The sequence below is a fragment of the Oncorhynchus nerka genome, linkage group LG9a, assembly GCF_034236695.1.
Source record: "Oncorhynchus nerka isolate Pitt River linkage group LG9a, Oner_Uvic_2.0, whole genome shotgun sequence".
In the NCBI taxonomy this organism is placed as follows: Eukaryota; Metazoa; Chordata; class Actinopteri; order Salmoniformes; family Salmonidae; genus Oncorhynchus; species Oncorhynchus nerka.
In genome coordinates, this window is record NC_088404.1 from 29,532,589 (window position 1) to 29,634,249 (window position 101,661).

Below are 101,661 nucleotides of genomic sequence, written 5' to 3' on the forward strand. Positions count from 1 at the left end.
TTTATGTTGTTGATACATCCTCAGTTAATTCCTATCTCAGCAATTATACTCTGTAACTGTTTTAAACTCATGGTGAAATCACTGAGCGGTTTCCTTCCTATCAAGCAGCTGATTTAGGAAGGGCGTCTTTTTCTTTTTTTCTTCTTCTTTTTTTTATTAGAGGGAGGATCAGCTTAATATTGCGGAAAGAATGTTGCTTCTAATGTAATTGTCTGCATCATTTCCAATCCCCCATATTTTTTAGGTAAATATACCAAAGCGCAGCGTGGTTAGTGTTCAATCAAAACTGAACACTGAATAACAAAAACAACAAAGAAACAACCGAAACAGTTCTGTCTGGTGCAGACACACAAAGACTGAAAATAACCACCCAAAAAACACAAAGGAAAACAGGCTACCTAAATATGGTTCTCAATCAGGGACAAGGATAGATAGAGAGATTCTCTGGTTCTCTGATTGAGAACCATATCAGGCCAAACATAGAAATAGAAAATATAGAAAAACTAACAGACTGCCCACCCCAACTCACGCCCTGACCATACTAAATAAAGACAAAACAAAGGAATAAAGGTCAGAACGTGACAACACGCATGCATACATATACACATATATACATACATATACTGTACCTTTAAAGACATACATAGTTTTTTAAAGAATATACCTTTATTATTATTCCCCGCAGACCCTACCGCCGATCCCCCAATTGGAGTAAACTAATGAACACTTCTGATTTTATCTTCAATTTATACATCTTATACACATTTTACAGACACAGTCTACTTTACAATAGTTCCCTCTTGTTTGTTCTTAGTCCTATCTCTATTTCTGATGTCCATCCAGTTTGATTTCTATTTGTAACTATGCTATTTCACAGAAGTCCCGAACCTATATACATTTTACAGATCCCGTATGCTTTACATTGCTTATCTTGTTATTAGTCCCACCCTTCAGCTCCATTCAACCCCTCCCATCTATCTCTCAACATCATCCATTTCGGATTTCTATTTTCCATATATTTTTCAACTGTAATGTGATGCTTCACAAAATAATTGAACCTTCCTATTCTCATAGATTCTACAGATTGTAAATTAAAAATAAACATTTTTGCAAAAATAATTATTACATTATTGATTGATTGACTATGGCTTTTCCAATCACCCAGTATTGCTATCTGTAGTGTTAGTTCTACGTAGGCAAATGTTGCAATTCTTCAGCCATTCCTGGACCTGTGACCAAAAACGAGCTACATATGGACAGTACCAAAATAAATGATCTAATGACTCTGCCTCCTCACAGCAGAATCTGCAGAGCTGGGAAGATTGTATCCCCCATATATATAACATTCTATTAGTTGCAAGAATTTTGAATAGTAATTTATATTGAAAAATGTGAAGTTTTGAATCCGGTGTTGTTTTGCGTGTCAATTCATAAAAGATGTGGGTACATCGAAAATCTCTTCCCAACTATTTTGCAATTTATATGGCACAGCTGTTCGTTTTTGGTCCTTAAATGAAATTGGTATATGTTTTTATTTATCACACTTTTCTTTAACCATTTATGTTCTTTAATACATGGCCGACATACAAATTCCTTACTTTTTTCCCCTTCTACTTGCCTCTTCCATTTTGGTGGTAATGCTGCAATTAATTGGTTGTAATTTTGGGTAGAGCAGACATTTCCATATGTCTGTGTTAGCTGCATGTGTGACATAACTCCACCATTCAAATTTATAATGTCATTCACTAAAATTAAACCTTTTTTAAACATTTCTTTGATAAATACAGTTTTTTTATCAATTAGTATATTTGAATTTAACCACAACATTTGTTGTACTATTTGTTCCGTCCTTTCAGTGGATTAAACTGAAATTGCAACAAACTTTCTAAGGCTTGTCTGTATTTTTGTATTGACTGGGTGTATTGATATACTGTACCATCCAAAGTTTAAAATTAATAACTGCACCATGTTGAAGGGGATATTCAATGTCTTTGCAAACCATAGGAAAACCTTACTGGTCTTTGTGGTTGAACCTGTGCTTGAAAAACACTGCTCGACTTAGGGACCTTACAGATAATTGTATGTGTGGGGTACAGATATGGGGTAGTCGTTTAAAAATCATGTCAAACATTAGGGTGGCTTGGGGTGAAATGTCCCCCCAGGGTTAAACCACATTTTCACCAATATTTTGGGTTTAACAGTTTCCCTGGATGCCAGTAGTCTTGCTCGATTCAAAGTGTCATCTGTCTCATATCAACTTTTTAAGTAACTCCAGCAAAATATGTTAAGATACATTGATCTAATATTTTATCTTTTAGCAAAAGTTACGGTATATACAGTGGGGCAAAAAACTATTTAGTCAGCCACCAATTGTGCAAGTTCTCCCACTTAAAAGATGAGAGAGGCCTGTAATTTTCATCATAGGTACACTTCAACTATGACAGACAAAATGAGAAAAAGAATCCAGAAAATCACATTGTAGGATTTTTAATGAATTTATTTGCAAATTATTGTGGAAAATAAGTATTAAGTTATATCTATACTTATTGACTCAAGACATTTCAGCTTTTAATTTTGAATTTGTTTGTAAATATTTCTAAAAACATAATTCCACTTTGACATTATTGGGTATTGCGTGTAGATCAGCTGTAACGTCTGTTTGAAGAAGAGGACCAAGGTGCAGCGTGGTACGTGTTCATGAATTTTAATCAAACTGAAAACTAGAACAAAAAAATAACAAAGCGGAACAAACAAAACAGTTCTGTCTGGTGCAGACACACAAAACAGAAAATACCTACCCACAAAACACAGGTGGGAAAAGGCTACCTAAGTATGGTTCTCAATCAGAGACAACGATAGACAGCTGCGTCTGATTGAGAACCACACCCGGCCAAACACACAGAAATAGAAAACATAGAACACAAAACGTAGAATGCCCACCCCAACTCACACCCTGACCAAACCAAAATAGAGACATAAAAAGGATCTAAGGTCAGGGCGTGACATCAGCGACACAAATCGATTTTAAACACAACACAACAAATTGTGGAAAAGTAAAGGGGTGTGAATACTTTCTGAAGCAATGTAGGTATATTTTGGTAACACTTTACAGTTGACATTACATGTCATGACACTGATTATAACTAGCTTCATGTAATGTCTTACTGTATGTACCTGTTGTAAGGTTTGTTGAATGCCTTAAGTGCGGCTCCAGTCAAGTGTTTCATTGTTTCTTATAAAAGAGGGAACGTCTGCATCCTGATGTTAGATGTCCATACACAAGCCTAGCCCTCAATTTTCTGTGAAAGTTCTATAACTCATGAGATCACCTACCCAGAAGAACCACACCTTACAAAAAAGAAAGATGAAAGTACAACATTTGCTTTTATTCTTAGTCAGAATGACAGTGATATGCTGTGTGTTTAAATCTTCTCCTTCCGTAGGCTAAAATACTGCTATGATCATCATAAATAAAACAGTGCTATTTTTCTATAATTTAAGGATGAGGTGTATGAGACTTCCTGCAAGCGCTGTTCCTTATTTTAGCATACTTCACTGTCCCTTTGTGAAAATAAGGACGTTGGACTGGTTTCTGGTACTCCAGAAGCTTCTCTTCCATCTCCTTACCCTTATCCTCCGCAGATTTTTTAATCCTAAACAGATTTTTTAAACAAGAATGACAACTACACAGAAGCTTTATTATCTTCTTCTGTGCACGATTATTAGCTATGATTCATCAACATTTGCAGTTGTCATACTTGCCGACATTTACTGGTGACATAAACTACAGTATATTTAGCTCTTTAGAATAGACAGTACATGCTTGAGCAAATGAAGGAGCATTCTTGGTGTCATACTAACCAAAGTGCTGATATAAATAGTAATGTGCTGCAGATATGGATCTACAGACTGAGTTCCTCCTGGTCTCCTCACAGCATGTGTATCTTCCATCCTGGTAACTCTTCTCGTGGTTGATAATGGTCTCAAACTCATGCTCCAGACAGTTGGCATTGACCTGGGCCACCTCCTCTCGAAAGTGTCCCTTGCTATCCTCGTCTATAATGCAATGGAAACCCCCCAGCAATGTTCCATAGAGCTCAAGGATCTCCACAGTAAGGAGTTCAGTGGTGATGTCCTCTGTTCCCAGCAGGTGGGACACCTCGTGGATGAGGGTGCCTGGTTTAGAATCCTGGCACAGGTCATCTGGTGCTGACCAGAATTCCTTGCACAGTAGACCAAGTTGTTCCCGTCTTCGGGATAGATGTAGGCAAAGGTTTCACTCTCTAGAGGGTCTGTCCTCTCTGAAGCTCATCTCCTTCATCAACTGCAGAGGGTCCCTGAGGAGCATGCAGAACTGGTCCCTGAGGGATGCAGCAGAACTGGTAGGAGTCCAAGGGCTCTGAGCAGCTGTATCCAAAGCTGACTGGAAAGCCATAGAAGCGCTTCTCCAAAGCATCCTCCAGTATCTCTTAGGTTGCCCTCCTAACCTGCTCAGAAACCATCAACTTCTTCCACTCAGCTCTGATGTAGGAAGACTTCTGCAGGGCAGAGAATACTAATATTTCTGCCATGGTGTTAATATTAAACTCTCTGGGATATGTGGGAAGCTAGCATCCCACCTGGCCAAACGCCAGGGAAAATGCAGAGCGCCAAATTCAAATAAATTACTATAAAAATCCAACTTTCATTAAATCACACATGCAAGTTAGCAAATTAAAGCTACACTTGTTGTGAATCCAGCCAACATGTCAGATTTCAGGCATTTCGGCGAAAGCAAATGATGCTATTATCTGAGCACAGCACCTCCGTAAACAAAGAGAGAAAAGCATATTTCAACCCTGCAGGCGCGACACAAAACGCAGAAATAAAAATATAATTCATGCCTTACCTTTGACGAGCTTCTTTTGTTGGCACTCCAATATGTCCCATAAACATCACAAATGGTCCTTTTGTTCGATTAATTCCGTCGATATATATCCAAAATGTCCATTTATTTTGCGAGTTTGATCCAGAAAAACACTGGTTCCAACTACCAAATATCTCAAAAGTTACCTGTAAACTTGCCAAAACATTTCAAACTACTTTTGTAATACAACTTTAGGTATTTTTTCACGGAAATAATCGATAAAATTGAAGATGGGATGATCTGTGTTTAATACAGGAGGAAAACTAACCTACAGTTTGCTAGCTTTCTGGTCACTCGCGTCTATCTCTATCTAACAGTACACTACAAGTGACCCTCGTTTTGAACAGGGCTACTTCTTCATTACACAAAGGAAAAACCAATTTCTAAAGACTAGTGACATCCAGTGGAAGTGGTAGGAACTGCAAGAAGGTCCCTTAGAAATCTGGATTCCCAATGAAAGCCCATTGAAAAGAGAGTGACCTCAAAAAAAAATCGGAATGGTTTGTCCCCGGGGTTTCACCTGCTAAATAAGTTATGTTATACTCACAGACATGATTCAAACAGTTTTAGAAACGTCAGTGTTTTCTTTCCAAATCTAGTAATAATATGCATATCTTATCTTCTGGGGATGAGTAGCAGGCAGTTGAATTTGGGGATGCATTTCATCCGGACGTGAAAATACTGCCCCCTGTCACCAAGAAGTTAAAGTACAGCTTGTCTGTAAGTCTGAACTATCCTGCTCAGGTTTACCAGGTTCTGTCTATCCTATCTTTCAACTCCTCATTGATTATCAGCCTTTTATACACACACACACACACACACTTTCCCTTTAGGGGAGTTGTGAGACATAAGCAAAAGTGAAAGTACACATGGCTGAAATTCCATTCACATTGTGCAACACACACATACCGACAGTACACAAGAGTAAGGATTTTCTCTAAGTAGTTTGGAAACTGATATTTTGGTTCTCACCTGCAATCTGTAATTCCTACATCACATGCTTTAAACTATAAGTATTGTGTGTGTCATGATATTGGTTTGACTTCTGTTGTTTGCACTGCAATTTTATGGTTAAGCAATAACACCCGAGGAGGTGTGGTATTTGGTCAATATACCACATCTAAAGGCTGTTATTCTGTACAACGCAACACAGAGTGCCTGGACACAGCCCTTAGCTGTGGTATATTGGCCATATATCACAAACCCCAGGTACCTTATTGCTATTATAAACTGTTTACTAACGGAATTGGAGCAGTAAAAATAAGTCTCCCAAAATGTACTATTGTGTACCTTAGTTGCGCTTCCCTTCCTCTTCTTTCTACCGGTAAAAATAAGTGTTTTGTCATACCCTTGGAATACAATCTGATATACCACGGCTGTCAGCCAATCAGCATTCAGTGCTCGAACCACCCCGTTTATAATTAAACTTAACATGGTGGATGTGTGAGGCAGGTGTGTCCTATCCTTATAGAGAAGTGTCTGGATCTCTTTACACCAGGTGTGCTCACCTATTTTTGTTTTCTGTTACTCCTCCATTTTGTGTGTTTGGTGTCCAGTTTGTTATAGAAATGCAGAGTAATACAGTACTGTACATGAAGTAAATGTGTCCATACAATTTATCAATTTTCATCAATATAATATGAATTAATCACCTTTGTTATGCTGGTGTTAGGTTTGTTCCCCCTGTCAATCTATTTCTCTCTATTTGGCTGTCTATTTCTCTCTCTCTCTCTGAGTTGTGGGGAAAGGGCACATAATTACTGAAGTTTAATTGGAGAAGCAACACAGAGACATGGGTCTAATAGAGCCAAAGCAAAAGGCTGCAGTGAATTATGCATTGTGTGCGTGTGTGCGTGTGTGTGTGTGTGTGTGTGTGTGTGTGTGTGTGTGTGTGTGTGTGTGTGTGTGTGTGTGTGTGTGTGTGTGTGTGTGTGTGTGTGTGTGTGTGTGTGTGTGTGTGTGTGTGTGTGTCAATCAACTGACCTTAAGTCAATCCTCAGAGTACAGTACAGTATGCTATGACAAGTGATCACTTGATAGTCAAGAAGACTGAATGAAGGTAGCACATATACAGTTCAATGTGAGTGTCAGCATTGTAAATTGTGTTCATCAAAAAATCTAAAAGGACAGACCACATTTAGTTATGAATCAACATTTATTAGTTATCATAATCGTATGTACACCAATGGTACAACACTTATTGATATGTATGAACATACTTTTATACCACAGATCTGGGAAAGAAAATAATTCAGATATTTTTTCTTCTTTATTTTGTAATATTCTGTCCCCCAGACATATTCTCTCCCTTTACATCAAAATTACAGCAACAGCTTTACAAATAAGGGACATCCTAGAACAGTAAGCGAGGGAGTGAAAGGTAGGGCAGGAGTGAGAAAGGATATCAGGTCTACTCAGGAGGAGCCTATCAGGTTATCAGGTCTACTCAGGAGGAGCCTATCAGAAACAGACTTGAAGATATACTGGCTCATCTTAGAAATACTGTGCCAACCCATTTCCATTTGAACATCCTCTTTACCCAATATTGGGTTTGTTTGTGTGTGTGTAAACAATTGTGATGAAAATGACGAAAGGCAAAAAGGCAAATTTACCAATATGTGTGTGGATAGGTTTATGAAATGGTGCTGGTGGGTTGATAGTTCTGGATAGACAGAGGCAAGTGTATGGATATGGCACTGGGGCTCGTTACAGTTACTGTCTCTATCTGTGAGGAATAATCTAAACATGAAATCTGACTGTTTGGTGTATTTAATTATGTCTTGTAGTTACCACAATATGATGCATAAAGCACAAGACAGGAGGCGGACACTGATGGTGAGTGTGGTGTTCTCTGGTAGAAAGTCTAGATGATTCCTGGAACAGGATCAGGGTGACCACATGAGGAGCTATATTTTGTTAGATGCTAGGCCAGACATTCTGATCAGATTTGCTATTTTAGTCATAATGAACAAGCTAAGCTGTACTTGTTTCACTAGTTAATAGTAAATTGGACCTTTTCCTCTTCCTCTGGAGACCTAGTCATGATAACATCCACATCTCACCAACGTAGAAACAGCACATCACCCCACATGGACTCCTTTTTTTAATCAGATAGTTTCTCCTCTTTATATTTGTCTTTCCAGTTCAACATTGTGCACCTCAGAATCAGTGTTATCTCTGGAACATGTATGCACAATGAAAATGAATGTACACAACTTATATCTCCATGGAACAAACATTCAAAATGCTTACATTAGATACAAAAAAAGATATGCATATATTGATGTGTGGCAGCAAAGTGAGAACTAGTTAACAGCTATTAACAAATAAAAATAAGCAATTTATTACACATTATTTTCTAGACATTTTGACTAATCTATTTTTATTCAGAACATAGATCATATTTCTCTAGAGGATTACAAAAAACTGTCACAGCAATTAATCTCTATTCCTACATACCATGTCAACCCCCCCTCCCAAAAATAAAACAAAATATTTGTTACCCTCAATATGTACACAAAGTGCAAGGAGGCACTTCAATATCATGCTTTTAAGATAGTGGTGCAAAACAAATATCCTAATTTTTTACTTCATGCTCCTACAACAGTGAGTTTGAACAGAATAGTGTTCAAACACTCAATCCCTATGGTAACATACTGGTCTGCATCCTCTCCTTATTGGAGGACAAATTCCCGAAGGTCACAAGGTCAAAGGTCAGGCCCTAGCCCTAGTGCCATCAGGGGTTTTAGTGCTGTGCTCAGCATCTCACTCATTGCATGTTAGAATGTGTGTGGTGACATTCCAGGTTAAATTGTGTGCGTGTGTGCATGCAAGTGTCGGATGTGTGTATGTGTTGTGTGCGTCTGTGCATGTATGCGAGTGTGCATACGTGTGTGTGCATATGTGTGTGTGCGGGCATGGGTGTGTGTGTGTGTCTGTGCATTGTGTCTGTGTGTGATGGCAGTGTCCATGCAGCTCTTACAACATAACACCATTGTGTGCTGTGTCGTAGAGAAGAACACTTTGTTATACAAGCTCAAAAGCAACGTGGCATTGATATTCTGACTGAGAAAGTTTTTTAGGTAACTAAATGACTGTGTGCTGCACTATGAATGCTTGTTAAGTTTTCTAGTGTGACTTTAATCAGCATTGTTATAACGGTCAAACTGACTGCACAGTTTGGAGTTAACATCTTCAAAGCAAGGTTGTCATTGAACAAAATAAACAAAACTAGACCATAGAGCAGGACATGACACAGATAAAGAAATCCACACCTGCAGAACGCCTCACCTGCACAAAATGTCTCTCATACAATCACATACATGGATTAATGATTAGCAGCCAGTGATAGAACTTTGTGTGGGTTTATCTTTTTAGCCAGTTTGGTTCCATTAGGGGGATATAATTCTCCTACCTGATTGTTGCCATGTTTGTAGTGGCCATTTTCAGGCAGCAAGATGACTGCTATACATTAGTAACAATAAGAGACCAATGATACACACAGCTGCAGCATTCAGGGTCTCTGAGAACAGTCGTCATCTTCTGTGGTAATAGGTTGTTTACTCACAAAGGAGACCCCACTCTTAGGGTGGATAAAAATAGTTGGGATGTAAATACTGCCAACTGGCCACTAGTTGTGCAGTGAGTTATCAACCTGTTGAAACTTGCAGTCGTATTACTTTTTTCACTTCTATGGTTGTTCTGTGGCATCTTTGATAATATATGTGTGTTTGTACTTTCAGGCACTAAGGGAAGCCAAGAAAATTGGAGTCACTGGAATGGTAAAGTTGGAAAAATGTGAAAATTTATGTGGGCTAAAAATAATCCCTTAATTAAAGTATCTTACTTAGTAATAGTTGTAAAGGGAAACTTTGTCTCTGTCATATAGCAAGATATACAAAAAATGTTTCTCTTTAAAAAATATCAAGGTGTTAAACAGTCGGTGTTCAAAGTCAAAGCTTTCATATTTAAGTTGTGCTATATAAAGGCAAGTGTCAATATCCTATTTTCTTTCATGAGCAGGTAAACATGTTGAGGGCTTGGTGAAAGTGTATCTTTCCCTGCCAAGGAGTTAATGCTACAGCCTGAGTATAGTTTCCCTATATTGGGTTCTTCGAATTACAAATGTCAAATGTGAAAAGAAACCCGTGTCAAAAAGGGATCAAAAATTATCTATAACTCTTTTATCCTCAAAGCTGCAATTTTGCTATTTGTACTTCTCAGTATTACATTTATTTTCAGTTTTAGAACAACTTGATTTTTTACTTTTCATATTTATCAAGATGTTTATCGTATCTTGCTAGATCCTTCACAATTTACACTTGATTCTCATTATTTTTAGCCTCAGATAATCAAATTGATAGCTTCAGTGGAAGGGAGAAGGGTCTGATAAATACCTCCTACACTTCAGTACTTGGACTAATTTATATGAAAAACATCCCTGAACTGAAGCTATTGATATATTGGTATCTGGGGACAAATTTCACCTTTACGTTTCTGTTTGAGGCATTGCAGTAATTGCGTGAAGAGATCTTTATGCACCTCTTGGTATATAATTTGCAGGAGTTAAAATGAGTAATGAGACACCTTCTTCACTTGGAGATAGCTACAAATAGATAGTGTACAGAGTAAGAAACCCCGAAAGACCATATAAATGACCGTCAATAAGTCATGGAGGTTTTTCAAAGGCTTCTGGCTTGATTGATTATATGCCTGTTTGGTCCCTATTAGTAACTGGGGAGATATGTCATGTTCTCACCCCCAACCCATCCACACATACACACACCCAAATTACACAGATACAGTATATAATCTCACACTAGAAGCTAGAAGCGACATTTAAGAAGTCCCTTTCCCTTACAGTAGAAAAAGAACATATTACAATAAAAAAGAGAAGGAGAGGTTCCATGTTTCGTTTGTGTTTTGTGCTTTTGAATTCCAGAGAACATGTGCTTGTGGAGTAAGGCTCAGGTTGCAGACCCTGCCCTTATAGGTATGTGTCTCTCTATTCTACAGTATCACCACCCTAATTCCCCCTGGGGATTGTGGGTAATATCAGGTAATAAAGACACTCAGATAGGTCACATGGGCTCTGTCAGGTAAAGGTCAAAGTTTAACTTGTGAGGAAAAAGGGGCCAGGGCTCAACAGATGCCTACTGTGGTATCATTGGTAATAGTAATGACGTGTGTAATAATGTCAAGTTTGATACAGGCATTCCTTCAGTCTAGCATGACTCACATTCTTATCTTCCACACATTGTCTGCTGTTAGACTGACAAATTGCCAGTACCAAACTCACAGCTACAATCACATTCTGGAGGACTGTTGTTCCATTGTTACTCCCCCAAACTCTGACCCTCCCCCTGCTTTCCCCCTGCTTTGAATGCAGTACTCTTATAGATGCATATATTTATAGGAATAATTTATGTTGTGCAAATGTTTGCTATGAAGCACACATTAGTGCTCTAAAAGGTAAAACATACCTTTGTTATCATCTCACTGATAAGTGAATTAGTATTAGTCCTCTTAGTCAGTCAGATAGACGGTTAGAAACACTGTAGGAACTACTACAAACATTTCAAAAAAGAAATAAAACTACATAAAAAAAAAGACAATTAGTAGTTTTGTTCGCATGACTCTTTTTTTCACCAGATAGGAAAGCATGTGGAACTGGGGATCTGTGTGCTGGCTTTATTCACGTTTCTGGGGTTCCTCCTCAACAAGCATGCACTCCGCCATGGTCGCCGCAGCGGTAGAGCCATTTGTGGTCGAGGTTACCTGAAAGCAATCACCATGGACATCTAAACAGCTGGTTTACACATCTATGTAAACAGGCACAGGGCATGCTTCATGACCAGGACTGAATACTTTGGAGAAAAGACAGCAGAAGAACTGTAGAACTACTCTGATCATTTGGTTTGCATTTGGTTGTACATACATTATATACTTAAAGGCTTTTACTTTCAAATTGTACTTTTCTAATTGTTTTAAGTGTCAAAATATCAACGAAAGACTATCATAATGAAACAATTGGTTCTGTGCTCCAATGATATGAATGATCACAATATAACATATAGGTGTATACTGAAGGTATCAGGAAGACCTGGACAATCACTGAGGATCATGCTGATGGAATCACGGTGGTCTGTCTTAACAACGAGCACCAGACCTTTTTACTGACCTGAGAACAATCAACATATAATCACACATTGAACATGCAGTGACATACAGAGGATCTTAATTTGACCCTGTTTCTCACAGCAGGAAAATAATGATTCAGCCGCAGGAAATGGGAATTATTATGCGGATTATAATGAATAGACATTTCTGTAGGGGTTGATACATTCAGGGGTTGGAATTGATTTAGGGAACAGAACAGAAACCTGAATAAATAAATAAATAAATAATAATAACTGAGGAAAATAATCAGAAGCGGGAACTAAAGTGCTCTGTTCTGGAACAGAACCGTTATTTTAAAAGCATGGGAACTGGTTAATAAGGTAGGTAACAGTCTTGTCCCATTGCTAAAACTCCCATATGGACTCGGGAGGCGCAAATATCGAGAGCAATGTGTCCTCCGAAACACGACCCCGACTAGCCACACTGCTTCATGACACACTGCTTGCTTAACCCAAAAACCATCTGCACCAATGTGTTGGACGAAACACTGTACAGCTGGCAACCAAAGTCAGCGTGCATGCAGTGTCATTGGACACTGTGCTATCTAACCTCCAAACGAGCTTCAATGCCATACAGCACTCCTTCCGTGGCCTCCAACTGCTCTTAAACGCGAGTAAAACCAAATGCATGCTTTTCAACCGATCGCTGCCTGCACCCGCATGCCCGACTAGCATCACCACCCTGGATGGTTCCGACCTTGAATATGTGGACATCTATAAGTACCTAGGTGTCTGGCTAGACTGCAAACTCTCCTTCCAGACTCACATCAAACATCTCCAATCGAAAATCAAATCAAGAGTCGGCTTTCTATTCCGCAACAAAGCCTCCTTCACTCACGCCGCCAAGCTTACCCTAGTAAAACTGACTATCCTACCGATCCTCGATTTCGGCGATGTCATCTACAAAATGGCTTCCAACACTCTACTCAGCAAACTGGATGCAGTCTATCATAGTGCCATCCGTTTTGTCACCAAAGCACCTTATACCACCCACCACTGCGACTTGTATGCTCTAGTCGGCTGGCCCTCGCTACATATTCGTCGCCAGACCCACTGGCTCCAGGTCATCTACAAGTCCATGCTAGGTAAAGCTCCGCCTTATCTCAGTTCACTGGTCACGATGGCAACACCCATCCGTAGCACACGCTCCAGCAGGTGTATCTCACTGATCATCCCTAAAGCCAACACCTCATTTGGCCGCCTTTCGTTCCAGTACTCTGCTGCCTGTGACTGGAACGAACAGCAAAATCGCTGAAGTTGGAGACTTTTATCTCCCTCACCAACTTCAAACATCAGCTATCCGAGCAGCTAACCGATCGCTGCAGCTGTACATAGTCTATTGGTAAATAGCCCACCCATTTTCACCTACCTCATTCCCATACTGTTTTTATACTGTTTTTTATTTTTTATTTTATTATTTACTTTTCTGCTCTTTTGCACACCAATATCTCTACCTGTACATGACCATCTGATCATTTATCACCCCAGTGTTAATCTGCAAAATTGTATTATTCGCCTACCTCATGCCTTTTGCACACATTGTATATAGACTGCCCATTTTTTTTCTACTGTGTTATTGACTTGTTAATTGTTTACTCCATGTGTAACTCTGTGTTTTCTGTTCACACTGCTATGCTTTATCTTGGCCAGGTCGCAGTTGCAAATGAGAACTTGTTCTCAACTAGCCTACCTGGTTAAATAAAGGTGAAATAAATAAAATAGAAAATGCGCCTGGCCTGCCACAAGGAGTCACTAGAGCGTGATGGGACAAGGACAAGACGCTGGGCCAATTGTGCGCCACCTCATGGGTCTCCCGTTCGCGGCCACCTGCGACACAGCCTGGAATCGAACCCGGGTCTGTAGTGAGGCCTCTAGCACGCCAGTGCAGTGCCTTAGACCGCTGCACAACCTGGAAACTTTTCCATGCTAGTTACAGATAATATAGTTATCATTCTTCACATTGGTTTTATTAACTAAGTATTTTTAATTACTCTGCACACACAAGCTTGTTAGCTAGCTAGCTCTGGTCCAACATTAAGCCAACTCTCGAATGTTTAAAGACATTCAAAGTTCCTCCATAGAAGCCGCTCCACCATATGTATAATTCTATGGGCCTAATTTAGATAATGCATGTCATAACAAGATGCCCAGCACTTAAAGCCAAGCCTCCTTCTCCACCCTCTCTCACTCTCTCCCCAATCGCAAAATTCCAGTTGCATCTCACACCCTACACTTGTTATCGAGCATGTAAACAAGTCTATAGGTTGCCCGCTCTATTGCAAGCTGATCTAGTTGCACTGATTGATGAAGTAATTCAATGTAGAGCTAACATTTAAAAAAATACAGGTTTAAAAAGTAACAGAAAGGAACGCTATAAACCGGTACTTTATTTGGGTTTGAACTGGTTCAGAACTTTATTTTGCAGGTTGTCCTGTTACTCCTACCCCCTACTTTTTTGAACATTCTGTAAAAAATCGCGCAACATTTCAGCGCCCTGCTACTCATGCCAGGAATATAGTATATGCATATGATTAGTATGTGTGGATAGAAAAGACTCAGACGTTTATAAAACTGGTTAAATCACGGCTGTGACTATAACAGAACGTGCGTTTCTTCGAAAAGTGCAGGAAAATCTGATCACTGAAAATGGAAAAATATATCCATGCGCCACTTGAACCAAGTGATAAACGTGAACCACATTAAATGGGGCCGAGGTTGCAATACCTACAGCTTCCACACGATGTCAACAGTCTTGTCATTTGCCTACGATTTGTTTCTTGGTCAAACGGACACAAGGCTGCGCCTTTCTTCCGGTCTCCGACCGGATATTTTGGTTGAGATTTACCCGGACATTATTTCCAGACGTACAGCTATAGAATATACATCGCCTCGTGATCAATTTGATCGCTTATTAACGTTTACTAATACCTAAAGTTGCATTACAAAAGTATTTCGAAGTGTTTTGTGAAAGTTTATCGTCGACTTTTTTAATTTTAAAAAATGACGTTACGTTATAAAACGCTATTTTTTTCCTTGATCACACAGTCTTCATAGATCGATATCTAGGCTATATATGGACCGATTTAATTAAAAAAAGACCCAATAGTGATGTTTATGGGACATCTAGGAGTGCCAACAAAGAAGATGGTCAAAGGTAATGAATGTTTTATATTTTATTTGTGCGTTTTGTGTAGCGCCGACTATGCTAATTATTTTGTTTACGTCCCCTGCGTCTTTTGGGGTGTTACATGCTATCAGATAATAGCTTCTCATGCTTTCGCCGAAAAGCATTTAAAAAATCTGACTTGTTGCCTGGATTCACAACGAGTGTAGCTTTAATTCAGTACCCTGCATGTGCATTTTAATGAACGTTTGAGTTTTAACGAGTGCTATTAGCATTTAGCGTAGAGCATTTGCATTTCCAGCCGTCTAGATGGGACGCCTGCGTGTCGGGTAGGAGCAAGAGGTTAAAAAGTAACAGAAAGGAACGCTATAAACCGGTACTTTATTTGGGTTTGAACTGGTTCAGAACTTTATTTTGCAGGTCGTAAGAGTGGAACAGAACAAAACAAATAATGGTTCTGTTCTTAACTAAACGATTGAAAAATGATTTTGGTTCCAACCCCTGGAAACATTAATCAAATCCAGCCTGAAATGTTTTAATTGAAATTACAAACGTTTTAAACCTTGCCTACGCTACAATGTGTGTTTCTTGCTGTACAGGAAAATGCTCTGCGAAAACAGAGTGATTAAATTAAAATAGAAGATCGGTATATAAAATGTTATAAATACAAAAACAGATACAAATTAAACAAGGTACAAAATACTACAAAATGAGTGCAATGTTATGTTTTAGTCTGTACAAGTTATTTTGCAAGGCGTTCTACAATGGTTTGTGTCTTTGGTTAAATGTTAGAAAAGTTATTTGAGTTAGTTAATGTACACCCAACACACAAGAAAATAAAGAGAGAAAACATTGGAAGAAAACAGCCTTTGTACCATGCTTCGCTAGCTTAATGGATGGATACAGAACTGTCAGAATACAGTATATTGTTGTGGTCAGACCATTGGAGTGCAAGGGCCTCCGTGTTGCTAGGCAACACCCTTGATCCTGTAATAAATGAATGGGTTCATCAGTAGGCCCTTTGAAAGCAGGGCCCGCTGCTCTACAAAATAAGCAGCCCAAATTCCACCACATCATAGCAGCCAACGGCCTTGATCTATTCAAACGGTGGATTCAAAGTGGTACTGTTTCGGATTATGCGTGAGCTACATTGTGTCTTCCAATTTCACAAGATTTCTCACAATGAGCAAGAATAACTGGTCTGAAAATGCAAAAGCATCTCATCTCTAAAGACTAAGTAAGAATGACTCAGTCCCGGTCTGGATGGTGCCAGGGCTCAGTCATAAAATGCAGTGCTAATGAAGCACTGTATCACTCTCACTGCAATTATATGACATCCCTTTAAAATGATCCAGTTAGACAGAGGAATGTAAGTCATTTTAATGGATATAACAGAGTACGAAGAGAATGCACATCTACAGTGTTTTCTCATAAACCCTATGAAGTCTAATTTGATCACAAATTCAATAACGAAGCCTAGAAAGCAGCAGGAATAACGTCACGGCCTCTGAAGTAGCCCGGAGAAAGAGCCTAAACCATATCATTTGACAAGGGATTTGGGGAAGGAGATAGTGGTGAAACCTGCATGCGCAGCTTAGATGGCTTTCCCTCTCTCTCAGATCCAACCCCAGCAGGTTGAAAGGGAGGGAATGAGGCTGGGTGGTGAGTGGGGTAGGTGGTGGCGGAAGGGGGGTGATGAGTGGGGGAGGTGGTGGCGGGAGGGGGCGTTAGGGTAAGCCCACTGATTTGGATTTGCACTTGTGAGAGACACTGTCTCATATTTGTGGGTGCATGTTTTCTGGTTTGCAATTATTTGGGTATTTACATAAGCTGTTTGTGGTATTTACAAAAACAGAAAAAAATGCTGCAAGTTTAGAATGTATTCTTATAAATATTGCACAAAAGCTGATATTCCAAGCGAATTCACACGGAAATATTATTAATAGTATTTTTTTATATTTTTCTGTTTCTTCTTAAAATAACTGTGTATGTATTTACAATGGCATCAAACAAACATGCAAAATGAAAGAGAGAAAAGAAAAGTTGCAGTGCAGCATGCAGCATGTTAGGCAGCTATATACCAGTCTCTATGTCAGCAAGCATGAATTGTACCTTGCACTCATCTACCACTACTGAATTGTGAGCGGCATATTGGACGCACTGGTTGGAGTTGTTTTCGTGGTGGTTCTTGAGGTCATCATAGTAGGACGAGGTCTTGTTCATCATCTCAATGTCATCTGACTTGCCATGTGTAGCGTCCAGCTCGTCCAGCTCAGCCTTGGACAGGTGGTACACGATGCCCGCGCCATATGAGTCTCCCACCACGTTCACTGAGGTACGGAACCGGTCCCTGGGATAGGAAAAAAAGGAATGGGTGGGAATACACCAAAGTGTTGTGTGGAGATCAGAAAACGGGATGGATAGGGGTAAGAAAAAAATCAGCTTTAACTGAGAGCACGGTCCTGTACTATCCTGTATACACAATTTTATTTTACTAGGCAAGCCAGTTAAGAACAAATTCTTATTTTCAATGACAGCCTAGGAACAGTGGGTTAAATGCCTTGTTATTAAGGGGTAGAACAAGGTTGGGGATTCGATCTTGCAACCTTTCGGTTACCAGTCCAACGCTTTAATCACTAGGCTACCTGCCATCCCCACAATCAGCTCCTTGACTTTGAATACATATGACTACATTAACTTGGTTCTGAATCACTAGCAATGCAGATCCACTCACAGGAGCCAGTCAACAGCAACCAGCAGGCTGATGTCCTGAGTTGGCAGGCCCACTGCAGTGAGGATCAGAAGCATAGTCACCAGTCCAGCACTGGGAATACTGGCCGCACCAACACTGGCCAGAGTAGCTGTCAGACTGCATGGGGAGAAAGATAGACAGGAGAGAAACCAGTTCATGGTTAAAACTGCACTACAGATTCAATTGAAAAGTCCAAAGGCCAAGCACTGTGTCTATTAACCAAACTGCACTTGAGGCTAATGGGTACAGTTGCTTCATGAAGCACGTTCAGAGTGAGTTGGTGTCCTATAATAATAATATGGGGATTCAGGATATTTTGGACTGGCATCCCTGAGGATGAGTACTCAATTCCTGCCTAATCCACCAACACATAACTATGTATGGTAACCATAAGTTTCTTTGAATAACAATGTCCCCTACATTTGCTGAAATTTACATCACTACTTATTAAATTGATAAGGTAGGCAGTGAAATTCCCACCCTGGTCAGAAAAGTATTCACAGCCACATTTTGTTATGTTACAGCCTGAATTTAATGTGATATTATGTCACTGGCCTACACACAATACTCCATAATGTCAAAGTAGAATTATGTTTTTAGAATTGTTATAAATTAACAAAAAAATGAAATAAGTACTTAAACCCTTTGTTATGGCAAAAGCCTAAAAAGTTCAGGAGTAGAAATGTGCTTAACAAGTCACATAATAAGTCGCATGGATTCACTCTGTGTGCAATAATAGTGTTTAACATGATGACTACCTCATCTCTGACTATGATGACTACCTCACCACACATTCAATTATCTGTAAGGTCCCTCAGTCGAGCAGTGAATTTCAAACACAGATTCAACCACAAAGACCAGGGAGGTTTTCCAATGCCTCGCAAAGAAAGGCACTTATTGGTAGATGGGTAAAAACATTTTTTTTAAAACAGAAACTGAATATCCCTTTGAGCATGTTGAAGTTATTAATTACACTTTGTTTGTTGTTTCAATACATGCAGTCACTACAAAGATACAGGCGTCTTTCCTTACTCAGTTGCCGGAGAGGAAGGAAACCGCTCAGGGATTTCTCCATGAATGAATACAAATATTCCCAAATATGCATCCCGTTTGAAATACGGCACTAAAGTAAAACTGAAAAAATGTGGCAAAGATATGAACTTTATGTCCTGAATACAAAGCGTTATGTTTGGGGCAAATCCAACATAATACATCACTGAGTACCACTCTTCATATATTTAAGCATGGTGTTTTCTGCATCATGTTATGGATATCCTTGACATCGGCAAGGACTAGGGAGTTTTTTAGGATAAAAAGAAACAGAATAGAGCTAAGCACGGGCAAAATCATAGAGGAAACCCTGGTTCAGTCTTCTTTCCAACAGACACTGGGAGACAAATTCACCTTTTAGCAGGACAATAACCTAAAACATAAGGTCAAATATACACTGGAGTTGCTTACCAAGACGACATTGAATGTTCCTGGGTGGCCTAGTTACCATTTTGACTTATATTGGTTTGAAAAAATATATGTCAAGACTTGAAAATGGTTGTCTAGCAATGATCACCAACCAACTTGACAGAGTGAAGAATTTAAAACAAAATAATGTGCAAATATTGTACAATCCAGGTGTGCATAGCTCTTAGAGACTTACAGAGAAAGACTCACTGCTGTAATCGCTACCAAATGTGATTCTAACATGTATTGACCCATGGGTGTGAATACTTATGTAAATGAGATATTTCTGGTTTTAATTTTCAATAAATTAGCAAAAATGTATTAAATCATGTTTTCACTTCGTCATTATGGGGTATTGTGTGTAGTTGGGTGAGAAAAAAATCTATTTAATCCATCTTAAATTCAGGCTGTAACACGACAAAACGTGGAATAAGTCAAGGGGTATGAATACATTCTGAAGGCACTGTATGTTTTATGGCAGTCTGTACCTGACAGTGACGATCTGACCAGCATCCAGATAGATGTTGTTCATCTGGGCAATAAAGATGGCCGCCACGGCCTCATAGAGGGCGGTTCCGTCCATGTTGATGGTGGCCCCGACTGGGAGCACGAAACGGGTGACTCTCTTATCGATTCCCAAGTTTTCCTCCAGGCAACGGAAGGTGACAGGCAGTGTCCCAGCACTGACAGAGACAAACACAGCTACAGTATGAGAGAGTCACGGTGTTGCATTCATTATTCCACAATGTTCAGCCTGCATATGTAATATGAAAGATATGACTAATTTTATAATATTTCTATGAAAAGTTACCTGTACATTTAGTGACAGCAGTTAGATGTAAATAGTGTAAATAGTTTGATGCGTCCAACGTTGTGGCCCTTACCTGGAGGCTGTCCCTAGGGCAGTGATCCAGGCCTGGAAGATGCCCATGAAGAAGGTGTAGGGGTTTTTCCTGACAATGGCAAAGTAGATGGCGGGCAGGAAGATGGCTCCATGGATGATCAAGCCCACAATTACAGTCACCATGTACATCCCCAATTGCCTAGCAACCACCTCCAGGTCATCGATGGAGATGATCTTACCACAGATCAGGCAGCAGATACCGAAGGGAGAGTACCTAGGGGCAGAGGAGAGGTTTAACACCACAGGCGGCCAGTGGCACCATAATTGGGGAGGACGTGCTCACAGTAATGTCTAGAACGAAGTAAATGGAATGGTATCAAACACATCAAACACATGGTTTCCATCTGTTTGATACCATTCCATTCACTCCATTCCAGACATTATTATGAGCCATCCTTCCCTCAGCAGCCTCCTGTGTTTAACACTGTATACACTGAAGAGAAAGAGGTATCCTTCTCAGTCAACGTCTACAATATATACCGGATTACCAAACGCAATCATAAAAATACTCATGTTTCTATCAGAGGAGCCTGGTGGGAGGACCTATATGAGGACGGGCTCGTTGTATTGTCTGGAAAGGAATAAATGGAATGGTAACAAACACATCAAACATGCTTGTCTCCGTTCTATTGATTCCATTCCAGCCATTACAATAAAAAATACATGTTTATTTGTCACATACACAAGATAGGTGCAATGAAATGTGTTGTTTTAGTAGCACGGCACCCCTGGAGCAAATAAGGGGATAAGTGCCTTACTCAAGAACACATCGACATATTTGTCACCTTGATGGCTCAGGTATTCGAATCAGCAATCTTTCGGTTACTGGCCCAACACTCTAACCGCTATGCTACCTGCCACCCAATGAACTATCTGCCACCCAATGAGCCTATTCTCCAATAACTCCTCCCATCAGCCTCCTCTAGTTTTTATGGCTACCGTAGGTCCATATAGAATGGGCTTGAAAGGCTAAAGATCTCTTACCACATGATCATGATGACCAGGTTCATAACAATCTCGTTGAGGATGTTGAAGAACTCCAGCATGAGCTTGGCCCTCTCTCCCATCTTCCCCATGCAAACGCCAAAGGCAATGAAGAAGCCAATCACACCTGCATCACACAGTCAGGATAGGGAATCACAGCTGGGAATGAGTAAAGTAAATTGGGCTCACAGAAAGATATGAAGACAGAAGATCATAGTGAATGGAGAAGTTGTTTTTATGATGAATACAAATCTGCTACAGTTAGTGAGACAGAATTAGCTCCACCCAGGGATCACTTAAAGTGTGATACTGTATGTTATGCACTGGTTTATTCTCAGACAAATAAGTAAAGACAATTTTAAAAGTGTTAAATGCACAATTCCTTTCAGTTGGGCGGTTGTAGAAACAATTGCAGCCTGGTCCAAAAGAGAAGCCACCATACCTAACACGTTCATGCCACTCTTAAACTGGAGGGTCTTCTTGATGATGAACTCAGGTTCCTTGGTGGCGTTGGACAGGAGCCCCTCCAGGGTGGTGGTGGCATTGACGTCCTCCTCAATCACCTTCTCAACCTTCTTAGTGACTGTCTGGATCTGAGGTGGGACAAGAGAACACAGACAAGTCCTTAATATCTTACATCTCACCCTATCTTAACATTTGGTAACAAGGGGCTAAGGATGTAAATACAAAATATTTAAGTCATTGTGGTCTTCATAAGACTTGTTCTGGGGTTGCCTCATCCAGGCCCTTATTGACTCTCTCATCCAGGCCCTTATTGACTCTCTCATCCAGGCCCTTATTGACTCTCTCATCCAGGCCCTTATTGACTCTCTCATCCAGGCCCTTATTGACTCTCTCATCCAGGCCATTGTTGTTAAAAACATTTGCTAAAAATTGACTCACCTCGTTTAAATAAATGTGGGTGTTGAAGTGTATTTTACCTGTTGGAAGCAGGCCTGTACCAGGTTCTCAGGAAATAGGTTCCTGATGAGGTCAAAGAAGGCATCCAGGCTGGACACATCATCATGTTTTTGGCCATCTCCCAGCTGCTCTTTCATCTTGGGGTTTCCGGGGTGGATGGCCAGCACCAGGATGACTCCCAGCACAGCAGCAATCACCGTGGTGGACATGTAGTAGACCATAGCCCTTGTTCCCAGGCGACCGCTAGACTTAGCATCTAGACCAGCCAGACCTACAGACAAAACAAGCACTTCTAAACCTGGCATTTTTCCTCTTTCAGATTGAATATGTGTTATTATACCAGTATGGAATAAGTATAGGCCTGATGATTGATACTAATAAATAATCAACTGAACAAACTATATTTAAAAACAGTAGTTCTCTCTCCTATATTGAACCTATGACTGTACCATACCATACCTGTGATTAAACTGGAGATGATGAGAGGCAGGATCAACATCTTCAGCATCCTCATCAGGATGTCTCCAGGGAAAGCGATCACCATGACAATGTCTGGGTGGATGGGAGAGGCATAACGAAGCAGCATCCCAGACACAGCCCCCAGAATCACACCTGGAGAATGAGAGGGGGGAAGGGTGTGAAATAATACTAATAGATACAGAGGGAATCCCCTATGTCTGCAGCCAGAGGAATGTGAGAGACACCATAAGAGGAGAGGGGAACCAATACTACACCGTGACCAGAGACAGAGACCAGTGCAGAGGGAGAGAAAGCAGTAGTGAGGAGGTTGTGTGCCACAGTGTTCATGATTACCCTAGTGCTGGGAAGGCAATAGGTCCCTAACTCAGGGGCCAAGGAGTTAAGAACAGGTGGGATTTGGAAGTGACCCAAGAGTGCTGTGTCTGGCTCCCTTGTGAGAAGGTGATAAGGACATTCTACATTTAGAAAACATGCTGTAAAACTGTGCAGAGAGATTTTGGCGATAATGAGAATAATTTCCAAATAAGACTTGCTTATGATATAAAGGCATCTATAGGAATATTAACAAACAATAACAATATTTAATTTCCATAGGTCTGCCTTAAATTGCTGCTTCTCGTTGCGTATTAATTTAACAGTCTGGATCTGGTTATGAGAGGCTGTGGATTGCATGTGTAGGGGCCAATGGGTAGGTGTGGATGGGGGAGACAGAATTGAGTCCCAGTGTGAGACAGGATGATAGAGTCTGATAGAGGATTAAGAGCGGGTCTCTTTGAAGACAGAGGAGGAGTCTGAGCTTCAGACAGGGAGAGGAGCATCTCTATTCCCTCTGAATCAGGTTTTCTAGGAACACTCAGTTAGCATCAGGGTATGATAATATCACTCTCACTATACTCCAGTATATGGAGTAGGCCTATAAGCAAGGGGAGTCCTGAGGAAAACAATAACACACTCCTCTGATCCTACAATGGCCCTGACTTTATCACCATGTGCCCTCAACCCCATCAGACCTCCTTTGCTTCCCATGGTTCAACCTTGGAAAACATCCCTAACCCACTTCCCAAATCCAATCTACATGTATCCTAGATAGAAAACTAGACCCTGGTCCCCCAACACCCCAAACTCTCTATCCGTGTCCTTCCACCCCAACCCCTCCTCCCCCTGTGCCCCAGAGAGAGAGCTGAACTCTGAATGCTCCTGCCCCCTGCAGTCCCGTTTGCACACTGGCCCTGTGGTCAGTCCCTGTCTCTGTCCCCGGTTCTGTCTCTCTCTCTGTCCTGCTCAAGCTTGACAAGGCTAGGCCCAGACCCAAGCCCCCACCCCCCTGTAGGCTGCACTTCCTCTGCTGCTAGATCCCTGCCAAAGATCACAGGCCCTGAGAGGGGCAATTCAAGCCTTTTAATCTCACAGATATCTGTCAGCTGTTTTACATTCACGCACAGCTTCAGAAACGTAACCTCACCCTACTGGTGCTGCACACCTGCTGGATGAGGAAGGCATTTGTTTTCCTGTGCATGGAGCATCCTACATCTCTAACCCCATCCCAACCCCTCATCCAAGCCCTTATGCAATTTCCATAATGGCAGATTATTGATGCCACTAAGGGAGCCGCTATGAAAGTGTTCTGCCAAATGGTCTGTTGTATATATTATGAATACACATGCACGCATGCACGCACATACATACAGACACACCCACAGACACACACACACATTCATTTATTTTCACGCACGTGTTCATTTGAACACACATAAAACCACTGAATGCAAACAAAACCGCTGTGACCTGAAACAAAAAGGGTATTTTTAGCGTCACTACCACTCTGCCCATCATTCCATTATAGTAAATGACTATCATATCCTTCCCTGCTATGTCCTCACATTACACATGACTAGGGCCAGGAGTTGTTCCTGACCACATGACCTGAACTGCAGATAAATCCATAATCAGAGTCTATATCTATCTATGGCTCACTCTACACATAAGGGAAGGGAGGGTGCCAGGTGGTGGTGAGGGGGCACCAGGTGGTACTGGGCTAGGGAAGATCAGGGCACCTGCCACCTGGCTTGCTGGGCCAGCACAGATGGCTGCTCCTCTCCTCTCCATTGCCCTGGCCACTAACATAGCAGGACAGAGCACATCTGGCCAGAATACTGAACCGTGTCATCTGTCGGAATTGCCTTGTGTGTAACCCACCCCATGCTTGTCTTTTTCTCTGCCTCAACGTTAAACCATTGGTGTCTCAAGAGGTGTTTGAGACACATCATGGGCTCTGATATATCAAGTAAGACATTCATCTTTGTCATTATACAGTAAATGGATAGGCAGACATGCAGGCAAACAGGAAGACACAAACAGACAGAAGAGAGAGAAAGAGAAGAAGAGAGAGAGAGAGAGAGAGAGAGAGAGGGAGAGAGAGAGAGAGAGAAAGAGAGAGATAGATTGTGATTGTGTGCTTGGTAAAACAGCTGACAATAGTACTGACCGAGCACGGTGAGTGTGAGCAGCAGGTTCTTGAAGAGAGAAGAGAAGCAGCTGATACATTTGTTCCTGGGCCTGGCCTCTATGGGCTCCAGATGACTCTCATGCATCCTCACCTCCACTTGCTTAGGCATGATTCCGGCACTGTGTAAGAGAGAGAGACAGACAGAGCCACAGAGAGAGACAGACAGAGGGAGTGAGAGTTAGTTACTTTAATATGCAAAACGTGCGTCTGACATGCCCATGCAGTCACATGTTTGGAGAAGCTATAGATGTACATTATATGATCAGCACATGTGCCATTGCAACTGTCCTCATATTGTGAGGGTGAGGAAGGAGGCTGGATTCGATTGAGTCTCTAGAGTTAAATATAAAATATGTGGTGGCAGGTAGCCTAGTGGTTAGAGTGTTGGGCCAATAACCGAAAGGTTGCAAAATCAAATCCCTGAGCTGACAAAGTAAGAATATGTTGTTCTTCCCCAGAACAAGGCAGTTTCCCCACAGTTAAGAATTTGTTCTTAACTAATTAATTAATGAATTAATTTGACTTTCCTAATGTGAGATGATCAGTTGCTAAATACATAGAGGACATTAGAAGTTCAGGTCATGCAATAAGTGCTCTGGTATCTCTGTAGTGATGCTTGTTGCCTAGCAGGTTGTCATGACAAGGTGGCCCAGGGTTACTTTGACAGCCAACAGATGGTGAGATGGTGATTAAAAAACTGAATTCCCTCAGAGGCAGGGAATTTAAAGTCTGTTTAATCAGAACAGATGGTGTATTTTGGAGACTTAGATCGGTTGTTGACAGGGTCTTGTTATCTGAGGCAGCATTTTAAGTCAAGTCCCAGAGCTGTCAGATAAAGTCAATATTTGTATTCACTTGGCAGTCCAGTCTATGGAGTATTTAAACTTTATTCCAACCCTTTTTTGACTGTAAACTTGAGGCAAATGTTAACTAAATGTTAACTACATTTTGTGTGCCATCACTACATACTTAGAAAAGAGGGTTCCCTTAACTGCTTAATCTGACTATTCCATTAGAGATAATGAGAGAAGAATAGAGTAGGGATAAAGGCAAGAAAGAGAAACAGAGAGCGAGAGAAAGAGAGCGAGAGATCAATAGAGAGAGAGAAAGAAAGAGAGAGAGAAATAGCCTGGATTTTAGTGCATGTAACTGTATACTGTAACTATTACTGTACTTTGTAACTTGCTCTAATTTGTTATTCTGCTGAATCAGATGGTTATTTTCTGTGTGTTTTAGATCCCATCTTGTATTGGCTAGCACTGTGACAGAAATGACGTGGAAACAATGTTGATTCAACCAGTGTGTGCCCAGTGGGTAATCTCCTGCCTCCTTGACACCGCTCTGCACTCCCCCCTCGCCCTCGGTCTAACTGTAATGAAAAGAGAGCATTCACGAGCATTCATGCAGTAGCTCTCTCAAAATTACATTGTCAAATAAATGCAATTTTTATTACACTTCCTTCTAAATTAATGACTTCTCCTCCAACAAAGAAAAGCAATTACTTTTTTTGTGACTAACTTTTTATTTAGTTCTGTCATTTAAAAAAAACTATAATAACAGCCGAGATGATGACTAATGTGTGCCTGTGCATGGTGTTTACATGTCCTTTCTGCATTTCACACGTATGAAATAGGAAATGAATAACTGGAAGTGTTTGCTCCATCTGTGTGCCTGGGAGCAGGCCAGCTGATTTATCCTGTAGCCAAGCCTTATACACATCATTATAGAGGCTGAGATTGCCTTTCTTCAGTATTCTCCTTAGCGTGTGTTGTTGTGTGTGTACGTATACTGTATGCATGCCTGTGTGTCCAATTAGGGCTCTATTCAATCAGATCCGCTTTAGCCGACATCCCCATAATGGTTGTGTTGACGGTGTTGGAGGTGGAACTGTGTTAGAGCTGTCAAATCCACAAGCAGCTCTTGTCATTATACCTAAAGCGGACATTAAGTCAAGTTAAGTCGCATTAAGAAAAACACCATTCAGCTTTGTTTACAAGTTTGAACACTGGAATGTGAGATGTAATCTACACCTTGATTAGGATGACCTTAAATCATTTTAAATTTGAACGTTATTATTTCTATATAGCCTACACTTTCTTGTTCTGAACTTCTAACGCAAGTGGGTCAGGTGTGGCTTCGTGACAATGATCAAGAGCAGCTTCTCACCAATTTGAAAGCTCCAACACAGTTACACCACCGACATCGCCAAAACATCAGCTATGTGGGTGTCGGCTATCACCGGTTAACACTTGATCTGATTCAACCTAATGCCCGAGTGGCACAGCGGTCTAAGGCACTGCATCTCAGTGTTTGAAGTGTCACAACAGACACCCAGGTTCAATTCCAGGCTGTATCAAAAAGAGGCCATGACTGGGAGTCCCATCAGGTGGCGCACAATTGGCCCAGGGTCGTCTGGGTTTGGGCGGTGTAGGCTGTGATTGTAAATAAGAATTTGTTCTTAGCCGACTTGTCTATAGAAAATCTCTAATGTTGTCCTATTGTGCGACATTGAACCTATAAGGTAGTTTAGAAAAATCAATCCGTCAATACTTTGGCTTCGTCCTACAAGAGAATAAAGAATCTTAGCTACATTGCTCTCTTTCTGTGTTCTGTTCTTCTTTCTCTCTACAATTCTGAAAATACTTGAGAAATGCTGATGAGGTGGAAGTCTATCAAGTACTTTGTCCATGAGGGTAAGGATGTGAGGAACAGAAGTCTATTGAGGCATCTGGGACACCCTCAGTGTATTTGTGACTGTGGTACTGCTAACCCCAGGGGTGCGGTCAAAGTTTGTTTCCTCTTTGTCCTTTTTTGTCATCTATTAACTGTCATACTTCCTTAATAGAGTCAATGATAACAAGTGAAACAATCATCCCAGCAAACCGGGAACATTCCCAGAACATTAGCTAAGATGTCCATTAAGTTCTAGTTAGGTTCTAGTTTTATCTAACATTAGGATGATAACATCCCCAAAACATTCAGAGAATGAGAATTCAGAGAATGTTTTTGATAACAAAATGTTTTTATTTCAATTGTTTTATTTGAAATGAAATATATTTGGAATGTTCTCCTAACATTCACTAAAATGTTGAGCACAACATCTGTAACTACCACAGCACATTCCCCAAAAGTTCACATTAGGATTCCAGGTAATGTAAATGCACAATATACAATTAATGTTTTACCAGCATACCAAAATTGGTTATGTGAAAATTCCCAGAACATTTCTTAAGGTCACAACAAATGTTCTCATAAAACAAGAACGGTCCATTCGTGATGATGATTATAGAATGTTTGTATAAAACATTCACCTGACGTTGCTAGAACGTGTTGAAAGTGTTGTGAAATGTGATTTTGAAATTGAGAAAAGTTTTCTGATTTGAAGTTTCTGAGTCTGTATTTAAGAAGCACATGAATACACAAGAATACAAGTTATTTAAAGGAAGCCATATCCAACTAAAATCACATTTCATAAGACTTTCAACACGTGATGAAGAAAGAAAATCATAAATTACAGTGTTACAAGTACACAATATATGAAGAGGATGGGAACATTTGAATAACCCAGAAATTATATTCTGTGTCCTGATTGATCATATCTGACTGAAAAAAGCACACAAGGCCACAGCTTGGCGCAGAGGCTTAAAGAACAGATTAAATGTGTTCTAGGAACATTCTAGCAACATCAGGTGAATGTTTTATACAAACACTCTATAAGCATCACCCCAACTGGACAGTTTTTGTGTTATGAGAACATTGACCGTGACCGAACAAATGTTCTGGGACCTTTCCCAGCACCAATTTTGGTTGTCTCTAGTCTCTGTATGTAAAATAATTGACTGATGTTTTAAAAACAAATTGCTGGGACAGTGGATTGAGAATGACATAATACAGATGTATGAAGTGAGATACAAAGACATGTCACTCTCCGCAGCAGAGGCATCATGCATCCATTATTTTAGAGTTGGCACAAAGTACATGACGATGGGGGGGGAGGGGGGTCATGAGGGAGGCAGTTAGAAACATTTAGCATTTATCATACACCTGAAACAGCTTTGTCCTGCAATCTAGAGCCATAATCATTACGCCTAATTCTATGTATATATTTGTATAGGTTATCTGAGAACACCTCAAACTGTTCAATTGTCATAATTAATTAAATATGTACAATGATACATTGCGGCACAAACAACGACACAGAGTTGCACATGGAATAAACAAACATACAGTCAATAACACAACAGAAAAACAATTACAAGTAATTACAATTTCGCAATTAAACACTGGAGTGATAGATATGCAGAAGATGAATGTGCAAGTAGAGATACTGGGGTGCAGAGGAGCAAAAAAAAAAAAAAAACAATATGGGGATGAGGTAGTTGGATGGGCTATTTACAGATGGGCTATGTACAGGTGCAATGCTCTGTGAGCTGCTAAGACAGCCGATGCTTAAAGTTAGTTAGGGCGATATGAGACTCCAGCTTCAGTGATTTTTACAATTCGTTACAGTCATTGGCAGCAGAGAACTGGAAGGAAAGGCGGCCAAAGCATGAATTGGCTTTGGGGGTGTCCAGTGAAATATACCTGCTGAAGCGTGTGCTACGGGTGGGTGCTGCTATGGTGACCAGTGAGCTGAGATAAGGTGGGGCTTTACCTAGCAAAGACTTATAGATGACCTGGAGCCAGTGGGTTCGGCGACGAATATGAAGCGAGGGCCAGCCAACGAGAGCATACAGGTCGCAGTGGTGGGTAGTATATGGGGCTTTGGTGACAAAACGGATGAGACTGTAATAGACTTCATCCAATTTGCTTAGTAGGGTGTTGGAGGCTATTTTATAAATGACATCTCCGAAGTCAAGGATCGGTAGGATAGTCAGTTTTACGAGGGTATGTTTGGTAGCATGAGTGAAGGATGCTTTGTTGCGAAATATGAAGCAGATTCTAGGTTACATTTTGGATTGGAGATGCTTAATGTGAGTTAATGTGAGTTAATGTGAAATTGCTACAGTAGGTGGCTAGTACTACAGTAAAACAACAAAACATTTTCATTATATTTGTTAATCCAGAAGGAAATCAATATGCTGCATAGCTTGATAAACTTAATTTACAAACATACCTCCTGCGAGTCCTGCCTATCACCAGCAGCAAAATTGCAATCAAATGCTGTGTGTGTCACGCAACACTCGCTCACTTCCTTCACTGACGATACTGTCTGCATGAACTAGAGTATCTAGCGTCCTGTCTTGCATATCTGTGCTCTGTGGTGCACCTTGGAAGGAACAACTTACTAGAGAGAATAGTATACATACACTGAACAAAAATATAACCGAACATGCAACAATTTCAAAATGTTTACTGAGTTACAGTTCAATTTAAATAAATCCATGGATTTCACATGACTGGGAATACAGATATACATATGTTGGCCACAGAGATCTTTAAAAAAAAGTATGGGTGTGGATCATATAACCAGTCAGTACCTGGTGTGACCGCCATTTGCCTTCGCATAGAGTTGAGCAGGCTGTTGATTGTGGCCTGTGGAATGCTGCCCCACTCCTCTTCAATTGCTGTGCAAAGTTGCTGGATATTGGCGGGAACTGGAACATGCTGTTGTACTCATCAATCCAGAGCATTCCAAACATGCTCAATGGGTGACATTTCTGGTGAGTTTGCAGGCCATGGAGGAACTGAGACATTTTCAGCATCCAGAAATTGTGTCCAGATTCTTGTGATATGGGGCTGTGCATTATCATACTGAAACGTTAAGTAAAGGCTGCGGATGAATGGCACGACAATGGGCCTCAGGATCTCATCACAGTATCTCTGTGCATTCAAATTCCCATTGATAAAATACAATTGTGTTTGGTGTCTGTAACTTACTGTATGCCTGCCCATACCGTAACCCCACTGCCACTATGGGGCACTCTGTTCACAACGTTGAAATCAGAAAACCGCTCGCCCACACGACGTGGCATACATGCTGTCTGCCATCTGCCCGGTACAGTTGAAACCGGGATTCATCTGTGAGGAACAGACTTCTCCAGCGTGCCAGTGGCCATCGAAGGTGGGCATTTTCCCATTGAAGTCGGTTGTGACGCCAAACTGCAATCAGGTCAAGACCCTGGTGAGGACAACGAGCATGCAGATAAGCTTCCCTGAGATAGTTTCTGACAGTTTGTACAGAAATTCTTGTCCGGATGTCTGGTCTCATACGATCCGCAGGTGAAGAAGCCGGATGTGGAGGTCCTGGGCTGACATGGTTATCTGGTCTGCAGTTATTGACTGGTTGGACGTTACAAAAATGATATTTTAAAAAGTCTGAGTGTGTACATGCCCTTGTGCTCCAGTCAACTAATCCTTCTCTTTCCCAACATGTCATCATCATTCTCCTCAATCCCTGAGCAAGTGTTGTGTGAAAGCCACAGCTGCCTCTCCTCTACTCTCATTTTTCCAATTAGCACACTCACAACTCAACAGAAATAGACTCAACTTGTTTAGACTGGTCAAATGAGCAATCACTTCCCATTCAATTAGTTAGGATACTTAAAACATCTACATGATTCGCCCATGCTTTCCTCCCATCTGCTACTGTTTGTGACCACAATAGTATTGCAGAGTATAGACAGACTGGTAATTACTGGTCAAAAGACCCATTTCAGTTCCATTTAAGTTCCTGTAGGCCATACTGAGTGGAACCTCAGTACAAACAATTGAGAAATATTGAAAATATGAGGTAGAGAGAAAGAGGAGAAAGGATGGTGTTGAGAAAGAATGTGTGATATAAAGAAAGGAAGAGAGATCCTGTATATGAGATCAAACTGTCAGTCAGTCTGTCTGTTCCCCTTGTACCCTTCCCCGTCATCTCCAATAGGCCCTATTATAGACTGTCTCCTCCACCTCTCTACATCCCCTCTTTCCCTATATCTTCTCTCAGTGAAGGCTCAGGGGGTGATCGTGGCACACCGCAAGGGGAACCTGTGTTTTCCTCTGGGCTGCTGGAGAAGTCAACTGAAATCAGTTCACCATTAAAGTCCCCCTCCCATTACCTCACTGGGAACCTCCCTGGAGAGTTTTGTCTCAAGTTGGCATTTCCCTGGCCTCTGGCTGATTTTGATTGCATTATAGAGTATTTGTGTGCATTTGACTGCTGGTGTTTAGGATGAGATTTCCTAATGTTCCAATTTTCTTCTGACTCTAAACGAGGGGCTTATTTCAAAGCTTTTTAGAGACTTTAAAAGCAGAATGAATGATGAATCACAACATTAGATCTAAACCCGTCATTGCTTCAATTTTTTTTTTACCTTTATTTAACTAGGCAAGTCAGTTAAGAACAAATTCTTATTTTCAATGACGGCCTAGGAACAGTGGGTTAACTGCCTGTTCAGGGGCAGAACGACAGATTTGTACCTTGTCAGCCCGGGGGTTTTGAACTTCCAACTTCCGGTTACTAGTCCAACGCTACTAGTCCAACGCTCTAACTGTCATGTTATGTCTTGTTCCTGTTCTTTCTTTTCTCTTCGTTTCCCCCTGCTGGTCGTATTAGGTTACCTTCTCTCCCTTTCCTTCCCCCAGCTGTTCCTCATCTCCTCTAACTACCTCGTTTACTCTCTCCCACCTGTTCCCTTTTTCCCTCTGATTAGGTCTCTATTTCTCTCTCTGTTTCGGCTTCTGTCTTTGTCAGATTCTCGTTTGCTTCACCCTTGTCCCGTCCTGTCGTAATCTGCCTCTTCATCAGATGCTACGTGTGATCAGGTACCTCTGTCCTCTACAACCCGCGCCTACCCGGAGAGACCAGCAGTCTGTTGCCGCTAACCCTGCTATTCTCCTCTGCTGCTAGAATTGGACTCTCCTGTAAAGACTTTATGATTTATTTGTCGCCCTCTCTGCGGGTTGTCTATTTTGTCAACCGATACTTCTGAAGAGGATTTATGTCTTCCCTGTGTTTGGACATTAAAAGACTCTGTTTCTGTTAAACCGCTTTTGGGTCCTCACTCACCTGCATAACACTAACCACTAGGCTACCCTAAATTAGATTGTATTGCATGACAGCTTTATCGCTGTAAAAATAGGGTTGCAGAATGTTTATGTAGGTGGTAAGCTGGACCAATCGATAGGAACACATACTTAAAACAAATTGTTCTATATAGTGCCAAATAAGGGTTCTTTGACTCATAATAATAGCAGTTCCATTTTTGGTGCTATATCGAATGCTTTTTTGAAGGTTCTATAAAAAAACATGCTCATAAGGTTCTGAATGAAACCTTTATGGTGCTATAATGAACCATTTCCCGAGGTTCTATAAAGAACCATTAAAAAGAGGTTATATCACCAAAAAGGGTTCTGCTATCATTACCAAAAAGTGTTCTGCTATCATTACAACCCTTTTTGGTGCTACAGTATATAGAAACATTTTTAATGTTTTTTTACATAACATTTATCTTTACATAACATGTATCTTTCTCAATCTCAAAGGTTCTACAAATAATATTATGAAAAACATGTTTTGTTATTCTGGTTAGCCACATATTGTTACAATTCCATAGGAGTTATTATTGTGTTAATAGACAAGTTGAATCAAACTCTCTAACGGCTGGGGGTCCATGAGGAGAGAACTGAGAAACACTGATTTGTTAGCTAGCTAACATTGAACCTGGTTGGTTAGCTACCTGCAGATTCATGCAGTGTAGTAATGTTATGAGTTGGGATTATGGTTCATTGTTTAGCTAGCTAGCTACTTGTCTAAACAAAAGACTCCACCATGAAAGTAACTATTTCAATAGAATGTTTATGTCACTGCGACAACTGTTGATAGAAATAGCTGGTAAATTCACTCTGGTTATCTACTCTGATTTCAGATCACTCTCCTCTGAGTGTGCCAGAGCGCAGAATAACTGACTAATTTATAAACGCTCAGGCCCGTTGAAATCTACCGGTGTCATTAAACGTTGGCAAAAAAGCATAATACATTTTTTCAAGCAACAAAGTTGTAGTCACCAACACCAAGTTAGCTTGGGTGCTTAACTGCTGTTGTTAGGTCAGACCGCTACTCAACTCTACTACCCTACGCTCGGATCAACCCTACGCTCCAAGAGCAAAACGCTCGGAATTTACGAACTGACAATCTGACAACACTCTGAGTTTAGGAACATGCAGAGCATACTCTGGCACTTCAGATTAAATTTACGAACACACCTGTAGGCTTTCTTGCCTTTAGTCTTGAAATCTGTCACGACTCCTACCGAAGGTGGCTCCCCTTCCCGTTCGGGTGGCTGCCACTGATTTTTTCCTCCTCCTCCTTGTCTGTTTATTAGTTACACCTGTTGTCAATTAGGTTATTAGTTGGGCTTTATTAGCCAGCCGGCCCGCCTGTACTCGTTGTACACGCATGTATGTCACGGTTGTTCGTGTACGTGAGCTGTTTTGTTATACTGTTTCGTTCCCCTGTGTTTTGGGGTATTTGTTTTGAGTGGCGTCGGTTTTCACCTGGTCGGTGTATAAAGAAGTGCCTACTCTGAACTCTCTGTCTCCTGCGTCTGACTCCTTCCTCCACTACACCCCAGGCATAACATAATCCTCCAGTACACCCCGGGCATAACACAATCCTCCACTACACCCCGGGCATAAATCGTTGGTTGTTTAGTACATTTTTATCAAAAGTGAGGTTACAAGTTTATCAACTTTCAAAGCAGAATTACCTTCACATCGTTCCTCAACTGTAGTGTATGATATACCATTTTCTAGCTCTGAGTCTTTACTTTTGTCCAATGTAAAAAACACAATTTCAAATTTTGCTACATAAGACTGAATTGAATCAGTCGGTCACATATTACCTCAACTACCTCGACTAACCTGGATCCCCGCATATTGACTTGAAACCGGTACACCCTGTATATAGGCACGTTATTGTTATTTTATTGTGTTACTTTCTTTTACTTTAGTTTATTCATTAAAAAAATTAAATCTTACTTACTTACTTTTTTAAAAACTCTTCATTGTTGGTTAAAACCTCTATGGGATCGGTGTCCCTATACCGGGACGGTTGTTGATAACATGCGCTAATGTGACTAGAATGACGTTGCAAGTAACAGCCAACTTTCCAGGACATAGACATGTCTTATATGGGCAGAAAGCTTAATTTCTTGTTGGTCTCCTGACCCCTCCTGTCTCAGCCTCCAATATTTATGCTGCAGTAGTTTATTTGTCGGGGGGCTAGGGTCAGTTTATTATATCTGGAGTACTTCTCCTGTCCTATACGGTGTCCTGTGTGAATCTAAGTGTGCGTTCTCTAATTCTCTCCTTCTCTCTTTCTTTCTCTCTCTCGGAGGACCTGAGCCCTAGGACCATGCCCCAGGACTACCTGACATGATGACTCCTTGCTGTCCCTAGTCCACCTGACCGTGCTGCTGCTCCAGTTTCAACTGCTCTGCCTTATTATTATTCGACCATGCTGGTCATTTATGAACATTTGAACATCTTGGCCATGTTCTGTTATAATCGCCACCCGACACAGCCAGAAGAGGACTGGCCACCCCACATAGCCTGGTTCCTCTCTAGGTTTCTTCCTAGGTTTTGGCCTTTCTATGGAGTTTTTCCTAGCCACCGTGCTTCTACACCTGCATTGCTTGCTGTTTGGGGTTTTAGGCTGGGTTTCTGTACAGCACTTTGAGATATCAGCTGATGTACGAAGGGCCTGATTTGATTTGATCTAACTGAAGTGTCCAATTTATTGTAGCTATTAAATACCATGCTGTTGTGTGAGGAGAGTGCACAACAACAAAACACTTTTATCTGGTTTGATACATTCACATCTGAAGGTAAATAATGTACTTGCATTCAGTAATCTTGCTCTGATTTGTCATCATGAGGGTCCCAGAGATAAAATGTAGCACAGTTTTGTTTGATAAAATCAAATTTTATATTCAAATATATGAACTGGGTTCTAAAGTTTGAGCCCCTGCTGTGTCTGTCCCCGCACCCACCCCTCCCGGCCATCTTGATGTGTGAAGGTTAGTGTCTTTTCTGTAGGGAAGCTAATTATCTATCGTTTATGACATTCTTGGGAGTGTGTAAATGTACATGTTTTATTACCATATCATTTTTGTATGTTCTCTATAATTATGAACTTTAAAATTTATAAATTGACCAATTTGTCACATTTGGGCAGACTTGATACAAAATTTTGTTTAGTAATGCAATTCTTTATTGGATCAGTCGGAAACTTTGTACATACACTGCTGGCATCTGATGGCCAAAATCTAAATGGCACCTAAACTACTATGTGATTTAATGGCCTTTCTTTTGCATTTCAAAGATGATGAAAAAAATGTAGAAATAAAATGCATGTTTCTTTGTTTGTATTATCTTTTACCAGATCGAATGTGTAAAAATATCCTACAGTCATTTCAATTTTCCACAAACTTCAAAATGTTTCCTTTCAAATGGTATCAATAATATGCCTATCCTTCCTTCAGGTCCTGAGCTACAGGCAGTTAGGTTTGGGTATGTCATTTTAGAGGAAAATTGGAAAAAAAAGGGTCCTTCCATTTAAGGGCTCGCAAGTAAGAATTTCTACACCTGTTGTATTCGGCGCATTTGACAAATAACATTTCATTTTATTTAATTTAATTGGAGGCCTCAGAGGCCTGGTCAGAGTATTTGAGTTCAGAACAGTAGCTATTGGCTGCTGGCCCAGGTGATGTGAAGGTGTCAGTCACTAAGCTAAGACATGTATCCATTCACATTCCATCAGTGAACACCTCCCATCACGTTCACTTCTTTACCATGACAATGACGTATCCCTGGAAATGTCAGGTTGAATGACAGCTTCATTATGCTGCATTGGTGGCAAATTGACTTTGCAGCAGAAAACACCCTGTCTGTCCATATCCATATATTTTTTGGCACATCTAACTTCACATTGGTGTCATCAGAACACATGGGGAAAGGTGATATTTCAGTGTGACAGTAGGCTGTCTATCATTTTACTGCCACATAGAATATACACTGTAGGTGCATTGTCACACATAAATGCTGGTATTATTAATCATGAAAAGGTCATTGGGTTTCTTAGTAGGTGCACTTCTCACTAGGCCATTAAAGGCTTGATACACAGTAGGTGAGAGGTGACATGTATTTGTATTTATTATGGATCCCCATACGCTGCTGCCGAGGCAATACATTCACAGATTTCACAACACACTGTGTGCCCTCAGGCCCCTACTCCACCACTACCACATATCTACAGAACAAAATCCATGTGTACATGTGTGTATAGTGCGTAAGTTATTTTGTGTGTGTGTGTGTGTGTGTGTGTGTGTGTGTGTGTGTGTGTGTGTGTGTGTGTGTGTGTGTGTGTGTGTGTGTGTGTGTGTGTGTGTGTGTGTGCCTATGTTTGTGTTGCTTCACAGTCCTGGCTGTTCCATAAGGTGTATTTATATCTGTTTTTGAAATCTAATTTTACTGCTTGCCTCAGTTACTTGATGTGGAATAGAGTTCCATGTAGTCATGGCTCTATGTAGTACTGTGCGCCTCCCATTGTCTGTTCTAGACTTGGGGACTGTGAAGAGACCTCTTGTGGCATGTCTTCTGGGGTATACATGTGTCATCTGTTTCACCTGTCCTTGTGATTGTCTCCACTCACCTCCAGGTGTCTCCTGTTTTCCCTATTAGTCCCCGGTGTATTTATCCCTGTGTTTCCCATCTCTCTGTGCCAGTTTGTCTTGTTTTGCCAAGTCAACCAGCGTTTCTCCTATTTTTCGCAGTCTCTGTTTTTTCCTATCCCTCCTGGTTTTGACCCTTGCCTGTCCTGACGCCGAATCCGCCTGCCTGACCACTCTGCCTGTTCTGACCTCGAGCCTCCCTATCCCCTTGTACTGTTTGGACTCGGACCTGATCACTGAACCCCTGACTGTCCTGACCTCGACCCTGCCTATCGCCTGGTACTGTTTGGACTCTGACCTGGTTTATGAACTCTCACCTGTCCCCGAACTGCCTTTTGCCTACCCCTTTTGTTAATAAATATCGGAGTTCAACCATCTGCCTCCTGTGTCTGCATTTGGGTCTCGCCTTGTGCCCTTATAGTATGAGTGTCTGAGCTGTGTGCCATTAGTTCAAACAGACAGCTCGGTGCATTCAACATATCAATACCTCTCATAAATACCAGTAATGATCAAGTCAATCTCTCCTCCACTTTGAGCCAGGAGAGATTGCATATTATTCATATTAGCTCTCTGTGTACATGGGGACAGTAGCCATAAAAACCTGAACATCCCCTTTCTGTTTTTCTTTACACATGTACACATGGATTTTTAGTTCCCTGTAATGGAATTAAGGTCGAACCACCCTGGCCAGACATATTTCCAGGCACAGACAGTACCGTCACATTGTGCATAGTGATTTAGAACACTAGGTCACAGGTCTGATCTTTCCATGCAAAAATATATTTCTGTTTCATTTTTTAAATTTTTTTTATTTTATTTCACCTTTATTTAACCAGGTAGGCTAGTTGAGAACAGGTTCTCATTTGCAACTGCGACCTGGCCAAGATAAAGCATAGCAGTGTGAACAGACAACACAGAGTTACACATGGAGTAAACAATTAACAAGTCAATAACACAGTAGACAAAAAAGGGGAGTCTATATACAATGTGTGCAAAAGGCATGAGGAGGTAGGCAAATAATTACAATATTGCAGATTAACACTGGAGTGATGAATGATCATGTACAGGTAGAGATATTGGTGTGCAAAAGAGCAGAAAAGTAAATAAATAAAAACTGTGGGGATGAGGTAGGTGAAAATGGGTGGGCTATTTACCAATAGATTATGTACAGCTGCAGCGATCGGTTAGCTGCTCAGATAGCTGATGTTTGAAGTTGGTGAGGGAGATAAAAGTCTCCAACTTCAGCGATTTTTGCAATTCGTTCCAGTCACAGGCAGCAGAGTACTGGAACGAAAGGCGGCCGAATGAGGTGTTGGCTTTAGGGATGATCAGTGAGATACACCTGCTGGAGCGCGTGCTACGGATGGACTTGATTTTTGTACCAGTTAGCATCAATTGTTATGACAATAATCCCTATCAGGTGAGTATAAACAGCCTATAGAAAATGTACTAGACACATTGAAACCTCTGCATGTTCCCACAGAGCAGGTTTTCTCTGCTCATTGGAGGCACCAGCCCACAAAAGCCCTTCCAGTGATCAAGAAGAGGATCAATGTGCCAGAGATGAAAAGAGATGAGCAGAGGACTACAGGAATGCACTTCATCTCTGGTGTAGTGAGTGCCCAGCTAGCACATTTGGTTCCTTGGAAGTTCTGTGAATGTATGTTTTTGTTTTCCCATTGGTTCTGGGAATGAAGAAATAGGTTTCCTGACCAGTGAAACTGAATGTTTTTTTTTCTTTCTGAGAACGGAAGTGAACATTTTTCCTGTTCTAGAAACATACATTTTTCGGTTGCAGGGAGCTTCTGAGAGCGTTTTACTATGGTTCCTTGAAAGTCTTCCTGGGAGGTTTTATTAATGTTCTGAGAATGGAAATTATAGCTTATTTGAAGGTAATTAACCCTCCTATTACATTGTGGGTCAATTTGAACCATTTCCACTTTTGAGTTGTCTAAAATACTAGTTAACCTCTCTTTTTCTCCATGAAATTAAATTATTAAATTAAATTAAATGTTGTGGAATGTCTGTGTAGATTTTGTATAGAAACATGATCCTTTTGACCAGGAGGCTTTCATGCGTACAGATTGATTTATTTTTATTTCACCTTTATTTAACCAGGTAGGCTAGTTGAGAACAAGTTCTCATTTGCAATTGCGACCTGGCCAAGATAAAGCATAGCAGTGTGTACAGACAACACAGAGTTACACATGGAGTAAACAATAAACAAATCAATAACATAGTAGAAAAAAAATAATTTATATACATTGTGGGCAAAAGGCATGAGGAGGTAGGCAATGAATAGGAGTGAATGATTACAATTTAGCAGATTAACACTGGAATGATAAATGATCAGATGAACATGTGCAGGTAGAGATACTGGTGTGCAAAAGAGCAGAAAAAGTAAATAAAATAAAAACAGTATGGGGATGAGGTAGGTCAATTGGGTGGGCTATATACCGATGGACTATGTACAGCTGCAGCGATCGGTTAGCTGCTCAGATAGCAGATGTTTAAAGTTGGTGAGGAAGATAAAAGTCTCCAACTTCAACGATTTTTGCAATTCGTTCCAGTGGCAGGCAGTAGAGAACTGGAACGAAAGGCGGCCAAATTAGGTTTTGGCTTTAGGGATGATCAGTGAGATACACCTGCTGGAGCGTGTGCTACGGGTGGGTGTTGCCATCATGACCAGTGAACTGAGATAAGGCGGAGCTTTACCTAGCATAGACTTGTAGATGACATGGAGCCAGTGGGTCTGGCGACGAACATGTAGCGAGGGCCAGCCGACTAGAGCATACAGGTCGCAGTGGTGGGTGGTATAAGGTGCTTTAGTAACAAAACGGATGGCACTGTGATAAACTGCATCCAGTTTGCTGAGTAGAGTATTGGAAGCTATTTCGTAGATGACATCGGCGAAGTCGAGGATCGGTAGGATAGTCAGTTTTACTAGGGTAAGTTTTGCAGCGTGAGTGAAGGAGGCTTTGTTGTGAAATAGAAAGCCGACTCTAGATTTGATTTTGGATTGGAGATGTTTGATATGAGTCTGGAAGGAGAGTTTACAGTCTAGCCAGACACCTTGGTACTTATAGATGTCCACATATTCCTGGTCGGAACCATCCAGGGTGGTGATGCTAGTCGGGCGTGCGGGTGCAGGCAGCGAACGGTTGAAAAGCATGCATTTGGTTTTACTAGCGTTTAAGAGCAGTTGGAGGCCACGGAAGGAGTGTTGTATGGCATTGTATGGCATTGAAGCTCGATATTTGCGACAGGTCCAAAATAAACAAGTGTATTTGATGTATTTTGTTTAGACTGGTTCTGGCTGCACTCTTATAATTATGTTTGGGTGAAAAGGAGCTTTCCCAAGCTTCTCCTTCTCAGTCTGAGAGCAGCAGATCTCTTACACAGACTTCAAAATGAGCTCCAAACAGAAAATGCTTGTTTTTGAGAAAGGAAATATGTTTAACAAATAGTTCTTAAATATTTTTTAAAATAAAATGTTATTGTATTTCTTCTTTCTGAAAGGTTTGACAAGACAAAATAAAGTCTTGGCTGTTTTAACATGATTCTTTGACTGCCTTGAGTGTGTTTAAACTGTGCGGGTCAATCTGACCCCTACCACAATGGACATAATTTTTCTTCAGCAAAGCACAAGGGTTAAATAACATTCTGAGAACATGCTTCAATATGACTATTAATAACAATGCTGGCTTAGCTGAACTGTTTTGACGCTAAACTGTTCATTTTAGTCTATTCAAACAGATTAAGAGCAGGTGTGGTCAATTAGTGGACATAGCGAACCCACCTGGCAACACTTAACAAGATAGAGGATAGAGAGAGTTTTGTTGACACTGAGAATGGAATGTAAATGTTATTATATTACATTCTTAGAACGTTCTTTGAATGTTACTAATGTTTTCTTATGGTTTTTATGGAAAGTTTTCTTAATGTTCTGAGAACATGACTTTAAATAAAACAATGAGGAAACCTGTAGAAAACGTTATGCTGAGGTACTGGAATTCCCACTATAGAAACATATGGTGCTCACAGCGGTATGTGCTAGCTGGGTGCTGTGTACATTGACCAAGGTTAGATAATATTCTGCCTCATGCTATGCTGTACAGAAAGTGTCAATCAGCCAGTAGAAAGACAAGGTGGAAACACTGGTGCTCCTGACATTGTCGTAAGTACGAAGACAACACACCTCAGCATATTGAGCTCTGTGTAATTCAACTGGATCTTCCAAAAACTCAGCTACAGTTCATAGTAGGCCAGCAGCATTTTGTTAGCATCCAGAGAGAGACAAGCATCCCACCTCAGCCACACTGCCCAAAGCTTCGCAGTCAGTCCTGATGTCTGTCACTACCATTGAAGTGGACCAGGCTTCTGTGCACAGGAACTACACACAATCTCTCACACACAGAGACTCACACACACCACACAGGGGGCTAGAGGGAGGAGGTAACACTCCAGTTTAGGGAGGGGGGGTTGCTCCATCTATTCCGCATTGGCTGGTTTTAGCTGTAACCCCCCTGGGTTATCAAGTTCTCGTCTGGGCTTCATATCCTCTGGATGGGCCGGTGAGAGAGATTGAGAGAAAGGAGAGCTCTCTAATTGTATGGCATGGTCAGTGCTTCTTAAGCTTCTTAATGTTTAACTGAAGATTTGATGTATATAATGCTGACATTGACGTCGTGGTCAGAGGATGAGACGTTAATGGGAAGCAGTGTCCAGCTATGTCATCAGACCATATACGGTGTACGTCAACCAGCGTCCTCAATACTGGTGCAGGGGGAAATGTTGTATCAGCTGTCCTCAGCTTCCTGGTAATGAGGAGGTCAAAGGGATGAACTTTATGCAGGAAAATAGTGGTCAGTATACAATATAGAGGGAATAAGTCCCATCATGATGGTTACTGATCAACTTTTAATCCTAAAATATATCTGTATATGCGTCAGAATGTTGCCTTGTACATGAGATGAAGAACTGTATATATCAAATCAAATTGTATTGGTCGCATACACATATTTAGCAGATGTTATTGCGGGTGTAGTGAAATTATTGTGTTCCTAGCTCCAACAGTGCAGTAATATCTAACAATAAACTACAATACACACACATCTAAAAAGTAAAAGAATGGAATTAAGAAATAAATAAATATTAAGAGGAGCGATGTAGGTTCAGAGTATAAATAAATATATGTGATGGGATGTATAGAAATGATGGACAGTATATGGATATTTCAGGTATAGGTAATATGTCTGTAGAATACATAGGATAGAATAGTACATGTACAGCAATAGTTAAATATAGGCCTTGACTAGAGTACAGTATATACATAAGAAATTAGTAAAACAACATTATTAAAGTGACCAGTGTTCCATTTCTATGTACATAGCCAGCAGCCTTTAAGGTGCAGGTTTGAGTAACCAGGTGGTAGCTGGCTAGTGACAGAGACTATAGTTCAGGGTAGGATACTGGGCAGAGGCCGGCTAGTGTTGACTAGTTAACAGTCTGATGGCCTTGAGATAGAAGCTGTTTTTCAGTCTCTGTATATTTATCTTCTAATGTTATATAATAGTTTATCCATCAGATTGATATAAAGATACAAACCATGTTTCCATATGTGACAGACAGTATCTACTGTCAAGGAAACTTTAGGCCATATGGAACATTAGGAGGACAATATTAAAAACGGATTTATTAGTGCATTCAGACTGAAAGTCGACTTCACAGACTAAGGAGAACAGCTCTAGAGTTGGGTGTCATACTGATTTGTCCCCTGTCTCACAGCAGAATGGGATTACACAACCTATAGAGCAGTACCACATCATTCTAGATCTAATGAAGGAAATGTGTTGGAAAGCTATTTCCTCTCCCAGACAAATGGCCATCAGCCCAACAAAAGCCAGGGGAATGCAATCACTGTCAGTAGAGGTTGTGGCATGAGAAATCACTCATCCCAAATCCCTTAACATGTCATACTCTTTCAAAGAGCTCTAGTTCAGAGAGGAAAGAGACCATTTTGGGGATGTGGTAGGAGGGGGAGAGGACGATACAGGCATACGGGAGTCACACCACCACCACCAAGCCAAAGGAGAGGCCTGCTAGGAGGAGAGGGGAGGGAGGCAGCCATCCCTGCTTTTGGCTGGGACCATGTGAAGCACTCCGCTTCCCCTCTTCTCCCTCCGAGGGGCTTTTGTCTCTCACGCAAACAGTGGTGTTGGCCCCAACTCACCCAGCCAAGCACTGGGTCCAAGCTGGCAGGGGCGAGAAAGGGAGGGAGTGGAGGAAGGGGGGTATGGAGGGTTGGAAGGGGGCAGCGGGCAGCAGGCATGTCCAGAAAGCCAGTCCCATTGAGGGCCGCTGATGTCATGCCTATGCCCACCGTGGGAGAGCAAAGAAGAGGAGCGGAGAGGGGAGTGAGGTGCCCCTTTCTCGCCACCCCTTGGCCTCCCCCTCCCTCCACAGTTCTATTTTTCCGGAATGAATGAATCTTTCAGAAGCAGCAGGCCATTGTCTACCATAATCGACAGCGATTATTCCAATTTTATGCTGTGTTCCCGGGGCGAGGAGGTTCCCCAAGCTCCGGCTTTGAGAGAGACGTAGCGATGCAGCCAGCACCCAGAGGAGTTGTCCTAGCAACGCACCACGCACCACAGAGAAGTGGAAGAGAGACTAGAGAGGAAGCTCTATTGGCTGCTGCTGCACACACACACACACACACACAAACACACACTTGATAGATTAACGGAGGCAGTAGGCACCTTGGATTCTCATTTCAACTAAAGAAAGTAAAACCTCAAGGCGCAGTGAGTAATAGAGCCATCAGATATACCCAGAGACTATGGCAGCAGCCTTTTAAACAGCTTTAAACACACAGCTTAACAAGCCTTTTCCCACACCACCTCTCTCACACACCAAAGAACTATCCCAATTCAAAACAGCACAATACATTGTACAACAGTACTCCACACCGTACAATGCAGTGAAATGTCTGTATAGCACGCAAGGCTCGTGTGAATCTAACTACATTGTGAGTTTTTGCTTTAGACTACTTCTTTAGACTTTCCAGTGTGCTGCTGGTTATATTGCATGTGCCAGAGAGGGCCAGGGAGGGCCAGGGAGATGTAAATGGAACTGCAGTTTCCCAGTGTGTTCCAAGGAGTCCGATGACGGTTCTCATGACTGGAGCATCACAATGTAGCTGTGAGGTAGAGATAATTGGAGCTGGGCCATGTAGGCCCCGGATATCTGTTCACCCCTCGGGGGCCTCCCTGCCTACCAGCCTCTTAGCCACTTGCCATGTAGAGGGAATGGGAGATGGGATCACACACTGGCCTGGATGACTGTAAAATAACACGCTTAAATGTACCTCTTAGCAAACACTCGAGGTTGTACCATGCCTAGGAATAGGGAGATACAGCCAACAAAGTGGAGGAAAGGTGTTACAGAGTCTTGATCACCTATTCCATGAAGTGGATAGGGCCAATACATTCTCTAACATGTAAATGGTCGGTCAAGCATAGATTGCCTCTTGGTTACGGTTGAGGAAACAACTAAATGACTGTCTCAAAACCGCTCAGAGAGATGCTGATAATGATGTGGAAAAGAGAACATCTGATATTACAGTTTAAAATTGTACCTCTGAGTGGGCGAATCCTCATACACTCAAATGTAAAATGATATCTAGCTAGTTGATCAAAGTTCTCATAATAACATATTCTTATGAACAATGCCTTTCTTCTCTACCCTCACTCAAGCAATTGTGCCAAACAAAACTACTGACTGTATTGAGATAGTGCAAGTAGAGATGCTATGAGATGCTAGTGCCATCCGTTTTGTCACCAAAGCCCCTTATACTACCAACCACTGCGACCTGTACTCTCTCGTTGGCTGGCCCTCGCTTCATACTCGTCACCAAACCCACTGGCTCCAGGTCATCTATAAGTCTTTGCTAGGTAAAGCCCCGCCTTATCTCAGGTCACTGGTCACCATAGCAGCACCCACCCGTAGCACGTGCTCCAGCAGGTATATTTCACTGGTCACCCCCAAAGCCAATTCCTCCTTTGGCCGCCTTTCCTTCCAGTTCTCTGCTGCCAATGACTGGAACAAACTGCAAAAATCACTGAAGCTGGAGTCTCATATCTCCCCCACTAGCTTTAAGCACCAGCTGTCAGAGCAGCTCACAGATCACTGCACCTGTACATAGCCCATCTGTAAATAGCCCATCCAACTACCTCATCCCCATACTGTATGTATTTATTTATCTTGCTCCTTTGAATCCCAGTATCTCTACTTGCACATTCATCTTCTGCACATCTACCATTCCAGTGTTTAATTGATATATTGTAATTACTTCGCCAACATGGCCTATTTATTGCCTGACCTCCCTTATCTTTCCTCATTTGCACACACAGTATATATACTTTTTCTACTGTATTATTGACTGTATGTTTAGAGTAAGTTTGCAACTAATGTGTTTGTGAAATGTCCATGCTTATGTAAAGAAGCAGACATAATGGTTTCTAGTAGCCAACCAGAGCAAATTGAACTCTGGATTCCTGAACATTTCACCCTGTTTGTGGCCTCCGCCTCCTTCATATTATCAGAGCTAGAGCAAGATCACACACACACACAGCAGATTAGCCAGCAGGTGGCTGTGATTATGAAATCTCCTCAGAGCTCATCTTCTAAACACCTCTAGACAGGCAGTCCCAGACCCAGGGGAGAACCACTGACTTGCCTCTTTGCTAACAAGTTTGATGGTCTATGAAAATCCTCTGAGATAATTGCCACATAAGGGATCACTTCAAGCCAATCAAAGCCACCGGTTCTCCAAAAGTGAAGTCTTGCAGCTACTGTATGCAACAGAGCCTTCAAAGCCTCAAAGGGAAAGTTGCCCACTAATGAAATACAGGTCAGAAATGTGTGTGTGTGTGTTTGACACTAGCAACTTATCTAGGGTTACTGCTGGTCAAGATGTTCCACTGCAATGGACAAAGAGGACAGTCAACATCAGCAATACCAAGGCCACGCACAAAGACACACACATTCTCTCACTCTCTCTCTTTCTCTCTCTCTCTCTCTCTCTCACACACACACACACACACACACACACACACACACACACACACACACACACACACACACACACACACACACATTTTCTCTCTGTAGTTCACATGACGGACTGCATATCATCCCCATTGTGAACCCTGTCAAATTGTCCTGGATGTACACATATGAGATGTCTTCAACATTGACTTATTGCAAAAATCACTGAAGCTGGAGACTCTCTAACTTTAATCATCAGCTGTCAAAGCAGTTTACCAGTCCCTGTACCTGTACACAGCCAATCTGTAAATAGCACACCCAACTACCTCATCCCCATTTTGTTATTTATATTCTTGCTCTTTTGCACCCCAGTATGTATACTTACTTGCACATCATCATCTGCACATCTATCACTTCAGTGTTAATGCTAAATTGTAATTATTTCGCCTCTATGGCCTATTTATTGCCTTACCTCCCTAATCTTCTATATGTGCACACACAGTACATAGACCTTTTCTATTGTGTTATTGACTGTACGTTTGTTTATGTGTAACTCTGTGTTGTTGTTTGTGTCGCACTGCTTTGCTCTATCTTGGCCAGGTCGCAGTTGTAAATGAGAACTTGTTCTCAACTGGCCTACCTGGTTAAATAAAGGTGTTCTCAACTGGCCTACCTGGTTAAATAAAGGTGTTCTCAACTGGCCTACCTGGTTAAATAAAGGTGTTCTCAACTGGCCTACCTGGTTAAATAAAGGTGAAATAAAAATGTCAAAAAATAAAACATTTCAGTCAACATCTCTTAACTGACAGGTTGACAGGATGTAGTTTATTACCACATTAGGTCCTGTGACATGGCCTGTGATGTGTGATAAGGCTAAGTCCTGTCAAAAAGCTTTGCCATGGCCCTGTTCCAAAACTCACATTTATAAACACACAGTAATTCCATTAGGATGTAGTTTAGTGCTAAATACAGTGACATGCAGAGGCAATTTACACACACTTGTCTATGTGAGAGCAAATCCTGCCCTGATTCTGCTGATGAAAACAGGATACTGTAGGCCTGTCCAAGTGGAACACAATACAGTGTGACACAATTCTTTCTCTATTACGTTCTCAGTTAAACCATCAATCATCAAATTCTCCTTTCTAAGCTGACATCAGATGGGTGGGTTAAGGTTCTCTCTCTAAGAATAGGGTGAGATACTGTAACTCATTGTGCTGTTTCACATCAGACCCTCTCTCTCTGTTTTATGCTACAATAACCTTTCACTTCAGTGCGATGAATCAGGATCAGACAGAGTGTTTATTGGTAGTCTTAAACAAATCTACCTTGCAACAAAAGTATACACCTCACACACGTGGTTATGGGCTTTAAAAAAGAAGATACCTTTACCATGTCAGATATGGAGTTGACATTTATTACATTTTCAGTTTGCATACCAATACTACACTCTATATACATCACAGAAAACTGAAATATAATGAAACCGTTTGACATAGACACACCAGATTTTCGACGTAAAAAAAGTATATCTATTAATTATGAAGTTGTATAAAAGATGAATAATATTCCACCCATGAGGGAAATTTGGTCATTTGACTGCAGGAAAAATAACCCAGGGAAGCATAATCAGCATCCTGGTAACAAGGCATGATTGAACCATACGTACCTCTCTGTGTGCGTCCCAGCACAGCGCGGAGGTTAGGCCTTTGTTTGGGCAACCTCTTTGTACCCATAATGAGAAACTTCTGGGAATCCTGAGGCCCCCTGCTGTTACTTAACTCTATGTCTGTGTGTGAGGGATGGTCAGAAAGACAGAGGCAGAGCTGGCTGAGATAAAGACAAAGAGAGTGTGTAAGGGTGAGTTAGAGGGAGTGAGTTACAATCCCCTCGCATCCTGCCTCCTCTTTCCTCGCCTCCTTCTCAAAAACTATTGGATGAGAAGCCAGAGATCCGTCCACTCTGACCTTTTCCTCCAATGGATTTTGAGACGGAAGCGAGGAGAGAGTAGTATGCAATTGAGATTCTCCCAGTGAGTGAGTGAAAGAAAGAGAGAGAGAGAGAGGATGAGTGAATGAATCTCTCTTTTTTTCTCCTGTTTCCCTTTTACTATGCTCTCCCTCGAACTGCAATTCTCTCTCTATCCACCTCCTATTCTTTCTCCTATATTCTTCTCTCCTCTTTATTTCTCTCTCTCCGTTTCCCATAGCTCCTAATTAACAATAAACTCTCTCCATTTTCATCTCTCACGCTTCTCTCCCAGTCTTTTATGGTCTGATGCTGCTGTCAGCTTGTGGTTTTGTTAGCTCTCACAAAGACACCAGGAGGATTTAGTGTCTGGGCTGTCCACCTACTGTACCTCCATCCCTCTCAATCTCTACCCCAATCTCCCTTCACCTCTTCACTTCCCTACACCTTTCTCCCTCCCTCCACTTCTCTTCAAGCATTTCGCTACACTCGCATTAAATCAAATCAAATCTTATTTGTCACATACACATGGTTAGCAGATGTTAATGTGAGTGTAGCGTAATGCTTGTGCTTCTAGTTCCGACAATGCAGTAATAACCAACGAGTTATCTAACCTAACATTTTCACAACAACTACCTTATGCACACAAGTGTAAAGGGATGAAGAATATGTACATAAAGATATATGAATGAGTGATGGTACAGAACGGCATTGGCAAGACGCAGTAGAGGGTATCGAGTACAATATATACATATGAGATGAGTAATGTAGGGTATGTAAACATTATATGAAGTGGCATTGTTTAAAGTGGCTAGTGATACATGTTTTACATCCATTTTTCCATTATTAAAGTGGCTGGAGTTGAGTCAGTATTTTGGCAGCAGCCACTCAATGTTAGTGGTCTCTGTTTAACAGTCTGATGGCCTTGAGATCGAAGCTGTTTTTCAGTCTCTCGGTCCCTGCTTTGATGCACCTGTACTGACTTCTCCTTAGTTTTGTTGACGTTGAGTGTGAGGTTATTTTCCTGACACCACACTCCGAGGGCCCTCACCTCCTCCCTGCAGGCCGTCTCGTCGTTGTTGGTAATCAATCAAGCCTACCACTGTAGTGTCGTCTGCAAACTTGATGATTGAGTTGGAGGCGTGCATGGCCACGCAGTCGTGGGTGAACAGGGAGCATTAACATCTGCTAACCATGTGTATGTGACAAATACAATTTAATTTTATTTGATCTCTCCCCAAATCTCCCAACACCGCTTCACCTCCTCTCTCCATCTCTCCCCCAATCTCCCTCCACCTCCCTCCAAATGTATTCTCTCCTCTCTCACCCCAGGTAATCTGTAATCTAGGAGATTTCCCTTATCGCACCTCCCTTTTCCCCCTCCTCTCCTCTCACTCATTACCTCCACTTAATCAGAGAAGAGCTTTGTTTCTACGCTAGAGCGCCTCTCCTCCCCTTTTCTCACCTCTCCGTCTTTCCTCTTGTTTCTCTCCTGTTCCCCATCCCTGCATTCACACATGCTGGGTATGAGACAGTGCTGCTATCATTAACGCCAGCACATCTGTTTAACACAGCTGGCTGTATGGCAGAGAGGAGAGGAGTGCAGCTTTTGATGGCTTCAGTCCAATCCCTATAGGACCTGATTAAATCAGGAAGGCAGATAGGCGGGAAGGCAGGCCCACCCCCTCCTACACCCGCTACACTGCACAGATCAGCTGGAATGAGAGGGAGAGAGGGAGGGGGCGAAGGAGGTAGCGAACGAGAGAGTGAAGGAGGGATGTAGAGATAGACGGCTTGAGGAGAAGAGAGGTTAGGAGACAGAGATATAGAGGGGAAGGAGAAATTAGGGAAGGGAGGGGAATGGGAGTGGATGGTTCAAGTGTACCGGTAGAGAGGCCAGATTAAAGCAATCAATTAAAGTGGAGAATGAGTATTTATGTGTATGTTTATTTGAATCTGAGGGATCCAGCATGGAATTACATCTGTTGGTTACAGAAGAGGCTGACATCTGTGTTAGTAGGCTCACCCCGTGAAATTTGATTATTGCGCTTACAAAACAATTTCTGTTTCATACATCACTAGGCTCACCTGCCACACTCTCAAATGTGCACAACTTATGCGGACACACACACACACGCACACAATCATACTGTCAGCGGCATACATATTGCCATAAATGTCCTTCTGTCGGGTCCTGGGTATACAACGAGGGGTGAAGGGATTGCAATCTCTAATTAAACACTATAGACCCAGTTCAGCTCTTCTCTACTCTTCTCACCCCACAGACTCACTCTCCTCTCCTTTTGTTCTCTTCACAGTTATACATATTATACATTTTGTATTGTAGATATGTAGTGGTGTAATAATGTTATATGATGTACTGTTTTATCCTTTGTTTTATGTCTAATGTAAGTGCCTTAATATGTTTGGATCCCAGGAAGAGTAGCAGCTAATGGGGATCCCTAATACATACAAATACAATCACACTACCTCAGAGTCAAGCGAGACACCGCAATCCTCCACACTGACATACAGTATATACACACACAAGTGCAGGCACATAAATAGACATGCACATTACATCATATGCTGGCAGCACTATGCTATATCTTAGCATACATACTGTAATAGCCAGTACATCCAACTCCATCTGAAACCACTCATATACAGTCTTCACAATGCCCCAGAGATTTTCACATATTATACACATTGTGTCTATACAAACCATTTACAGGATGTGCTTCATTAGTGCAGACCTTTTACAGGATGTGCTTCATTAGTGCAGACAGTTTGTTTATGTCATCTACCAGCTGCTCTGTATCTACAGACTGTACTACAGATTCCTCCAGACACAACTTATATCATACTATATATCATATACAACTCATATCATACTACTACCATTACATTACTCTAGAGATACATACCTACAGAAGCACCATATGTCATCTACCGACAGAAATGTAATGCCCACTAAATAGCAAGTACCACAGTAGTTGTACAACACTATGTGGAAACTGAGCATGCAGTACTGTGAACTACTTGTGTAAACTCTATGGCGCCAACCAGGCTAATAGATGCTGGCAGTAAGGGCATCATGTCACACCCTGACCATAGTTTGCTTTGTATGTTTCTATGTTTTGTTTGGTCAGGGTGTGATCTGAGTGGGCATTCTATGTTACATGTCTAGTTTGTCTATTTCTATGTTTGGCCTGATATGGTTCTCAATCAGAGGCAGGTGTTAGTCATTGTCTCTGATTGGGAACCATATTTAGGTAGCCTGTTTGGTGTTGGGTTTTGTGGGTGATTGTTCCTGTCTCTGTGTTTGTTGCACCAGATAGGGCTGTTTCGGTTTTCCACGTTTGTTGTTTTGTATTATGTTCATGTTTAGTTGTCTTATTAAGAAACATGAACTTCAACCACTATGCATTTTGGTCCGTCTCTCCTTCGACACAAGAAAACCGTGACACATCAAGTATTCATTAATCGTTTTGTCTCAAATTGTGACACTGTGTCTGTGTTGGATAATACTTTTGAACCAGGATGCAGATCAATGCCTGCTAGCACTGTGGGGAGAGAGGGATGGAGGGGAGGGCTGGTATCAGGGAAGCAGAAAAGTGTGACGGATCTGTCAGTGGAGTAGCAAGACTCAGCTCCTGAGACTTCTCTCCTCTCTTTCTTCCTTTCATTCTCTAATCTCTACACATAGGCTATCTCTCCATTTATCTTATCTGCTTCTATGTCTATTTGATAAGTACCAGATATGATGCTAACCATTGTCTTGCTTGTGCTGATATGTCTGAACAAATAAGAAATTCATTTTCTTAGCAAAGATCAGGTTGGCCAAAACTCTGGACACCTCAACTGGTTTCTGAGCAAAACCGTTGAGAGCATACTAATAAAGCTATTGAATTTAGGGGGAGAAGTCTAGCTGGACGAGACCCAAATGTTTTCCTAATGACTAGCCTAGCACTGCGACATTCAATCAACAATTAAAAAAAAACATGGGGGACCTATGTAACATATGAAATGAGAAATTGCAACTTTGTCTAACCTTTTGTAGTAGTGCATAGGCCAGGGCCTATGGGGTAAACTCTGTTTGCTTGGCATTTGCAAGCCTGTGCCAACATGCATATCAAACTTTTTGTTGTGATGGAGACTGGGAAGCCTTTTGTTGCCTGCTGCACCTTGTGAAATGCCCTGAGGTGGCTGTTCATTGTTTTTCTTTCCACATCATTTTTTGCTACATGTTTTTTCAAACTATCCAAATATTTCTTCAGCAGTATTGGAATGCTTTTGAGAGAAAGCGAGAAAGAGAACTAGAGAGAAGGGGCTTGGGGTGGGGAGCTTCTTCCCGCCTGTTTATGTCAACTACAACCAGTGTGAGTCAATTGTAATTACTTACATTTAAGATACATGTATTTTTCCCCTGTCAAGTGTCTGATACTTGAGTACATAATCTCTACACCCAGGGAATCCTCTCAGAGAGTGTTAAACCCTCAATCTGAGAGTTAAGGCACACAACAGAAATTCCGCCAAAAACATCAGCCTAAAGTAATCCCATTTTACAACAGAACTGTGTGTGATTCCCTGCGCTGTTCCATGTTCTGTCAAATACAGCTTTCTATGGAAATGTCCAGCTGTTCTCCAACAACACAGTGTATAATTGATTTCTAACTGAACATATATGCAATCTGAGTCAAGCACTTTAGCTTCCACTATGTCGCAATGCAACAATGCGGTTGAAGGTTCTGTTGCGGGACGACTGTCATACTTAGACGTTTTCCAAACTCTGGGGCTTTTTCAGTCCGGTTTTGACTAGGTGGTAGAAGTGATGACAGGAAGTTACTTTTCCATAGCAGGTTAGGATAATATACGCAGCAGGTTAGGAGAATTAACACAGCAGATTAGGAAAATGAATGTAGCAGGTTAGGATAATTAGATTAAGGTTAGGAAAAAGGGATAGGGTTAGTGTTAGGGTTATCTAAAACGCCATCCTAACCTGCTATGAAAAGTCACTGCCGGTCGTAGCTGTACTCCATCTAGTCACAACCCTTCAGTCCGGACAAAATTCATAGAAGGACAGGAAGTTCCAGGAAGTTCCACAGAAGAAGATGAAAATATGTGGATAGCTAGTAACATTCCTAAAAGTGAATACTTCTACTAGTATGTTAAATAATACAGATTGGCTGTTAAGCCAATTATACTTTATGACTGTTTCCTCCTGTTTTAGTTAATTGAGATGTTATTGACACATGTTTTTGATTATAATTATTAGGTGGAGGTTGCTAGCGCTAGTATAGACTAGCCTTCAGCTAACAAGTAAAAAGTAACTAAATTAAACCTATTTTATTATTAACTGAAACAATATTTGTCTCCTGTATTGAATCAAAAGGTCATATTTTGCAATCTCCCCCAAAAAATGAGATCTCTGACAAGAGACTAGACTATCTTCCATTTTGTCTTGCTTTGTGAAACCCTCTGCACGCCCAGTGGCAGAACGAGATCGCATGAGGATAACGTACACCGTAATGAAATACATCACGATGTAAACAGGGCTGCTCTGTGTTTTAAACACAGGCAATATCAGGCATATTAGTAAAGGGTGCGTCAACATTATTTGCTTCCCACTAATCACATAGGCCACGAAACCTAGGCTACAGCATACCCACTCATGTTTGAGTTTATTTATTGAGTTTATTTTATTTTTACAGGGACAGTGCACATCAACGTTTCAGTAAAAGTGCCGGTTTTAGCCAGCCGGCTAATTTTCAACCGCAGTCCCTGGGAAGGTTATTAAAAACAATTACAATATAGACAATAGCAACATAGGACAAGCAAGACATAGCATACAAACAGAGCAACATAGGACAAGCAAGACGTAGCATACAGACAGAGCAACATAGTACAAGCAAGACGTAGCATACAGACAGAGCAACATATAACAAAGAGCAGCAAGACAAAATTCATAAAAGCAACAAAGTGTTTCCACACCTCACAAGCTACAGACAACAGACAACATGAAAAGCGGCAATACACAGTTAAGGACCATGTTCACAAATCTGATTGACCTTTAGCCATGTCTTCAAGCATTTTGTGAAAGTGTGATATGTGATGCATTTATGTGTGTCTGATGGCAGTGTATTCCAGACATGGGAAGCTCTCACAGAGAAAACAAATTTACTCAAGGTGCTTTACCTTAAGGGAACTATACAGTCACCTCTCATGGCAGACCTTGTGGATCTGCTGCCATATGTTTGGGTTTTCTGTTTAACAAAAATACTGAGTGGAGGGGGAGAGGGACAGGGATGTTGGGACAGGTCACTTCCCATATCTGAGAGACATGTCAGATACAGTGCCTTCAGAAAGTATTCACACCCCTTGACTTTTTCCACATTTTGCTATGTTACAGCCTGAATTAAAAATAGATTAAATTGAGATTTTCTTTGTCCCTAGCCTACACATAATTCCCCATAATGTCAAAGTGAAACTATGTTCTTCGAAAGTTTTAAATTCATTAAAAAATGAAAAGCTAAAATGTCTTGAGTCAATAAGTATTCAAACCGTTGTTATGGCAAGCCTAAATAAGTTCAGCAGTAAATATTTGCTCAACAAGTCACATAATGGCGGGCCGGGCACAGTGCACGCTGACACAGTCGCCAGGTGTACGGTGTTTCCTCCGACACATTGGTGCGGCTGGCTTCCGGGTTGGATGGGCATTGTGTCTAGAAGCAGTGCCGGATTGGTTAGGTTATGTTTCGGAGGACGCGTGACTCTCGACCTTCGCCTCTCCCGAGTCCGTATGGGAATTGCAGCGATGAGACATTACTGTAACTACTTCCAATTGGATATCACGAAATTGGGGAGAAAAAAGGGGTGAAAATGCATTTTTTAAAATCACATAAGTTACATGGACTCGCTCTGTGTGCAATAATAGTTTTTAACATAACTTTTTAATGACTACTTCATTTCTGTACCCCACACATAGAATTATCTGTAAGGTCCCCCAATCGAGCAGTGCATTTGTCACGCCCGTAGAGAGCCTTTTTATTTCTCTATTTGGTTAGGTCGGGGTGTGATTTGGGTGGGCATTCTAGTTTTTGTTGGCCGGGTATGGCTCCCAATCAGAGGCAGCTGTCTATCGTTGTCTCTGATTGGGGATCATACTTAGGCAGCCTTTTTTTCCACCTTTAGTTGTGGGATCTTGTTTGTGCTTAGATGCTTTCTGCACTGCATGTAGCTTTACGTTTGTTTTTTGTATTTTGGTGTTTTTTCAATGTCATTTAAAATAAAAGGAAAATGTATGCCTACCACGCTGCACCTTGGTCCGCTCATTTCAACGAATGTGACAGCATTTCAAATACAGATTCAACCACAAAGACCAGGGATGTTTTCCAACACCTCGCAAAGAAGGGCACCTATTGGTAGATGGATAAAAATAAAGAAATAAGACATTGAATATCCCTTTGAGGTGAAGTTAATAATTACACTTTGGATGGTGTACCAATACACCCAGTCACTACAAAGATAGAGGCTGTCTTTCCTAACTCAGTTACCAGAGAGGAAGGAATAGTGATTTCAATTTTGACTTTAAAACAGTTACAGAGTTTAAGGGCTCTGATGGGAGAAAACTGAGGATGAATCTAAAACATTGTAGTTACTCCACAATAATAACCTAATTGACAGAGTGAAAAGAAGGAAGCCTATACAGAATACAAATATTCCAAAGCATGCATCCTATTTGCAACAAGGCACTAAAGTAATATTGCAAAACATTTAGCTTAGCAATTTTTTGTCCTGATTAGAAAGTGTTATTTTGGGGGCAAATCCAATACAACACATTATTTAATACCACTCTCCATATTTTCAAGAATAGTGGTGGCTACATCATGTTATGGGTATGCTTATAATCGTTAAGGACTGTGGAGTTTTTTAGGATATGGAAATGGAATAGAGCTAAGCGCTGGCAAAATCCTAGAGGAAAACATGGTCCAGTCTGCTTTCTACCAGACACTGAGAAACGAATTCACCTTTCAGCAGGACAATAACCTAAAACACAAGGCCAGATCTACCCTGGAGTTGCTTACCAAGAAGACAGTGAATGGCCGAGTTTCAGTTTTGAATTAAATCTACTTGAAAATCTACGGCAAGACCTGAAAATGGTTGTCTAGCAATGATCAACCACCAATTTGACAGAGCATGACATAAAAAAATAATAATAATAATAAGATTCAGCAAATATTGCACAATCCAGGTGTGGAATGTTCTAAAATACTTACCCAGAAAGTCTCACAGCTCTAATTGCTGCCAAAGGTGCTTCTACAGAGTATTGACCCAGGTGTGCGAATACTTATGTAAATGAGATGTATTTTCAATACATTTGCTAAAATTTCCAAAAACATGTTTTCACTATGTCATTATGGAATATTGTGTGTAGATGGGTGAGAAAAAAAACATATTTAATACATTTTGAATTCAGGCTGTAACACAACACAATGTAGAATAAGTCAAGGGGTAAATATTCTTTCTGAAGGCACTGTATATGGTTCCAAGCACACTCCATACATTTACTTAAAAGGATTGATAAGGTATCAATCAATACAATAACATGGATAGCATAAATTTTTACAGCTGTCATGTCAACTCCCGGAGTTTATAACAGCCTTTAGTGTAAACTGTATGAAAACCTTTACATCTGCACATTAAAACTAGTTGCTCCTACCCTCTACTTTTTTGAACATTTTGTTAAAAATCGCGCAACATTTCAGCGCCCTGCTACTCATGCCAGGAATATAGTACGTTCATATGGTTAGAATGTGTGTATAGGAAACCCTCGGACGTTTTTAAAACTGGTTAAATCACGACTGTGGCTATTACATAACGTGCGTTACATCGGAAAGCGCAGGAAAACCTGATCACAGAAAATGGAAATAAATATCCTTGCGCCACTTCCAGCGATTGTTAACAGTGAGCCGAATTAGATAAGACCGAGCATTCAACTCCCACAGCATCCCCATGTAGTCGAGTATCTTGTGAATTTAATCCTCTTTGATTCTTGGTTGAACCGAAAGAGGGGCACGACGTACCTCCGGTCTCCGCCCAGATCATTCCGGAAGAGCTCTCTCCTGAAATTTTTTCCAAGACGACAGCTAATGATATGTACATCGCCTACGGATGATTTTTATCGCTTATTAACGTTTACTAATACCTAAAGTAGCATTACAAACGTATTTCGAAGTGTTTTGTGAAAGTTTATCGTCTACTTTTTGAATTTAAAAAAATGACGTTACGTTGTGAAATCGCTGTTTTTTTCGTTTATCACACAGTCTACATATAACGATATCTTGGCTTTATATGGCCCGATTTAATTGAAATAAAGACCCAATAGTGTTTATGGGACATCTAGGAGTGCCAACAAAGAAGATGGTGAAAGGTAATGACTGTTTTCTATTTTATTGTGCGGTTTGTGTAACGCCAAAATGCTAATTATTTTGTTTACGTCCCCTGCTGTGCTTTTCTGTTGTAGTGTATTGGTGCATGCTATCAGATAATAGCTTCTCATGCTGTCGCCGAAAAGCATTTTAAAAATCTGACTTGTTGCCTGGATTCACAACGAGTGTAGCTTTAATTTGATACCCTGCATGTGTATTTTAATGAACTTTTGAGTTTTAACTAATACTATTAGCATTTAGCGTAGCGCATTTGCATTTCCAGAGCTCTAGTTGGGACGCAAGCGTCCCAGGTAGAGATAAGAGGTTAAAGGTGATTATGAGAAAACAATTCACACCCCATATGTGGGCCATCTACACTCAAACCATCCAACCATAAGAAGGCCAAGAGCAGGACTCATCAACTACTGTAGATTCAGCCGCAGGACGATTTTTTTCTTGAGCGCATAAACGGGGGCTGGAACATAATTACAAATCATTTATAGACTGCAAATTGAATGCAAGAAGCCCAAACAGATATCATATTTGACTAAAACATAATGTCAAATCTTGCTTACATGTTTGTATTTTATTTAACTAGTCAAGTCAGTTAAGAACAAATTCTTCTTTACAATGACGGCCTACCCCAGCCAAACCTAGACGACACTGGGCCAATTGTGCACCACCCTATGGGACTCCCAATCACGGTCGGTTGTGATACAGCCTGGAATAGAACCAGAGTGTGTAGTGACACCGCTGCACCACTTGGGAGTCCACATTTATCTCTCTATTATGCTGGGGATATTTGGGAACAGATTTCCAAAATTAAAATCACTTGGAGCTGATATCCTAGTGTTTTTACAATCTTGTATGTCCAACAATGAAGAACATCTCAGAAAACTTGGGGGGCCAAATAAAACCACTGCCAGTTGGGGTATCCTGGCCTAGAGCCTATACTGTAGAAAACCGTGTATCCCTCTCATCAAAGACTGTTAGCTATTGTATTAGCATGAGAAAAAAGTCCTCACCCGCTGTGGAACAGATACACAGGAAAATGCACATCATAGAAGGCTAACACTTGGAGGGTCCCTGAGGGCCACACACATCTCAACATGAAGTTGAGTTCAGGACTGTTGCGGTTACCATATTACCGCCAAACGGGCAGTCACTGTATTCTCCTGTTATGCCCTCTGGACATGCTTTGGTAGTACACCCCGCTCCTCCGCTCTCTCCACTGGCTTCCAGTTGAAGCTCGCATCCGCTACAAGACCATGGTGCTTGCCTACGGAGCTGTGAGGGGAACGGCACCTCAGTACCTCCAGGCTCTGATCAGGCCCTACACCCAAACAAGGGCACTGCGTTTATCCACCTCTGGCCTGCTCGCCTCCCTACCACTGAGGAAGTACAGTTCCCGCTCAGCCCAGTCAAAACTGTTCGCTGCTCTGGCCCCCCAATGGTGGAACAAACTCCCCCACGACGCCAGGACAGCGGAGTCAATCACCACCTTCCGGAGACACCTGAAACCCCACCTCTTTAAGGAATACCTAGGATAGGATAAAGTAATCCCTCTCACCCCCCCCCCCCGCCTTAAAAGATTTAGATGCACTACTGTTCCACTGGATGTCATAAGGTGAATGCACCAATTTGTAAGTCGCTCTGGATAAGAGCGTCTGCTAAATGACTTAAATGTAAATGTAAATGTACACAACTTGCCAACAACCATCAGGTCCTAATGACTTGGTACTCAGGGCTCTATTGTCTCTCTAACCACTCTGACATCAATGCAAATGCATTCAAAAATCACATCAAACACATATCATCAAAACAGTATATGGCTTTTAAAACTCACATCACTGTGATGATCAGTTTGAAGAAAGAAGTTCAACAGCAAGTTGAAACTGAGTGTAAAACATGGTCGTTGTGGATTTTGTTTCCAAGGCTAACACAACGAAATGGACAGCACTTTCTAAGGTGATGATTCATTCAAAACACCCATGTGAATATTAAAGCTTATGCCTATGCATAGGCTAATATGAGCCCAAGCCCGAAGAAAACCCTGAATTAAAACTATATTTGTACTGTTATACAATATGTAGCCTACTGCATATTATGCATGCAAGAAAAACATAAAATAAAACTGATTGAAGATGTCTTTGGTAGCCTCTACTCCAAAATTAAACGAACTGGAGTAATCATCTTTGAGTGTGGACTGTATTATTATGCATACTGGATGGACTGGTTACCTTATGCTACGCTCCAAATGTTCTATCCATGAGTCAGAGAGAGAACGTATAGGCCTAGGCCATGCTGATGGTTCATTGATTGTGCAGGGCTACAAAGTTAGCCTAACATTATATTGTATTTGTATTTGATTTTGAAAAGCCTGCTAATAGGGCATTTATTTACATAATTAATAGGCTGACACATTACCTTTAGAGGCAGAATATCTCACCACCGTGCATTTCCATCGCCTCCTCTCTCTTCTTTATTCCTTTCTCAAGTAGGCTGTCAACAGTTTTGTGAAATATATTTAGTTTGTGAAAACATGTTACTACATCAATGTTCCCGAACATTGAACCTGCAGGAATAGGGTTGGAGAGCCCATGGCATATAGAGTTTGGGTGGAATATCACCTTGGACGCAGAGAGAGCAGGAGTGAAGGAGTGAAATAAGTGTTGTTATATGTATTTCTCAGCTGCTAATATTAAGCACATGCTCTGCTATAAAACTGAAGTAGTCTAACCAGCATAATTGAAAAATGGACCTTCGGGAAAGCGTGCGTCCTCCATTCGCTATTCGAGTGCATTCCCCTGCACCTATTCCTTCCCATTTGATAATGAGCCATTCTAAATCTAAACTAATTTGATATATTAGTAAAGACAGGTTTAAATTAAGAATAGTCTGATGGGTGAAAATATGATCACTTGATGAGAGAACAGCTGTGCAGCCTGAGGCAAGCAACAGAACACAACCTTTTTTTTGCGACTTTCTCAAATCATCATTAAGTCGCACCATGCAGCCCATATATGTGTTGATTTCTAAGACATTCAAAAGTTTGTATCTTTCAAAACTAAAGTTGCCAAATAACTCAAAATCTAGCATATACTGTTTTAAGTGATCACTTTTACGCTCAACATAGCCACTTCATATGCACACTCGCTCCGGAATGGGAAAAATATCCTTTCTCTTTTATTCAGCTAAGCTTAATTACATTATTTGTTACTATAAAGCATATATTGTCAGCTAAATGAAAAAGCCTACAGCCTATGGCATGGAGCATAGCCAGATACAGTAGCATACAGTAGGCCAACTCATATTCTGTTCTTCTGAAATACATTTTCTTCATATGATGTTTCCAATAATGTATATATTGTGATGGAGTATTTTTTAATTATTTATTAGACTTATTGAAATGTAGATGTTCCAAAGGCCTGTATCAGTGGCTTCTATGCAGCTTGTATGATGGAGGGCTGGAGATGCAAAATGTGTTTATGTTAACTAACGTTCAATTACCGTGAGACCGGCAGGCTTTTGCATGACCACAACAGCCCTAGTTCACTTGCAGTTCAACTACGGAGACAACTCATTCAGTTGCTTCCTTTGCCTCTCCCTACTCCGATACTATACAATACCCACGGCAGCACACGATACACTTATCAATTCCAAATGTGTCTAACCAAAATTACAGGTGGAGTGGGCAAGGTTTAGACAGAGACGGCAGTGGAGTAACAGGGCCTACTGTAGGTGGACAGATGGATAGATACATTAATGCAGGTCCTAATTAACCAGTGCATGGTGTGGTGAGCCAAGAAGCCTGGAACAAAACCCCCTCTGTGTTGGTCAGCGATTGAGGAGAGACGCTCTTGGAACACGCCAGCCCTGCTGGCATAATGGACCACTTTAGAGGCCTCCAAGTTAGTTCACAGGCCCCAGGGCTGGGAAACCGCTATATTGCAGGGTTCACAAGAGGTTTTTAATTGTTTCTTCTGTTTTTTTGTGTATTTTTTCTCTCTCGCCCTCTCTTTCCCTCACTCTTGTCTTTTAGTTCTGAAAAGGGGTCTGACAAACAGGCAATGAAGGGGATTGTTGTGTGTTCCGCTGGAAAAGCAGTGAGGTAAACAAAATGGGGCTGTATGCTCCATCGGCTCGGTTTGGGGATAGGCTGAGGTATGGGGGTGGGAAGGGGAGAGGGGAGTACACGAGGGAGGTTGGGGGCTATGGGGTAGGGATGATAGGGAAGCATTAGGAGTTCGGGGGGAGAGGAGTAGGGGTAAAAAGATGGAAAGGGGGAACCTCCGGAAGGAGAGGGAGGTGGGCCCAGGGTGTCGTGGATACTCTTCAGAGTGTGGCCATTGTCCTTGGTGCTGAAGTTCTCATGCATGTCCCCCTTTTGGCTCCCGGAGTGTCTGAAAGTGATGGAGCTCTCTGCAATTAAGCAGACAAGTGGCAGCTCAGCTCTGTGCTCCCACAGCCCTGGCTATTTACATAGTCAAGAGGGACATTAATGCCCACCGATCCCCCTGAGCTGCACAAAACAGCACACAAACCTGCCTCACAGGACCATTACGGCACTAAATTGAGGATTTGGGGGAGAGAGAAAAGGGAGGAAAGCAAGAGGAAGGAGGGGAGAGATGGAGGGAGGGGGCGTTGATGGAGGAGGAGAGGAGTGTGTGTTTTCATGATCCGTTTGCTACCGACTTGGACCACAGTGCTTGAGAGTGGTCAGATATTGTTTGTCAGATTATTTTTGTACAGCTCCCAAGTGGCTGTGGAGACACCTCTTGTGTTCCCTGCTGAGTGGTTTCACTGGAGGGAGAGAGACAGGATGGCCTAGTGGGACTGGGTTCCTACTGTCTACAATAACAGTTACATATGTAGGATCTTAATTTGACCAGTTTCCCACAGCAGGAAAATCCTGCAGCAACAGGAAATGTGAACTATTGTGTGGATTATCATTAATGGATATTTGTGTAGGTTTTGATACATTTTTAAGTGAAAATTAAAAACTTTAGAAACCTTTTTAAACCTCAAATACACTGCTGTTCAGGACATTTCCTGCAAAAACAGGGAGATCAAATTAAAATACTACATCTGTATAAGCTGAATAATATACTTTTTTATTCATGGCATAAAACTCCAACCAATCTTATCACCAACAAGATATGGTACTCACCAACAGCTTGGTTTATGTGCAAGAGAGTGAGTGCCAAAAAACAACGCCCACTCTCAATGCTGTGTCCATCTGATGGCTGCTCGGAGTCTGGTGTGCTACATATTGGGACAATTGTTCGGATGAGCTCTTCCATTTGTTTTTAATGATTCGTTAATGTGCTTTAATAATGATGATTCTTTTGTTTACCCACAATGGGGGATTGTTCTCAGTGGCATGGGCTTTGGTGCCAAGAGAAGGAACAAAAAGAGTGCACCCTCCTTGCTGACCTGAATTCCGCTGGAGCGGGTGCCAAGGGGATCGTGGGTGGTTTGGGTTTGAAGAGAGAGAGGGGGGCAAGCCATTCACATTGCTTCTGTGAATACTGACCACTATAACCCATCCCTGGTCTGTATTAGCCCCCCCAGCCCACCCCTGCCACCCCCTCCATACCAATATTCATCTTGGGCTTCCGTCCTTGATATTTCTTTATTTGATTTATTTCACCTTTATTTAACCAGGTAGGCTAGATGAGAACAAGTTCTCATTTACAACTGCAACCTGGCCAAGATAAAGCAAAGCAGTGCGACACAAACAACAACATAGATTTACACATTGAATAAATAAACATACAGTCAATAATACAATAGAAAAAGTCTATATACAATGTGTGCAAATTAGGTAGGATAAGGGTGTCACGCCCTGACTTTAGAGATAATGTTTATGTCTCTATTTTGGTTTGGTCAGGGTGTGAGTTGGGGTGGGTATTCTATATTCTATTATTTGTATTTCTATGTTTTGGCCAGGTAGGGTTCTCAATCAGGGACAGCTGTCTATCATTGTCTCTGACTGAGAACCATACTTAGATAGCTCTTTTTCCGCCGGTCTTTGTGGGAAGTTGACTTTGTTTATGGTCTTTCATCCTAAATCAAGAGGAATATGTACACGCACCACACTGCACCTTGGTCCAGTTCTTTCAACAGCCGTGACAGTAAGGCAATAAATCGGCCATAGTGGCGAAATAATTACAATTCAGCAATTAAACATTGGAGTGATAGATGTGCAGAAGATGAGTGTGCAAGTAGAGAAGGAGCAAAGGAGTAAAATAAATAACAGTATGGGGATGATGTAGTTGGATGGGATATTTACAGATGAGCTATGTACAGGTGCAGTGATCTGTGTGCTGCTCTGACAGCTGGTGCTTAAAGCTAGTGAGGGAGATATGAGTCTCCAGTTTCAGTGATTTCTGCAGTTCGTTCCAGTCATTGGCAGCAGAGAACTGGAAGGAAAGGCGGCCGAAAGAGAAATTGGCTTTGGGGGTGACCAGTGAAATATACCTGCTGGAGCGCGTGCTACGGGTGGGTGCTGCTATGGTGACCAGTGAGCTGAGATAAGGCGGGGCTTTACCCAGCAAAGACCTGGAGCCAGTGGGTTTGGCGACGAATATGAAGCGAGGGCCAGCCAACGAGAGCATACAGGTCGCAGTGGTGGGTAGTATATTATGGGGCTTCGATGGGTATATATGTCAAACGACAGGATGCCTTTCAAGAGAAGCGCACTTCAAATCTTGAAACCATTTAGAGAGCAGTAAGATTCCACTAACTATAGAATATTGAACAATACACAAGTACAGTTGGATCTGACGCAAACATTCTACGTGAGGAAAATGCATGGATTTCTGTGAGTTGGAGTCTATTCTATACACTTTGCAAGAGTTTGTCACATATCCTTACAGATATTGATTCATCCATCTGTCCGCTATATCAATGTTTGTAAGGGACATTCTAGACTGACATTTGATCTGACCTCAGAGTTGGCCTACTTTGCAACTGTAACTTCCTACCTTTTTGGGGCTTTTACCGTTATCAGCTAGCCTACAAATTGTAAGTAAATTCAATTTCACTAGCCATTACTATAACATTCAGCTAAGGCAGACTACTGTAAAATATATGCCTAAGGGAAACATGTCTATTTTTCTGTAAAAGGAAAGGATACACAACATTTCAGCTACAGTGCTGTAATGTTCTACAGTAAGACATGTTCTTATGTGACAACTGTCCACCTGTGCACTTTGCCCCTCTCCTGAACACCAAACCAGGGAAGATAAAACCAAAATAGCTTGTTTGTGTTAGCGATGGCTTTATCACACTATATTTAGAAGAATTGTGAGCTGTAATGCCATTCATCTTTCCTGGAAGCACAGTTTAGGATAATTAGGAAAAACTTGAACGCGAGTCTCAAGGGATTCATTATTCAAAACAGAATCAAACTGCTGAGGGAAGGTGAGGAAACAGCAAACAGTTATGAAAAACACAATTGGGACTAGATTCTTTCCTACACAGGCTATCCGCAGGGACCCAGAATAATAGATATTCTAAATTAGAGGAAATGTTTTTGCCTATGACCAGCGGAGGAGATCTATTAGTGTGCCATGTGCAGGCAGGCAGGCGAGTAGGCAGGCAGGCCGGTAGACAGGAAGGCGGGTAGGCAGGCTGGTGAATGCCTGTGTGTCTGTTGTGGTGCAGTCATACAGAGGGAAAAGGAGCAAGGAAAGGGGCTTTTGTTTGTGCAACCCTTGGGAAAGGGCTATCATTTTTTCTCAGGGAGGACTACAGCTGCAAAAATAGCAAGTATCCTTTAGAAAAGGGAGAGTCATATAAAGCATAATGGGAAGAAAGGCGTCAGTGAGGGAAAAGGATGAAAGTAAAAGAGAGGGAGAAAAAAGGAAAGAGATGGATTGATGAAATTGAAGGACCAGGGGAAGAGTGAGAAAGACAGAGAAGGAGATGAGGAGAGAACGAGAGAGGCAAAAAACAGATGGGATGATAAAACGGGGTGACCAGGGAGAAAGAGAAAGCGACAGGAGAGATGAGACAGAGAGTAGAGGGAGAGACAGAGGGATCTAAAGGGGAGATTAGAGGAAGAGACAGGGATATACAGGGGAGATCAGAGGGATATGCAGGGGAGATTAGAGGGAGAGATAGAGGGATATACAGGGGAGATTAGAGGAAGAGACAGGGATATACAGGGGAGATTAGAGGGAGAGACAGAGGGATATGCAGGGGAGATTAGAGGGAGAGATAGAGGGATATACAGGGGAGATTAGAGGAAGAGACAGGGATATACAGGGGAGATTAGAGGTAGAGACAGCAAGAGACTGGAGATTAGAGGAAGAGACAGAGAGATAGACGAGAGATTAGAGAGAAAAACAGAGTGAGAGACAGGGGAGATTAGAGGAAGAGAGAGAGATAGACAGGGGAAAGTAGAGGAAGAGAGAGAGATAGACAGGGAAGATTAGAGGTAGAGACAGAGCAAGAGACTGGAGATTAGAGGAAGAGACAGAGATAGACGAGAGATTAGAGAGAAAGACAGAGGGATAGACATGGGAGATAAGAGGGAGAGACGGGGGAAAGTAGAGGAAGAGAGAGAGATAGACAGGGGAGAGTAGAGGAAGAAACACAAAGTTTGACGGGACAGGGGAGGGAGTGTGATACAGTATATGCAGGGGAGAGTAAAGGGAGATGTAGAGAGAAGAGGGTGGTGAACATTGAAAAGGGAGTTGGATTATACTTTGTCAGGTTCTGCATGTTCCCAGGAGGATTACTCAAGAGCTAGATGCTACAGAATGCCAGCGAGCCCACAATGAAGCCCTATGAATGGAAACACACACATAAATGCACACTCTAATTTCTAATCTTTGCTTTCCTTCCCTCTCTCATCTCAACCTATACTGCATATTTTTCTGTCTCTTCCTTTCTATTCTTCCCTACCCCCCACACCCTCTCTCTCGCTATCTCTCTTTCAGTAGCAGTCTTTCCCAGGTCTGGTTATCTCAGAGAAGCAGCAACGAGAGAGAGGTTGACTACCCCTGGCAGGTGACAGGTAACAGATGCCTAATGTCTAGGAGGATGGCACTGACCTGCAACCCCCTCATGGCCTCACCCTCTCAGCACACAGAGCTACGCTTAGCATCAAACAGTGTCCTACTGTCTCTCTACCTCCACCAACCTCCAACCCACCACCACCACCGACACCACTGTCACCCCTCCGCCCATTTATCTCCTTTCCTCCAAATAAAATACCTGATAGATCACTCTGTGTACCCTCTTCCTCCCTCTCGCTCTCCCTTTCGTCATCTCCCTCTCTCTCTCTCCCTCCCTCTCTCACTTTCACTCTCGCCCTCTAACTTTCTCTCACTTTCACACCATCTCTCTCACTGTCTCTCTCACTCTCTCCCTTTCTCTTTCTCTCTCATATATACATTTCTCTCCTCTGCTGCCAGAAAATGAAAGTATATCACTTCCCTCCATTCTACCTGAGCTCTATTACCAAGTGAACACACACACACACTCAAATGTGAGTAATCTTTGTGCCATGTGAACGAGCCTGGCTGTTATAACAATAAGAACACTTTGTTGTCTACCCCATGTGGAGAACCTAGTGTTGATGTTAATGTATAGTCTTTCTTTAACAACATCTGCACCAGCGTGAAGGCTGTTTCATTTATTTGAGTTATTTCTTGTTTATTGGTTAACTCCAATCCACCATCTGGCCTTTCCCAGTCTATCAGCCCTTAATTTTCCTCCCCTCCCACTTCCACAGCATCACAGGGGAAGGCACCCTCTTTCAATTAGAGTGGAAAATATTAGTTGGATAACTGCTATATTACATATCTATGTTCTCGCTATATATTAAAGAGTGATCAATTAGGGCAAAAAAAGCATATAGGATCGTATGTTTTGACTAATTTGAGCAGCTACTCCCTATTCCTCCCATATTCCCAATGTGCCTTCGTGAGCTCATTTTTATATCTCCCTTGTCCCCTACACGTGTTTTTTCCCTCTCAGAAGCAGAGTCCCCCCCTGCACACATACTGTACGTAAACATGCCTTCAAAGATGTTTGAGATAAAGATTCTGTTTAATATTGTTTTGGCTTTGTCCACTTAGATCAGCACCACTCCAGGGTTTAACCTAGTGTGTGGGTGTGGTTGCGTGGGCGGGCAGGCTGGCGTGCGTGGTCTTGTATTACTATCCTTGTCGGTACCTGAACTACCAATGTTCCCACTAGGACAGTTTAAGGGTTAGGTTTAGGGTTACAATTAGGGTTAGAATTAGCATTCGGTGTATATGTATCTTATTGCGTTTTCTGTTTTTCCTCTACAGAGGCAATGCATAGCGTAATCTAGGAAGGATTCTGGATAATCTCCCATAGTAATCCAGATCCTTTTCCCAGGTTAACAGACTAGCCTCAGACACCCCAATCAGACCAAGAGAGCCCTCTAGAAAATCAGAAGATCCATGAGGACTGGACAGCTCCTTCTCCTCCTCTGGTTTTTCACATGGAGTCACCAATATAGGCAATACAAAACAACAAGGAGATTAGATATGGATTTTGCAATTCCATTAAGTCTATTTCTGCATTCAGGGAGTACAAATACTGGAGAATACTATGACAAACATAATGTGAGCCTCGTCCTTAGAATCATTCTCCCAGAAACACATTCATATAGATTATTGTAAATGGCTGTTGACACTCGAGACAGTCCCTTGCGAGATACACACACGTTTGTGTGCACCCTTTCCAGATACACATATACATGAAATGGCACACTGTGCCCTTGAGCGTGCATTAAGCTCCCCTTGAATGTCTGCAGTGTATTCATTCGTGTATGGCAGCAGCCAGCGAGTGCTGCAGTCTACGGGTGCAGCCTCCGGGCTCAGGACAAAACATATTAGACGCATGGACCCTTTCCCCTCCATATTCTCCCTAAAATTACGTGGCCACAATTTTATCAGGTCCTGGCCTGAAGACACAAGCTCCAGCAAGCCACTGTCCCTACAGACTGACTCCCACTGGAGGATGAAACATTAACTCATAATCTTCTACATGCATTTATCAAAGCCCCTGAAGGCCTGACAGACACCTCCACTCTATCCGGCTTCGACCACCAATATCACCCAAGTGGTGATTGATGTTGCATCTGGAAACATGTCCTCTGGTTGTGTTCAAACGAAAGGCTGTCAGAGTAATGTGAACGCAATCAAGTGCCAAGAGAGTATGTTTCCATGGAGACGAGTGTGTGTGTGTGGACCCCCGCGGCCGCATTGATTTTGTTCGTCAATGTCACTCAGATATTATATAAATATGGCATAAGTAATAGCTAAATGTGTAGAATTGCAGGAATTAGCTTTAAAAATGCTAAAATGTCTCTCCACCCCATGGCAAAATGGGTAGAATTGTAGGAATTAGCTTTAAAAATGCTAAAATGTCTCTCCACCCCATGGCAAAATGGGCAGAATTGCCTGAAATGTGTTATGCAATTGCACAATTTTCTCTCCACCCCATGGCAAAATGAATTCAATTGCAGAACAATTTATTTCCAGATGCACCATGGCAACATGTGTATAATTCCAGGAAATGTACTTTAAAACGTTGTTTCTCTCCACTGTTAAGAAGCGGGGGTCACTAAAATGTTTTGCCCATGAGGTGGGGGGGCCCCCAACCAAATCTTGTGTGCATGAGTGTGCAATTGAATGACGGGAGGAGGTGCGAAGTGATTGGTTCAAGGAAGGGGAGGTAAATTGTAAATATATAGCACTTTCGTGTGTGTGAAAACCCTGAAGAATCTCAAATATAAAATATATTTTGACTTGTTTAACACTTTTTTGATTACTACATGATTCCATGTGTTATTTCATAGTTATGATGAATTCACTATTATTCTACAATGTAGAAAACAGTAAAAAATTAAGAAAAACCCTGGAATGAGTAGATGTGTTCAAACATTTGACTAGTACTTTATATATATACTTATTGATTTGATGGCCGCCAGTTTTCCATCCTTTGGCTACAGTAACAACAGACCAGGTAGGCTCCGAGAAACCAAAGCCTTTATAACTCATAGTCAATGCAAGATAACTCTGCTTACCAAACATAACGGATATGGCCATGTAGAAGACTACGTATTAGCTCATTGACAACTGATAAGATACTGAACACCGATAAGATACTGAATGACCGCTAGAAGAGCTCGGACATACAACACTAAAACAAACTTCCAATCAATGATCTCTCTTCATTGTTCTCTCTGTCTCGGGTTGAGTAAGACCTGGCAGGCTACCTGCCACACACGTGGGAATGCTGCGCGGGGCAACAGATATGATGCAGTTCGTGCAAGACGCGCGATTTGGCACAAAGGTATGGAGCCGTGGAGACGTTTGGTAGAAGGATTATATCAACGCAATTTGAAGCCCCGATGCACGATATACCGTGACGTAATTACCACACATTGTCTGCAAACATTGGCGACTGACTATTACACTAGATGAGAGTGTTTTATGGCAGAAACATATCTTGAATTATAGCTTTTAGTTGCAGGTTAATCCTTTATTAGGCTTATATAAAACAATATGAAGACAATGTAACAATTGGTAGATGTTTTTTGGATTCTAGAGGGAGTACAGATTGATGTGCTGCCTAAAATGGACTCCTGGTGCACCTGTTTAGCCCACGCGCGTACTGTGAAGTGCAGACCATTGTGTAAGGGAGGAGCGCTCCAACACTGTTCCTGACCATGCCATTATAAATGCAGTATATGGGCGTTTGGACCATATGATGGCTGACCACATTAAGACTACTTTAAGTTGGTGTAAAGAAGCATGGACATAATAATAAGAAGAATGATAGTGACAATAATTATAATAATGATAGTAATTTGCCTATAATCAAATAATCATTAATTATCGTGGGCTGATCTTCATAATTATAATTTGTCATTACCAATTTGTAAGTCGCTCTGGATAAGAGCGTCTGCTAAATGACTTAAATGTAATGTAAATGTCATTCATGTATTACTAGTACTGCAAATGTATTATTATTATTATCCCCTTTAAAGGCAAAAGCTCATGTCCTGTAAACATGTAATGTACATGCATAATAATCGCCTCTCACCTTTATTTTCAATCACGGAGTTATTGGAAAATAAGTTTCAGTCTCTTCTTTCCCTTCTCGGGGTCTCGCGCATCCGCTTCAGAGACGTTCGACCACTGAAATGCCGAGCCGAGCCGAGCCGTCAGTGCGCCCAGGGCATGAGCGAGCGCAGCAGCAGAAACCAAACAGACGGATCTCTATCACAGTAATCCGTGGAGCTCCGGTGCTCAACAGTCCGACTGAACGAGCTCTGCCTCACTTCGCTCTCTCGCGCGTTCACTTCCCCCACCTCCCCTCCTCCTGTTCACCCCTTTTCTTCTCTGTCTCCTGCTTTGGAATGCTGCTCCTCGTTGGTTGACGATGCAACCTCGACGCCCCCCACCTATATATCTATTTAAATGTTAAACAAGTTTACCTTCATATAACACGCTCACAAGCTATTGTGCATGTGTTTGTTCGTGTGTTTGTTGAATGGGTGTCATTATCTGGTCAGGTGTAGTCATTGTGGGTTTAACAACAAGTTCACTATTTTCTGTTGAAGTAGTAAAGGTTATATTAGGGGTTTAGAATGACTAGCGGTTATTTGGTGAACACTGCTCATGTAAAAAGTAGCCTTGCCTGAGATCTAAAAACTCCCAAAGCCACTGCCTTCTTTAACTCGGCAGGCTAATTCGACCAAATTCAAATTCGTCACCAATTTCAGTGGGTCCAGTTGTTGCCTTAATCAGAAATGTCAGTTAATGTATCAATTTCTGTGGTAGTTGTGGAGAGATGGAGTAGCCTAAATCAAAGGTGATCGCAGTGTAGCAGAGGCGGTTGGGTGAACCAGTCATAACATTGCCTGAAACCTGACTAACTCTCCCTGTTACTGCTTGAAAACTCCAAGTGTCACACTTATTATATGGTATGTTTGTCTGTATTAGAACATTTGTTAACACTTATTTCTCTTAAAACTGGTTAAGGGCTTGTAAGTAAGCATTTCACTGTAATGTGAATGTGACAAAAAAATGATTTGATTTGACCAATGACATCCACCTGTCATGAATCATTACTTTATGTCTGAGTGAAGACCAGATGTCCCCCGTGGGACAGTTGAGCTAAAGTAGGCTAATATGATTAGCATGAGGTTTAACTAACAATAACATTTCCCAGGACAGACATATCTGATATTGGCAAAAAGCTTAAATTCTTGTTAATCTAACTACACTGTCCAATTTACAGTAGCTATTACAGTGAAATAATACCATGCTATTGTTTGAGGAGAGTGCAAACACATGTTTTTCGTTGTATTATCTTTTACCATATCTAATGTGTTATATGCTCCTACATAAATTTCACATTTCCACAAACTTCAAACTGTTTCCTTTAAATGGTATCAAGAATATGCATATCCTTGCTTCAGGTCATGAGCTACAGGCAGTTAGATTTTTGTCATTTTTGGCAGCAATTGAAAAAAGGGTGGGTTCTTAAGTAAAAAAATACATAAGTAAAACATTTCAATAACAAATTATTAAAGAGCAGCAGTAAAATAACAGTAGCAAGACTATGTACAGGGGGTACCGGTACAGATTAGCTGTTCAGGAGTCTTATGGCTTGGGGGTAGAAGCTTTAACCTCTTCAGTCGACCCTCTACTTTTTTGAACATTTTGTTAAAAATCGCGCAACATTTCAGCGCCCTGCTACTCATGCCAGGAATATAGTACGTTCATATGGTTAGAATGTGTGGATAGGAAACCCTCGGACGTTTTTAAAACTGGTTAAATCACGACTGTGGCTATTACATAACGTGCGTTACATCGGAAAGCGCAGGAAAACCTGATCACAGAAAATGGAAATAAATATCCTTGCGCCACTTCCAGCAATTGTTAACAGTGAGCCGAATTAGATAAGACCGAGCATTCAACTCCCACAGCATCCCCGTGTTGTCGAGAGTCTTGTGAATTTAATCATCTTTGATTCTTGGTTGAACCGAAAGAGGGGCACCGCTTACCTCCGGTCTCCGCCCAGATCATTCCGGAAGAGCTCTCTCCTGAAATTTTTTCCAAGACGACAGCTAATGATATTTACATCGCCAAACGGATGATTTTTACCGCTTATTAACGTTTACTAATACCTAAAGTAGCATTACAAACGTATTTCGAAGTGTTTTGTGAAAGTTTATCGTCTACTTTTTGAATTTAAAAAAATGACGTTACGTTGTGAAATCGCTGTTTTTTTCGTTTATCACACAGTCTACATATAACGATATCTTGGCTTTATATGGCCCGATTTAATCGAAATAAAGACCCAATAGTGTTTATGGGACATCTAGGAGTGCCAACAAAGAAGATGGTGAAAGGTAATGACTGTTTTCTATTTTATTGTGCGGTTTGTGTAACGCCGAAATGCTAATTATTTTGTTTACGTCCCCTGCTGTGCTTTTCTGTTGTAGTGTATTGGTGCATGCTATCAGATAATAGCTTCTCATGCTGTCGCCGAAAAGCATTTTAAAAATCGGACTTGTTGCCTGGATTCACAACGAGTGTAGCTTTAATTTGATACCCTGCATGTGTATTTTAATGAACTTTTGAGTTTTAACTAATACTATTAGCATTTAGCGTAGCGCATTTGCATTTCCAGAGCTCTAGTTGGGACGCAAGCGTCCCAAGTAGAGGCAACAGAGGCACGCTCAAATATGGAACTGTATGAGTTTTTGTTTTATGAGTTTTAAATTACACAAGTGAATTTAGATTTTAAGGATAAAGGGTTCTTTAATATGTCTAGTGTAGTATAGAACTTGACTATAAATGGGTGGGTTGACTTATTGACCCTATCATGACTGTCTTCTAAGGTCTGATCAGCCTTAGGGGAGAGTCATTGGTATAATGAATGTGGTCATATTGAGTTACTAGTTTTAAGGTAAATTCATTATAAAGGAGTTTAGGTTAGGAGGTTAGAATTATTGTTTGAACTGCAAATGAGAAAGTGGTTCAGGATTCTGTTTTACAACATTAGCTGTGAAGTTTTTGAATGGGCTATTAACAGATAAAAAATAATCCTATTTATCATTGAGAATAAATAGGGGAAGATAAGATACATTAAGGTTGGGATAGGAGATATATTAAGCCAATAGGGCAGGGAATTACATAGAAAAATAAGTTTCAGTTCTTAGGGGTGATACATTACTGTAGATAAGGAATTCTGCACTTTGCAACATATATTAAATTCATGTTATTGTCAGATAGAATACTGAGGGTCCTTGAAGGAAGGATTTTGATATGATAAGCATTTGTTTTGAATTTTTTGACTATTAGGAGTTTAACAAAAATAGTATTAAATTTAACAGGTATATAGGACATCTGTGATGATTTAGGATTATTGTTAGGTTGATTAAGGAAATGTAAGGACTTTAGAGATTGACACTCATAGACATGATTTTAGATAAAGTCAAACAGTTAGAAGCTTAGTGGTATTTGAGAGATATGAGAGAAAAGGTTTAAATTGGTAAATATATATTTAAGAAAATATATAAGTAGCGCAGATAGTTCTTAAGTAGATAAGAAACTTGACAGGGAATTGATACTGGATTGACGCCCAAGGGAGAATTGGACATGTGGAAAACTAAAAGGGGCTCCTTCATGATGATGTCAGACATAAGGATAATATACTAATCTTACCTAAGTCATTATTTAGAGTAGGTAAGGTTGATACCTGGGCAGAGCCAGGTATCAAAAGGGGGATGGCTAAATTGTGGTCTAGGATAGGATGGGGCCTATTGGATAAGAAACTAATAATTTAGTCTAGGATAGGATGGGGCCTATTGGATAAGAAACTAATAATTAAAAAAATGTAAGCTAACAATTGGGCATAGAAGTTAAAGATATAATCAGATAAAACATATGAGAAATTGTTTGTTAACCAAGCCTGTATGTCCAGGATTTTATGCATTACGGGTGAACTACAGGTGAAGTCACTCAATCCAGTCCCAGAGGCTTGGGGACCATAGAAGACCCCTGGTAACAGCTAGCTGAAAGAGCTACCCAGATTCATATCGCACGGCGGAAGGGTAAGACACTTTTTCACTGTCGGACAATAAACAGAGTTCGGGAGAAGAACTGGAATTAACAGAATTCCGGGGGCCATCTCTCGAATGAAGTAACCCTACCTGTCCTATCACCCCTGTTTTTGTTCATAGAAGTGAAGATGTGTCTGGCTCTGGCTAAGTGATGTGTATTTTGTTCCAAAATAAGCATAAGAGATCCCTAGATCTGGGTAGACAGGAAGTTAGAGTAGAGATTACATGATAACCGACTTCGGACAGTTCTAGGATTGGAGAAGAGGGTATCCTTATAGCATAGGGGATCCCACAAAGGTGGATAGGTTTTCCATGATATGGGGAAACCTGGGAGCAATGTTGAACTTTGTAAAGGTGATGAAATCCTACTAACCATCAAAACTATTAAGCTCTCTGATGCAGGCACTCACACCCTCGGACTACAAAGGACGAGGACAGCCATGATGGGTGTGTTTTCTATTAAGGTACTGCCAAGACCAGAGGTAACTGGACACACTCCTCTACCACCACTGTGTTAAAAATACCATTCAGGTAATTAATGTTAGAGACTATTCGGCTATTGATCAATTAGGCACTGAGACTGGTTTTGATGGTAGGGACAATTTGTGGCTGTCTTATATGAGGTACACAGCTAAAACCCTGAGAAGAAAGGACTGCATTATTTGTAGTCATGCTAGACCTGTTCTGGCTACACACCCATTTGCTGTAGGAGAAGGAGAGGGGTGGTTGTGTATTCTGAGAAGTTTTTATCAGGTTAAGCCCAATTCAACCCTCTGTTCCTCTTTGAGCCTTGTGTTTCCTGCAGTACCTCCTCATTGGGCCTCTTGGGGTGTTGAGGCATATGGGGGCAATTACGAGTGCATCACGGGTACAGGTAATGGCATTGATTATGGGAGATTGCCTGAAGCTTGATTGCAGTAGTAACATAACCATTAATTCCACTTGGCCAGTTACAGGCCTAAACCAAACTAGTGGTCTGGCTGATGTGTGGAGCCAAAAGAGTGCTGAGACCCATTCTTAGAGGAGAATGGCAAGGTATGTGTGGTCTGACCAGTTTGATAATTCCACTGACCATTGTTGATGTTGCTGCTGAACAGCTGTTGGGTTCTGTATCCAGGGGACCTGAAAACATTCCATCCCATGGGAGACATAGATGTAGTGCTCCATGGACAGAGGATGTAGTCGACATACACACTAACCTGTTGGGAGTGCCAGTGGGGATTCCTCATGAGTTTCAGGCCTTGGGTAGGAATGATGGACTCTGGCACTTACTACCTACTATAGGTCCAGCCATGGTGGATGCTAGACAGACTGCATGGATTAATTATATCTACTATAATCAACAGCGTTTTGTGAATTACTCCCGTGATGCACTCACTGGTATGTCTGAACAGCTTGAGGCCACATTTGGGGTTTCCAGACAGAATAGACTTGCCTGGGATATGCTTCTTGCCAGTCAGGGGGACGTCTGCAAGATGTTCGGTGAACAATGTTGCACGTATATTCCTAATAATACCAGTCCAGATGGTAGTATATCTAAGGCGGGCTTGATGCACTATCTGCTAAGATGAGGTCCACGGGGGGGTGGAGGAGTCTGTTCTCTTGGCCTGGTTTGGTAAGTACACTGGTATGATGGTTACTGGATTTCTGACCCTAATTCTTGTATTATTTGTTATTGATGTGATGTGCTGCTTGCATCATACCGTGTTTTAAGAAGTCTGTTACAGATGTGGTGAAGGCTTCAGGCATGATGCCTTTGCTTGATGCTCCAGTTGGCGATGCCGATACTGAAGCATGCTTTCAGGGGAGGATGGGACTGACTGAGGATGACACATGGTATGCTGTGGGTGAGGTAGTAGAATAATTTTACACCACCACAGTTCCTTGTTATACATTTTTATGATAGGTTTTCTTTCCAGTATGTTTGTTCTCCCTGTTGTGAAGGTTTAGAGTCCCTGGGTGGCAAGGAGCCCACCTGGTACAGGATAGGAGTAGCTGAGAGGACCAGATGGTTTCTAATAATTCTTTACTCTGTTTTCCATGACCAAAGTTTTATCCTACATCTTACATGTCAATAACAATAAAGTTTTATCCTGTTTTTGATAAGTGACACCCTTGTGGGTGATAAAAGGGGGAAACAAAAGCATACAACAAAAGCATATATCACTTGTTATTAATAATACACTTTTTATTATTTTCATGAAATGCTATGACTGCTGAAATAAAGGATAATGAGTGACACCCTAGCGGGTGTCAAAAGGGGGACTTAAATTTCACACTATTTTCTTTTGTTCTGTTTTTGAATGAGCTGTTCTCTTTTGACATGAAGGTAGTTTAAACTTTGTAACTGTTATATGATTCATTGCTGTATTTTTGTTCACACCCTTGGGGTTATTTTACATTATAGCCATTACCATATATATGATTGAATATTATCTGCTGTTGCCTTGTGTGGATGTATGTATGTGTTATGCTACCTAGCTGATTTGAAACATTGTTAAAAGTATCAGGGCCATGGAACTTTCTCATGCTGGAAAAATACAGAAGGGAGGGCACATTCAGAGCGTGGGGTTGCGAGAACAAGCGGTCTTTTGTTAGATAACAGGAGCCAGGTGCGAGATAACGGTATGGAGCATGAGACCCATCTTTCAGTTTTTGCAGCCATTTTAGGAGGGGGATCCAGTTGCTTTTATTGATTAAGCTTCTCCATTGTATGTCGTGTCCCATCTGGGATGGGAAGAGGGGGAAATTATTTTTCTTTGTGGCCCATTTCCGTATAGACTTACCTAGTTTAGGCTATTTTTCCTTTTTGGATTATGTTTTCGTTTTTGCTTGGAGTAATGTATCTCGACTATATCACATCTCTTAGGAGATGTGAAGAGAGGGAATCACAACTTTTTCCTGCGGGAAAAAGTTGGCTTATTTGGACAATCATTTTACTTTTATTTTGAGCTGTTGTTCTCCGCTCTGTTAAATGAGGGTTGTAAGTTCCTAGGTGGCTGGTAGCCAACTTAGTACATAGTGGGATTGAATGGAGAACATGATGGTAATACATATATATCTATTTCTGTTTAATACCGTGCCTTATTTCATAGTCCCTTTGGGAGAAGTTTCTCTTTGTGTCTGGATCTAGTTAGGTTGTGTCACGTCTCTGGTGAGACGTGAAGAGAGGGTTTTGTTAAGAAATGCTATTTCTTATGCAGGTGACCAGCCTACTGCTAATACATGGCTACAACTCACAGTAAAGCCTGCGGGGTCCCCTACAGGATAGCTCCCACATTACACACTAACTGCTAAACCAGCGCACACACATAATCTCCTTTCTAGCCGAACATTGTGTGCCCGAAGAGGATTCTACGATGACGGACAGACAACTGAGCCAATGGCGGAAGACTACAGACTACACCCAGCCTAAACCAATCCAAAGATCCGATCTTCTAGAATCAACCTACTTTCTGTTCCACATATAAGGGGTGTGCTGACTGTTAACGGCCTCTTTTCCTGCTGTTCTGTGCGAGCTAACGGGAGAGCCGTAATTACGCTGTACCAGATATCTTCACTCTGAATAAACTGTCGCTTGTCATACAATTTACCACTTTGTCTGAATCGATCCTTGACCGGCTCACCCTTCTACATATCTAATTACTAACATTAGCTAATTAGCATTTCTTGTCGTGAGTCTTGTTCTGGAGGCAGCTCTACAGAGTGGTCAATTGTCATTGACTCTGTGCTTGAAATTTACTACTCGACTGAGGGACCTTAAAGATAATTGTGTATGTGGTGTACAGAGATGGGGTAGTCATCAAAAAAAAAATATTAACCTCTCTGAGATATTTGGGACGGTAGCATCCCAACCGGACAACAGCCAGTGAAAGTGCAGGGCGCCAAATTCAAAACAACAAAAATCTCAATAAAAATTCCTCAAGCATACAAGTATTTTTGCACCATTTCAAAGATAAAATTCTCGTTAATCCAGCCACAGTGTCTGATTTCATATAAAGGCTTTACAGCGAAAGCACCACAAACGATTATGTTAGGTCCCCACCAAGTCACAGAAAAACACAGCCATTTTTCCAGCCAAAGAGAGGAGTCACAAAAAGCAGAAATATAGATAGAATTAATCACTAACCTTTCATCCTATGACACTCATAGGACTTTATGTTACACAATACATGTATGTTTTGTTCAATAAAGTGCATATTTATATCCAAAAATCTCATTTTACATTGGCGTGTTATGGTCAGTAGTTCCAAAACATGCGGTGATTTTGCAGAGAGCCACATCAATTTACAGAAATACTCATAATAAACATTGATAAAAGATACAACTATTGTACATAGAGCTTTAGATAAACTTCTCCTTAATGCAACCGCTGTGTCAGATTAAAAAAAAACTTTACGGAAAATGCATTGCATGCAATAATCTGAGTACGGCGCCCAGAGACCAAACAAGCCAAAAAGATATCCGCCATATTGTGCAGTCAACAGAAGTCAGAAATAACATTATAAATATTCCCTTACCTTTGATGATCTTCCTCAGAATGCACTCCCAGGAATCCCAGTTCCACAATAAATGTTTGATTTGTTCGATAAAGTTCATAATAGCTCCTTTTGTTAGGGCGTTTGGGAAATAAATCCAAACACGCGTGCAAGTCCAGCCCGAAAGGTCGGACGAAAAGTCCAAAAAGTTATATTATAGGTCGTAGAAACATGTCAAACGAAGTATAGAATCAATCTTTAGGATGTTTTTTATCATAAATCTTCAATAATGTTCCAACCGGAGAATTACTTTGTCTGTAAAAAAGCAATGGAATGCAAGCTAACTTTCACATGACCGCCCGTCACGAGCTCGTGGTAATCTGCCAGACACGTGGCTCAATCCCATCTCATTCGGCCCCACTTCACAATAGAAGCATCAACCAAGGTTCAAAAGACTGTTGACGTCTACTGGAAGCCTTAGGAAGTGCAACATGACCAATATCCCACTGTATCTTCGATAGGCTATGAGTTGAAAACCTACAAACCTCAGATTTCCCACTTCCTGGTTGGATTTTTCTCAGGTTTTCGCCTGCCGTTTTTCTCAGGTTTTCGCCTTCTGTTATACTCAGGCATCATTCAAACAGTTTTAGAAACTTCAGAGTGTTTTCTATCCAAATATACTAATTATATGCATATTATAGCTTTTATGGCTGAGTAGCAGGCAGTTTACTCTGGACATCTTATTCATCCAAGCTACTCAATACTGCCCCCCAGTCACTAAGTAGTTAAACACCATTACAACACACAGAGTGAGTCCATGCAACTTATCTGAGTTGCTAAGCAAATTTTGGGAGCCCTTTTGTGATAACAAATTCATCACTAAAAAGCTGTAAAGTTGAAGCGTTACAGATTTCATGATAGAAATATAAAAGACATTTCCTATTGAGCCGATATATGCAGCTTTTACCGTGAATGCAGCCTCTTCTAAAGCGGGAATGTTACCTTTAAATTTCAATCACGCTGTAAGACTGAACTATCGCAATGCAGATTGAATAGAGCCCACGGAGTGCGATACAAAAAGCATACAAGCAGTATTACTATGACTTCTGCATTGCACAGCCGGACTAATCAAGTCTCAGGCACTGGGAAATAACACTTTAAAGGCCCTCCTCTTGGCATCAGAGAGACAATGTTGCAGTTTTAAAGCAAGTTTCCGTCAATTCTACACATTTTGCCATGGGGCAGAGTATGCCATTTGCAGTTTTAAAGCTTAAATGACAGTGTATTTATGTTCAAAACAACATTTTGGGGGAACTATGATACTGAGGATACCAATATCCCTGTGAGCCTCCCCGGCCCATGTTGTGCATCTAAAGGTTAAGAACATTCATTGTGGATTTATAACATTACATTGTACCATCTAAACTTTTTCCACAGATTCTAGAATGAACAAAGCTGTAGGCTAATTGCTAGTGGAACATTTGTAAGGGGTGTGTTGGTGCCAATTTCACCTCTCTCTACCCCTTCGACAAGAGTGGTAGTTGCAAATTTGCCTCAGTTTATTACGGATGATCAAATCAGGAAGGAGCTGAGTTGTTTTGGTAAGTTTGCTAGCGGTTTTCGTGTACTGTCGGCAGGTTTTCAGGCAGATGCCGTTAAGCGCGTTGTTTCGTTCCGGAGGCAAGTGTTTATGTTTCTGAATAACAATGAGCAACAGCTAAATGTGCATTTTTAAGTGAGGCATGGGGAGGGACTCTATGCAGGGTTTGCCAGCACAAATAGTCTACAGTGTTGTGAGTGTGGCGATTTGAGCTTCGCGTGCCCACATAAAGGCCGTAGACAAGGTGAGGGTACAAGCGCCAGTGGGGGAAATCAAGGTCAACGTGCAGGGGGTAATGAGATGCAGACAGCAGAAGCTGGGCCTAGTCATGCCAGGGATGGTGGTGTAGATGAGACTGGGCCTAGTCATGCCAGGGATGGTGGTGTAGATGAGGCTGGGCCTAGTCATGCAAGAGACGGTGGTGGGCCTAGTCGGGCTAGAGATGGTGGGGTAGCTGAGGCTGGGCCTAGTCGGGCTAGAGATGGTGGGGTAGCTGAGGCTGGGTCTAGTCATGCTATGAATGGTGGGGTAGATGAGGCTAGGTCTAGTCAGGCTATGGATGGTGGTGTAGCGGAGGCTGGGTCTAGTCAGGCTATGGATGGTGGTGTAGCGGAGGCTGGGTCTAGTCAGGCTAGAGATGGTGGGGTAGCGGAGGCTGGGTCTAGTCAGGCTAGTGATCGTGGGGTAGCGGAGGCGGAGCCTAGTCAGGCTAGAGATGGTGAGGTATCTGAGGCTGGGCCAAGTTATGCTATGGATGGTGGTGTAGATGATGCTGGGCCTAGTCATGCTATGGAGCGTGGTGTAGATGAGGCTGGGTCTAGTCAGGTTATGCTAGTGGATGAGGAGAGTATAGTGGGGAAGTGTTAGAGACTAGGGGGGTAGGAGGAGGGTGTCAAGCGGAAAAGGAAAAAGGGTGTGGTCAAAGGCACCATGGAAACTTTGCCTGTTGCTGTGGGGGATGCCCTGACCAGAGAGGAAGGGCAGGTGGTCAGGATGGGAGATAGAGATTAGGAGGAAAGTGAGTGTGAGGAAGAGGATGAGGAGTTATTGTTTTCAAACTCCTCTTCAATGGGCCTGGAGCTGACAGCCAGTCAAGCAGAGGGGTCAAAGTACCGGTTGAGAGAACTGACAAGGTTCCTGAATGAGACCAAGGGGAAAAAAGTTAATCTTGAGGCTTTTTTTTCTGATCCGAGAAAGTTTGTAAGATCAGTACAACATGCTATGAAAAATGAGGGGCATGGTGTCCTCTCACCCAGGAAACAGTTTAAGTTGAGGAAGTAGGTCTCAACAGTGCGTAAAGGTTTACCTTCAGACACTGTTTAGATGTATTTTCTTTCTGACACTGGGGCTTTTTGAGATTTGCTATTGGTCTGTTTCTTTGCTGGCTTTTCTCCCACTTCTTATGCAGACTCGTCGGGTAGGCTCGCTCAATACAAATGGTGCCAGAGATGAGGGAAAGAGGAGTGTGTTGGGTGAATATGAAAACAAAAAAAGTTCAGGTGTTTCTGCATAGTGATGATGTGTTGAATAAAGTCGATTGGGGGCTCTGGTGGAAAGGGGCAAGTGTGTTAACCTGTTGCTTCTACTCGGGACGCTTGCGTCCCAACTAGAGCTCTGGAAATGCAAATGCGCTACGCTAAATGCTAATAGTATTAGTTAAAACTCAAAAGTTCATTAAAATACACATGCAGGGTATCGAATTAAAGCTACACTCGTTGTGAATCCAGGCAACAAGTCAGATTTTTAAAATGCTTTTCGGCGAAAACATGAGAAGCTATTATCTGATAGCATGCAACACCCCAAAAGACCCACAGGGGACGTAAACAAAATAATTAGCATTTCGGCGTTACACAAACCGCACAATAAAATAGAAAACATTCATTACCTTTCACCATCTTCTTTGTTGGCACTCCTAGATGTCCCATAAACACTATTTGGTTCTTTATTTCGATTAAATCGGTCCATATAAAGCCTAGATATCGTTATATGTAGACTGTGTGATAAACGAAAAAAACATTGTTTCAAAACGTAACGTCATTTTTAAAATTCAAAAGTCGACGATAAACTTTCACAAAACACTTCGAAATATGTTTGTAATGCAACTTTAGGTATTAGTAAACGTTAATAAGCGATAAAATTCATCAGGAGGCGATGTAAAGATCATTAGCTGTCCGTCTGGAAAAATGTCCGGCTAGAAACTCAACGAAAATATCCGGTCCTAGACCGGAGGAGATACTGATGTCCTGTATGTGTTTGACCAAGAAAAACTCGAAGGGAAATGACAAGACTCTAGACACCGTATGGAAGCTGTAGGTACTGCAACCTCAGTCAATTAATTGTGGTTCACGTTTATCAATGGGTTCAAGTAGCGCATGGATATATTTTCCCATTTTCAGTGATCAGTTTTTCCTGTGCTTTTCGATGTAAATGCCGTTCTGGTAAAGCCACAGCAGTGATTTAACCAGTTTTTTAAACGTCTGAGTGTTTTCTATCCACACAGACTAAGCAAATGCATATACTATATTCCTGGCATGAGTAGCAGGGCGCTGAAATGTTGCGCGATTTTTAACAGAATGTTCAAAAAAGTAGAGGGTCGACTTAAGAGGTTAAGCCATGGGACACATTTTAGTGCAGGGGTGGCAGTCGTTTTTGCACCAGGTCTGTCTGTAAAAATGTGCTCCTCAAAGGAGGTGTGTAAGCGTAGGCTGCTTGTTGTAAAAGCAGATATTAACTACATGGGTTTTGTCTTTATAAATGTGTATGCGCCTAATACAGGGAGAGAGTTTTTTTTAAATTTGGGAGTCTTAGACAGGAACTCTCACAGGTAACGCCTGAGGAGACGCTGGTGGTCGGAGGGGACTGGAACTGTACAATGGATTTTTACAAAAGACAGAAATGGGGATGAGCCTCATTCAGTGTCAGTGGCAGTGTTAAGGGACATAATTAATCAGTTCGACCTAGTGGATGTTTGGAGAAATAAACATCCCAACACAAGACAGTATACATGGGTAAAGGTTTTTGGGGCTAGGGGGAGTGCATCCCGACTTGATCGGTTTTACATGTCTAGGAATCGGAACAATGGGCTGTTAGGCGCTACCATTCTCCCGGTGGGGTTTTCGGATCACCACATAACTATGGCTCGGCTGTCTATTTCACCAGGGCCCCGGCAAGCATCCTATTGGAAGTTCAATGTAAAGCTCTTACAAGATGCCACTTTTTGCTCAGATTTCGGAAAGGTGGGGGCAGCGAAGAGAGGAGTATGAGTCTCTGAGTCAATGGTGGGATGTGGGGAAAGTCCAAATTCTGCTTTTCTGTCAACAGTACACAGCTCTTTCATCCTCAGAGGCAAGGAGAGTATTGGGGGAACTAGAGTGTTGTATTAGAGAGATGGAGATAGAGAAGGTGGGGCAAGGCAATGTAGGCCTTCGGGTTAATTTAGCTGAATTACGTAGGAACCTGGGTAGTTTTTTCCAGGTTAAAGCAAAAGGAGTACTTGTAAGAGCTAGGTTCTCCATGCTCAAGGAGATGGATGCTCCTAGCTCCTTCTTCTTTGGTTTGGAAAGACAGATCGGTGAAGCCAAGGGTACGCATTGTCTGCGGTTGTCTAATGGGCGGGTGACCTCTGTGGTAGGGGAGATGCGAGAGCGGTATAGGGCAGAAGTGTGTGATCCTATGTGTGCTCAGGTCTTGTTCGCAGGTCTCCCTAAGCTCTCTCTGGCACAGAGGGATGAAATTGACATTCCTCTGTTGTCCCATGAACCGGCAGGTGCCGTAACCCAGATGTCCCCCAGTCGTGCACCGGGGGTCGATGGACTCCCAATTGTGTTTTATAAAAAATTCTGGGGAATAATTGGACAGGATTTATTTTGCGTGTTGCGTGAATGCATCGGGGTAGGAGAGTTGCCGATGAGCTGCCGACTGGCGGCTCTGACTCTCATGCCCAAAAAAGGGGACTTGTGTGAACTTAAGAACTGGAGGCCTGTGGCATTACTCTGTGCGGACTACAATATATTTTCCAAGGTCCTCTCTAACAGACAGAAGTCTCATTTGGACTCGATAGTACATAAGGACCAAACATATTGTGTACCGGGACGCTCAATCATGGACAACTTGTTCTTAATCAGAGGCATGTTGGACTTGTCGAGAGGTTCTCATGTGAACTTTGGACTGGTCTCTTTAGATCAAGAGAAGGCTTTTGACCATGAGTATCTGTTTAATGCGATGTTTGGGTTTAGGTTTGGGAAGAGGTTTTTGACCTGTGTGAAGTTGTTGTATGCTGGGGCGTCATGTATGGTCAAGGTGGGAGGGGGGCTCAGTAGGCCAGTCTGGGTGAGACGGGGCATTAGACAAGGATGTCCTCTATCTGGGCAGTTATACACACTAGCCATTGAGCCTTTTTTGGGACTGCTACGCAGGAGACTGCAGGGAGTGTGCTGGACAGGCATGGATGTGGTGACAGGCATAGCAGTGTCAGCATATGCAGATGATGTTTCTGTGATGGTCAGGATATGCAGGCACTAGAGACTAGTCTGAAGGTGTACGAGGGAGCTTCTTCAGCTATGGTGAACTGGGGCAAGAGCAAAACTCTTATGTGGGGCATGGGGGGATAGGGCCCGTCCTCTGCTTCCAGGGGGTTTGCAGTGGGGCTGTGAAGGGCTTAAAGTGTTGAGGGTGTACCTGGGCTCGGAGAAGTGGGTCAGGAAGAACTGGGATGGGCTGTCACGGGCAGTGGTGTCAAGACTGGCCAGGTGGAAGTGGCTACTGTCCAAAGTGTCATATAGAGGGAGGGTGCTGATAAACAACAACCTGGTGGCATCTTCCCTGTGGCATAAACTGGCTGTCCTCTACCCACCCGCCGGTCTGCTCGCAGACGCAAGCTGGTAGATTTTTTCTGGTCGGGCCATCACTGGCTGAGGGCGGCAATGTTGTACATGACCGTCCACGAAGGAGGGCAGTTAAGGGTTCTTCTTGGAGCCCTGGCCACTAACAGCTGGTTGTCACGGGTTGAACCAAGAATCGGGCAGGGGTGTCCTTTCTGTGTAATGAAAGAAACTGTGATTCATGTGTTTTCTGTGTGCACCAGGTTAATGCCATTAACTTATTTTGGCTGGGGGGGCAGTATTGAGTAGCTTGGATGAATAAGTTGTCCAAAGTAAACGGCCTGCTCCTCAGTCTCAGTTGCTAATATATGCATATTATTATTAGTATTGGATAGAAAACACTCTAAAGTTTCTAAAACTGTTTGAATGATGTCTGTGAGTATCAGGAAGTGATAAATCTGAGCTTTGTATGTATTCACCAGAGTCCCCAATGAAATCCCCTTGAGATATTAATGAAGTTGCACTGCCTAGGGGTTCCACTAGATGTCAACCATCAATATACATTTTAATGAGACTTCTATGGTGTTGTGAGAGTGAATGATAGCAGAATCTTTCAGGTGTCTGGCAGTCAGCCATTTTCTGGATACGCTTATTTCCCATGGTACTTGCGTTCCATTGCTCATGAAGACAAGAAGGAATACTCCGGTTGGAACTTTATTGAAGCTACATGTTAAAAATATCCTAATGATTGATTCTGTACTTAGTTTGAAATGCTCCTCAGTTTGTTTGAATCATAACACTCCAAGATTCCTCAAACAAAAAATCTGTCTCACTTTCACTTTAGACTTTGACTTCGCTTTACATGATTTATTCGCCATGATATCTTCAATGAAATCGTTGAAACTACAACTTTCCGAAATACAGCTGCGCGTAAAAAACCTTACAGCAACTCCTCTGATCGTCAAGGCGAGAATGGAGTTCCCTGCGCAAGCGATTACAAACAAGGAATTGTGGTCCAACCCCAAACCATTACATACTGGCGTTTACCTCAGCTCATTGGCTATCTACCCAGCTAGATTTCAAGAAGATCAGTGGTGATTGGGCAGAAATATAGTCAATCAATGAAGCTTCGCTAAAATTATTGGTGCGTAAGGTAGTCAATTATCGTTGTCTTCAAATCAGCTCACTTCGGTCAATACTCCCCTCAAAAAAAACAATGATGTTTGACTGTGTTGCAAACATCCAGAGGAATGCACTGAAACCCACCATGACTAGATAAACGATTGTTTACAGGGTGGAATCACGCCGAATGCTCCGTAAAAAATGTATAGAGATGGAATTCACGGCACTAACGGTTTACAAAATGTTTAGATTTAGGCTATAAAAATTGATTTTATCAAAGAAAACGGCACTTCATTTGATCAATGGGACACTCGGGAAGAGAAATAAGAGCAAGATATCAGAATGTAAGTCATAATTTTTACCTTCAGATGTGAATGTGTAAAAACTGTCATGGCGGAAAATGTTTCTGTTCTTGATTGCTCTTCTCAAACAAAAGCATGCTATTTTAAATTGGAAAACGTAGTTTGATTACCAAGATTCAAATCTTTTGAAGGGTGTAAGACACTTGCATTTTCAAGAATGTTTAATGTTACGAAATTGTATTTTTAGTTGTCACTCTGAAATTTCCCCTGATGTTGATCCCTGTACGGAGATCACAGCCATAACAGGTTTTAACATAAGGCTAAGCTGTGTTTCGCTATAGTGCACTTGTGATTTCATGAATATGAATATTTTCTAGTAATATTATTTGACTGTTGCGCTATGCGATTCAGCGTTGCTGATGACAAATATACCGGATCCGGGATGGGTGGTTCTACGAGGTTTTAAGGAAGTTTAGAACTCTTACATTTATAATAGTACAGAAAACCTTCCCCAGGTTACTGTTCACACAAATGCCTCTGTAATTGTTAGGGTCAAATTTGTCTCCGTTCTTAAAGATTGGGGTTATGAGTCCTTGATTCCAGATGTCAGGGTAATAACCTACACTCAGGATCAAATTAAACAGTTTTAATATAGCCAATTTAAATTTTGCACTAATGAGTTTGAACATCTCATTTAGGATGCCATCAGGTACGCATGCTTTTTTAAATTGGAGGGCCTGAAGTTTCTAATAGAGCTCCTGGTCAGTAATTGGGGAGACCAAAGGATTGTCCTTTATAGCATTTTCTAATCCATTCAACTCATGAATTTAGCGTTATTCTGCGTTTGTGTCAATTTTAACGGTGTTGTAGAGTGTTTAAAATGGGTTGTCCATATGTAACCATTTTGTATCGCTAACTCTTGTTTTGATTTCTTTGTGTTTATGGACAATTTTTTATTTTTTTATTTCACCTTTATTTAACCAGGTAGGCTAGTTGAGAACAAGTTCTCATTTGCAACTGCGACCTGGCCAAGATAAAGTATAGCAGTGTGAACAGACAACACGGAGTTACACATGGAGTAAACAATTAACAAGTCAATAACACAGTAGAAAAATAAAATAGTCTATATACATTGTGTGCAAAAGGCATGAGGAGGTAGGTGAATAATTAAAATTTTGCAGATTAACACTGGAGTGATAAATGATCAGATGGTCATGTACAGGTAGAGATATTGGTGTGCAAAAGAGCAGAAAAGTAAATAAATATAAACAGTATAGGGATGAGGTAGGTCAAATTGGGTGGGCTATTTACCGATAGACTATGTACAGCTGCAGCGATCGGTTAGCTGCTCAGATAGCAGATGTTTGAAGTTGGTGAGTGAGATAATAGTCTCCAACTTCAGCGATTTTTGCAATTCGTTCCAGTCACAGGCAGCAGAGAACTGGAACGAAAGGCGGCCAAATGAGGTGTTGGCTTTAGGGATGATCAGTGAGATACACCTGCTGGAGTGCGTGCTACGGGTGGGTGTTGCCATCGTGACCAGTGAACTGAGATAAGGCGGAGCTTTACCTAGCATGGACTTGTAGATGACCTGGAGCCAGTGGGTCTGGCGACGAATATGTAGCAAGGGCCAGCCAACTAGAGCATACAGGTCGCAGTGGTGGGTGGTATAAGGTGCTTTAGTAACAAAACGGATGGCACTGTGATAAACAGCATCCAGTTTGCTGAGTAGTGTATTGGAAGCTATTTTGTAGATGACGTCGCCGAAGTCGAGGATCGGTAGGATAGTCAGTTTTACTAGGGTAAGTTTGCCGGCGTGAGTGAAGGAGGCTTTGTTGCGGAATAGAAAGCCGATTCTAGATTTGATTTTAGATTGGATATGTTTGATATGAGTCTGGAAGGAGAGTTTACAGTCTAGCCAGACACCTAGGTCTAGTACTTATAGATGTCCACATATTCTAGGTCGGAACCATCCAGGGTGGTGATGCTAGTTGGGCGTGCGGGTGCAGACAGCGAACGGTTGAAAAGCATGCATTTGGTTTTACTAGCGTTTAAGAGCAGTTGGAGGCCACGGAAGGAGTGTTGTATGGCATTGAAGCTCGTTTGGAGGTTAGATAGCACAGTGTCCAAGGACGGGTGTCGTCTGATGATGGTGTCGTCTGCGTAGAGGTGGATCAGGGAATCACCCGCAGCAAGAGCAACATCATTGATATATACAGAGAAAAGAGTCGGCCCGAGAATTGAACCCTGTGGCACCCCCATAGAGACTGCCAGAGGACCGGACAGCATGCCCTCCGATTTGACAGACTGAACTCTGTCTGCAAAGTAGTTGGTGAACCAGGCAAGGCAGTCATCAGAAAAACTGAGGCTACTGAGTCTGCCGATAAGAATATGGTGATTGACAGAGTCGAAAGCCTTGGCAAGGTCGATGAAGACGGCTGCACAGTACTGTCTTTTATCGATGGCGGTTATGATATGATATCGTTTAGTACCTTGAGCGTGGCTGAGGTGCACCCGTGACCGGCTCGGAAACCAGATTGCACAGCGGAGAAGGTACGGTGGGATTCGAGATGGTCAGTGACCTGTTTGTTGACTTGGCTTTCGAAGACCTTAGAGAGGCAGGGCAGGATGGATATAGGTCTGTAACAGTTTGGGTCCAGGGTGTCTCCCCCTTTGAAGAGGGGGATGACTGCGGCAGCTTTCCAATCCTTGGGGATCTCAGATGATATGAAAGAGAGGTTGAACATGCTGGTAATAGGGGTTGCGACAATGGCGGCGGATAGTTTCAGAAATAGAGGGTCCAGATTGTCAAGCCCAGCTGATTTGTACGGGTCCAGGTTTTGCAGCTCTTTCAGAACATCTGCTATCTGGATTTGGGTAAAGGAGAACCTGGAGAGGCTTGGGCGGGTAGCTGCGGGGGAAGGGGTGGAGCTGTTGGCCGAGGTTGGAGTAGCCAGGAGGAAGGCATGGCCAGCCGTTGAGAAATGCTTGTTGAAGTTTTCGATAATCATGGATTTATCGGTGGTGACCGTGTTCCCTAGCCTCAGTGCAGTGGGCAGCTGGGAGGAGGTGCTCTTGTTCTCCATGGACTTCAGTGTCCCAGAACTTTTTGGAATTAGAGCTACAGGATGCAAATTTCTGCCTGAAGAAGCTGGCCTTTGCTTTCCTGACTGACTGCGTGTACTGGTTCCTGACTTCCCTGAACAGTTGCATATCGCGGGGACTATTCGATGCTATTGCAGTCCGCCACAGGATGTTTTTGTGCTGGTCGAGGGCAGTCAGGTCTGGAGTTAACCAAGGGCTATATCTGTTCTTTGTTCTGCATTTTTTGAACGGAGCATGCTTATCTAAAATGGTGAGGAAGTTACTTTTAAAGAATGACTAGGCATCCTCAACTGACGGGATGAGGTCAATATCCTTCCAGGATACCCGGGCCAGGTCGATTAGAAAGGCCTGCTCACAGAAGTGTTTTAGGGAGCGTTTGACAGTGATGAGGGGTGGTCGTTTGACTGCGGATCCGTAGCGGATACAGGCAATGAGGCAGTGATCGCTGAGATCCTGGTTGAAGACAGCGGAGGTGTTTTTGGAGGGCCAGTTGGTCAGGATGACGTCTATGAGGGTGCCCTTGTTTACAGATTTAGGGTTGTACCTGGTGGGTTCCTAGGTGATTTGTGTGAGATTGAGGGCATCTAGCTTAGATTGTAGGACTGCCGGGGTGTTAAGCATATCCCAGTTTAGGTCACCTAACAGAACAAACTCTGAAGCTAGATGGGGGGCGATCAATTCACAAATGGTGTCCAGGGCACAGCTGGGAGCTGAGGGGGGTCGGTAGCAGGCGGCAACAGTGAGAGACTTATTTCTGGAGAGAGTAATTTTTTAAATTAGTAGTTCGAACTGTTTGGGTATGGACCTGGAAAGTATGACATTACTTTGCAGGCTATCTCTGCAGTAGACTGCAACTCCTCCCCCTTTGGCAGTTCTATCTTGACGGAAAATGTTATAGTTGGGTATGGACATTTTTGGTGGCCTTCCTGAGCCAGGATTCAGACATGGCAAGGACATCAGGGTTAGCAGAGTGTGCTAAAGCAGTGAGTAAAACAAACTTAGGGAGGAGGCTTCTGATGTTGACATGCATGAAACCAAGGCTTTTTCAATCACAGAAGTCAACAAATGATGGTGCCTGGGGACATGCAGGGCCTGGGTTTACCTCCACATCACCCACGGAACAGAGGAGGAGTAGTATGAGGGTGCGGCTAAAGGCTATCAAAACTGGTCGCCTAGAGCGTTGGGGACAGGGAATAAAAGGAGCAGATTTCTGGGCATGGTAGAATATATTCAGGGCATAATGCGCAGACAGGGGTATGGTGGGGTGCGGGTACAGCGGAGGTAATCCCAGGCACTGGGTGATGATAAGAGAGGTTGCATCTCTGGACATGCTGGTTGTAATGGGTGAGGTCACTGCATGTGTGGGAGGTGGGACAAAGGAGGTATCGGGGGTATGAAGAGTGGAACTAGGGGCTCCATTGTAAACTAAAACAATGATAACTAACCTGAACAACAGTATACAAGGCATATTGACATTTGAGAGAGACATACAGCGAGGCATACAGTAATCACAGGTGTTGAATGGGAGAGCTAGCTAAAACAGTAGGTGAGACAACAACAGCTAATCAGCTAGCACAACAACAGCAGGTAAAATGGCGTTGACTAGGCAGAGAGGGTCAGATTAACTACACACAGAGCCTGAGTGCGGCTGACAGATAAAACATAAACAAACAGAATGGAGTACCGTGATTAATGGACAGTCCAGCAGGCATCAGCTATGTAGCCAAGTGATCACAGTGTCCAGGGGGCAGCGGTGGATGGGACAGGGAAGCTAGACTGGCGAGTATTATCCGGGCAAAAAAAAAACTGGCTGGCTGTGCAGAAGGTCAAAGCCGCTAGCAGTGGCTAACAATGACTAAATAGCTTGTAGCTAGTTAGCTGGTTAGCTTCTGGAGGTTCTTGAATGTGTTCTAAAAATAATAGTGATTCTGTATCACATTGGGTGAGGCAGGTTACCGGAAAGTATAATCAAATTAAAAATCGAAAAGAGATTGAAAGTAAATATGGGTCCAGTGAGTGGTTGGGCTGGCTGGGGACGTGGCGATTCAGACAGTTAGCAGGCCTGTGCTAACAAGCTAACAGTTAGTAGGCCGGGGCTAAACAAGTTAGCAGACCGGGGCTAAACAAGCTAGCAGTTAGCAGGCCGAATTAGCAAGTAATCAGATAGCTAGGGCTAGAAAGTTAGCCTTTGGGGGACGTCGCGATGGGGTTAAGTCTGTTTATGCCTCTTCATGCGGTGACATCGATAGACCGGTCGTGGGTCCGGATATTGTAGCCCAGGAGTATGCTTCGGTGGTAGCACAGGAGCTCTGGCCGGGCTAGCTTCAAGCTAAGTGGATGGAAACGCTAGCCAGGAGTAGTCATCCGGGGTTGCGGTTAGCTAGTTAGCTAGTTGTGAAGATCCAGATGAAAATGTTCCGTTTGCGGTGGGAATCCGGGGATAAAAATAATAGGTCCGTTATGCTCTGGTTAGAGTCGCGTTGTTCGAACTGGCGAGAGCTTTCCGAGCTAAAGTTTAGCTGATGACCACTAGCAATGGTTTGCTGACTCATAGCTGGTAGTTAGCTGGCTAGCTTCAGTTGAGGGGTTCCCGAATCCGAAGTGAATATAAATACTTTAGAAAAAAAGCAGATCCACGCTACATTGGGTGAGGCGGGTTGCAGGAGAGTATTTAGATGTTGAGGTTTAGCAAAATGTTTTAAAAGATACGCGAAGAAAAATATGTTTAAAAAAAACGATATATACAAGGGACACGACAAGACAAGACGTCTGACTGCTACGCCATCTTGGACAGTAGTGTGACAATTAGTGTCAGCTGCTTGCTGTTGTACTGTTTTTTTTGGTTCTGAGTGTATGTTTATAGAGTTTTAAAGTCTCACAGTAATGAAAACGTAATTCACCATTATTTGGGTCTCTGTGCTTTTGGTTGGATAGTGTTCTAAGATTTTTCCTAATAATTTTACAATCTGCATCAAACCATCTGTGTTTTTTGTTTTTTTATCCATTTCAATTGTGCTTCTTTTGCCATTTGCATGAATATATAGTTTATGTTTTTTACTGCTGTAAGTGAATGTGGTATCCAGAAAGTTATCTAAGATTGTTTGGATATTTTGGTTACAGGTTGTTTTCTGGTATTCTTCTGTGCTGTTTTGGGCCCATCTGTATGAATTTCTGATGTTGTACAGCGTACTGGGCTGTGAATGTGTGGTTGTTTCCATGTCTGTTCTTTTGAGGAACAACGTAATTTGGCTGTGATCAGACAGAGGTGTTAGTGGCTAGACAGTGAATGAGCTGAGAGAGAAAGTGTCAATGTCTGTAATCATATAGTCTACTGTACTGTGGCAAAGAGGTGAGCAGTAGGTGAATCTCCCCAAAGAGTCCCCCCATAACCTACCATTGACAATGTACAGACCCAGGCTTCTACAGAACTGCAACAGATCCCTTCCGTTTTTGTTGACGGTGCTGTCACTGTTGTTTCTATGGGGAGATGAAGACAGTTAGAAACAGTATGGCCTGTAATAAAGCTGTCCCCTTTGTGGTTGTTAGATCAGGTAGTGTTCCTGTGCGTGCATTTGTGTACCCAAAGATGAGCACATTTCCCTGGGCCTGAAATGGCACGTCTCTTCCTCAAGGGGGGGGGGGAGGTCTCCTCTGAGTAATATGGGGATTCTGAGTGGGGGGATATACAGTGCCTTGCGAAAGTATTTGGCCCCCTTGAACTTTGCGACCTTTTGCCACATTTCAGGCTTCAAACATAAAGATATAAAACTGTATTTTTTTGTGAAGAATCAACAACAAGTGGGACACAATCATGAAGTGGAACAACATTTATTGGATATTTCAAACTTTTTTAACAAATAAAAAACTGAAAAATTGGGCGTGCAAAATTATTCAGCCCCTTTACTTTCAGTGCAGCAAACTCTCTCCAGAAGTTCAGTGAGGATCTTTGAATGATCCAATGTTGACCTAAATGACTAATGATGATAAATACAATCCACCTGTGTGTAATCAAGTCTCCGTATAAATGCACCTGCACTGTGATAGTCTCAGAGGTCCGTTAAAAGCGCAGAGAGCATCATGAAGAACAAGGAACACACCAGGCAGGTCCGAGATACTGTTGTGAAGAAGTTTAAAGCCGGATTTGAATACAAAAAGATTTCCCAAGCTTTAAACATCCCAAGAAGCACTGTGCAAGCGATAATATTGAAATGGAAGGAGTATCAGACCACTGCAAATCTACCAAGACCTGGCCGTCCCTCTAAACTTTCAGCCCATACAAGGAGAAGACTGATCAGAGATGCAGCCAAGAGGCCCATGATCACTCTGGATGAACTGCAGAGATCTACAGCTGAGGTGGGAGACTCTGTCCATAGGACAACAATCAGTCGTATATTGCACAAATCTGGCCTTTATGGAAGAGTGGCAAGAAGAAAGCCATTTCTTAAAGATATCCATAAAAAGTGTCGTTTAACCTCTTCAGTCGACCCTCTACTTTTTTGAACATTCTGTTAAAAATCGCGCAACATTTCAGCGCCCTGCTACTCATGCCAGGAATATAGTATATGCATTTGCTTAGTCTGTGTGGATAGAAAACACTCAGACGTTTAAAAAACTGGTTAAATCACTGCTGTGGCTTTACCAGAACGGCATTTACATCGAAAAGCACAGGAAAAACTGATCACTGAAAATGGGAAAATATATCCATGCGCTACTTGATCCCATTGATAAAGGTGAACCACAATTAATTGACTGAGGTTGCAGTACCTACAGCTTCCACACGGTGTCTAGAGTCTTGTCGAGTTTTTTCTTGGTCAAACACATGCAGGACACCGTATCTAATCCGGTCTAGGACCGGATATTTTGGTTGAGTTTCTAGCCGGACATTTTTCCAGACGGACAGCTAATGATCTTTACATCGCCTCCTGATGAATTTTATCGCTTATTAACGTTTACTAATACCTAAAGTTGCATTACAAACGTATTTCGAAGTGTTTTGTGAAAGTTTATCGTCGACTTTTTGAATTTTAAAAAATGACGTTACGTTTTGAAACAATGTTTTTTTCGTTTATCACACAGTCTACATATAACGATATCTAGGCTTTATATGGACCGATTTAATCGAAATAAAGACCCAAATAGTGTTTATGGGACATCTAGGAGTGCCAACAAAGAAGATGGTGAAAGGTAATGAATGTTTTCTATTTTATTGTGCGGTTTGTGTAACGCCGAAATGCTAATTATTTTGTTTACGTCCCCTGTGGGTCTTTTGGGGTGTTGCATGCTATCAGAGGTCGCTTCTCATGCTTTCGCCGAAAAGCATTTTAAAAATCTGACTTGTTGCCTGGATTCACAACGAGTGTAGCTTTAATTCGATACCCTGCATGTATATTTTAATGAACTTTTGAGTTTTAACTAATACTATTAGCATTTAGCGTAGCGCATTTGCATTTCCAGAGCTCTAGTTGGGACGCAAGCGTCCCGAGTAGAAGCAACAGGTTAAAGTTTGCCACAAGCCACCTGGGAGACACACCAAACATGTGGAAGAAGGTGCTCTGTTCAGATGAAACCAAAATTGAACTTTTTGGCAACAATGCAAAACGTTATGTTTGGCGTAAAAGCAACACAGCTCATCACCCTGAACACAACATCCCCACTGTCAAACATGGTGGTGGCAGCATCGTGGTTTGGGCCTGCTTTTCTTCAGCAGGGACAGGGAAGATGGTTAAAATTGATGGGAAGATGGATGGAGCCAAATACAGGACCATTCTGGAAGAAAACCTGATGGAGTCTGCAAAAGACCTGAGACTGGGACGGAGATTTGTCTTCCAACAAGACAATGATCCAAAACATAAAGCAAAATCTACAATGGAATGGTTCAAAAATAAACATATCCAGGTGTTAGAATGGCCAAGTCAAAGTCCAGACCTGAATCCAATCGAGAATCTGTGGAAAGAACTGAAAACTGCTGTTCACAAATGCTCTCCATCCAACCTCACTGAGCTCGAGCTGTTTTGCAAGGAGGAATGGGGAAAAAATTCAGTCTCTCGATGTGCAAAACTGATAGAGACATACCCCAAGCGACTTACAGCTGTAATCGCAGCAAAAGGTGGCGCTACAAAGTATAAACTTAAGGGGGCTGAATAATTTTGCACGCCCAATTTTTCAGTTTTTGATTTGTTAAAAAAGTTTTAAATATCCAATAAATGTCGTTCCACTTCATGATTGTGTCCCACTTGTTGTTGATTCTTCACAAAAAATACAGTTTTATATCTTTATGTTTGAAGCCTGAAATGTGGCAAAAGGTCGCAAAGTTCAAGGGGGCCGAATACTTTCGCAAGGCACTGTATATTGCGCAAAGGAACACATATTTTTCTGTCAGTACAAGTAATTTTTTTCAGTTTTAACCAAATGTGATATTTACCAATTTTGAGGGGATCAATTAGATTTTGTAGTTCGGACTTGTAGTTTTAAAAAATTAGCTGGCGCACACCCAGAATAATAGTTTGTGTGGAGGTGCTGACTAGTGGCAAATAAACTATAAACTATCAAAATAAAGAAAGTTGCACTCTCCATGTATAATCTCCCAGCAATTTAATGGGTATTTACCAACATTTCGGCATCACTGTGCCTTCCTTTCCTCAAGGTAATGTCATGAATTCTTGAACACAGTGCAATTAGTGTAACCAATGACAGTGGTGAGGGGTGTGTCATAATGATTAAGTTAATTAAAATTAATTAGTGAAACTGTTAAAAAATATTATATGGCATATTAAATATATTATGCTATTGTTATCTTATAGAAACATAATGGAATATTGTATACATTATTGTTTCATTCAATTTCACATAATAATTTTGCATTTCATTTTTGTAACTAATATTGGTTCAACCTAAATATATAATGAACATCATCAACAGGGGGAACATATTGGGTATACGCTAATAAGCTGTAAAAAATGGTTTCAATTTATAAGACTTGTTCATAAAGGAAAATGTGTTCATAAGAGGGGCCTGAGATCAAGGTCAATATTCAGACCACTAGGCGTCAATGTTTGTAGATAGGATATCCATTAAGCCTCCCTTTGTAGTAGTAGGATCTCGATGTTACCTCCTCTCCTTGGTAGAGCAACATGCTCAATGCCTGTGTATTTGAGCGAGGAGATGGGATGGATAGCTTCAACAAAGTGAGCTGCTACTGGATAGTCAATGTTCTTACATCTGATTGAGCTGCGGTGTTCAGATAAGCATTGTTTTAATTGTTTTTTTCATTCCTACATAGGCTTTTCCACATGAGCAGGTGATGAGAGATTACTCCCTTGGTCTTGCATGAGATGATACCCCTAACAGGGATCTTTCGACCCGTATGTGGGTGTCTGAAGAAAGACATTTTTATGGTGCTATTGCACAATGCGCATGAGACACATTTATTGCTCCCATTTGGGATAGGTGTCAAGAGTGTCTGAGTGGGCTCAGGGGGCATGTCCGATCTCACCAAACTATCTCCAATATTGCGACCATGCTTCTAGACCACCAGTGGGGGTTCCTTGAAGAGGTGTGCAATTTTTTGTTGTTGTCTGATTGCAGAATATGCCAGTGCTTTGTCAGGATTGCTTTAATTTTCTCCGAACCCTTGGTGTACTTAGTGCAAAATACGGTTGCGTTGTTTTTCTTCTTTGGTTGAGTTTTTAGTAATTCCGCTCTTGGTTTGTGAGATATTTTCATCATTGCAGCATCAAGAGTTTTGTCCTTGTAGCCTCTCATTTTGAATTTATCTGTCATTATTTGCATTGCTGTCAAAATCTGACTGTTGGCCACAGATTAGTTTAACCCTGCATAACTGGCTATATGGTAGACCCTTCTTGAGGGGAAGGGGATGCATACTATCCGCACATAGCAGGATATTGTGGTCTGTGGGCTTTGTGTATAAATCTGTGCGTAAATCATCATTCTCTTTGATAATCCATAAATCCAGGTAGATTATATTTCTCTCATCAGTCTGCATGGTGAATTTGAGGTATTCAGAGCTCTCGTTTAGTAGAGTTTGGAATTAATTTAGTTCCTGCTGACTTCCTGCCCAGAGCACAAAGACATTGTCTATGTATCTCTTCCATAGAATTATTTTAGAAAGTAAGGGGTGTGTCACTGTTTTAAAAAGGAATGCTTCTTCAAATTGTCCCACATACAGGTTTGCATAGTTGGGGGAAAAAGGGGAGCCCATGGCTACACCCCGAATTTGAAGGAAAAAGTCTGACTCAAAGACAAAGTAGTTATGGCATAATAGCAGTTCAGTATGTTGTAAAATGCAATCATTGGATGGAGCAAGGGTAGAATCTCTCTTCTGAAGTAAGTGTTGTAGTGCCTGCAAGCCTCCAGTATGTGGGATGTTAGTGTACAAACTCTCCACATCAAAAGTGTCCATCAGGGTGCCCTCTGATATCCTTCCTATGCCCTCTATCAATGAGATCATATTACTAGTGTCTTTGACATAAGATTTGAGATTCTCAACCATCGGTTTAATGTGGTAATCCACAAAAGTAGAAATGTTGGATGTCACGGAGTCGATTACTGCTACAATGGGTCTACCTGGAGGAGGAGACACTTGTTTGTGTAATTTAGCGACTGTATAGAAAGTTGGTATCTTGGGAAATTTCACACATAGAAATTCAACTTATTTTTTAGTGATTTGTCCTGATTCCAAACAGCTTTCCACTGTGGATGAGATATTATGCTGGAATTCCAGGGTAGGGTCACAATTCAGTTTGCGATAGAAGACACCTTCAGATAGTTGTCGGCGACATTCATTCACATAGTCACATTTGTTTTGTATACAAATTCATTCTCCTTTGTCACTTTTTTTTCTAATAATTGAAGGATCTGACTTTAAGTCCTTAAGAGCCATTCTCTCGTCTTTACTCAGGTTATCATAGGATTTGTGTTTCTGTCTGTCTTTCAGTAAGTCACTTACTTAATGGCGCCATCTCCTCCTCGACTCACGGTAGGACAACTAAGTCTATTGATTAGCGTGGTAGACCTGTCTACATTTCACTGAGGAGGACATTTCAAGTGGAGTCATGTAAATTTCACTCTTATCAAAGAGCTCACACAATCTCAGATTACGGAAAAACTTGAATAGATCTATCTGGACATCAAAGTCATTTATGTATACAGTGGGTACAAATGTTAACCCCTTATAGAGAACACTGAGGTGAGTGGATGTCAGGGTCTTACTTGATAAGTTGAAGACATTTAGCTCCTGTTGGACTGTGGGCCCGTCCTGGGTCTCAATTGATAGGTGTCGCGGGGTGGTAGTGGATTTCTTCTTCCCCCGACGTATGTGTTGAACCCTCTTACGTGCTGGGAGTGTTGGCCTCGACGTTGTCCCTGCCCTCTGTTGTAGAAAAAACGCTCACCGGTAGTATAGGAGCCACAGATAGCGCTGTCTGTGGATAGTCGGTCTGACAGAGGCACTCGGTGTCTGTCATCGGCTTGTCTCTTCCTGTATTTTGGTTTCTTGTGCTTAGAATCTCTACAGAGATATATTAGTCCATTGTTCTTATCTTCCAAATCACATTTTATACTTCTTGATTTTCCCCTCCTTCAGTTTAGTTGTAATCTTAGTCTGAAGGTCAGCGTTACTCTTAATGAGATCATCCAGTTTAATAGGGTCATTAAGATCATCTCGTAGAGCTTACTGTGAATTTTCAACTGAGTTTGCGATATCGATAATATCCTTTTTAAGTTGTTCAATGATCAGTCATCAGGTCCAATGAATATTTATTTAGTATAGCACACTATCATTCACAAAACTCTTCAGTGCGTTGGCCAAGTGAAGGCTCTTTTTGCCAACGTAGGGTCACACACATGGTTAGCAGATGTTAATGCGAGTGGAGTGAAATGCTTGTGCTTCTAGTTCCGACCAAGCAGTAATATCTAACAAGTAATGTAACAATTTCACAACAACTACCTTTTACACACAAGTGTAAAGGAATGAATAAGAATATGTAGATATAAATATATGGATGAGCGATGGCCAAACGGCATAGGCCAGATGCAGTAGATGGTATAGAGTACAGTATATACATATGAGATGAGCAGTGTAGGGTATGTAAACATTATTTAAAGTGGCACTGTTTAAAGTGACTAGTGATACATTTATTACATCCAATGTTTTATTATTAAAGTGGCTAGAGGATTGAGTCAGTGTGTTGGCAGCAGCCACTCAATGTTAGTGATGGCTGTTTAACAGTCTGATATTTGTTTTTCAGTCTCTCTGTCCCAGCTTTGATGCACCTGTACTGACCTCGCCTTCTGGATGATGGGCGACGTGAACAGGCAGTGGCTCGGGTGGTTGTTGTCTTTAATGATCTTTATGGCCTTCCTGTGACATCCGGTGGTGTAGGTGTCCTGGAGGGCAGGTAGTTTGCCCCCGGTGATGCGTTGTGCAGTACTCACTACCCTCTGGAGAGCCTTATGGTTGTGGGTGGAGCAGTTACCGTACCAGGCGGTGATACAGCCCGACAGGATGCTCTCGATTGTGCATCTGTAAAAGTTTGAGTGTTTTTGGTGACATGCCAAATTGCTTCAGCCTCCTGAGGTTGAAGTAGTGCTGTTACGCCTTCTTCACCACGCTGTCTGTGTGGGTGGACCATTTCAGTTTGTCCATGATGTGTACGCCGAGGAACTTAAAACTTTCCACCTTCTCCACTAATGTCCCGTCGATGTGGATAGGGGGGTGCTCCCTCTGCTGTTTCCTGAAGTCCACGATCATCTCCTTTGCTTTT

At 41.8% G+C, this 101,661-nt stretch overlaps 1 protein-coding gene across 2 annotated transcripts; it reads right to left on the reverse strand.

The window, feature by feature from the left end:
- Nucleotides 1-7,042: 7,042 nt before the first annotated feature.
- Nucleotides 7,043-71,678, reverse strand: LOC115134157 (excitatory amino acid transporter 2). 2 transcript variants are annotated; one of them, XM_029667846.2, is made up of 11 exons: nt 71,421-71,678; nt 25,193-25,332; nt 22,687-22,839; nt 22,248-22,498; nt 21,749-21,899; nt 21,307-21,433; nt 20,303-20,536; nt 19,907-20,101; nt 17,943-18,077; nt 17,321-17,558; nt 7,043-11,683 (listed from the first exon to the last, which is right to left on the reverse strand). In XM_029667846.2, the coding sequence occupies exons 2-11, from the start codon at nt 25,320-25,322 to the stop codon at nt 11,597-11,599; spliced, it is 1,701 nt and encodes a 566-aa protein (XP_029523706.2). In that variant the 5' UTR covers nt 25,323-25,332; nt 71,421-71,678; the 3' UTR covers nt 7,043-11,596. The 2 variants fall into 2 exon arrangements, with proteins under 2 accessions (XP_029523706.2, XP_064878541.1); XM_065022469.1 differs by having other exon boundaries at nt 11,595-11,683; nt 17,370-17,558.
- Nucleotides 71,679-101,661: the final 29,983 nt, after the last annotated feature.

What these genes read in the sequence shown, in the direction of transcription:
- LOC115134157 (XM_029667846.2), bottom strand. Translation starts at nt 25,322, where the DNA reads ATGCCTAAGCAAGTGGAGGTGAGGATGCATGAGAGTCATCTGGAGCCC. An exon ending in CATCTCCAGTTTAATCACAG is followed by an intron (nt 22,499 to 22,686) that starts GTATGGTATGGT and finishes TTTTGTCTGTAG; the next exon opens with GTCTGGCTGGTCTAGATGCT. An exon ending in TAGTGGTAGATGAGTGCAAG is followed by an intron (nt 11,684 to 17,320) that starts GTACAATTCATG and finishes GATTGCTTTCAG; the next exon opens with GTAACCTCGACCACAAATGG.